This window comes from Solea solea, chromosome 15 (assembly GCF_958295425.1).
Source record: "Solea solea chromosome 15, fSolSol10.1, whole genome shotgun sequence".
Classification (NCBI taxonomy): Eukaryota; Metazoa; Chordata; class Actinopteri; order Pleuronectiformes; family Soleidae; genus Solea; species Solea solea.
The window spans coordinates 11149269-11293447 of NC_081148.1; the positions used below are offsets into that span (position 1 = coordinate 11149269).

General features: G+C 41.4%; 8 protein-coding genes across 9 annotated transcripts in view; 5 read left to right on the forward strand and 3 right to left on the reverse strand.

The window, feature by feature from the left end:
• The first annotated feature begins 346 nt into the window (after positions 1 to 346).
• On the forward strand, positions 347 to 24713 carry si:ch73-105b23.6 (fibrillin-1). 2 transcript variants are annotated; one of them, XM_058652301.1, is made up of 25 exons: positions 347 to 416; positions 1660 to 1715; positions 1903 to 3987; positions 4942 to 5064; positions 5206 to 7224; positions 8077 to 8210; positions 8486 to 8653; positions 8818 to 8997; positions 9968 to 10559; positions 11234 to 11386; positions 12288 to 12505; positions 12848 to 12923; positions 13885 to 14175; positions 14315 to 14551; positions 14649 to 14801; positions 15967 to 16145; positions 17223 to 17412; positions 17538 to 17657; positions 17747 to 17866; positions 19009 to 19029; positions 19113 to 19174; positions 19297 to 19462; positions 19991 to 20116; positions 20401 to 20539; positions 23478 to 24713. In XM_058652301.1, exons 1-25 carry the CDS (start codon positions 412 to 414, stop codon positions 23617 to 23619), a joined length of 7755 nt encoding a protein of 2584 aa, XP_058508284.1. In that variant the 5' UTR covers positions 347 to 411; the 3' UTR covers positions 23620 to 24713. The 2 variants fall into 2 exon arrangements, with proteins under 2 accessions (XP_058508284.1, XP_058508285.1); XM_058652302.1 differs by lacking the exon at positions 5206 to 7224.
• A 4400-nt stretch (positions 24714 to 29113) lies between these two features.
• calm2a (calmodulin 2a (phosphorylase kinase, delta)) lies at positions 29114 to 33488 on the forward strand. The gene is made up of 6 exons (XM_058651962.1): positions 29114 to 29270; positions 30296 to 30326; positions 31605 to 31748; positions 31836 to 31942; positions 32023 to 32158; positions 32247 to 33488. Exons 1-6 carry the CDS (start codon positions 29268 to 29270, stop codon positions 32273 to 32275), a joined length of 450 nt encoding a protein of 149 aa, XP_058507945.1. The 5' UTR covers positions 29114 to 29267; the 3' UTR covers positions 32276 to 33488.
• Positions 33489 to 34671: 1183 nt separating this feature from the next.
• Positions 34672 to 41545, forward strand: stpg4 (sperm-tail PG-rich repeat containing 4). The gene is made up of 7 exons (XM_058652023.1): positions 34672 to 34803; positions 34972 to 35028; positions 36268 to 36522; positions 37366 to 37430; positions 37668 to 37713; positions 40270 to 40374; positions 41346 to 41545. Exons 1-7 carry the CDS (start codon positions 34738 to 34740, stop codon positions 41451 to 41453), a joined length of 702 nt encoding a protein of 233 aa, XP_058508006.1. The 5' UTR covers positions 34672 to 34737; the 3' UTR covers positions 41454 to 41545.
• A 6280-nt stretch (positions 41546 to 47825) lies between these two features.
• On the reverse strand, positions 47826 to 100843 carry ttc7a (tetratricopeptide repeat domain 7A). Its single transcript, XM_058651177.1, has 21 exons — positions 100767 to 100843; positions 98620 to 98806; positions 94896 to 95059; positions 94017 to 94185; positions 91067 to 91197; positions 90824 to 90948; positions 89908 to 89986; positions 89437 to 89606; positions 88134 to 88197; positions 87815 to 87952; positions 86401 to 86484; positions 85461 to 85565; positions 71885 to 72002; positions 70792 to 70849; positions 69690 to 69762; positions 69426 to 69586; positions 62714 to 62830; positions 61767 to 61879; positions 60894 to 61028; positions 58770 to 58972; positions 47826 to 49986 (listed from the first exon to the last, which is right to left on the reverse strand). The coding sequence occupies exons 1-21, from the start codon at positions 100821 to 100823 to the stop codon at positions 49768 to 49770; spliced, it is 2670 nt and encodes an 889-aa protein (XP_058507160.1). The 5' UTR covers positions 100824 to 100843; the 3' UTR covers positions 47826 to 49767.
• A 410-nt stretch (positions 100844 to 101253) lies between these two features.
• mcfd2 (multiple coagulation factor deficiency 2, ER cargo receptor complex subunit) lies at positions 101254 to 105007 on the forward strand. The gene is made up of 4 exons (XM_058651180.1): positions 101254 to 101402; positions 102423 to 102656; positions 102755 to 102914; positions 103364 to 105007. Coding segments are annotated over exons 1-4 (528 nt in total). The 5' UTR covers positions 101254 to 101400; the 3' UTR covers positions 103496 to 105007.
• Positions 105008 to 105545: 538 nt separating this feature from the next.
• On the reverse strand, positions 105546 to 109224 carry prop1 (PROP paired-like homeobox 1). The gene is made up of 2 exons (XM_058651179.1): positions 106671 to 109224; positions 105546 to 106124 (listed from the first exon to the last, which is right to left on the reverse strand). Exons 1-2 carry the CDS (start codon positions 106854 to 106856, stop codon positions 105753 to 105755), a joined length of 558 nt encoding a protein of 185 aa, XP_058507162.1. The 5' UTR covers positions 106857 to 109224; the 3' UTR covers positions 105546 to 105752.
• A 76-nt stretch (positions 109225 to 109300) lies between these two features.
• On the forward strand, positions 109301 to 113996 carry LOC131473712 (ubiquitin carboxyl-terminal hydrolase 37-like). The gene is made up of 10 exons (XM_058651178.1): positions 109301 to 109434; positions 109544 to 110232; positions 110384 to 110524; positions 111651 to 111782; positions 111896 to 112019; positions 112124 to 112275; positions 112416 to 112515; positions 112597 to 112673; positions 112780 to 112964; positions 113062 to 113996. The coding sequence occupies exons 1-10, from the start codon at positions 109405 to 109407 to the stop codon at positions 113238 to 113240; spliced, it is 1809 nt and encodes a 602-aa protein (XP_058507161.1). The 5' UTR covers positions 109301 to 109404; the 3' UTR covers positions 113241 to 113996.
• A 26950-nt stretch (positions 113997 to 140946) lies between these two features.
• socs5b (suppressor of cytokine signaling 5b) overlaps positions 140947 to 144179 on the reverse strand; it is an 11662-nt gene continuing 8429 nt past the window's right edge. The window contains exon 2 of the mRNA XM_058652185.1: positions 140947 to 144179. This exon is cut by the window's right edge and continues 963 nt beyond it. Coding sequence (XP_058508168.1) covers positions 143432 to 144179 — 748 coding nt within the window. The 3' untranslated portion in view covers positions 140947 to 143431.

Below are 144179 nucleotides of genomic sequence, written 5' to 3' on the forward strand. Positions count from 1 at the left end.
TATTAAACACAAACAAATCACACATTAAATAACCACAGAGCTATAACTCTCCTTTCCTCCACAAAAAAAAAGCTAAATAAAAGACTTTTCAGTGTCCTGTCTCCTTGTCTACTGTGAGGAGGACAAATGAATGCCTTAGGGGACAGGGTCACTTATTGTGCGAGTGATGACACATAAGTAGGGGAATATGGGTGTTTCCCTTCCCAGAGGTTTAAAATGTCAGGGTATGATGAGCTGGACCATTGTCCCGGCTCCCAGGGGTGCAGGATTCAAGACAGAGGTGAAGGAGAAGGAAATGGAAGATGCTACCTGACGACCGAGGTTCAACTCTGTCGAGAAAGTGGAAGAGAAGAGAAGCGGTCGAGAGGAGGGAAGTCTGCACTTCTCCCCTACGAAAGACTCAAAGGAAATATGCAGTAAGTGCTTATATTTGGGACTGAGCTTTAATTTTTACGTCTGTCTTAGTGGTGACTGACTATGTCTCCTTAGTTTTCCTTCAGCATTTCTTTATGATTTAAGCACAAACGCTTCATTTTAGATGGGATTTGCATACTGTATTTAATTTGACCAAAAATCCTTTTTAAATATGTGAAGAATTAAAAACTAGGTGATTATTGTTTAATTGTCTTTTTAATTAAATTGACTTTGTCAAAATCAATATAGCTATTGATAAATTGAGCTGTTCAGTTATTGAATGTAAAAAAAATAAAAAAATCATCTTCTACCGTACACCCTGGACAGCTCGCCAGTCCATCACCGAACAAACATTCACCCCGACAGTGTCTCATTAACCTTTGTGTGTTTTGATAGTTTATTAATGAATAACAGATATATGAGTTCTGTTTAAGGGAAGTTGCTAAGAGCAAAAACATTATCTTCTCCAGACTCTCAATGGACATTAACATCACAAACACTTGTGACATCCTCATGTTTCAAATGGAAAAACATGTTGAAGATTGGAGAGGAGATTACGGCTCCTGTCATATGCCCATCATCTCACATTGCACTCCCTCAGGGGGGCTCAGCATGATTTTTAGTCCAGCCATAACCTTTCAGTGAGAGACAAACAAAACCGTGTTGTGGCTACAAGGTAATATTGACATTTACAGTCAGAACAAACAAGGATTCTCATCATTGCTGTAATAAGTCCAGTTATTCAGCTCGGCCACTTCCTTGAGGCTTTACTCAAAATGGTGGGATGCCTCCCAGTGTGTCTGTATGATTGTTCAAACTTTGAATACATGTTCATTTAAAATAAATCTTACTTTACATGTTATATTCACCCATTGAAGATGGACTTCCACGGCTTTCTGTCAAGTGAAGTTTAAAGTCTTAATGTGGGAAAAGCTGGCACAAGAAAAAACAACCTCTGTTGAGTGAGGATATGACGATAGGTAATACTGTGCCACAGTAACTGTAACAATAGACACTCAACCATTGTTTGGATAAAAGTAGGCTTTGGAAAACAAAGTAGAGTAAGGCGTGCGAGATCATTTTGTCAGCAAACAGCAGTTTGATTTAAAACTTATTTTGTGACTTCAGTGTGCAATAACATTAAAATCAGATGCATTTATTCGTTTTCATTTACTGAACTTTATTGAATTACAGTATAAGGGTAATGATACAATTTGTCTGATGCTCTTTTCTTTACCCTCACAGGTTTCTACTCCTGTGGCTGACAAATCTAATAGTGGTGCTGGAATACTGCAGTGCAGGTAATCATCATAATATATACAACTTCATCTAATTTTATTGTTGTTACACAATGTCTTCAGAGGGAACTTGAATGAAGCCACCGTCTCTTATCTTACCTTAAACACCAAATAATATAAGTTGCTTTCATCAAAAAAATACCATAACCAGTTGTTTTTTTTCATTTTCTCTCACCCTTGTTGTTTTCAGTTGTGACCCTGGGTGACTGTGAGGCAGCCGGCATCAAGTGCCACGCTCAGGCTGAGTGTCTGAAGAGCAGAGAAAACTTCACCTGCGAATGCCGCATGGGCTACCAGGGCGACGGTTTGCTGTGCTCCGACATTGACGAATGCCTCAGCGGTCTGCATAGCTGTCACTCAAAGGCCACGTGCAACAACATTCTGGGCAGCTATAGCTGTTTCTGCACCAGTGGCTATGTTGGAAATGGCAATAACTGCCAGGACATTGATGAATGCCAGAAAGACAACGGAGGTTGCGACGTCAATGCTCTCTGCACTAACATTGAGGGAGGGCGACGCTGCCAGTGTAAAGATGGCTTCACGGGCAATGGCTTTGGATGTACTGACATTGACGAATGCAAAGACGCAGGTACCTGCCACTGGCATGCCACTTGTGCCAACAAACCCGGGTTCTACATCTGCACATGTAACGCTGGCTATAAAGGCAACGGAAACTACCTGTGCCTCGACGTCGATGAATGCTCAGAGACTCCTTATGTTTGCTCTTCTTCACTTGGCTATAAAGGTTGTAAAAATCTACCTGGCACCTATCAGTGCACGTGCAGCAGTGGATTTGAAAGCAACGGGAAGAGCTGTGTGGACATTAATGAATGTTTGGTCAACACCTGCAGTCTATATGCACAATGTGTAAACACCAAGGGCTCCTATGAGTGCACCTGCAACAGTGGGTTTGTGGGAAACGGCGTGACGTGCGTGGACGTGAACGAATGCAGTGGAAAAAACCTGTGCGATGCCAAGGCGACTTGTATTAACAGGCTGGGGACTTACGAGTGCTCCTGTCCGATTGGCTTCCTTGGAGATGGACGTAAGTGTGAAGACATTAATGAGTGTGCAAATCCCAGCCTCTGCCCATCAACCACTACCTGCGTCAACACTGATGGATCATATTACTGCGACTGCGGCCGTGGTTTTATCTTTAATGAGTCCAAGTGCAATGATGTGGATGAGTGTGCCATAGGCCGGTGCAGCCCCCATGCAACCTGTGTCAATTCTGCTGGCTCCTTCGACTGTACGTGCAAAGAAGGTTTCGAAGGAGATGGCTTGACCTGCAAGGACAAGGACGAATGCTCATTGCCCGGACAGTGTCACTTAAACGCCCTTTGCTTTAACCTTCCCGGTTCCTTCAAATGCACCTGTAGAGAGGGTTTCTCTGGAGATGGGGCGGTCCAGTGCAATGATGTGAATGAGTGTCGAGTGAATAATGGAGGTTGCAGAAACAATGCCGCATGTGTCAACAGCCTGGGATCCTTCTCTTGCACGTGTCCGAAAGCCTTCATTTTGATTAACCGGACTACTTGCCAGGACATAAATGAATGTGAGGAACAGAGCAACCTGTGCAACAAGAATGAAGTGTGCAAGAACATTGACGGCTCGTACGAGTGCCCCTGCCAAGTTGGTTACTACCGTCTTCCCACCAGCCTGGACTGTGTTGATAGGGACGAGTGTAGAGACAACCCTTGTCACGCCAATGCCACGTGCCTCAATACTGCCGGGTCCTATATCTGCTCCTGCAAGCGTGGATTCGAAGGAAATGGCATAGAGTGTAAGGATATAAATGAGTGCTCTTTGGAGGGCACATGCCACCCACGGGCACTATGTACAAACTTAGTAGGAGATTTCCTCTGCTCATGTGAGCAGGGCTTCATAGGAGATGGCTTCTCCTGTCAGGATGTGGACGAGTGTGCCCTTTCTGATTCCACCTGCCCAGCCTTCTCAGTGTGTATCAACTCCCCCGGCGCTCACGTCTGCTCATGTTTGAATGGAACCGTGGCCTTCAACGACACCTGTGTGCCACCCACCACACTGTGCGACCCCGCCTGCGACCAACACGGCCTGTGCCACCGTTCGCCTGCCGGATACCAGTGTGTGTGTGACCTGGGTTACATGGGCGAGGACGGAGTGGCCTGTTCGGACATAGATGAGTGCCAGAAGGAGAACATTTGTCCCGAAAATGAAACGGAATGTGTGAATAACCCGGGATCGTTTTCCTGTGTGTGCAGAAAGGGCTACACTCTCCGTGGATCAAAATGTGTTGGTAAATGAATATCATTCTTATTTTCAGTTATAAACATGGAGCCTGACAAAAGACGTCTGATTTGCTGCTTGGGTTTTTAATTTGTTCAGTGACGCATGTGGATCAGTAATGCACACATGTGTTCTGATATTTTCTTTAGAAGTTAAAGGTCAGGTGTGTAAGAATTAGAGGTGAGACAACATAGTGCAACAAATCCACTCACACACCCCTTTTCCAAGCATGCCAAGAAACTGGAATGCTCTTCATAATCCAGGAATACTGTTTCCTCCTTTTTCTTGTTTCATTTATTGGGTGCATGTGGGCAGACATGCTCCACTTCCTTTTCACACTGGATCTTTAAAAGGTACTTTGTGTTGGCTTTGGCAACATCTATTGGTGATGCTCACCCTTCTTTTCCCAGCATCTAAGTTAGCCTTCAGTTATCATTTAAACTCAATTGTGTTTAATTTGTTCATTAAAAACATGGTGGCCACAATAGAGAAGACCCACCTCTGATGTAAATATAAAGGGCTCATTCTGTGGTAATGAAAACAACAATTCATATATTCCAGTGATTCCAATAAGAATAATTTCATCTGAACAATTTGTTTAAGCTTTAGATGAATACTTTGATCTAAATCTTACACACTGGACCTTTAAGTAATCGGGTATATTTAGATACTATGCTTAATTGTTTTCTATTCCAATCCATGCAAACTCTTGTCTCAGAGTTTATTCAAAACACATTCTGTGTGTCGTGCCAGTAGTCCACTTTTTGATTGTGGTTTCAATGCAATAGTTGTTTTTTGTGAGAAAATAAATTGATATTAATTCCAGTATAGAGTAAAAGTAAGTAAAGGTTCATCTGTAAAACAGCCCATAGAACTCATTACAATTCAAAATGGATTATCCACTGTCAAGACGCTGCTAATCCTAACTGTGTCGCTCACTTTTTCCTTCCCTCCTCATTGCCAGATGTGGACGAGTGTGAGACGGGGCAGCATGAGTGCAGTGAGTTTGCCCAGTGCAACAACACAATAGGCAGCCATTCCTGCTTCTGCCTCAGCGGCTTCACAGGTGACGGAAAGAACTGCTCAGGTAAGAGTCACACTCTGACTGTTAGCATGTACAACCACCAGTTGGTGTTGTTGCCTCCATGAATGGACTTTCTCTTGAGCTTTCCTTGAGCACCATTTGGGGCTCTTTACCTGACACTGTTCCATTTTGGATAAATTATAGACTTTGATGAATGCCAAGACCAAAATGGAGGATGCCATCCAGTTGCCAGATGCAATAACACGGAGGGATCTTTCTCCTGTGCCTGTCCACCTGGCATGGAGGGCAATGGCTTTGACTGCCAGGATGTAAATGAGTGTGACAAGAACTCCTCCCTGCCACACAACTGCAGTGCCCAGGCTTTGTGCCTCAACTCAAACGGGTCTTACAGCTGCGAGTGCCTGCATGGATACGATGGCGATGGCTTTACTTGTGAGGATGTGGATGAATGTCGACTAACCACGACCTGTGGCAGCAATATGTCGTGCAGCAACTTCCCCGGTTCCTACAATTGCTCATGTATCTTGGGTTTGGTGTACGAGAGCGGCACCTGCGTGAGTGAAGACACTTGTATAAATGCTAGTAGTCATTGCGACCCCCTTGCCGAGTGCCACCCACACCAAGGTTCCTTCTACTGCAGGTGCAAACGTGGTTATGAAGGGAATGGCACGGACTGCTGGGATGTGGATGAATGTGACAATTCACAAGGCGGAGTCTGCCGTAACTTCTCCTACTGCTTCAACACTGACGGCTCCTTTATCTGTGACTGCTGGGAAGGGTTTGAAGACAATGGGACACGCTGTCATGATGTGGATGAGTGTGTGACAGGGAACTTCACCTGCCCGGAAAACAGTACCTGTAATAACAAAGACGGGAGCTACGACTGTGCCTGTGACCCAGGTTTCTCAGGCAACAACTCCTTGTGTGTGGACATAAATGAGTGCCTCCTTGGACTTATTCAGTGCCCCAATTTCTCCAACTGCCTAAACACAATTGGGTCTGTCCTTTGTAAGTGCTGGGAAGGTTACCAAGGCAACAACACTGACTGCGAGGATATTGACGAGTGTGTAGACTACTCCACCTGCCCTGAGCATAGCACATGTATCAACACTGATGGTGCTTACCTGTGTCCTTGTGACGAGGGGTTTTCCAGGCTGAGTGACGAGGGGTTTTCCAGGCTGAGTGACTCGTGTTTGGACGTCGATGAATGTGGTGACAGTGCGACAGGGGAGCGTTGCACCAATGGGACATGTGTGAATGCTATTGGCTCGTATTACTGCACGTGTTTCAACGGATTCTGGAGCAACGGGACGGAGTGCATTGATGTCGATGAATGCTCAGGCTCTTTTAACTCGTCAGTGTGTCTGCCCCATTCCACATGTGTAAACACCCCTGGGTTTTACCTTTGCCCCTGTAATGAAGGGTTTATCATGAATGGCGCAGAATGCCAGGATGTAGATGAGTGTCACAACCCAGATGGCAACCCATGCCCTGAGCACTCATCATGTAACAACACAGTAGGCTCCTTCATCTGCCCATGTATCCCTGGGTACAAACCAGTAGACTTGGGATGCGGGGATATTGACGAATGCCTGGATAACACCACCTGTCGCTCTGACCAGGTGTGTACAAACCTCCCTGGAGCGTACTCCTGCTCCTGTTTCATGGGGTATCATGAGGAGGGACAGGCATGCGTGGACAACGATGAATGTGAGAATTCACCGTGTCATCCCTTGGCACGGTGCTACAACACTCCTGGCTCCTTTTCATGTCACTGCCCACTGGGCTTTGCTGGAAATGGCTCCTGGTGCAAAGATGTGGATGAGTGCGTCGCCCTGACCAAACCGTGCCACTCTTTTGCTCGCTGTCACAACACTCAAGGCTCATACGTATGTGTGTGTATACCCGGGTTCCTGAGTGTTGGCTCAATGTGCACAGATGTCGACGAATGTCAACAGGGGAATGTACATTGTCACGCCGCTGCCACGTGCTCCAACCACGTAGGAGGCTTCAAGTGCTCCTGCAGTCATGGCTGGAACGTCGTCAAAGACGATGGACACGGAGGAGAAGCATGTGTGGACTTGGATGAGTGTCTGTTACCCACAGCATGTCCTGGACGTACATCCTGTACCAACGTGCCAGGGTCTTACAGCTGCTCCTGCACCAACGATGACACAGTATGCTCAACAATGGCTGGACAGGGTTAGCTATGTCTATTAGCTATTGTTAATCACGTGTTCTCACACTGATACATGTGTGCTTCACCATTTCCTTTGACTGTCAAAACTAGCATTACAGTAAGCTGTTGTTTTTAAGTGAAGAGTCGTGTGTCTCGAAAAAACATCCACATTTAGTGAGGTAAAATGATGCACTTGCGCTTATCAAAATACTGGAGATTTTGAGAAACATAATAATAAGATTAGTATACTTTTTTACAGGATATTTAAGGGGAAAAGGGGGGTGAGTTTAAATGTAATTGGCGTAAATTCGGTGAAAGCCTGTGTGTGGGGGGGTTTTCTCCAGATTCTCCAATTTCCCACAGTCCAAAAACATGCAGAGGTTAATTGGACACTCTGAAGAGAGTGTCCAATTCATCTCTGTGTGCAGGGTGTGTTTGCCTTCTGCCCTGTGTCAGCTGTGATTAGCTCCAGCTGCCCCACAACCCTCATGTGGAGGATGAAGTGGTAGACAATGAATGAATGAATGAATGAATTAACTGATGTAATATAATCAAACGTGGCAGAATTGACATGTTCTTCATCTGTGGTGTCAGGTCCTGAACACATAACTTTTCAGGCATATATATTATTTCCACATTTGTTCCCCCCCCCCCCATAAAATGTAAAATATGAACTCTATCTAAAACATGGCAGCTCAAAGAGTTAGTGGTCTGGTTACTTTAGTTGATGATCTGATACAGTCAATCCATCCATCCATCTTTGACCGCTTTATCCTCCACATGAGGGCCACGGAGGGCGCTGGTGCTGATCTGATACAGTATATGATCAAAATGAATAAAGATGCCACTGATTAACTTCTGTGCTTCCCCAATAGAGAGCAACCTGTACCCCTTTGGAGAAGAGGTTGGTGATAAAGGTGTAAAGATCAACATAGAAGATGGAAATTCGCCCTATATTATTCCACCTGTGGGTTTCCCGTTTATGGGAAAATTATACGACAAGGTTTACGTGAGTTTCTGAGCTCAGTTTCATATTATATTGTTAATTTAAAATAACATTTATAATATTTAGAGATGTCCATCTGGAACACTCATGTCGGACAATACTGCAGTCTATAATGACGCTATAGTTTTACTCAAAATTTCTAATGATGAAAATGCTAATAATGAAAGACCAGTTGGAAGTAAATAAACATGACATTAAAATTAAATGACTTTATTATAAGTAGTTACATATGAATGAAGATGGACCTCATGATATTGTCTCTCCTGTTCCTTCCTCAGTTTTCTGACAATGGTCTTGTTCACTTACAATCTCCCACTGAGAACCAGCAGTACCTGCTCCCTGCTCCGTCGGCCACTGGCTTCCCCGACAACATAAACGGGGCTTTGTTGGCCGTCTTTTGGGATGACTGTGATCTCACCATTGGTGAGGGACAACTGTTTTATCAGGTTCGACATCACTCACCAGGGCTCACGGCTGGTTTTTGTTTGTTTGTTTTTGAGTTGAAAAAAATAAAATCTCACTGACAAAGTCATAGAGATGCAGCCTACAAAAGCACATTTCAGACATAAACAAAGATTTAACAACGATTTAACATTACTCCTCCTTTCAGGAATACCAAAAGCCGGATGTCTCAGACGTCTACTCTCAGTTGGTGTTTAATCGTACAGCAGAGGAGGTGACAGAATTTCAGGCGAAGAGAGGCAAGCCTGCTTTTATCCCTGCATGGATCCTCAAGATCACCTGGGAACAAGTGATGCCCGTCTCCTACCAGGAGATTGACCTCTCAAAGGTAAAAGAGATAAAGACAGTACTCATCCTCTGGGGTGCTTAACTTTAGTAAAATGCAATGCAAATTTTACACAGATTGACCTACTTTAAATGCCGATGTGAATGAAATGTTTGAACTTGAGCTGTCAGCTCAAGGAAACCAGTTGCTGACACGTTCATGCATTAATTTACACTACTATGTTTAACTTTGGTGCCACCTTGTGGTTGCTTCATCCAAAGGTGCTTGAATGCAGTGAGGGAATACTCGTTGTCATGTCATGTTGTTGCATTAAATAGTTTTAACAATTTATGCAGAAATGTAAAAGGGATAAATCAGGGTTGTTTTTCGGTAGTAGTAGTGTTATTTATGCAGTGTGTTTACATATAGTAAACAGCTTTCAGCACGCTACTCGCTTCCAGAGACAGAAAATGGATCCAGAATGCAATTTCCAAGTGTGTTTGGTTGTGAATAAGGACAGCAGAGCAAATCTACAGTGCCTCAGACACGGCATGGGGGGGGGAGGGGGGGAATGGTCACGTAATATTAATTTGTGTGTGCCACAAATTTGTTATGCCACAAATTAAAATTCTTTGTCGAATTTCAACCATGTCATGTCTGGGGCTCCATACAAAGCTGCAGTAGCCCAGTTAAAAGACATCATTCTACCTGTGTATTGTGTTTAGACACTTTACCATGTTGTCAGGTAACTCTTTCTTTGGCACTATACTGCCTTCTTCCTACAGAAGTACGAAAAACAGTTGCAAAGGTGTGTTACACTGGTGCAGATCAACCTTTGAAAGGCTATTCTGACAACATGGTAAAAATATTCAAAATAAAGCAAACAATTAGATGGCTACTGATCTTCTTTTGATATTGATGTATATCCGTCTCCAAACAGGCAGCACAGTGAGGGTTAATGCTGCTTTTTGTATGTAATCCAAAAGACTGTGCAAGAGAAGAATGTAAAAGAATGAACCACCTCTTTTTTCAGACCAACAGTTTCCAGGTTATCTTGACCACGGATGGCGAACGCTCCTTTGCTATCCTACAATACGGGGATATGTTGTGGGGTCCAGGCCAGAGGGTATATCACGACGCTATTATTGGCTACACAAACGGAAAGTCATCCTTCAAGGAGACCCCTGTCCCTGCTGACAACAACTTCGGGCCTAGAGGCAGATACAGGCCCAATCAGGTGAAAGGACCCCTGGGGAAGTTAGGTCAGCTGGTGTATGACTTTTCAGAAACAGCAGGATCAGACACAGCCCCTCAAATCAGGTGCCAGGCGTGGGCAGTGAAGGAGCCTGACCCTGCTGAGTGGACAGAGGAGCTGCATTCATGTCCCTGCAATAGCACCCAAGCTCAGGAGGACCTGTCCTTCTTGCAGGACACTACTGATCTGAGCTTGAGGGTGACGAAGCTGAGGAATCAGCGATGGGGAGGTGCGGCAGGCCACACCTTTCACTCAGTCCTGTCCAACAGATATGGTTCAGGGAAAAGGTGTGTGTATGAACCAGAGGGTCCGCTGCTCGCTGGGTACAATGAGCGCTACTACTTTGGACACAGCGAACAGAAACACATTGGTAATACACGTGATTCTACACGTTAACATGACAGCTCTATTCAAATTGACTGACACCACAGTAGTTATTACAGTTTTTCATAAATGAAATTAAATGTAATGGCATTTTTAGCTTTCTTTTCAAACCTTCAACATTTCAGTGATTGATGAATAAGAATAAATGATACAGTGTCTTACACCAGTAGGCAGAAAAGTTTGCTTTTTAGTTGGCATGATTATTACACATTACACATGAGATATAATTGTACCCTTTCCAAAATATGTCGGGGAACTACACTGACCATCACGTACCAAAACAACAAAAAGTGTGTGGGACATAAGGGAGGATGAATATCTGAGTCCAAAACATTTTAAATATGAAGGTAGTACACTTATGTACACCTATAATTCTCTTTACCAAGCTTTTACTTTGGAAATTATATGGTAATTCTGTATTATCTCCTTATGACCACACACACAGTGACATTGTTGCTGTCAAACTGGACATTACATGAGAAATAATATGGTACTACCTTGATATTACTTCCAATTAAAAAACAGTCAATCCATTCATTTACCATGCCGTTACTGCAGTGTAATGTTACCTCCACTAACAATGCAAAACAAGCAGTTTGCCCACAGTGTCACAGTCACTTGCCTTTCAGTGTAAGAATTGAATCAAACCTCTGTCTTCAGATGAAGACCTCATGCCTTTCCAGTGGTGTTGTATGGAGTCTACTCTGTGTCATCTATACCTAACCAAGAGGCCACAGGACCGTTGCCAGGGTTACAGCTGGTCCAGCCCTGACAGCAGCACCCCAGGAGGCACAAAGGCGGCACAGGGTGTAGGTAAGGGACCAAAACTTCAGTTAAATCAGCAGAATAAGCCATCAGTGGTAATAGTACACTCACCAGCCACTTTATTACACAGTACGACCTAATATTCTGCTGCTGTAGTTCTTCTGCTTGAAGATTCGGTGCATTCAGAAGATGGTCTTCTATATACCTTGTTTGTAAAAAGGGGTTATTTATCGTTGCATTATGAACAATTTGAACTGGTCTGGCTTTCCCCCTCTGACCTTTGGCATCAACTAGACATTTTCATCTAGAGAACTACCTGAATATTCTGATACTCGGTTTGAACTTCAGCCTGTTCGTCTCAACAGTGTATTCCTAAATGCACTGAGTTGCTGCCATGTGACTGGCTGACAAGAAATGTGCATTACCAAGCAGTTGTTCTACCTAACAAAGTGGCCAGTGAGCATATACAGCACATTTAGCCCCCCGCCCCGAACAAACCAAATGCTTTGTCATCCACCCCTGAAGCCTTCTTTTTTTATTTATTGTCACCTTTTATGTCATGTCAGTGAAAACTGGCCCCTAAACGCACAGTGATAAGCACAATTGCATGTAAACTTACCCTGTGTAAGTTTCACAAAAACACAACCGTTAGCCATATGCGAGCAATGCCCTGCTGATAGCAAACACGATGAGGATATCACTTTACATCGCTTTGATTTATTTCTCCGGCACAAGACTTTTCTTTAGCAGCGGGTCAAGGTTTCTTCTGGACGTTGCTATTTCACCTTTTAAAAGTGGCGTTCATGTCTCACAGGGAGGGACTCATGTACTAACACTGTTGTCTTCACAAAACCCTGGTACACTGATACTCAGCAGGCTTAATTGTCTAGTTTGATGAAATGACATCTTTTTCCCAAGAAAACCTCCGTGTGCCATGTTTTGTCTGCAGCAATGGTGTACGGCAGCCTCCATTTCCTCACCTTCGACGGTACCGAGTACTCCTTCAGGGCACTGGGAGACTTTGTGATCTTGCGTCTCTCCTCCACCACCGGCTCTAATATCTTCACCCTGCAAGGACAGACTGACAGACTGCACACCAGCACAGGGGAGATCATTGACGCCCCAGTGATGGTGCGCATGGCTGCTTTCCACCAGGGCATTGGCAAGGTCAGGATGCTTTTGTGTCAAGATGTAAGACACTGGAGTGTGTGAATTTGGAAAGGGAATTTCTTTTATAAAGGGCGTTGAGTTTCTTCTCTTTTTTTGGTTTTAAATAAGCCAATTTTTTTTAAATTTTGAGTGTAATGTACTAAGCTTACTATAAAGGAGCATCAACTTTGACAAAGGTTAGAAACACTGATACAATATATAAATACATTTTAAAATTAAAATAAAAACCAAAGAGCCATATCTCCAGTTGTCAGAGATGGTAAATCCACAAACTCCCATTCACTGTCACCAGAAAATATTTGTAAATTATATTTTTAAATGTTCATGTATGTTTTTCAGATTGAATGGAGGTGTGCAAAGGAAGGAGAAGGACTCCAGGTCTTGGTAGATAACGTCAAGGTCCCAGTGAGAATAGGTAAATACAAATCCTCTCTAATCTGACACGCATTTTAAAAGATGGTTTATTTTGGACTTTCATATCCATCCATCCATCTTCTACCACTTTATCCTCCACACGAGGTTCGTGAGGGGCACTGGTACCAATCTAATCTGACATATGGCGAAAGGCAGGGTACACCCCGGACAGACAAACAACCATTCACTCTCACACTCACACCAATTTAGTGTCCAATTTACCTAATCCCAAAAATCTGCATGAGAACATGCAAACTCCATGCTGCAAGGGCAAGAGTGCTAACCACGCCACCAACCGTGTGGCCCTAATATTATATATAATAATTAATAACACCAATATTTGGTACAATTAATTTTTTCAGTCAGACTTATACAAGCTAATAAACATGTGTAACCCCAGCCCGGAAAAAGAAAATGACCTCTCTTTATAGTAAAGTGACTGTGCTAATTAAATTTACATTGAAATGAACATTTGCATTTAGTCCACTTTGCACATTCAAACCTGCAATTGAAGTAACTGTAACTCAATCGTTTTATACTAAGTAACATCTTTGAAAATATTGAGCTCTCAAAGTAACACTATTGTCAGCACTGTTAACATACTAAAATACAGCGGTGTAAATAAGCCGAGCAAAGTCAGCTAGTGTCTTTTTACAGGAGGCAGATAGATTTATTACAAATATGATCATCCTCCTCTTCCTCCTCACATATACTTCACACACTGCTGTAGTGAAATTAGATTAAAGATTATAATGATTTTTCATTATTGTTATTATTTTTGTTATTTTGTTAAAATTCCTCAGCTCCACTCCGATCACATACTCTGGTATATACAATAGAACAGCATTTTCCTCCAAGGACCACCAGAGGAAGCTCACGTACCACTGGTCGTGCCTCAGTTTGAGAACCACTGTATTAAAGTGTAGGTGAGAGAGTTGTTGACAAATATAACTGTTTTGCAGGTGTTTTGCTCCAGGGTAAGAAGGACTTTGCTCTGCGCTGCTTGTCAGCGTATCGCTGTGTGGCACTGTACGGTGGTGGTCTCCATGTGGTGGTGTGGCGTGTTGCGCGCCACAATCATCTGGCGGCGATGGTCGGGGTTCCTCAGACCTTCTACAACCGCACCGTGGGTCTCATGGGTCTCTGGAGCTCCAACCGCTCAGACGATTTCCTCATGTCTGATGGCAGGCTCCTCCCCTCAGCTGACCGCAACCTCCCCTCAGAGGAGACCCTTCATACATTCGGCTTGTCCTGTGAGCGGACCATAGATGCACTTATTCCTACATATGTTTGTTTTTGTACAACAGAAATGAGCTCTGTGGACCTTTACTGCTTTAAACCACCATGTACAGTCAGACTCACTTGCTTCCATGCTTCTGTGTGTGTTTCTAGGGACAGTCCCAGGCCCAGAGAACATGTTGTTCTCTCCGCCTCCCTTGGTTCCACTGAAGCATGTTTCCTCTGAGGACCTGCTTGAAAGTGTCAGTCCTGCTGAGGTGGAGAGCCTGAGGAGAACCTGTAAAGGCAACATGTTTTGTGTTTATGACATCATAGCATCCGACAGCTCTGACATGGGCCTACAGACACTGGACGCCAAGAAGCAGTATCTAAATCTGGCGCAGATCTACGGTCAGATGTCTACACTGTTATCAAAGGTTTTTTTTTTTTTAGGCTTCATCTTTAAACCTGTGCTAATTTGATGGGTTCTTTCTCTGTTTGCTGGCAGGTAACATGCCTCCCATAGTGACAGAGCCCATGGTGATCCACACCAAGGTCAACGTTACTGTCAACGTTAAGATGATTGCTCAAGACCCTAATGGAGACTCCTTCACCTATTCTATAGTCTATCCCAGACCTCCAGGGTCCTCTATTGGCATTGGTGAGACACACACACACACACTGGTTTCCATGACTTCAGAGGACATTGCATTGGTTTACATTAATTTAGGTTATGCCCCCATAAAGAAGACAAGTCCCTGCAACGTGACTGTGTAAACAGATTTAGGTCCCCACAACATAAGGAATACCAGGTACACACACACACACACACACACACACACACACAGGGGCACTTGTCCTTTGATTCTTCATAAGAGACGCCCTACACACACTCTTTATCCATCACTGTTGCAGATGATGTTGACGTTTGTTAGTAGGATGGTGAGCCTGTTGCTGTAGCCAGCTGTGAACTATTTCAGCAGATGGGACATTTTCAGAGCTGAGTCAGTGGACGCTCACACACAAAAACATGCCCAAATGAAAAAGAAAACGCGCCAAACATTCAGACTTTATTTTCATTTTCGTAATGTTAGTTCTTAGTTAGTACTTCACTATTGACTTGTTCGCTATCCTGATCAAATGAACAATGCAACCTTATCAGCCCACTCAACTGCAATCTCAATTCCTCTACAAGAAAATGCATCATGTTCAGATTTTCAGAAAGTTCTCGCTTCAACCTCCACATCAATCAATTAATTTCAACCGGTGTTCTCCAATAAAAGGAACTTTTACACCGAAACCATCAACTGTTAATTCACACCTTTCTTTGTCTTCAACACCCAAGATAATTGTAATCATTTATTAGCCAAGCTGCCCTTTCCCTTCCTCATTATACATCAGCCAGTGTGCTCATGAACTCTCATCATAGATGGCACATCACTCACTATTCTTGCAACCGTCCACTGGCTCCCCATTAAAATTCAAAATTCACCTCAAATTATCACTCATAATGTACAAATGGTCTCCCCTGTACCTACGTCTCAGAGCTCCTCCAACTAGTCTCCACTTCAAGACCGTTGACAGCCCTCCTGGCACCCTTCTAAAATCTAAATGTCACTTTTGAAGTGTCAGAGCAGCAAAAATCAATACACTCTTCCCCTGCACCCCCCCAAAAAAACACACTGTACTCTCGGTTTTAATCAGTAAGTTGCTATTAATTGAACTTGTCCAAAGAGACAATAGTTGTACTTCAGGTTCATGAATGAGTTCCTGTTTGTGCAGGCGTTTACAGTGCCGCTAAACACAGGTTGTGCTTTCCACTGCAGTCGATGGCTTCCTGAAGTGGACCCCCACCAGCACCCTCCCTGTCGACCTGACCATCAAAGTCAGTGACGGCTGGTCCAGCTCGCTCTTCACTCCAACCCTGCACATCTGCAGCTGCCTCAACGGAGGAGCCTGCCAGTACGACAGCGCCATCGAAAGCCACCAAAAGGGAAAGTTCCAGGTGCATTCATTCGTTCATTCATTTGAATCAGTGCTCATACTCAAATACTTCCATTCAAACAGACGTCTTTGGTCTTTTCAGACTGGATGCTTATGTCAGTATTTTACATAGAGTCTACATGCACCATTATATTAATATAATACATATTTCACAGATTTCATCTACACTTTTATGCCACATTAGTGTACTTGCTGTCTCTACTTTGGTCCTGTGTATAATGACTGTATAATGTCAATTATGTGATGACAGAAAACCATAAATAATCAGAGCTCCCCCACCAAATGTTCCCATACACATTCTGTTTGCACAGTCATCAGCTGCACTTCCAGAATGTAGATTAGTTTAATTTAGCCTCAATCTGCTACACAGCAACATATCAGCACTGGCAGTATAGGTTAACGTATTTCAGAAGATGAAGGTAAACAAATGCTAATTAAAATGAGAACAATCATAATGGAACCACCAGTGGTTGGCATTCATTCATTCATTCATTCATTCATTCATTTCCCCCCCATGATAACCTGAATGTTTTCAGTATACGTAGGACAGGTCACAGCTGTCAAGTAAACAGAGGACCCAAATGCAGATTTCAAAAATGAACAAAAAGACTTTGAAAAACAACACGGAGCAGAAACATAGGGAAATGAACGTGCACAAAAACAGAGCATGAAAAAAACTACTGTATTTGTGTAAGTATTGTGCCCAAAGACACGCCAACAAACCAAACCAAACCAAACCAGAGCAAATACAACACACCACCCAAACCCAGTGACCGAAAGTAGACACTGGAGAGCACAGAGACTAAATACACTAGGGGCAATCAAACACAGGTGTGACAAACAAGACACAGGTGGAACACATTAGGGCGGGGCAGACAATCAGGGAAGACAAGACAGGAAGCAGAACTACACACAAGGGACAAATCTTCTAAATAACACTGGAAGCAAACAGAAATAAAAACTCATGGTAAAGAAAAGAATAGTCCAAACTGAACGTGTCTGTTTCACTGATCTAATCACATCTATTAACATGAGGTAATGTGTCTTTCTTTCCCTTCGTTCTTGCTCCGCCTCCCAGGTGGTGGGCTGCCTGTGTCCAAAAGGTTTCAGTGGGAAGTTCTGTGAGAACACTGCCAATATATGTCAAGGTCAGCCCTGTTTCAGGGGAGTGAAGTGCCAATTGACAAAGCCTGACCAGTTCACCTGTGGAGAGTGTCCACAGAACACTGTTTCCATTGGAAAACAGGGATACAAGTGCTTTGAGCATGGTTTGTTGCACTATAATAATCTCCATCAGTGGGTTTTTTCACATTATCAGGTTTTGGGGGGGGGGATAACACTGGGCCCCAGAGTCTATGATTTATCCTCCTTGTTTCTCTGTATATGATCACAGACATGTGCAGCCCTCCTTATCCGTTCCCCTGCCACAAAGACGCCAAGTGCCACAGCACGAAACAAAACTACACCTGCACATGTAAACCTGGCTTCACGGGAAACGGATTCAACTGCACAGGTAGTGAATTTACACCACGTCGGTGTGAACACAAGCGGCACATTTATTACAATGATTGATTTCCAGTTCTGTGTTTGTCTTTATTTTAGACATAGACGAGTGTGCAGAGGTTTCAACCTGCCCCAATGCCAAGTTTGAGTGTAGGAACAAACCGGGCTCAGTCGACTGCTTCTGCAGATACAAGGACACCACAGATACGGATGGATGTGGTATGTGCATCATGTGTTCACTCACGTTTAACCGCTTGAAGACTTTGTAGTTTAGTTCATGTCGGAATGACATGAGTGGAGCAAGTCCCACCTGACATACGACGTACACCGGTGTCAATGAATTATGTCACACATAAAGTTGTCTGGGGGGAAAAAAAAGGAGGCACTCTGGTGTCGTAGGAGTCTGGAAAAAGTTGTGATAGCAGGTTACACCGTCGTTGCATCATAGCTTTGTTGCAGGCCAAGTGGGGGAGGGCGAGAGGGAGTGCTGTGAGGACAGCTTTGTTGATACTGACTACATCATGTCTAAGTCACTTGCAGAAAATGCCTGACATTATTATGAGGACGGGTGCAGTCTAAACAATAAATGATTGATTGTGCTTATTACTGGAACGTTAAAGACACCACATGTTTTTCTATTTTTCCCAGTGAACTTTATAGTTTTTTGGATGAGAAGTGTGAAGAATATAACTGTAGGGTGGGAGATCATTTTCTGGAGCATTTTTTTTTTTTTACTGTATTGCTTAAAATCCTCTTCACAACTCGATTGAAACCAATTAATGAATGCAGCTGTGGAACGGACAGGCCTATAAAAACACCATCCGATCATGTTGAACGGCCCAACCTAATTAATTGGATCGTATTGGAGGGAAGTCTGAAGAAAGGGGCCTGGACTTTTTGAATTCAAAACTTAGACTGCTCCAACAGTTTTTCCAGGATCTCTAACCCTACATTTAAATATCTGTATACTTTGGTTCCATAGACTGTATATGGCTGCAAAACAAAGATTTGTGGACTGTCAGTGGTCAGGTATAAGACCTGAAACTGATGATTGAGACCATTCACTCATCAGGCTAGTGTTTACTGATGTCAGGTGGGAAGTGTGCTCATTTTCCGGGACTTACACTCACACAGATCTTTTTGCCATAAGCTGAGTGGCCTAGTGGATGAATTCTACTTCCTGTGCTTCACTTCCTCTCAATGGTCTCAGAAGACTACATCCATTTTTATGTCCACTCTGCTTATTCTGTTTATTACAAGACAACTAAACTAAAGCTGAATTAGTTAAACACCTTCATAAAACCTGTCCTTTAGCGCTACATGGATGTATTTGATTTGGTTCTGAATGTGTTTCTCCGCAGGTGACTCTGCTAATCCTCCAGGTAAGAGCCTTCACAATAAACACGCTCCCAAATACCCGTGGTAGTAACATGTTATCACACAGCTGCCCTTGTGTTTTCTGCAGGCTCGAATTTGTTCAACGTCTCTGTGAGGTGGAAGGACACCAAGTCTGGTGGACTCAAACAGGTGTGTGTGGTCATGTGTGCTCTTCAGGTCAGAAAGGACGTTTTAGGACATTTTGTGGCATAAGCACTAAGCACGACCAGTATCACGTTTTAATCCATAATCTGTTTGTACCCATCCTTCAGATGGAGGAGATTTTCTCGCAGGGTTTCGAGAACAAGTACTACAATGTGCGTAAGAAAGACCAAGAATATCGTGTCAACGTGTCCAGTGACACGCCCCACTGGTTTCTGGAAGACTTCATGCGCAGAGTCAGCAAAGAGTACGGCATCGTGGAGATTAAAGTCGATGGTAAGATTCTAATGGTGATGTAGGGTTGTGGTTACAGTGGGGGAAAAAACAGGTGCTGCACAGTCCAATTGAATTTTTATTTGCAAGTCCTGCACTGTACCTTAAATAATACAAATTACACACACACACACAAAATGTATTAAATAAACAGCCATTCTACCGAGCATTGCTACCGAATATTACATTTACACCTACTATCTTAAAATGATTTCACTATCTTCCTTGTTTTTCCTTTTTAATTTGGCATTTTATACTAAATAAAATCTGTCTCTAAAGATGTTTTTAATATAAGCTGCATGTGATAAACACATTTATTTTGCTCAGGTTTCTATTGATTATTTTGTCAAAAATGTCATTATGTCAGTTTCCTATATAATATAGGAAACTGTCATATATATGTATTAACTGTAATTTTGAATAATTCAGCGTAATAAACATGGCTAACATCATGTATTCATATGTTGAATATGAAATATGGTGCAGAACTTGGTGTTGCTAAATCTGCCTCTGTCCCCACTTCCTGTACAGATGTGGATGAGTGTAAGTCTAAGGAGGCAGCGTGTATTCATCCAGCCCTCTGTGTCAACACCTACGGAGGATACAGGTGTGTCTGTAATGGTACTGATGTGGATGAAAGTCAGCCCTGTGTATTAGGTGAGGATCTGAACATACTTAGTATTAACCATAATAGACGGTTATTGTTATGAGTAATATGAAACATTTCTGAGAACTGATTACTAGCGTTAATGCCTCTTAAACACACCTTTTAATGATCATTTTGCACGTCAAGCCTGAATCATTTAATGATTAAATGAAATAATTCTAGGATGATTCACAGACCTGTGTATTTAAGACACTTTCTAGAGTGTGCTATGTGACATGATGTAATGAGAGTTTTGCCAGAGTTTGTCGTGACTTAACGCTGACTCACCCTCCAGAGAGAAGTAAACCGAATGACGTGAAGCTGGACCTTATTCTGGGGCTGGTTCTGGGCCTCGGCATCCCGCTGCTGCTGCTGCTTCTCCTGGCTATACTGGCCTGTTTCTGCTGCTGCAAGAAAAAGACTGCGACTGGAGAGTGAGTGACACAAACAAGACATTACACGTCACATAAACTAGAAACACATCTTTTTATTTTATGTGCGTGATTGAGATAAAACGAGCTTTAAACTTTCCAGAGGCCGAGCATCAAATGCTCTGCATTTAGATGAATTTATCAAAATCTATCCATTTTCGAGCAATCAACATCAGATGTGGGGTGACTATACCACATCAAATATGTTCTCTGGTGTGTAGTGAACATTCAGACCACATTACAGCCTCTATAAGACGAGGGTTGGGCTTTCATAAAACAAAAGCAAAGGCACCATTAGGCCCCAAAATCTAATTTATTCCTTGTCAAAGGGAGGTTCATGGGGCTGCTGGAGCCAATCCCAGGTGAAATAGGGCAAAAAGTGAATAAATATAATACAATAAATGGTTCCAAAACCAAAACGTACAACTTTACAAAGCTATACATCAATGAATTGACTAAATGTACTAGCCAAAGTAAACAAAATTCAACTAATACAGAATAAAAAAAGAAAAAGATAATTTAGGAGAGATAGGTTTTGTCCAGTAGAGTTAGTTCTTTTGAAAAGTTTTAGTTAGGTAACAGGTAACAAAGACTATTCTGTTCAGCAACTCCAAGGCTTTCAATCCCGTTTTCTGCAGCAGCAGCAGCAGCAGCGCTGTCTTCTTCTTATATTTAACTTCTCAGTTGGAGGACGAACTGCCCACTCTCTTACTATATTAAACAAAAACACTTCCTACTAACTGCTTTGGTCCGACTTATGAAACTGCACTTGGATAACACAGCGGAATGTTTGCAAATAGAATTTACAGTTTATCAAGGTAATGACGACGGTAACATGTCCACACGTTTGACGTGCTCACACAACAATCATCCGGTGTGCTGATTTGCTCTCCTGTAAAGCTGACACGAGGTATTATTTTATAGCTCTGGTTTCTGTGCAGCAAATATAACGTTAAGCCTGTTATCTTTGCTGGGCTTAAAATGGAGGGAACGGCTGCACAAATTGACTGTGGTTTGCGTGAGTTACTGTGAGTTGCGTGTCAGATTATTTATGTGGTGAGATCAATAACACACAATGTATAATGTATACAAGAATACAAGTATAAATGTAGGATTTTGGAGGAGCTGGTGGAATTTGTTTCCTTCAAAAAGTGCATGAGAGAATTAACCAAATTAACCTTGTACCAGTCTCAAGCCCAGATAAGTAATAACAAAATCAATGCCAAAGAAACTTAGTGAGGAATTAAATGTGCTTATTCCCAAAGTGGCAAACTATTCCTTTAACTATTCCTATGATGCATGTTTCTTTTTCAAGCTTGTTACGTATATATTATAGTTGGACAACACAAGATTAAGTGACTGAAATCATCTAAACAAATCCTTAATAGCACATACTGTATGAAAATATCACAAGATCAGAGGATTTTAGGGTTTGTGTAAAATGGAAATCCACTCTCAAACAAGAAAGCATATCAATACATATGCATGTGTGTGTGTGTTTTCTGTGCGTCATAATGTCCTTGATGCCAGCATGTGTGTGTACAGATGTGTGGCATCTGGGGCAGGTGTTAGTGGGCCACAGAGACACGTAATCCCCCTGATGACTGCCCTGCTTTCTCTGTAACTTCAACAGGGAAATAATGGTTGTGGTCCACACCAGCAGCATTGTGGGATTATATTGTTAGATTAACGTGAGAAGCAAAAAGCCCAGAGAGGAGGTTATGGTGCTGGCTTTAAACAAGATTATATGGTATAATATAATTTGTAAGACGCACGTGATATGATGGAGATGGAGTAGTGATGTTATGATAGCTTTCAGCTGTGTATCATTTTTGACACAACGAGGCTGGCGCTTACAAGTAGAAAAATCAGTCAGTAGGATATGTTTCAAGAAATTATTCGGCTAGAGTCGTTTTTTTCCATTGCTCTACAGACTCCGAATTGCCAAAGTCAGACAACTGGGAGTGGAGAGAAACACTCAGGGTGTAGATTTCATGTTTTTAAGCAGCTTTGGCCCCAGAATTCTGCATGTTTAAACAAAGTGAATATCTAGGCTAGAACCGGCATGAATATTCATGATTCACTGAGAATGCAACAACAACTGCTGCCCATCCAAACATGTCCGCAGATTGCCTGAGATGATGGTCTACTGAGTAGTGAATTATAGAGACAGCAGTAATCAGAGCCAGGAATCCACTGAGTAATGGTACAAAATGTGGTGAAAATAACATCGATAGAGATGAATATACAGCATTACCACTCTGCAATCACCTTAAGATGAGTGCATAAAGATAATATGGACATCAGCCAGAACCGGCCCACCAGAGGGTCCAATTTTGCCCACAGGATGAATTTGTTAAAATGTCATACTATGATTAGATTCTAATCCTATATAATATAAAATTAGAATCCTATATTTTTCAGATACATGTGACTAAAGGTTTTGTTCCTTTGTAGATCCACTGTGATGCATAAGTTGGAATGCATGTGAATTGTGTAAATGATAAATTCAGGCGTAATTTTTTTTTTTAAATTGCACCTATTTTTATCAACAAATGTCAGGTTGTTTATAATATATTGTTCAGTTTCAATTATATTTTAGTTATATAGCCCAACATCACAAACACAATTGGCCTCGAAGGGCTTTACAGTCATTACTTACTGTACAGCAAGTGACACCCTCTGTCTTTAGACCCTCACTTCAAGTGAGGAATAACCCAAAGTTTTTTTTATAAAAATATACTTCATTAAATGTGAAACAAAAGGAAATATTTGGAGTTCTTGTTGTTAATAGATAATAGGTCTATAGATCTATCTATAGATCAAATTGTGCTGTATGTGGCCCCTGAACTAAGATGAGTTTGACACCCCTTGTCTAGACTGTAGTGATTTCTTGTATACCTCTGATGCATCCTGATTGGTTCATGTGTTTTCTTTTCAGCCTCCCCCACTTGTTGCCCAACCACATCCAGCAGCAGTACAACCCGCCACCCTTCAACTACGGTGACCCTGCTCTGCAATACATGACCCACTGCAGCCCTCGGATCATAGACAACATCCCACCCAGGCAGCATCTCAGATAGCACATCGTCAAACCCCATAAAAATGTTGGTAAATCGCACACTGAAAGACAAATGTACATGTATACAAACACAATGCAAGCACTTTTGGAACCAAGTTGTTTTATAATAATGTTAAGATGAATGAGACTTATTTATATTGTAGGCAACAAGTACTTAAAGCAGAATAAGTTTGAAAGTCAACCATTTCCAGTTCACTCTGCTGAGCGATGGACATGCCAAGTGTGAGTTGGAAGTTGTTGGGTCTTTTTTTTTGCCAGGGCAACAGTTTACGGTCAGAGTCTGACCCAGCAGAACTTGACAATCTCTTGGCTGAAGGCATGGATGAAAAGTATACCACTGCAGTGCTCTTTATCTTCCAGCTGACACTGGGCCAACAGCATCCTTGAGACCAACATTAGCATTTACCAGAATACCTGGCGTGTCACACTCCTGCCCTCTGTTCACACAATTATCCAGTTTATCAAAGTTCTTGTCCAAAATGTACAATACATCATTCTTTGGGGGGAAAAAAAAGAAAAGGCACCTGTCACCGAAACGTTGCTAATTTGATCTATGTTGGTGTGTAATTGTTTTGCAAACACATCAGTCCATATCCATCTCCCTTTGGTCACACAGCAACAAACTAACAGCCGATGATTGTTCATTTGTTGCACCACGGGTTTCACCTGGCAGCTGTTTCTTTTTAAGCATCAATTGTATGTAGGCAGAGGATGTTGTTGTTTTTTTTTTTTGCATTTTTCAGCTTCAAATGCTCTGGCTTGTTTGTCCTTTTGGGCCGCTGTAGAAACAAGGCAGCGCAAGATGGCGGCGTTCGTCCGGCCTAAAGTGCATAGAAAAGGCTTATTCTGAGGCTACGAGAACCAAAAGAGTCAAAACATTGTGTGATTAGACATATGTATGTATATGGTTTTTAGGTGTTTAATCACTGTAAAATAAAAATGTTTTTGTTCTCGCAGCATCTAGTATGAGCCGATACGATATCGGTATTGGTCCGATACTGGATGTAAAATCTGATACGATCCAAAAATCCTACATATCACATGCTTCACTATGCAGAGACTGTAAAAACGGAAATAAAACAGCATTTTAGCTGAGTCATGTTGTGGGCTGCTTATTTCATCATTATGGTAGAAGATTATTAGTTGACTATCGGGTTGATTTCATTAGCAGCACATACTCGAGTTTGGGATATTGGTATGGTATCGGACACAAAGAAGTGGTATCGTGACATCCCTAGAAACTGAAAGAATAAGGAGAACTGGTAAAACTATAGCTCATTTAAAAAGTCATATTTTAAAACTACATCACAAGTAAAATGCTTGCATTCGAACCTTAGGTCAGAAAGTACATACGTTTAATTATTATCATTATCGAGTAGCAAAATAAAGGAATTTAACAGTCAGGTGAGATGGAAACAATGTTTTTTTTAACTTATCATGTTGTGTTTATTTTATACATCACCATCTGTGGAAAAGAATTATTGTAGATCCTTTGTATTATTATTATTATTGTATTATTATTACACTGTTGCATGGACTGTGGTAGTTGGCAAAAATAATACAATAGAGGATCAAAGGCAAAAAATGCTCTCATGTACAGTTTTGACTAAATGTACATTGTCTTCTGGCTTAATATTCATCTTATTTATTTGACCTGCATTTGCTCCTTTAGCCACCAGATGTCCCAGTTGAGTCCTCCACGCCAGGCAGATCAATCACATTTGTTTATGAGCAGGGTGTAAGAAGAAGAAGCACTGCACTGTCTCTCTCTCTCTCTCTCTCTCTCTCTCTCTCTCTCTCTCACACACACACACACACACACAAACACACACACACACAGATGACGAGACACCTGCTCTGCAGCCTTGATCTGGAAGTTGCCTCAGCAGTGGCGGAGCCTGCTGCCCCCTGCAAAATGAGCTCATCTGACAGGGGTGCGGAGTGAGGCAGCCCTGCGCGTCTCTGACAATGCAGAGACAGACCCGGCCTTCGCCACAACCTGGGTCAAGAACGGGTCACTTCTGGAAACACTCATGCCCATCATTTCTGGTTATACACTACAGTATGCACTCAGGCAGACCACTAACCTTGTGTCACCTCTGCAATGCCTCTTGATTCACTGGGATAATGTCGACAATTCTACATACAGGGTCTGGCGTGAAAACTTCTGTAAAGAATAAAAAAGCCATATCAAGTAGAGCTGTGACACCTGTGATACAAAGTGAACTGCAGCCACTAAGGATGAAATCACCTTGGCAAGAGAGCTTAGTCGTGCCACTCTTCTGGAAGATTCCAAGTAGCAGTGTTTCATGTGCTGCTGAAGGCTGCAGTGTTTGAACTCCAGCTCCATGCTGACTGCAGAAGACAACCTGGAGGCATGCCAGTGAGGGAGAGAGGGAGGCAGGGGCAGAGTCGGGGGAAAGAGAGATACAGAGATAGGGAGAGGGGAGACGGGAGGGGCTGAAAAATGAGTCAGTGAAGATCAGCCGCAAGGACTCAGTATGACAGCCAGTAAATGGTTTTCTCCCTCAGATCCCCTCAAATAAAACAAGTGACATGTGTTTGGAGGCAGTTGACGATCTGATGCCAGGCGGAAACATGTTGCGGGGGGGGGGGGGAAGTAAGTGCATACTTTGCTTCACACTGTATCCATTTCATCACAACGTGGTTGAAATCGGCTGGGAATAGTATGCCTACCAAATCCTCTTATCTGATTTGAGGCCAATAATAATTTCTGCTTCTTAAGATATAATCTTGGCGAGCAAGTGATTTCTCACAGGTAGGCCACAACACTGATGGGGTTGGCCTGTGTGTGGTCAGCCTGGACCTTGGCCATGGCTATAGCCCTTTATTGCATGGCTGTAAAACCATTCACACTGACTGGAAGTACACGCTGTGTCGACCAAAGCAAGACCTTTGGCCACTAGTGCTGGTAATCAGGAGCGCTCTGAGACCTGTCAGGTGAAGCCAAAAATTGCCCGAGAGTCGTATACCTACACAAACACGCCTTCCTTGTTGTGCATGTATGGAGAAGCATTGTACAGATGCATGATGTCCACTGATCCCACATTAACACACGGGTGCAGACAAAGGAATGAATGTGCTCACTCACACAATGTAAATGTTTTTTCAGTCATAGCAGGTACATCCATGACAATTGACCAACTGCCATTATCCCCCATGTAAGGCGATCTGCTCCCTTGGCATGGAACGAGCAGGTGCATTACAAAGCCTCATTCATTAATAATGGTCTCTGCGTCTTTAAGTTACACAGGTAAACATCTTCTCATATTTGTAACCAGTGCTTTGTCTATTAAAGTCCTCACAGGCCACTAAGTAATTCAGTTGGTCTTTTCTTGAAGCGATTCGCTCGAAAGCTGCTTAATTTTAGGGCTTGACTGCACAATGCCAACACAGTTCTACTGCATACCGTCTCTCACGTGGCATGTGTCAGCCCGCCCCCAGGGCCACAAACTGACCAGAACCACTTGATATGTTGTTTTTTTTTCTGTGAAGGGGATAATGTAGGTAGAGCCCAGGGGGGAGATGTTTTATGGGATACTGGGAGGTGACATTAATGAAAACGAAAGGTCTGACTCTAGCCTGCCCTAGGCTGAGCTAAAAGGAACTTTGACCCCCTTTGTTATGTGGAAATGAAAGCTGCCGTTTTATAAAAAAATGTTCAGGGTTGGGTTGTGACTGATAAGGACTTATTATGTGAGGCAGTTACATATTCACAGAGCTGATAACCGGAGGGAAACGTAACAGTGCACATTTCAGAGAATACAATAAAAAGCAGCAGTGTGACATATGCTGCATCGCCCTCCACACTGAGGGTTAACTCCTCTTTGGCCTTCATCAAGGAGATTGGTTTCACATTTTATAGACCATTAAGTCATGTCTCCTGAGTTTCAGTATGCCCTATACATATTAATCTCCCACCTACAATCACCTTTGACCTGGCACAAGTCCTCTGAGACCTGGGATTCATTGAAGGACATGTCATCAACCAACCAAACAGCCGACTGTGCATATTAAATGCAGTGACGCTAAAGAAATTGGGCAGGAGGACAAAGCAGAGGGCTCATCTGATTTTGAAATATTTATGACCCAACAGTTAACCATTTTCTGTAAACAACAACTCACTTTAGGTGCTGCATAATAATGTATAAGACCGGAAGAAATCCAGTTAAGTGTTCATGGCAACTTCATGTTAATAGCTAAGGTCATATTTTAGTATACTTTAATAGAAGAAAGGGGTGAATTCATGCTCGTCCACATACTGTTGCACACACGTGCTTCGGTTTATCTGATTCTTGTGACAGATTTAGACATAGATGCCGTCACCTTTGGCATTACATAATCTGCAGGGACAAAAAAAAAAAACAGATTTAAAAGAAAGAAAATGCATATTTTCCTGATAAGAGGTTGGGTAAAAAAAAGTCTGGTTGATTCTGAGGCTGCTGAGCAGAACACATGACACAGGCAGCATCACCTCTGTCAACACTGGCACTGAAGGTGGGAACTATGTTGGAGCCTTGTTTCTTACATCATCTTTGGAGATAGTGAGCTTTTCACAATCAATGCTCTCTGCTTATGGTTTTAATTCCATGTCTAATTATAATAGAGGCAGAAGATTTGGGAGGACTGGTGTGGGTTGTGGAGATTCTAGCACATTCTGAGCAGTTCTTCAAATCCTGCTCCTCACACATCTCCATCCACCCTCCTCCATGGCAGCACCCATGGGAGCAGGACAGAGGCAGGTGGTCACTGGGAGATGAGCAGCACAGGCTATCAGATACTCCCATCCCATCCACACCAGATCACAATTAGACCTGGGAATGCAGTCATCCAACAGCAAAGGCCTGCAGCAGTCCAAGTTATCTAAACATGAACACACTCAGTCACATAGTTAAATACTAAACACACATGTTCATATAACACATAACGCAATAATGTAATCAAAAAGGAGCAAAGTCATGGAGAAATAACGATAATAGCTCTTATGAACACAAAGTGGGTCAAAACTACAGCAGTAACAAGTCACAAACTCTGCTCCTAGTGGCTAATTACTGATCTAAACTATCACACTTTGTCACTGTTAAGATGATGCCCATATGAATACACACACACACCATGCAGCAGAGTGTCGGCTGTGCCTGTGGCACTGACTATGAATGTCCATGGACAAGATGCAGCGACAGCGCAGGCCATAGGAGTGACGCATTGCAGGTACAAACGAACCAATCAGAGAGCGCGATGTCTTTCTGCTACGTCTTGTGCCCCATCACAGAGTAGCAGAAAGTATTCATGCGCTGTCATGTAGACCCCCAGCGATAGGTTATATTTCTTTTAATTAAAGTGTCAAAACCCTCGAAACAGCCATGCACGGATACCGCGGTTGCTTCTTGTTTTTTCTGTGGGATTAGTTATTTGTACGAGAGCCCTTTTGAATTATTCAGAAACTGAGAAAAATGGAAGTCGGCGGAGTGATATTGAAAAGAGGAGGAGTTAAGGACAGCCGTTAAAGGCAAGCCCAACCGCTTCATTTGCAGTGTGTTCAAATTGAGTGCGGCTTTGCGGAGGTTGAGAGTTGAATCTTGGCTGTTGTGGATTTTGTCTTGAACCTGCCGCTGCACCGACATCGAAATGGTAAGAGAAACTACAACACTTTTTTGCAGCGATAAGTTGCTTATCAGTCCTATAACACGTTGTCGGTTCCTGTAAATGTCCAGAGCCATAGATGGGAACACACGATACGAGTGGGTAAGCCTAATTCAACATAAACGCATTTATCCATACCCACCCGAGAGCCGGACGAATAAAAGTGTGTTTTGGTGGAGTCTACGTTGTCATACTGAGCTTTAACATAGGCTAGACTTGGCTCTTCAAAATGAATGTAGTAATATGGCTTTGCCTGGCAGTAACGTAGTTGCACATGTTAAGACGTGTTGCGTTATATTGCTTTGGAGCAAACCCATTGGATTTATTGCTAATGTGGGGCTCCATCTTGCCAGATATTCAAACCAGTTTCGACGGGCGATGATCGAGAGCTACTGCTGTGACTTTTTGTTGCCTTTCATGTGGCGACTGTAGTGGCCAGGCATACTGCTGTAAGTAGGTGTCTATGGTCTACTGTTAGCCGGTGTCCAACAGTAGCTAGCTAACACTAGCTCTTCCCAGCCAACGGTTACCGCCAAATTGTAAGTCATTCAGTGTTTGAAGAGGAATTTGCGCCAGCTAACGTTCAAATGTAGATGGATGTTAGGTTTCAATGGAAGACCGTGTCTCTATGCTATTCTCGCGATATATAAGTATCAATGATCGTAGATGCCACCATGTAAATGCTTGTTTTGTGTAATTGCAACGTTTTAGCAGTCGGTATGATTTAGTAGTTGGATACATCCCAAAACAGGGATAATTGTTACAGTAGTACATACAACTGTCAAAAACTTGAAATATTAAAATGTATAATTTGTCGATATAAGAACATGACACAATCCTGCTATGAATACATAAGTATACACACCACAGACATGCAGAGAGTAATGAATAAAATGCAGTTATTGCACGTCCCTGTCACTTCATGTCAACGGTCATGTTGTATGTAGGTGATCTGTTTATTTGCAATATCCTTCACTATGTAATGCCATTAACCAAACATTTTCATGTTTCAGGCTGATCAGCTTACAGAAGAGCAGATTGCTGGTAAGATCACTGCATTGATCTTCTTGTCTACTCCTATCCTGCAAAAGTGGCCTGCATTATGGATTCTTGCATCCCCTGCAGTGAATTTATGTTTTTGCCTTTTAAGGCGTTCACAGGGCTGCCTCCTAGTCATAAATTAGGAATGAATGAAACGGCTGTGGCTTGTTGGCTCAGGAAGCAGGACTACTCATGGAAAACCTTGCTTTATCATTGGTTGCTATGTAATAAATGATGTAATCTGGAAGTGCTATGTTCTAGTGAGGTGTTGGCTGTCGTTTTTATACGTGATGTGTCCTTTGGCCCTGGGTGTGTTCTCAACAGACTGGAATACTTGAAGAACAATTGCTGCAGCAGCCAACTGCATTTGGTGTACCGATGCTGTAATGTAAATCATGGGAGTGTCTTTGCTGCTAGAATGTGCTTCGACTTGAAATGTAAGCAGTCTAAATTGGGCCACAGTTGTCGTGGTTTCCCCCGATTTGTATACAGCTTCCTCTGATTTGGAGTAGGTCTCATATTACAGTACTATTGCTGATCGTAATAGTACTGCATTTCATGTGATCTGCTTTGTTTGCAGAGCCTTATACGATTGACTGCTGATATGCCAGTTTTTAGATGATCATTTTGTTCATAGAGTATGCTCCAACATGTCCTGTTTATTGGCAATTAACAGTAAATTAAACTGTATTAATAGGCTGCAGTGTTTTGTTGGGTATACTGTGTACCAGATGAATTGGGCCACAGGCCTTTTCTCTAAACGGCAAGGGTGTTGTCCTGTGTGTTTGACAGGGCAGGTTTTGTTTTATGCCACTGACGTGCTGTGTCGCGTCACTACACATTGTCCATTGGCCTCCTCACACCTGATGTAATCATTCCTCGTCCCATACAGTTCCCCCTAAACTACACAGGGAATCATTCTTTGCTGATACCTTTTTGATACTTGGTCATACAGTCACTGTCCTTGTTTAGCCAGAAACGACTACAGTTGGTATTCAAAACAGAAGGGCTCATTAAGCTGCAGCTAGTTTATATGTAAAACATAAATGATGTAACAATGTTTTTTAGGGTTGGACTAACTCAGGGCTGGGTCAGGGCAGGTTTGTAGACCAAAGGGATGAATAATTTGCTAAGCAGGGAGGGGTGATTTACACTGATTCTAATGTTCTTTTAGTTTAAAACCACTTCAGCATGCCAGATTTCTTGTGCATATCTAACTACAGATGTGGTACCTCCACCTCTTTTACTAAAGCTTCCCCCCCTCATCTCTTTTGCATCCAGAATTCAAGGAGGCATTTTCACTCTTTGACAAAGATGGAGATGGCACCATCACCACCAAAGAACTGGGCACAGTCATGCGCTCGTTGGGCCAGAACCCCACAGAGGCAGAGCTGCAGGATATGATCAATGAGGTGGACGCTGATGGTGAGAGCTTAAATCTGCCTTCAAAACCTGCTAACCACTTGAATACTGTGGGCTGGCTGGAAATCCCCTTTTTTTTGTGATTCTAAGGAAATGGAACGATAGACTTCCCCGAGTTCCTGACCATGATGGCCAGGAAGATGAAAGACACAGACAGCGAGGAGGAGATCAGAGAAGCATTCCGTGTCTTTGACAAGGTAAATGCTGTCTCTGCCTCCACATGTGTATGTGCAGCCCTCCTTTTTTTAAGAGTTATTGACTGATATGTAATATTCAGGACGGCAATGGATACATCAGTGCTGCTGAGCTGCGCCATGTGATGACAAACCTTGGAGAGAAGCTGACTGATGAGGAAGTTGATGAGATGATCAGAGAAGCAGACATTGATGGAGATGGACAGGTCAACTATGAAGGTTGGTACATGTTGTACATCATATTTTAATCTGCTTAGGTCACTCGTTAATTAGATACTGATGCTGTCTTTTGTTTTTTTTCCTGCAGAGTTCGTACAAATGATGACAGCGAAGTGAAGGCCTTGTACAGATTTCGTATATAAATAATTTGCCTTTTTTCTTTGTGTAATTTATCTGTAAAATCTTAATAGCCCCCTTTTGTCCCTGCTCCTTCTGCTGTCCAAAGGAACTGCATGTAAACTGCATAGGCTCTTGTCCCCATGTCCCATTCTTTTGCTGTCATGGTGTTTTGGAGTGACGGAACGGTTGTACAACCAGAAGCCCGTGGAGGCCCCTGGGAGCTGGAGAACTTGGAATCTTCCTGTCTTGTGTGCTCGGGGCCCCTCCACGCATGGTGACATTGGAGACCTGTCAGCTGTTTGTCACTTGGCAACACTGTTGGCATGGAAACGATGTAGAGGAGTTAAAACTCTGCATGGACAATGGACAAAGTATATATGGAAATCTCTCAGCATTGCACTACTGCAAAAAAATGACACGGGTGTATCTCCTAGGTACTCGTACAAACTCTTTTTGTATCTGCTGTTCTATATACCAGAAAATGACTAATCTTATGCTTTTTAATGTTTTACTCACTACTTTTACTTTTCTTTTTCTTTTAATGACCTCTAGTCATGCCTCAAATAATTCATTCCAAGTTGTATATTTTTGTTTTCCAATAAAATTTACAATCTACCCAGATATGAAATTGTCTTGTTTTCTCAGTTATAGATCCTTGAGTTTATATGCCCAGTTAATTCCCTTTTTTGTATTGAGGACAGGATGCTCCTTCTTGATGGCAATGTTTTCCCTTGTTGCTTGGAATACACATGAGATGTTTACTGTTCTAAATTTACAGTGTTCCCTGTTGAATTTCCCAAAAGCAGTGAGGAGCATCAGCCAATGCCTCTTAATGTTCCTATATGCTCAGATGAAATCTGTATTGTCATTAAAATAAAAGCACTGAGTGGGATCAAAGGCTTCTATTGTGAAGTGCACACAACGGTACTCGACATAAGATTAGCCTTGAACAGTCCACCTCCCCTACTGTCAAAATGACAATGTGTTGTATGCAACTGTTGGCACAGCACCATGTAGAAGCTGACTACCGCATGTCTTACTTGACATTTGCCCCAATCATGAGGCGCAGGTGATTGTACATCAGAAATCATGGTGTAAATAGAGGTGTACCTGTTTTATCTTTTCCGATTATTGAGTTTGTTACAGTAGCTTGCAGAGATACTAAGATTGTTATTTTGAATGATAAAATAAAGCTCTATTGTGGACCTCTGTTCCGCTTTGTGTGAATTTTGTGTATCCATTTTTATCTTAGTCCTGTGAAGTGTTTGGATTAACACTTAAAAAAAAAAAAAAAAGTTTGAGTCATTCAGGGAGTGGTGACAACAGTTGTTTGTGGCTTGGTCGGTTAAGCATATTAAGGGATCCCTGTGGAAGCAACCGGATGTAATTTCATCACAGAATCATTCTAATATGCAATTTAGCAGCCCATACACAAGGGCTTTGATGTTAAAAGGCTGTTTTATTTCCACTACAGCTGCTTGAGTTCTAAGAGAGTGGAAAGACACCATGACCTAGAACATTGTCAAATGTGAACTGGGACCACACGTGGCTCTTTCCTTGTTGACACCAATTACCACAAGGCGGAAAAAACCTTTTAGTTATTAATTTTATCACGCTTAATTCCATGCGAGGTGACTCCCACCCTCTCATGTGTTGTCCGCATACGGTGGTGTGCACACGTCCTTTGTGGTTTCTATGCTGTCTGTGTTTTCTCTGAGTGTATTTCTCCTCTCGGGTGTTGTGTGGCGTATTAGTCTTTATAAATTTTGCATTCCATGTTGCCTAGCAACAAGGATGAACACTGTGCTTACTGGAGAGAGATTTTCACTTCAAGTGACAGTCTTATCTTCCACTGTACTGAGAGGAGAGGGTGGTGTATGTGTGTATGTGTGCGAGCACACCTAACAGACCACACTTCATTGTGTCTAGTTGGTATAACACCTGAGGTGAGATATACTTCATCCACAGAGGGGATGAAACCATATATCATGCAAAGTGTTCTGACACTGAAAGGAAAAATCTAGGACAATAATAAGTTGCCATGTTGAAATATTGATGGTTTTCTGGGGCCACAGGAGATCCTCTGATCCTAGTTTTCCAAACAGTAATGCTGGCGTTGAAAAGAAACAGACATGTAGTCCTGTTATATCTCTTCCTGGACTGCAATTTGCTCTTCAGTGCCAACGTTTGGACTTTATATTCTATTCTGTCTAATGATGGTAGATTATATTTTGCACTACGTAACTGTGGCTTGTACAGCGGGTGTTGTACCTTGATGCTGGCTTGTAATTGTGTCATACTCAAACTGGTAGGTGAGTCTAAATTTAGCCCCTCTCCAGGCGAGCTTGTTGAAAAATTGATCGATAGCGGAGTTGCTGCTATAGTAACAGTCTCTGTTTTAATGGTGGTCAGGTGTCACTGCAAGCAGATAGCACACAACATTGAGTACAGTGCAGGGCATGTGGAAAAACCAAGCTGTCTCTAAAGTCAGTGACATGTCCAGAGGTGGTAATAAAGCAGATAAGGTAAGGATCCATCTTTAAAGCCAACAGTGATTAATGAGGACAAGCAGAACTAGGAGAGCACAGGATGATACATGTTGGAGATGCACCAGGAGAGAGTTGACACAGCACTGTCATGAGAACTGAAACTATTTACTGTGTTGTGGCTTTTATCCTTGTTCTTATCTGCAGGGCGATGACAAGGCGGAGTTGTGTGGCCGAGGGAGCTGGTGGCTGAGGACAGTGAAAGTAGGTGTCATAATGCAGCACGAGTTTTATAGCTTGTCTTCAGAGCCGAGGCTACTACATGAGCTCCTGAGCAGACCCGGGCCACTTGTCACTGGTTTTGTCAGTTTGTAGAGGCTGATTAGCTGATGTGAAACTGTAGCAGTGCCGCATGGCCTCAGGTCGCTTCCAATAGCCGTGTCATAGTAATATTTAATAAATAATAAAGCAGAGCAGAGCCTCATAAACGCATCAGTGTTCCTGCGATGTGTACGGTTTCCAATTACCCGCTTTTATTGCACTGTACTTTCCCACTGTCTCTTTCTAAAGTGTGCTGCCTGCCAGAAATAAATTTAAACACTTACACTACAGCGAAACCAGTCCCTGAGTGTCCCACAGTGCATACCATAATAACACAGACCTAATTAATTATCAGTTTGTCTTGATGTGATCCTAGCTCTCGGGCTCCATTGTTATAAGCTGTCTTCTGTCTAATAATGTATCCTGCACAGCAGACTGCAGGCCAGGCAGCTTGATGTATAGATATATATAACTTATATTATGATTTGTTTTTTTCTTGACACATCAGCACTGCCTGAGCTGGACATGTTCCCAGCTGGCTTGAAAATATTATTGCCAGTGGGGACACAAAGGAAACCACACTTTGGCTTAATAACAAAATGCTCACCTGTTCAGGCTGGAAACAAGTTTGTAAACTAATTGTTCCACACCAAATGTTGTAGAGAAATTCTGTTTTGACAGGGCGGCGAATGATCCAGTGCTGCCTTGTTTGGTAGTTGTGTCACACAAGGTAAATCAGAGCGAAGAATTTCATAAAATAACACGTTTGAACTTACTGATGGAGGCAGAAGTGAGTCAATAACTCCTGTGTGTTATGACGTGAAATTGCAGATTTTCTCCTTGGTTATCAAAGTGACACAAATCAAAATGGCTAAAATAGGACTTTCCTTGTGTGCCATGTTTTCAGTAAGGGCAAGCCACTGGTTGCATGCTGGTGTTGTGTCTGTCCCTTATATGAACACAGTTCTCTTCAAAAGGTCCACCTGTACAAAGAGGCATGTACAGTATAGGAAAGGCTTAGACATTCTAAGCGTGAATGTTCAGTGTGTGCCAGTGTTCCAGTTGTCTGAGCTGAATTTGGTTCATGCACACAATGATTCATTGATTCCTGGAGTGGAGCGACACGTTGCCCGGCAACAAACCATGTGGTCCCCAAACATTTTTCCTCCGATCATCTTCCAGGACACGCCCAACCCTGGTGTCTATCACATTCGTGACTTCATCGAAGAAGCAGAGCTGAACCCTGTGAGGAAGACCTATGGGTTCAAAAGCGTGGGCAGAAAAGTCCAGACTCTGGAGCTGTGTAAGGGCGATCTGCTGCTACCTGGGGCCTATGAGTACACTGCCTCCACCCAGGAGGCTCTGATGCACCGGGCGTCCTACTCTTTCAGAAACTGTCCACGGCCTGACATCGCCACTCTCGGCATTAGAGACAAGGTCAGCGTCCGATTCTTCTCTCCTGAGAGGTTTTCAATACTAGGCTCATTATCATGTACATGTTTTTTGCAGAACACCACCACATTGCCTTTAAAGGAATAATTAATCCCAGCAGATGACACGCTAGCTGTTCCCTCTACTTTCAGTCTTTATGCTAAGCTATGCTAACCTCCCAGCTCGATGTAAATGTGCTATACATTATTTTAAAATGTACATCCAAATGTACATCCAAAATAAAACTAACAAGACTCATACAGTAATGCATTGCCTCATGTTAAATATATTTTTATAAGAACATATTATAAGCGTTTACTGTCTTTGCATTTTGATGCTGTAACCCAAAAATGGAGACAGTCTGGAGTGTAATAAGCAGTCAATAAGTTATTATTAGCAGGAACTGTTGCTATGCAACATTGCCTCTGCACCACCTTGATTCTCTACTTCATCTCAGGGTGTGATTAACTTAAGCAGCGTTTATTATTTATTACATATAGTTCCTTTGACATGAAGATGTGCATAGAAGATAAGGTAAATTGGACTCTCTAAATTAACCGTAGGTGTGAGTGTAAGAGTCTCTATGTGACCCTGTGATGGACTGGCGATCTGTCCAGGGTTTACTATCGCCCCCCCGTGACCCTCATGTGGAGGATAAAGTGGTAGAAGACGGTTATGCATAGAAGTACAACAGGCCTTTTCAGAATTGTACTTGCAACACAGCGACTGAAAACAGGAGATCCGTTTGAAACCGAAGGCCGCTGCACTTAGTGTAACACAGCTGAGCAAAAAGCAAACACATGGTGTCATATTCAGTAAACAGATGTGTATCTTTGTTCCCCGAGACAGCATGTAAACACTTCACCGTGCGACTACAACGTGACAGCGAAACCAGTGGAGAAGACGCCCTGCAAGTAAGCTCTCGACAAACAGCATCTCTTTAGCTCTCAAGTCACGGCCGAGCAACACTTGAATCCTTGAGTCCTTTTTTTCCTCCTTCAACTTCTCTCTCATCCTCCTCGCATCTCAGAGATGAAGGAGCCTTCCACCGACCTGTTCTCTCATTTTCTCTTGCTTGTGATCATGCACACCATTCTTATTTTCTCCTCTCGTCCTTTTTGACACCCCCCTCCCTCTCCCTCTCCTTGCAGGCATATGATGTTTCGGTCAACTGTGCAACGGATCAGCTTTCCGCCTGTAAGTTATGTGATCACCAAGACTAGTTATTAAGACCTCCCACTGCTCATTACAATGCACTTTTAATATATTTGGATTACAAGCTGTGAGACTATGACTATGTGGTATGTGATGTACAAGAAAACCCATTCCACAGGCTGCTTGTATCATTTATGCCGTTTTAAGGCCCGTTTATGGCACAGTACCGGCTGACCAGTCAGCTTTGGTTCATATTGCAGAGTGCGGCAGTCTGACCCATGTGTGTCCATGCTGGTGGCTGATGGATATTTGAGCCACGCTGGCAGCTGCTTAGTGTTGACAGAGAAGGAAAGGCGCTAAGAAATCCCAAGGGTGTTATTACTGCAGAGTTGGGAGCAGTTTTCTGCTATTAGTGGTGTCATAGCGACTCCATGACAAGTTTATTGTCAAAGGTTAAGCAGCTACACAAATGCCACAGCCAAGTTAACAGAAAGCGCAGATCGTTAACAGAACAGATCGTTCAGACAGCCGCCCTGATGGGCCGTCACAGACATTAGTGGATCAAAGTTGAGGCGTCTTAATGGTTTACATTGGGATTTCTATGTCCTCTGCATGGACTCTCATCCCACAAAAAAAATAAATCAAGTTCCACACTGGGAACACAGTAACAAAAACAATATACTGTATTAATTCTGCTTTTTTATTATTCAGCGTAATCTTTCTCCTGAGGCCTCTGCATGTCCTAGATGTAGGAACAGATCGTCCCTTGAGATTCGGGATGTTGGTGTTTCAATTGTTACTTATTTTTAGTGACAATATGTTGACAGTTTTGTCATGATACATACATCTGTGCTGCTCAGAGGATGAATTGTGAAGATGAAGATGTCCTCAGGTTGACATTTGTGTCTCTAAGTGATATATATATATATATATATATGTATATATATATATATATATATATATATATGTATACTTATATATACAAAAAGTTCAGGTGACTTTGTTCAATTCTGTGGGGACATTTATTAAACATACTGTTATGACATTTAAAGGTCTGGTGCGTAAGAATTAGTTGACACCTAAGACTGAGACTGCAGACTGTAACGGCGGACGGAAGGAACCGCGATGGCCTTCGCTTACCAGTTACAATGTCATTCCTCTTGGCTTGTGTAGTCACTAAGCGTCTGCTTCGAAAGGTGAAACTTGTTCGCTTGGCCTGCTGTAGAAATGATGTTTTTGTAAAGCAAGGCCATTGCCTAAAGTACATACAAAAATGCTTTTTCTAAGACTTTCAAGTTCTGTTAATAAACCCTCCTAAATGTTACTCACTGGACCTTAAAACACATGCACTGCCCCTGCAAGATGATCTGTATTAAGTAAAGTCAAAGTGAAAGTGCGCAAACTATTATGCAATATACATGCTCATGTAACCAATAGCCTGTTAGTATTATCATTGCAAAGCCTGCTGACATAAGTGTCACCAAGTTCAACGGGTGTTGGTTACAGCATTACAGTGATGTGACATTGTTTGCTGTGCTCAAACCCCTTGGTGCACAGACTTAATGATACATGCGATACAACAAGTTGTATTCATTTTTTTTTCGCCGGAAGTTGTATTCATTTTTTACTTGGATGCACCTGTCAAAAACAGGTCAAAGTTTGAATGTTTCACAGACACTTGCTGCATGTGCCACTGTAGGAAAATAGGTCAGGTGCTGTAGCTCAAACACACACACACACACACACACACACACATCTGTAAAGGAGGTACAGTTGTCCCGCCTGCATCCCTGAAATACGCATGTATTAACACCTCTGTGGGCCAGCGTGCCAGTTGCAAATGATACGGCGAACTGGCAACTGGGTTTAAATGGCACATCATGGAAGCTGCCGTTCCTCCAAGGAGTAGAAAAGAGGAAAAGACACCTTCGTTAGAACCAGAGAGCGTCTGAAAATGAAGAGACTGGTCCGGTGTTCAGGGACAGGGAGATAGTTTTATGTCTAAAGAGGAGGGTGGAGGCGGGTGATGCTATTTCTGCATGGCACGCCGCTGGTGATGACCAGTATGTGTGTTAGTGGGTAAGAGGAAAGGAGAAGTGAAAGACATGGATAAGGAGAGAGAGACACGCACACACAGAGACTAACTGTGCCATACTTGAACAACACAGCAACGATCATAAAGTCACAAGACAAAAGATATGTCATAGGTCTGTGTTTGGCAGTACGGAGGCAACAGTAAAGCGATATGGCAGTAAAGTGGTTGGAGTAACCACAAAAAGTTGGCGAATTGTATTTTTCTGCTCAAAAAACACATTTGTTCAGCAGTTTGATTATATAAATGCTTCAGTGTATGCACACAAAAACACTGCCTCAGTCAGGTCTCACAGCACTGCTTGACGGAGCGTGTGTTGGGATGAAGACACAGCATACAAATAATGTTTACAATACAAATTCTGTTCATGACAACCAAACAGAGGACACATGGGGGGGAATGTTACATGCTAATGATCACATGCTACTTTTGCCCAACAGCATTATTCACAAAACCAGTTAATAATTTTCTCATGCATCATTTCCCACCATTCCTGACCATCCCAGAGGGAGGGGCTGTCTCCATGTCACTACAATCCACAAACCAGATCTGAGAAAGGAATCACTTCCTGCTTCAAATCCACTTTACCGCGGCTCCATTATGTCCACCCTGTGAGTCCAGTACTTCATGTTGACATCTTTTTTATTGCCGCACACCGACCATCTGCCAATACATATCATATCATATCATACATATTGTTTCTATGTAGCCTCTGCAAACCCACCCAGGTGTTTTATATTACTCATTACACCGAGTCGGGTGGATAATGTGTAGAACTATAGCAATAAAATAGAAATTAAAGCTGCAAGCAGAATTGTGCGGGCCCTCACAGCCGGTGGCACTACGACTATGTCTCAGTTTTCATATGCTGATGTTTTCTGGCTGGGTCTCTTATCTTACGTGTGAAGTTTCGAGCAGATCGCTCAATGAACAGCATAGTTACAGACCACTTCCTGATTTCATAATGTCTGACTTCCTGTTGAGTTGAGGCAATGCTCCCAATAGACTTTTTTGTTTGTCTTGGGTTGTTGTTCCCACCAAGTTTCATGTAATTTGGCGCAATTTAGTTTCGGATTTCTCCATTAAAAACGATAAACACAACAACATTTGAAGGCACAGTAACCCAGGGTGCTAAACACTAGCAACCTAGCAATAACGTCTCGTAAACAATCATAACAAATCTGAGGCCTCAAAAAAAGGGTTTACCTAACACTGTTCTATTGTGTTGTGGACCACAATAGCTTGATTACCATAGACAAGTTGTGGTCATCTGCACTGAATTCATTCTCCTTTGAATTTGTACAAATGTTTTCCCATTTTTTAATTAATTTGTCTAGTCCCCTGTCATCATAGGTTAAATATTATGCATTTAAAATGATGCATCTCTGTAATAATATGTGCATTAAGAATATAGAGGCATCATAGTGTTGAAAAGAAAATGTATCTCCTTACAGTAAATAAACAATGGTCTCAGCACTTACACAAAATACACGAAAACAAACAAACAAACAAAAAAAATTAATAGTTGGTCTTTTAGCTAATGTTTTCTCTTTTGTATTTTGGTTGTTCGTGTATTTTGCAGAAGACCCCAGGACCAGGAGCTTACGAACCATACTGGAAGTTGGATGACCATTTGAAAAGAGATGTCATCGACCCTTCATTTAGCCTCTTTTTCCGCAGCATTACCTAGTCTGCACTTCATTATAGATTATAATCCCAAAGTCAATCTATTGACAGGTCGTATGTGACACTGCTTCACTGATATAACAATAAAAATCCAAACTGTACAAACATAAACGAACTTCTAGCCTCTTGTTACTTGAAACCATGTTTTAACAGTGATGGATTGTTGTATATTATAGCATTTTTATACAAATATGATTACACTATTTTATTTTTCAATATTAAAAAAACAAAATAATTGATAGTGCTGTACTTCAGTGTTTCTCAATCCTAATCTTGGGAACCCAAGACTAGTTTTCCCTGCTCCAACACACCTGATTCAAATAAATGGGTCGTTACCAGGCTTCTTCAGTGCTTGTTGACGAGCTGACTAAGGATCAGGTGTGTTGGAGCAGGGAAACACCTAAAACATGAAGGCCGGTGAATTCCCAGGACCAGGTTTGAGAAACCCTTGCAGTTATAACCCATAAACGCAAGAGTTGAATCACTTGATTTATGAATGAGATGGACGAGTGGACATGGTGGTTCTGGATCCAAAAACAGAAGTTACGTACTGCCAATGCAGGTGATGCAGGATGTCATTTACCCTGTTATAAGTTGATGTAGCATCACAAATAATATTGGAGACATTATTTGAGTGTTGGAATCCTACATTGTGTCGTTTTAAGTGACACCAGCCAGGGAAGCAGAATGATCTTATCTCCAACAAAGGCTACTTCATTTAACTCCATGTACCAGATACTTCTCTTTTCCTCACGCCTGCTCTCTCTCTCTTTCTCTCTCTCCCTTGGCATTCAGGCTGCATCGCCTTCCCACTATCTCTGGCCTACGATGCACTCAGGAGGAGGAATTCTGCTCAGCCATGCATCACATGCACATAGCTTAGTATGGCATGCTGCTCCCTCAGATCACACAGTCAGTATTAGGGGCCAAGGCAGTGGCACACAATAAAACAGCTATTCTTATCGCAAACCTACTCTGCATACTCAGTCTTTCTTTCGACAAACAAACATGAGCAATAATGTCAAGACACAGAGAACACCAACGATGGGAATCACATGGTGGTGTAGGGTACAGAGTGTAGAGGTGACCACACTACACCACCTGTTTTTTTCTGTAGCCAGACCACCAGCACAGTTACCAAGTTATTTTACAAAAAAGGGTGATTTGATAGGCATTTTGTAATGTTGGTGATATGGAAATCCTGGCCTTTTGTTGTGGGTATGTGGCGTATACCGGTGCATCAAGCAGACCTGAGAAAAACCTAATGAAGATTTGTTATTCATAAATTTGCATACAGAATATAGAGCTGAACACAACTCCATGTTTATAACAATGATGTATGCATGCAATATGTATAATGTCGAATCATTTAAAGTTAAATACAGGCAAAAGACATTTGCCTCTTTAACATTTTATTTCCATTTATACTTTTTTGTAAAACAATGGGAAATTTTGCATTTGTTCCGCTTTTGTGTCTGGTAGTAGCTCGGTAACATCTGTTGAAATATAGGAATCAATATCAGAGGTTAGCAGAACAGTGTCTGTCATGGTTGATTTCGTAGTACGGGTTGCTGCAGTTGCTGCAGTTGCAACAGTGATGGGGATTTGATGTCTGCCATGTCCACCACTGTTGAGTGCACTTTCATTCTTCATCTTCTGCTTTCTCCTCCATATAAGGGTCACAGGGGGCGTGGGTGCCAATCCCAGCTGACCTGACAGGTCGCCAGTCCATCACAGGGCCACATAGAGACAAACAACCATCCGTACTCACACCTATGGTCAATTTAGAGTGTTCAATTTGCCTAATCTCCAATTCTACATGTTTTTGGACTGTGGGAGGAAACTGGAGAACCTGCAAACTCCATGTAGAAAGGCCCTTGTCCTGAGCAGGTCGCGAACCCGGGTCTTCTTTGTCCAAAATAAAATTTGTCCATTTGTGCCATGAAGTGATTGATTCAGTTGGCTTGCCGCTGTGCTGCAATATTAGCATAACGTTCTTTTTTTGGCAGATGCTCAAGCTGGAAAATTTGAACATTTCTCAACTTGTGCCGCACGCGACGCGAGCAAAGCAAATGCAATGCTTGCCGTAGCTCCATTCAAAGTGAATGAGAAGCATTTCGGTTCACGCCTCCATGTAGCGTAAGTGTTAGTTGACAGCAGTGTACCCGGAGGTGGTAGAACTGTGTCTACTGCAGGGTAAGGCTTTGATACACAACTAAAATGAGAGCAGAGGCTTTGAAGAACCTCCTGTCAGTAATCACCGAGGACCCAAGGGGATTTTGGAAATCGTAAGGTAGTGTACATACGTTACGAGTCATTGTACTGACTCTGCTACACGAGCTTATTGTACATCAGCTCAAGTGTTTTGTTTGTGACAACACTCAGGTGAAGTATGCAGAAAGTTACCACAGCACATGGACTCTTCCCTCCTCCACTCTCTTTTCTTCAGTTGCAGACACTTGAGGACATGAAGAGGTTCAAGACCTGAGCTCTCATCTCCCAGGCATTGTTCTGGAGACAAAGGAGCGCACACTTGCACACAAAGAGGAAGTAAATCTTATTAACATGGGGCTTTGCACACAGCGACTGAAGGGCTGGGCACGTGTATCTGCTGCTTGTGAAGAAGGATGCAGTGAGTGAGATGTGTGTGTGCGTGTGTGTGTGTGTGCTTGTTGTTTGTGATGAGCAGCTATTCGGCCCGTGGTCAGGGCACCAAACCTTCAGTAATCTGTCCGTCTCAGCCCACGGCGCCCTTCCTCCCATCTCATCTCAGTGATCTCCAAAGTCCAGCACTGATCTCTGACATATGCCTCATACTGACGACTTAACACCCTCCATGTCCCAGAGCCCGCCTCAACCACAGGCACGACTAGGCAGCCACTCTTTCGCTGTCAATCATTCTCACCCTCATAGATGCTCATTGCTTCAAAGAATATGCAAGCAGCCGCGCAATGCCATAAATGCAAATGCATGCGTGCTCTCGTGATCCCTTGCTTTTTAAAAACACTCATGCGGACGGACGTGCAAACCTTTCAAACACATGCATGCACTTGTACTCACTTCTTCAAAGGCTCTACGGACTCATAACTGGATCATCGCTTGCATATTCTGGAAAAAAAAACATGTCATTCATTTTTAATACATATGTTAAAAATAGGCCACACGGTTAGTGTCGCGGTAAGCACTCTTGCCTTTGCAGCAAGACCAAGGGTTTGCGACCTGGTCAAAACAAGGGCTTTCTTCATGGAGTTTGCATGTTCTCCCTGGGTGTGCGTGGGTTTTCTCCGGGTCCTCCGGTTTCCTCCCACAATTGGACACTCTAAATTGACCGTAGGTGAGAGTGGATGGTTGTTTGTCTCTGTGTGGCCCTGTGATGGACTTTCGCGCCATGTCAGCTGGGATTGGCACCAGCAACCCTCATGTGAAAGTGGTACTGTATCTCAGTGGAACTGTATCGTTTAAAGATCACAAGAGCATCTGGTGTTGAAGCAGGTCACACAGGGAGCCCAATCATCAGCTGCCAGGAGGATCATCAGTGTAGCACATCTGTGAGTGTCTGGATTAAGTCTGTGTTTTTGGCAGCCTCCACAAGAAGCTGACCCTTGGCTGGGTGAGAATCAAGGACATTACATTAGCAGGACATCATACTAAGAAAATCTGATGCTACTCAAGAGTGATGAGGACAACAGGCTGGTGGAATGTTCCAATAATGGGAGGTTATTTAAAAATACCCATAATCCCATACTTTCCTGGGAGACATGCCATTATCAGTCACTAGGGACCAAGTAAAGGTCACCAAACAATGAAACCCTCAGACAGAGCAGCTATTGTTAATTTATTGACATTGTGCTGAAATGAAATGGCCTCCCTCCAGACAGCAGGAAGAGGGCCAAACAAAGGAGGTTAAGAGGCGCTACTCCCTCTGGTCTCATTTAAGTCCAGGTCACATTCGCTCTCATCACCCCGTCCTGCTTTGAGGCTGATTACCTGCTGGCTGAGAAATTTTGCGGTCAGAGTGACACACCAGGAGAGTGACCAGGTATCCAGTTGCCCCCCTCTAAGCTGCTGACGGACGACATTACGCTTCTATTAAATGACATTTGAAAGTTTAATCAGCTCTCGTGGATGACTATTAGCAAAAAGAGGGTTATTGTTTAAGCGGGTAATGGTGCTGGCAGCGCCACGCTGGGTGTGGACACGGACCAAGAGCGCTGAAGGCCAATCAGGTGAGCTGGAGTGACTGATGGACGAGAGCCCACCGCCTGTCCTTGATAATTTTAGCCTCATAAATGAGCATCAGAGCATGTCAAAAATTCTAGCACGGCAACAATGTGAGAAGAATTTAACTCTTATTTCATATCATTAAATGGGATTAGCAGGGCTACTTGTGGCTTCCAGAGCAGAAGAGGTTCTTGTGTCTTTGAAAAGTGTGACCTTGTGGCCTTCACACTTGTATTTTCTGTTCACAGCTGTGTGAAACTCATACTGGACTGTAAATATTTTCGGAAAACAGCTTGCCAGAGTTGGTTTCACTCTGTATTATTGTTTATTGATAGCTCAGTAGACAGACAGACGGACGGATATACAGCCATTGAACCGTGTACAGTATATGTCTGTGTGTGTGAGTGTACTGCAGTGGCTATTTTATTTATAAATGAGATAATGGGCCCGCATCTGATCCTCATAACCTCCATCACACCCCTCACCCATCCTTGACTCCTGGCCTTGTTTGGACATGACAATGATGGTTTATGGTTTCCTTCTTGGCACCTTTCACCAGCACAACCCGGTCCGTGCCCCCCGTATGCCCCTGCAGGCCTGGCATTCACACACGCGCACACACAGACTTGACCTGAATACCAAACCCACAGACACAGTCATCACTTCTTGTGTGTTTCTATTAGTATCTATTCAATCTACAGTAATATAGCTGTGGATGGCATAATACTGTCTTATATTTGCTGTTTGTGTGTGTGTGTGTGTGTGTGTGTGTGTGTGTTAAAACCACCACAAATTACACATACATTACAATGTATGTGTAACTGAAGACGTGACAGCCGTCACTCCCCCGCCGCTCCACCCTCCCATCACACAGCCAGTCTTGTGATGCACAGGTGTAGAAGTGAGAGAGTAACCAGAGCGACACACCTGGGTGCTCTGATATCACAATAACACAAAGGCACACACACGCACACAATGAGACCTAATGTATTAGACATATTGATCTCAGGTGTGTGTATTGTGTAGGCAAACAGAACGTCATCTGCCCGTTGTCATGCTGAAAGGCTTCGCACTGGACCATCCCCCCCATTAATCTTTCTCCTTTTACCCGAGCTGTTAAGACCAGTGTGTATTTGAGCATGGGCACTGTGGAACACGGTGTGTTCATGTGCCTCTCATTGCCACTGTGTGCGTGCATCTGTGCTTGTATGAGCACACCATGTAATATTTCACTCCTTACCCACAGGGATTAGACCATTCATCTCCCAGAGCCCCTGTGTAGGTGTCACACACAGCGTTAATGAGGAGAGGATGGGAACATGGGAGAGCCAGAAAGCGAGCAGGGAAGAAATAAAAATAGATTTTTTTTTGTGGACTGCAGAAAAGACCTGACAGTGATCAATAATTCCTGCAAGGAAATCGAAATATTGATACATGAAAGATTTTCATGCTGGCATTGTTGGGAGGGTGGAGGTGGGGCTGTGAGGTTTTAAAATAAGGTGGGTATTATGTTTCTGTAGCCCTACAGGGGGACAAAGGGATAAGAAATGGTGAATTTGCTGAGAGCAAAGGCAGGGACTCTTCCCATAACACAAATCAATTTGCACCCGGGTGAGACATTGATTACAGCTGGCTCATACCGTACATGGTAACAGCAGACATCAAACAGACACTGTCAGGCCTGTAAAACAACACAACAGGGGCATTATCTGCCGTGTGTGTGTAAGTGTGGTGTCGGTGGGGGTGGGGGGTGGGGTTTGTTGTTGAGCAGACCAGATATCTCTCCCCTTCCCCAGTTACTCAAACAAGGGGATGGCTGCTAGGCAACCAAGCCACATCACATCACATCAGGCAAGCTGGGAGAGAGCAAGAGACATAGAGAGATGGTGGAGAAAGAGAGAGATAGAGGGAGGGAGAGAGGGAGGAGAGGGAGTTTGGAGGCAGAAAATTGTGCTGGCAGTATTACATAAGCTGGCAGCGCGGTCCCACAGCTCACATTAATGTGGTTAGGCACTCGGAAGTGATGTCCATTAGTCACAAGTGACAAGGCAGGTGAAGGCGCGGCATCCAGCAGTGATTTTTTAAAAGCTGTTGTTCATAATGGACACCTAAGACACACACACACACATAACTAATATAATAAGGCCAGATAACACCCAAGAGAGATGGTCTTCAATAAACACTCATACACATTGTGATGCAACATGTAAAGACACACTGTATGGAAACACACACGTGAAATGATCAGTGAATGTCTCTTCTAGCTGGGTGAAAATGGTGTACATGTATATAAATAATATACATACAAGCTGTGTCAATCAAAAAAAAAAGACATTCAAGATTTAAGATGGAGTGGAGCGTCTGTACATAATCCAACATACATTTTACCCCCCCAGACACAAACAGGACATCACTGTGATTGACTGTGGTTCTGATTATTACTCACATTACGTCACCTGCCATTGGCTGTGAAAGAAAACACTACACAACCTAAAACTCCATGGGAGATGTACGTTGATTCAGACCTTATAACAATATTATTTCCCCATATGTCTGTGCAAAAATCCTGATCGTTTCCATCCAACATGGAGATAGGGATGTCCCGATACAACTTTTTCACTTCTGATACGATACCGATATTGCAGCCTTGAGTATTGGCCAATACTGATATTGATCCGATACGATATCAGCACAAATCATACATACTTGAATTGCTTATTTTGTAGTGTGGAATGTTAGAATAGGCTTGATCAAGTGATATTAACAATATTAACAACAACAGAGAACAATAGTCAGCATCAGTGGGTATAAGAAAAACTGAACCATTTATTATTAACCAATGGGTTACATCAATTTTAACCTTCATCATGAAAATATTCGTTTTTTTGCCATGTTAATTTCATACAGTCTACAGTGAATTTCATCAGGAGGAAAGTACCAAGGGCTAATGGGGGTGTTTGCAGAGCACCCTAGTTTCACAGGTAACAGAGTGTCTTCAGAGAACACCCCCCTTGTTTTCACTATTTTGGATTAGCCCAACCCACACACTGTGAGTGACTCGTCCCGCAGGTAAACCCGAAGCCCGGGGACCGGCCCGCAGACGTACTTAGCTCCTTGTGTGGAGCTTCAGGACACATTTAAAACACAGAAGGCTCTTGGCATGGCTGGTTTTGGGGGTATAATTAACAAACGGAGGCTGTTGGAAGTCGACAGGTGGCGCTGGTTTATAAAATAATGTTGTTTTAGCAGCTCGCCTCAGCGTGAGCTAGCGTGGTGCTAACGGCTACCTACCACGTGATCACAACGAGCGCTGCTGGATAGAAGTGCTGGAGAGTAATGGGCTGCTTGTATCGGAGCGCTTATATCAGAGATTTTAGAGGCAGTCCGATATAATCCGATACTCGTTTTTTGGCTGATATCGGACAGATATCCGATAACAAAATCGGATCGGGACATCCCTACATGGAGATGCTAGGAATGTACAGCTTAAGTATTACTGTAATAAATTAAAGTCTGACAGTGATACACACACACACTTACAATAACACAATTAACAGTCAAAGTGAAACATAACGTCTTTCATGTCCTATTACAAAACGTCTACTCTTGAAAGAAATATCACACATTTAAGATTTGCCATGAATTTGAATGGAAACCAGGTTGCTGACCTAGTCTTTCAATCCATCTGTCTCGCTGTTAATCGTGCAACTGTCAAACGGGTCAGTTGACTGGCTTTAAACTTGGCAGGGGTCTTACTGAGTGCACCAGTGTGTGCAGTGTGGTAGAAATGTGAGAGACATATTGCTAAATGAGCCACTTCAACATGCCTAAAGACAGCCGTGCCAAAAGAGAGGCTACACAAGGCAAAGTGCCATGCATGTGATTCTGAGTCAGTTGAAGCCTGAGATGCTGGTGTCGCACTAGTTAAACTACACATTCAGACAGTTCATGCAGTAAAAACTCTTTCCCAGTGGTATCCGTTTTCTCTTTCCAAAAATGTCAAACTATTCATCTGAGGAACATTGTCCCAACTAGCACACATTGACAGTGCAATTAATATTAACTTTATCTGAGACCACCATCACAGCCCAGACCCCTCATAGCTCTCTGGGGACGATGGTGAAAGGCCGGATGGGACAAGACGCCTCGAGCTCCAGTGCTGTTAAGAAGCAGTCGGGGGCCTGGCCGGCAGCTCGAGACTGCAGAGCCTCGCCCAGGCAGCTCCACGCCTCGTGTGAGGTGCTGTGGACCTGGACTGCGTCGCGCAGGACCTTCTCGCCAAGGTGGACACGCCCACTTTTCACAAGCAAACGACCCTAGACGGACACATGGACGGGATGGAGAAAACGCAAAGTCAGTTCAGCAGTAAGTGCACACAAATTACATTTCAGATGTTAATAGAAAAATGTATGTCCCATCTTTGGGAACAGTATGACAAACAATATTGTTTTAGTGTTTTGAATCCACTTAAAACTCAAATTTATAAAACTACACGCTGGTTAAAATTATTTCTGTGGCTGATTTTGGAATAAAGGTATGATAAAGTTACTATAACAGTGCTGTAAATTACACAAGTATTATTCAATTGTTCAATTTGTTCAGTGAAAACTCAAAACACAAATATTAAACCTGCTTTTTCATTCTAAATATCTAACATTACACACTTTGCTTTGTTTAATAAGATCAACTAGGCAGACGGTGGCTTTTTACAAAAAAAAAAAAAAAAACAAATTGGGGATTATTATGTCTGCTGCCCTGTGGACTCAGTAGGTACAAAACGATGACAAAAAGCAATAACAGCCTAACCAAAGTGTTATCCCTAACCATAACCATACCCAGTTAATATTACTTATTACTAAACTTAACCAGTTCTTCAGAAATGAAGTTCTATCTTATCAGGACACACACATACTGAGGCGGCCTGAGGTCAGACAGACAAGCCTTATTATGCTCATCTAGATTAATTGGGCTGGAATTCACATCGCTGTCTCGCGGCTCTGATGCAACTTGCAAAAAGTAACACACACACGCACAAATCTAGTTTCCATGACTTCAGAGGACTTACATTCATTTCCTGGAGACTAACCTTAAACTCACCCTTATCTCATCCTAACCATACGACATGTCTTCACCTTACATTGTAATGATTAACGTTATAGCGACTTCCCTTTTTTTCCCCATGAGGAAGACAAGTCCCTGTTATGTGACTGTGTAAATAGATGTAGGTCCCCACAACAACATGAATAATACAAGGAACACACACACACACATCATTGACACACAGTGCATTCCACAGCCCCTTACCTTAACATTAGCCACCACAATTAAGTGCTTAACCTTAACCCTTACCCTTACCCTAAGCCTAACCTAAACCCAATACTAACCCTACCCCTAAAACAAAGTCTTAACCCTTAAAAAGCCCAGAAAAAATGTCCCTACAAATATTTTTTTAAAATGTTTTTTTGGACCTTGCAAAATATAAATATAAATACAAGTACACACACACACATATATGTATATATATATATATGTATATATATATATATATATATATATATATATATATATATATATATATATATATATATATATATACATATACATATACATATATGTATATACATATATATATACATTATATATAAGTGTGTTTATGCATGCATGTGTGAATACCAAGGGTGTATGCCACTGGTTTGGCCACTTGCCTCTACATCTTTATGACTGTGCTCTCCAGTCTCCTGACTCACAGGTACTACATTGTTCCCCATTTCTAGCATGAACACAGTCGACTGTTGGGCTAACACACACACACTAACACACACTAACACACACTCTTCCATCTGTGCAGCTGCATGTCAGGTATGCTGGTAACCATGGAAAAGTGGATCCTTCAGGTTCAGGAGCTCAGTCAAATAAACTCCACCGTACCGTGTATACAGTACAAGAGGACACCCTGATACACACATACTGCACTGGCCACCCAGTTAACACTTAAAGAGAACATTTTGTGTTTTCTTTTCAAGAATAAGATAAGAAAAACATTTCCGTTTTCATCCAACTTGGTCTCAAATTCAAAATTTGCATGAAGTAGTTTGGTGGAAACACATCTTGACTGCTTCAGCGCTGCAGAAACAGATAGCCCGTCTCTGGTTTCGAATCATTAAATAAATTTATCCATCCACTCAGGCCACTGCTGTTTGGAGTCTCAGGCTATAGTTCAGTTCTGTTCGTTACACTTTCCATTTCCATTGTCAAACATTGTAAGGAGTGCTTGGTACCCCCAACAGAAGGATGCCAAAAACTGTGATGGTACGGGTGACTTATTTTGGTGCTACCAAGCACTCCTTAAAGGGTGGAGCTACACACCCTGCTGTGGAAAAGCAAGCCAGAAATCATTCCAAACCACACCATGCCAATCTGAACTGCCCTTGGTGGAAACAACACATCAAATACACAACTATTCCTTTAAGTTAGACTCAAAAAAAGCTCTACAGACCCTGCTGACCAAGTCCTTTAGGCACTGAGAGACGCCATGTCCAAAAGTGCTTCCAAATGCCATGCCAAGGTTGTTCAGTGTCATCAGTGTGTTGTCGTAAATGATGCTAAAGAGAATATAGGTGCTGTATACAGTTACTGTAAATGCAACTGAACAGATAAAAGAAGTAGACACATGAACAAACATTTTTAAATTCCTACTGTTTCTGGCACCGCACAGATAAAACTGGTGTCTAATGTTTTTTTGCTTTAATTACTCTGAGCCATCTGTCTCCAGTTTTACCTCAACAGATCCTATCAGGCTTGGCAGCATAGGTTTGTTTCTTGTCATGCCATTTAAGCACGAACTGAACTGAGCCGAGCCAAACTGAGCAAGTGGGCAGCGGCGTTTCAAGTTAAATTTAAGCCGGCGTTTGAAATGCTGTAACACAAAACACCCATAGCGTTTAAGTAAGTGCTGCTCTGTCAGCTTGATCAATCGAAGAGAACGGAAGCTTCCTGAACAGAGATTTGAGTATTGGGAAATAGTTTTTTTTTATTATTTCATACTATTCAAAGACAAAACGAGTCATTTGTATGGGAGTACCAAAAATGATTCTGCCTTAAAGTGAACATTTACATGTCTCATTAACTCAAATATTGAAAGCTACTGATTGAAAATGAACCACCTAATTCTTGGAGGCACTACTGGAGAATGATTATGGGTGGAACTTCTTAAGCAGAAGCGGAAGCAGCAGAAAACTGCTGTAGTTCTTTCTAGTGGTAAAACATGGTGTGTGGCTGGAGGATAGTGCTGCTCCTGCAATGCATGAGCCTCCTGCAGCTTGTATAACACCTGATGTAGAAACTAAAACCCAGACTTGGTTGATTTTTATCTATTTTATTTCATGTGGCTGCAATTTTGGGACATATGACTAAATCAGTTTTTGTACACTGTCTCTGATCTCAACCATATGTGTGAGCGAATGTGTCCAGTGTCTGATCCTGTAGTGTTTAAATGTGTGTGTGGGTGTGGGGAGCATGTGCCGTGCACCCCCGAATTACTTCCCACATTCTTACCTTTCTACAGATTATAGCATATGCACACTGCACGTGAAGAACAGTGTGGAAGTGGCCATGACACGTACACACTTGCAAACACACGTACTCACATGTAAAGAGAGCAACAGGAGGAGAGGAAAGGAAAGACCACAGAGGACAGGGAAAAAGAAGCAATGAGGCAAGGGAGCGTGAGCAGAAGAGAAAGAGCTAAAATTGGAGCAATGAACAGAGAAAAAGAGAGGCGTCAAAGAAAAAGGAAAAAATAAGTGGGCCTTGATGAGCCATACATAGCAACGGAGGCACCAGTCAACTCCCAATAGTCTCTGTTTGCAAATGTTTTTTTCTACCTCTTGTCTTGTCTCTCTCTCTTTCTCTCTCTTTCCTTTACTCTCTTCTTTTTCTCTCTCCCTATGTATCGGTGGTTTTTGGAGGTCTTGCTCAACAGAATATAGTTCCCCGGTTGCTAGGCAATCCCATAAAGTGGCGAGAACGAGCAAAGTGTTATAAATAATGTATTTGCATTATCTAATCAGCTGACAACCACCCCCATCCACACAGAGAAAGTGAGGGAGAGGAAGAGAGAGAGAGGAGTGATGGGGGCATTTGATAATTGGAACGCGATTAATTCAATGAGCACAAGTCCTCGTCCTTGAGAGTACGCATGCATATGTGAAGCTGCATATGAATATTCCTCTGTTCAAGAGGAGGAAAAGCATGGAGAGAGAGTGTGTGTGCGTGTGAGAGAGATAGACAGAGAGAGAGACTCAGAGTAGGCTTCACTACACAACAGGACGAATGAGATGTGGAGAGTGTTGGGAGTGGGTCAGATTCATTTCATACCATAGCCAGAAGCAAGGCTGGGCTGTGTTTCAGGATCAGTTATCCATGAGAACAGACACACATGCACCCCGTGCCAAACATACACACGTCAACCAAACCCTTCGATGGGGTTAAGAGACAGACACATTTGTAAACGCTGACCTGGCACATGCCACGAAAGACAAACGTGGACTGCAACAAGCAAGACATAAAAAAAAGCTCTCGGTCGTTAATAGGGTTAGAAATATCCAGAAATAGCCACACTATCAGTTTCATTACCATCATTAAAAAAGAAAACCCTGCTGCACACATTACAGAATATGAAATATACCTTGTTTAACACCAAGCCTGTCCCTTTAAGAAGGTGGCCTTGTGATTATTTATGAGAGGAAATGTGGGTAATGAAGTCTGTGAAGAAGTTGTTTTTAGCCGCAGCCGGAGAGAAGTGGAGCATGTGTGCTTCATGTTACTCATCCATATTCACCACAGTTAGTCACAGTCGGAGCAGTGAGAGGGACATGTTCCATGTTCTCCACGTCCAACCAGACTGCTTGTTGTTACACCACTGACGAGCTGAGCTAACGTCGCTCCAAACGCAACATCTGATGTGTGATTCTTCTCTTTAACAGAGAGAGAAAACCGTTTCCGTTTGCGTCATGAGGAATGGGCAGGAGCTGTCGGTAGGCTGTCAAGAAAAAAGTAAACATTCTGAGGCTAAATGGACTGTATATCTTGATATTTCCTAAAATGGAACCAAGAGACAGTACCTGCAGCATTGTTGCTGCCTTCATATATTATGTTTTTATGTAATTTAATTCATTCAAGTTCCCCCTCTGAACCCTAGTCTGTCATTTATGAATTACACAATAATACTGTAAAATTGTGAATGTTTCAAAATATCAAAAGATAAATGCACACACACAAATGTGTTTTTTGTGCTTAGTGAGGACACCTCAGACATAATGCATTCCCTAGCCCCTAATCCTAACCCTAACCTAAACCCAATTCTAACCCTAATCCTAAAACCAGGTTTTAGGCTTAGTGTGACAACCAGCCAACATGACCTCACTTTCCCAAAATGTCCTCACTCTTTTAGGTTTATACATTTTTTGGTCCTCACAAAGATACCCATACAAGAACACACACACACACACAGCATACCATCGGCCTATAATGGTTTCCCTGACCATCACACCCTCATCCATCCAAAAATACTCTAAAACCAGCAGCTGACCACAGCTGTGAATCTTTCAGACACACACACACACAAATGCTTATGTCATGCAATTTGATTATAAGGGCAGGTTTAATAGCGATTGAATTAAAACACAAAAGCAGAAACAAGCCGTAAACTATATCTTAACTTTAATGACAAACCTAAATGGCTCTTGAAAGTTTGAAAAATGGATCTACTTTAAGTTTTTGGACAGAGTTTCATAGTTGGCCCATTTCTCAAGAATTTTATTGCCAAGTACTTCCGTGCAGTGACTTATCAATTTACAAACGGTTGCCTAGCAACTAAAAAGACAAGTCACTGCTCCCAAAACATTTTATTTGGCAAGAAATGTCATTCCCAGGAAAAAAAAGAAAATAAAGTTGTTTGAAAAATTATTTAGTTTCTGAGAGACTTTTCTCATTGCTACATGTTGTCACGCAGTGTTCACGATCAAAATCTCCCACAAGAAAAACGAAATTTAAAAATAGACACACGTAATATTAAAGGAGTACGTCTTTTTATACACATGTATAACATACAGTACACTACTACGCCGATATATAGCTATAACACACCTAAAGCATTCAGGAGTAGTACAGTATGTACTTTGCAGCATAATGGCTGTAGAGATGATATTCTATCATCCAAGAATATCAGAATTCCCCCCAAGGCAGAGCAGAATAAATGGGCCACTGGCACACAAAGTGTCCACAGCATAAAAATAAACGCACGGAGCCGGAGCCACTGGGTAGCAGCAACTGTAAGTTGTATTCTTGCAGACTGATGCAAGCCAGAAATATGGGCAGTGTTCCAATTAAAATGTCCTGCACACACACGGCTCCAACACAGAGTAAGGTTGGCGACTGCTTCATTAGTGACGTGTAATCACGTCTGTTAGACTTTCTTTTATCTGACCATCATTCCTTACTAGACCTGGTACTGTCATTGTGTTCTCTTTAAAGGGTTTAATCTTTGTCTCATCAGATCTTAGAATTTCTTACAGCTTGCCCAAAACTTCAGTATAATAGGGGACATTTTGAATCTGCCTTGGCTCTTTGTCTGGTCAGATGAGTCCACATACGCCTGTTCTGTTCTCTCTTTGTCTGATGTAATTCAAGCGAGGGTAAGCAACATTAAAAATGTGTCCATGAAACGAGACAAACAGAAACACGTTTTACAACAAAACTACAATATCGCCCGTGATAATCTACCCGATATATAATGTGTGCTATAAGTGTTAGAATGAATGAAAATAAATAAATTAAAAACTGGTGAAATAACCAGAGCTAAGTTCATGGACAAGGGTGAAGCGAGTAGATGAGCCAAAACTAGGTGGAATGCGAATACACGACTTCATGAATATGCTAATTGCCATGTTGCACTTCCTCAACTACATTGTACAGTTTAATCATAAAGAGTTGAGCCATATACTCACATACTTTTGACCTAGTTCTGTTAACTTAGTCATTATGGTTAAATGAGTGTAGATTGAATGTGCAACTACTGAAAATGTCTGGAAACTTTATGGAACAGCTGTACGTAGAGCTTATTATACAGTATATATATAAAAAAATAATAATAAACAGTACTTGTGTGCCACTTACATGGAGGACGGCAGTAATTGGCACACATTACACATTAATATCTGTAACACATGTGCACGCACACTCACATGTATACACACATATACTAGGGCAGACAGCTATACTGAGAACACACAGCTGCCCCCATAAGAGACCCAGAGTAGGACAATGCCAGCTGGCTTTGTTTCAACTTCTCACCCCCTGGGATTGGTTCTCCCACAGGCCAAATATGGAAGAGACACATACCCCTGTCTAACCCAATCGATGTACACACACACACACACACACATTCTTGTACAGCATTTTTAGTAAGGACTCTCATAGACATAATGCATGCCCTAGCCTGTAACCCTAACCTTAACCACAACCAGTAAATGCATAATCTTAACACACACACACACACACACACACACAGAGCAAGATTAAAAGCATGAGCCTTATGTGAGCATGAGGTCGTAGTACTAATTTGAAAAATATCAACCAACACATCTATAGTCACCATGGAGACCAGATTCATGTGTATGTGCATGTTGTGTGTAAGCAAGTATCAGATTTGAGGGATTCCCCGCTCTGCTCCATTCACCATGACAACAGAAAGAAAGGTTCAAAGGTCAGAGCATCTGCTGTTAATCCAGCGGTTCAGACAGACTAGCAGAGAGTATGGGAGTGGATGAGGTGGGTGAGTGGGGATTGTTTGAGATGGAGTGTGTGTGTGTGTGTGTGTGCGTTAGAGAGAGAGAGAGAGAGAGAGAGAGAGTGACCGACCGTGAGAGAGGGTCTTCTCGGATGAAAGGAATGTGGGCGAGTGATCAGGAAAGACAAAAAGCCAGTCTTTAACAAGCAGTCGAGATTTGCTGGTTACAGACAAAAATCGTGTTCCTGTTTTCTACAATTTCAGATTTTGACTGATGACTGAACCTTATAGTCTTATTGTGAAAATGACCACAATCCTGACACAGTATAATCTGCACATGGGAGAAGAGGGGTGATTATACGCTGAGATTATTACAAGCCTAAGGGACACCACTGACCGTTAACAACAACAAACTCACTTAATAATTGCTGCTGAATAACACATCAAGAGTGGAAATGTTATTAAACAATGTCTTAAATAGACTGCAGACATTATTGTATACATGATGATAAATCAAATGATAAAACATTTTTTTACAGCATGACAGATATTATCTGTTGGCCATCTAGAATTACACAAGATGGACAATGCAAAAGTATATGAAGGTGACAAAAAAAAAAAACAGTTAATATAAGCAGGAAATTGCCATCATGTGATGTACGGTCTGAAACCCAGACTGACTGTATGTAATTCCCCCGTGTGTGTGTGTGTTTGTACATGTCTGTAGTGGTCTGTGAGGGCATTTCAAAACAATTCACAACTGATTTGTGAGGTTGTTTTACCTGGTCCTCATAACTTAAAGGGTACTGTAGTTGTACTGGTAGTTGCACTGTGCGTTTGAGAGAAACCGCTGAGAGTTAAACCTTAAAATGTGTTGTGTGATAATTTGATCGTTTAATGATTTCTACCAGTTCAAATGGAATAAACGTGGATTTTAAAGATTGACCCACGTGAGACTCGACTGAGTCCTGTGTGTACTTCGCATTTGATAAGAAGCGCTAACAGAACTGAAATATGCATACTTATTTTCGTGGATTTTAGAAAAACCATTTAAATTAGTTTGCGTCTGTACATGCCTAAACTGAGTTACTGTAATGTTTTCAGCTCTTGTGTAAAAGAGTGTAATGCAATTTCATGAACTCAAGTGTATCATTTCAAGCGTGTGCATGAAATGTGTGCACAGAAGAGTGTGAGCAACTTACACCAGCCGAAATCTGATACCATGATATGAGTGGGGACACTTAACACAAGTGAACTGTTTAAATTGCAAGTGCATTTAGCAGCCGCTGATGCTTCCATTGTCTCTCTCACCATGTGCACCAGTATGCGCTCTCCTGTGGGATGGATGGCCAGAGCTTCATTGTACAGGCCTTTGGCTTCGTCCAGTTGGCCCCGGAGCTCGGCCAGGCGGCCCCGCTGCAGCAGCACCGAGTGTGAGTTGGGGAAGATCGCGCTTGCCTCAGCTATGCAGAACTGGGCCTCCTTTAGCCGTCCATCTGCCATGAACAGCTCTCCTGCAGGAGGAGGAAGATGGGACACAAGGTTGACAGGGGGTGAGGGGGGAGGAGAGAGAGAATACAGAAAAGGGTATCAGGAAAGGACGGTTGAAGAGAACAGGGATAATCAGGGACAGAGAATGGAGGGGGAAAATATCATGAATCCCCGCAGTAGTAAGTGAAAGTAACAGATGAGTTGACAGTGAGTTCAACGGCATCATGTTAAAATGTAAACAGTGCTGCACTCAAATACAAAAAAACACAGACGGATGAACGCACACACACACACACACACACTGGAGCGAGTGGGAGCAATAGAGTGCCTGGGAAGTCAAGAGAGTCTTGCCTAAATATGGCCATCGCATACTAAAGCTGCCTGCTTCCTTTCTCTGCTGCTGCTGGGATGATGACGACAAACCCCACCCCCCCACCACACACACACACACACACACAGAGGGACACAACCCTGAAGATGGAGCTGACCACTGCGAGGACAGGATGCTGTCATTCATGGTGGGTCGACACTGAAACCTTGGGAAAGAAACCCCTCAGCTCAGAAAACACACCGACCTTGTCAGGACCAGGAACTAGTTAAGTTTAGGGCTAAGATTTAAATTCTGGTTTTATTTAAGGTTAACACTTTGTTTCGGCTGTGACATAATGAAAGGAAGTCAACGCGGTGCTCAGAGACGAACAGCCTGTATGAGACCCATGTGTGAGTTTGGTAGTGGATGTTGTGTTTGTTTACATGTGTCTGATGATGCACAGATGGGGAACACTCAGCGCAGGCATGTCGCCTCTGTGAGATGAAAGCGAACCATTTGGACCACTCGTGCTTTCTTGTCATAGCTTTCAGGAGAATAAGGATTCAGGGGAAATAGGGCTACGGAATTTTAAAGGATTAGATCTGTGCTCGTTTATCAGTTTGAGTGTTCACATGCAGCTGAGTGTGGCCTTTTTGAAGACCGCCCCGCCCCCAACCTCCCCTTCTCTCTGTGTGTGTGTATGTGCATATGTTTTCTTATGTAGCCAGTGAGGATGTGAGATTAAGGGGGAAGTGACTGATGTTAAGAGGAATGTTGGGGAAGGAGGGTGACTTGGGATAGGACATGCTCAGCCTTGAGTGAGGGGTCATACCCCTGGTCTCTCTCTCGCTCTCTCTCTCTCTCTCACACACACACACACACACACACGCATACAAAGTGCATGTTTTATTTTGTCTGTTCTCAGCCGAGATATAGAGAATAACCTTCAAATTACACTCGGCCACAAGGGACGAGACCTCTTGGCCCGTCCATCCATCTTATCCTATGTCGGTTTTGTTACTGCCTTCACTTGAGTTGTGGTATGAATTCCTATTCCCATGCCTCATCCACTCAATCTGAGTGGATAGACGGAGTGCATCTCTGCGCCCCTCTCCCTTCATTTCCCGCTAATGCACAAGCTCACCCTGTGAACTTCCACATGCACTTCCGCTGCCATTCTGCCCTTCCTAGAGCAGTCGCTGCACACACTTCAACATCAGGCATGCAGTATTCAATGGGACTATAATGTCTCTGAGCAGTATACTGTTTACAGTATATAGTGATATACATCTACATACTTCGGGATCACTCCAAAAATGATGCCAAATGAATTTCTGTGAGTGCAGTGCTCCCACAACATTTGTGCTCACATAACCATCGTCTCACTCCCAAGAGAGACTGAAATTCGACTAAGCTTGTAAGCAGGTCAGTAAGGTGTGCGAGACAGTCACACTGCACAGCTTTTGTAGTAGCATCTGCACAATACAGTCTGTGCAGAGAGGAGGGAGTTCCAAATTTCAAGTTTGCTTGATCTGTATTTGTCTGTGATTATTAAAAGTTCACCTGCTGACCCCGCAGACCAAGAACAAGTGTAAAGAGAAACTGTGTTGGAGCTGCGCGTGTCATTATCATACCAGCCTGCAGCCAGATGTGTTCCAGCGTGGTCCAGATGTAGGCGGGTCCTTGGCGGCGGGAGGAGCTAATGTCCGACACCTCAGAGAGCGCCGCGTCCAGGCGAGACAGTGCAACTGACGACGGACTCAGTGAACCTGTGAAGGCGACATGAAGCTCGTTGAAACATACAGTGCCGTGCAAGTCTTTCATTAGATTTGTTGCTTTAGGAATGTGTTAATGACCACATCCAATTATTTTCCGGAAATACTGGAAATGTGTGCAGGACTAAGATAAGAAACATTTTTCAGAATGAACAGCTTCTACAGGCTAAGGTGTCGAGTGTAGGACTCTGGCTCTCTTTAACCTACATGCAGTGGAAGCCTAATGAATGTCATTGGTAACACCTGTGTTTGCCCTAATTTTCTGTCCAAAATGGCTGCTTTAATAATGTCATGCTTATTCAAGACATGCTTGAGCATTACACAAACATGTTGCATGAGTTATATTCATTGGATGCTTGCTAATATTTAAGACCACCTTTCAGTCACAGAAGAGATAATAGAACTTCAGCGACATTAATTTATAATTTTCCCATTAGCAAGGTCAACAGCAGTAGTAATGGCTTACCACTTTTGCACAGTGTATTCATATATCATTGATAATGAATACATTTAGGTGGGCAAAGTGATTATATCGTCACACAATCATAGTTTTACTCGATAAAAGGTCAAATACGCAGGGATTAAAAGTGACCGGCATGTTCACCTTTCTCACTGGTGTTTACCCAAAAACAATAGATGACTTAAGATAATCAATTCAGTACGAAGCAGTTTAAATATGTGCAACAGAGAGTCCTCATTAAAAAAAAGACTGTAACCACTGAGTGAGCAGACCAGTGGATGTGTCCTGGAAGTCAGGCAGGGTCAGGTGGATGGAGGATTTCCTGCCTCCGGGGCTGACCTCTGCCCTTTCAGCCACCGGTATGCTGCTGCTGTCATCTGTCTCACTGCAACACACGCGCACAAGTCATAAAACCACTCAATTCATGTCAATTCATGTCAATTAAGGTCATAAAAAAATCAAATCCCATTGCAAATCCCATTTCGAAACATTCTAGAGTGTTGCTGCCAAAGTGAACCTCTGTTCTAAATATTCATAAAACATAAATACACTGTATGGTTTAAAATGTAGTGTAGGATTTGAGCACATACAGATCAGAACAGTCAACTGTCAAAAAATATTTCCTTCTGCGCTTTTTCAAGGAAGGAAATGGGGGTAGAATGTCATATTTATATAATGAATGCTTTGAATGGTACTATTTTTGCAGACAGAACTATGAGGTCCACGATATATAAAAGTATAAAACGTTAAAATGACGGGTCTCGTTCTAGTATTTAGAGAAATGCTATTCCTCCCAGTCCTTCTAATGTTGTGCTTAATATCTATATTATCAGATCCAACACGCCCAACTTCACATCAGCTGCGGTGAGTCATCGCACAGACACCGTACATGCTCGTGAACTGAGCTGTTCCACGACAAATGGAAACATGTCTGAATGCAAGGAGGACAAGGCACAAGCAAATTAACCTCTGATCCTGCTGACCGCTGCTGACCGCTCTGCTCTGCTCTCCAGGCTAACCTCATCAATATATCGGAGTAAACGCACACACACACACACACAATAGTAAGTAATTAATGCAGGCAGTACCACCTCAAATCTCGACATGCATGGCAGTAAAAGAAAAACACTTGGGCCGTGAAGGCTCACACATCCAGACCCGCAGTGAGCAAGAGGAGCAAACCATCATAGAGACGTATGTTACACGTGAACACACTCACCTGGAGCGACCGACGTCATAGCAGCTCTGCCAGCGCTGCAGCATCACTTCACAGGTCTGCAGAGCTGTGGCCGGACCAAACAGGGCCTCCTCCAGCTTCACCTTTGTGAACAGCAAACTAGAACACACACACACACACACAGACACACTACTCAACAATATTGTAACAACTATGGAGCTTCTGCAACGTTTTATTGCCATGTTTCGCGTACCGCGTAAAATAAAACCCTCATTATACATTCGAGTATTATCTGTTTCTGTACCTGCATAGAAGTCGAACTGTCAACGGACCAGAAAGGAGGCTGTTATTAGGAAACACAGGCAAAACCTGTTTCTTATTGTCACCGACGAGAACCAACACACAACATGTGTACACTGTGAGGTTTGCAAGAGGCGGAGACCTCTGCGACCTGTCAGTGGCCGCTGAGCAGCTGAAACTATAGCAGATATTATCCCATAGTGTTTTGTTTGACAGTGAAAAATATAAATTAAGCAGCATGTAAAAGTGGACATTTGTCCTTGTGTGAGTGTTTGGGCTTTGACAGCGGTTGGTTAAGTGCTTAAATCCCATCAACATCTATCTGATGCACGTGGACTGAGATACACATGGATCAATAGAAAGAGGGAGGAGGGGGGTGTAAAGTCAGCCATCAACAACAGGCCCAATGAGTGTGTGTGTGCCTTGCGGTATGTGAGTGTGATTTTTTTTTTTTCTTTTCCTCTTTAGGACCTTTTCTGACATAAACGCTGACCTTGTAAGGACCAGTAGTCCTCATGGAGCCCCAAACCTGATCCTAATGAGGCAGAACGTCATCTCTGATCAATTTAGGGCTCAGATTTTTAATCTTTTAGGTTAGATTAAGGTTAAAATTAGACAAAGTTAGGGATTGTTTAGGCCGTCCAAATGAATGAAAGTCAATCCAGTGTCCTGAGAAGAGTAGCTGCGCAAACCTGTGTGCATGCGTGCGTGAGTGTGTGCTCGCTTTGCGGTATGAGTGTGTGTGTTGCAGAGCGTTAAGAGGCCGAAGAGTGATGCCATCGAGTGAGCAGAGTGATTCTGCTCAGCCCTTTTAGTTGAAGACAACTGGTTAAGTGATGTGGGAGTCTCTGGGGTGTGTGTGTGTGTGTGTGTGTGTGTGTATACTTGTTTCCTCTTTGGGACTTTTCCAGCATAAACACTGACCTTGTAAGGACCAGTAGTCCTCATGGAGACCAAAGTCTGGTCCTAATGAGGCAGAACCTCATTTCTGATGCTCGGGTCAAGGTTAGGATTGGGTTAAAGTTAGGGGTTAGGCAATAATTGGCTAGTATGGCTTTGGGTTGGTTGGAGTGCAATAAAGCGTCCTAACAACAATAGCTGAGCAAATCTTTGTGTGTGTTTAGTAATTGCCAGAAGGGGCCCTCAGAGGATGTACTCTGCCGTCAACATCACTCTTCCCTCAGTGTGACAATGACGAGAGAGAGAGAGAGAGAGAGAGAGAGAGAGGATTGAGACTATGGTATTTGCCATATCTGACGCCCGTCTGCCGAGCTGTCCACTGTCTCCCTGTTGTTGAAGGCCCCTCCAATTACTCTGTTCTCTCCTGTCAGAGGGTGAGGGGAGAAGAATGATGGAGGGAGGCAGAAAGGAAAGGACAAAGGGATGGAGAGAGGGCGAGGATCGATAGCAGCGAGAGACAAGCTTGTGTCAGGGGAGAAAACTCTCAGTGAAATGTGCCTCATTACCAGCTGACTGCTTGGTGGATGGATGGGGGAAGGTGTGTGTGTGTGTGTGTGTGTGTGTGTGTAGGGTGTGAGGAGAAGATGGAGGGAGGCTGGGAAAGAAAAAGAAAATGAAAGTGAATATGAGTGGGAGGAAGGAGGTTGAATTTCTCTGACATGTGGATGACAAGTGCGGCTGAGGGACTTTGTGTTGAGGATACGCCTGCCAGTAGGGGGTCCACTGTAGTGTGTGTGCGTGAGTGTAATTTTGTGTATCTCTAGACTCGTTATTACTAGTAATGCACTAAGAAGGTGTGAATCAATTCTCCATGACAGTGTAAGAGTGCGTTGGTAACATTCAGTAAAAAAGGAGTCTCTTGATGAAACAGCAAAACGTAATATGCTAGATAGATTAGATTAGATAGATTCTCAAAATGATGATATTATTCAATTATCAACATTTGTCTTTTACTTTGGACTCTATTTTTTATCTCAAATCTCAAGTTAATACAAAGGCAAGATGGTCCTGTATCATAACTGACATTTACTGTTACATAACAAGACTAGAATGTGCAGGCTATCCAATTTTCCTCACATCACAGATCATCCAAGAAGTAAGGGAGATGCCATTTGGACTGCTTTTAAAGTCAAACGTTTTACATAAACTATTAAGATTCATTGGCCCGATATCAAAGGAAAAAATTGGAACAAGCAAATAGAAAACAGGAATAAAGGCTTGTCTCTGCCTCAAACAAAAGCCAGGTTCCTCCTGTTGATGAAGCTACACTTTGAGATTAAACACCTCATTTTTGCAGCCAATTTGCATTTTGTTTACAACCGAAATAAAACACAGCTGCTGGCGTTTAAACTGAGCCTGTATTAATAATGTCTCATATTTGTTCACATAAATACTATGTATGACTTATTTAAACTTCCAATCTTAATGTTTCATATTATTCTGTCCTGACAGAACCACAAAGGTCCAGGAAAATAGATTCTATCAAGATTAGACCACTCACAATGCTACACATCAGATTACAAAGGCTGTCATTTTTTTTTTCCAGCCTCGTGGGAATAAGCCTAGCTTTTGAGTGGAGTGTTTGAGGATGGACGGCAGCGAGCAGTGAGCAGTGAATGCTCGGCGGTGGCTAATAGTAGTGAGCGCGAGTGTAACCTCTGTATAAAAATAACTAACAATATTCCCTTGGAAAAGTGGTAAATCTACAGTGTTACTCACTCTGCACTCCCACAGATCACAGTGTGTATTCACGTTCTCTACAGGTACACACACACACATACAGGTTTGTGCAGCTGTTCTTCTTAGGACACTGCAGTGACTTCCATTCACGTGGACATCCTAAACAATGCATTATTCCTAACCAGTTAATGCACACTCTTGACCTTAACCTCACCACAATGCAAATCTTAGCCCTACCAGTTCTCCGAAATGAGGTTCTGCCTCATTAGGGCCAGGTTTTCTGTCTCCATGAGAGACAGAACTGGTCCTGACAAGGTCAGTGTTTCACACACACGTACACACACACTTGTGTATGTGCATGTACTTGCTCATGCAGCAACATCCCATTAGATGAATGCAGAATCAAAGGCTGGGATTAATCATTCTCTTTAGTACAAAGTGAAGACCATGATCTATCTCTCCCTCTCTCTCTCTCTGGTAAATCAGACACTTTCAAAAGTCATAACAGAACGTTGGTTATGGTATGGTAATGTCAACTGTCCAATGTTGATATAATGTGTAATAAATGTGTCTTCTCCTCTCACCCTCCCCCAAAAATCCTCTCTGTTCCCTCTCTCTCTCTCTCTCTCTCAAATGCACAAAATCCTCTTCCCTCTTTTCCCCACTTTCCTTTTCTCTCCATAGCTCTCTCTCTCTCTCTCGCTCTCACGTTTGTAGCCGAATCACATTTCACATTGAAATGCACGCCTGTTTACCGGGTCATTAAAATTTCAAAGAAAAAGGGGGGAAAACGCAGACAGAGAGATAAAAAAAAAATGAGGCAAGAAGAGAAAGAGATGGAGATAGAGAAGAGAGAAGCAGGGGAAGGAAGAGGATGTGAGAGAAAGGGAAGAAGGAGAAATTTGCTATGCTACAGCGAGCTGACAGTTTACTGTGGTGCAGAGCATCAGTGGCTAACAAGAATGACACATATACAGTATATATATATATATATATATATATATATATATATATATATATATATATATACATATATACATATATGTACATGGATTATCTGCAACATGGATCCCAAGGGTAGCAATGCATCCTGACTCGGTGTGGATTCATTTTTATGTGCATAATGCAGGTCTGAATTAAACTTTTATTAATGAATTCATTAAGCTTTCATAGCAACAATAGTATGATTACTGCACCACAGAAAACATTACCCTCGTCTCAATTGTAACACTATTCTAATTCTCTATTATAACAAACATTCATAGGTGTCATTTGGAAACAATCATGTTTTTTTTGGGGTTTTTTTATGCATTTGGAAGAATTCTGGGAAGCACGTTAATGTGTGTTGCCAGCCGGCCTCTAACACAGCAAGTTGGATTGACCAATGAGCTACTGAGCTTGTTTTCGAGATTAGAGAGCTACTGTATGTGGTTCTCCTTTGTGAGAAAGCTAATTTCCGATTTATGGAAACAAACCACTCTGCATTGAGAAAAAAAAACAAACAAATCAAAAAACCTTTGTTAAGTGCTTTTCATGTTATTCTCACCAGACAAGTTTGTGATTCATTTTCCAGCCCTCCCTTTCTCAAGTATGTCGGGAAACTCTGGTGGCCTTTGTATACCAAAAAGGATCTTAAGATTCTTTCTAGTCTCCCACTGTCTTTGCTGTTTCCTCCTTCTTATTCAACTTTTATTAAAGTTCTCTGTAACAGTAACAGTCAATATGTATAGTAAAAAAAATAATAGTAAAAGAATCAACATGCCTTTGGCTGCTGTATATAAACATGGCAGCACAAGACGTCGGCTTCCGTAAAGCTAGGCCCTTGCCTCACTAACTTAAAAACAGGCTTACGACCACCAAGCAATTTTCTTTTAGAGTGATTAAACATTTATACAAACATTCTAATGGCTAATATATTCAAATTCTGTCAAATAAAACCCTCATATATAATACACACTGGACCTTTAAGAGTCATGTGACTGGTCACCTGATCAATCTCCGGAAACGTAACCATGCTTTTAGCAAGTGTCCATCAGCTCCTGCGGTAAATACTTGGCTACTTAGCTGCTAAATGTTCCACCCTTTTCACCCACTAGTTTCTCACGTTGCCTGATGTTTTGTGAGAGCAAAGACATTAAAGCGCCAAACTAAAACACTGGAGCTTCAAGAGGGTACAGTTCTCTTTAAAGCCGAGTCGTGTTCAGAGTCGGGTGATAATTCTGTGCAGATTTATCATCAGCCCTGACTTTACAGCAGATCCATGCAAAGACTATCAATACATAGTAAATCCTGGCGGTAATGATACAGCAAATGGCCTCGCAGTTGCAAATCATTTGTAATTCAGCTGTTCTTTTTAGCAATTTACAGCTACATAAAGCTGTATCTCTCTCTCTCTCTCTCTCTTCCTGACTCAACAACTGATGCTGTCTCTACCCATATGACCTCATGGTTACTGGGGCGATGGGGATTCCTGGTGCGGGGAGCATTGTGATTGGCTGAGAGTGCAAAAGAGGTTGTAAATGGGTCAAAGCAGTCAAGTGTCCCGATGGCGGAGGTGTTTTGTGTTTTGTATTGTTGTGTGTGTGTGTGTGTGTAGCATATCATTTTGCATGTAGACGGAGCGAGAGAACAGTTGTACAGCAATGATCAGGAAAAACGTGCAATAATGAAATGATCATCCCTCCTGAATTGTCTCACTCTGTATCTGTGTTTTTGTTTTTGCCATCAGACTGTTACTGTGTCATCAGTTTTCTTGTTTTTCTCCACCCCCCCCCCCCCCTTTCCTGCTTCTGTGCTTCTGAGGCACGGATGTGAGTCCATGGCTGTGTGCTGGGACCATAGAGGCCAACACTGACCCCAGATGGCTATGTTATGAAATGCTTTACTGGCCTTTAAATTCCTTAGAAAGATGATGCAACATGCTTCTATGTTGTGACTAGAGTGAAATAATTAGACTGGATGGTTAATGCTGCCTGTCTCTGATGCAACAGCACTTCCACCACGGCTAATGAACGTGTTTTCAATGTTTTTTTGTTCAATACAAGCGACTGAAAACATTCCTGAGAGTGAAAAAGGAGGATTTTTTTGTTGTCTTGTTAATCTAGAGAAAAATAATAATTTCACTGCTGTGCCATTCCTTAATGAAGACAAACACATCTCAACAATGAAAACATTTGTTCTCAAGTGCTAAAAAAACTTACATATTTCCACAGTGTACTACTATAATTCATATAATGTATGCACATATTCAACACAGATAAAGTGTAACATACGGTTAAAGAAACCAACCTAAAAGGTCACAGGTTGAGTGCCTACAACTATTTAAAGTACCCTGCAGCAAATCACTAAATCCCTGCAAGCACCAAAATGACTGTCAATGTCTGAGTCAGGTTTACTGTGTTGAACCTGTTTAGCATAACAGGCGGCAGGGTTTGTCTGCTGGACGACACACGAGTCAAGAAAGCAGCACTAGGGCTCAGGTCAGAGCTGCAAAGTTAAAAGGGTAAGAGTGCATGAGGGGCATAGGTGCTGCAATGCGGGCGTCCACTCCAACACATCTAAATAAGGCGTAGAGTGTGTGTCTGCTTGGCCTCCAACACATCAGAGCTGAGATACCCAATCCCTACAGAGAGGACGAGTGTTAGGATGGTGCTGCACCACTCACTGGAGCCACCCTCACACTCACACACAGAAAAACGAAATGCAAAGTTTTAAGTACAGCGATCGATTGGCACCTTCTCCTCATTTCACCAACACTTCTTCTACCGACATCTTTCTACTGTGCATGTGAGTGGGATGGAGAAGTGGGTTTTACTTGAAGTTGTCGGGGTGCTGGCTGAGGGCCAGGCCCAGGGTTTCCAAGGCATGACGGTGGTGTTTCTGGGCGCTGAGCAGCAGGGTCAGCAGGTGGAGGGAGTGCAAGTCGTCCCCATGAAGACAGAGCGCTGCCTGCAGGGGCTCCATGGCTGCGGATACCTGCCAAACAAACACACGTTCCCACGTATAACTTCTTCTTCCTAATCGGCAGTTTTCTAACGATTCTCAATTCTGTTCATTTATATCTCATAACTGGTCATACCTGGCGTACGAGTGCCAGCTGCAGAGCCAAGTACATAGCAATCTGAGCATCCAGAAGGTCTAATGCGTGAGCTCTGAGGGAGGAAAGACACACATCCCTGAGTTGTTTCTTGCATTTTGATCACAGACTGTATATAAAAATGAACTTAATCTTCCAGTTATTTAAAGAGAAGCCTGGAAAGTAGAGTGGAAGTAACATTTAGACAGCAGCTGGTTTCAAAAAGAACACTCTTTGAATGCAAGTCTCTGGGGAAATGAGTCTACTTCTCACTTGATTTATAACACCGGTAAACATTTTCCAGAGATGTTAATGGTCTCAATTGCTATATGCGCCTTCTTTAGTAGAACACGATGTACATTTTTTAAATTGTGTCCCCATTTAGAGGAAAATAGACAATAAAGCACAGCACAAATCAGGATGATTGACAGCTAGTATTGTCCAGTAGGTGCCTGGTTGCAGGTGATGCCTGTGAACTTCCTGTTTCCAAACGTTTGCAGGATTGTAGACTACTACTTTTAAGAATAATAATAATAATAATAATAATGATGATGATACATTTTATTTTTAGGCCCCTCTCAAAGCACTCAAGGTCACCTTACCATGCAGAGTTAAAACAAAGAGTCAAAGAGTAGTAAAATTAATAATAAAACCAAATTCATAATACACCGAATCGTGTAACACTGGGAGGGTTTGATATATGGGTATATATATAGGTGGATATAACAAATCACAGTGAATATGCAAGTTTAAACAGATGTGTTTTAGACGGGATTTGAAGGTGGGAAGTGAGTCATAGGTGCGGAGGTCTGGTGGGAGAGTGTTCCAGAGGTGGGGAGGAGAGCGGCTGAAGGCTTGAGACCCCATGGTAGACAGGTGAGCAGATGGAACATGGAGGTGGATGGAGGAAGATGGACCTTGGGTGTGTGTGTGTGTGTGCGCGGGGTAACACTGTTACAGCATAGCCAGTTGGCATTTTAAATAAGAAAAACAAACAACAAAAACATTCTGGGGATGACATTTATTATTGCATATTTAAAAAAAAAATAAAAATCATGACATATGAGAACCCTGTGTTGTGAAGATTAAAAGAAACCAGACCTACTTGCTCAGAGCCCGAAGTGCTTTTTTGTTGAATTCGTCCCGCTCTGCTTTGAGGGAAGCTGCAGGTGGAGAGACATAATTGTACATCTTTAACTGAGACACAACTTTAAAATGGAAGTAGCATGTGTCCAGCAAGTCACAACTGCACATGACCCTTATGACCTATATGACTCATGACATATCATAAATAACGGCACCGAGACAGGAGAGCCAGCTTGGTTGGCAATTCCTGGAATGTCTGCTGGTCTCTTGGCAATGCTGGTGACATCACTGTAGGTCAGCGGTTCTCAAATGTGGTTCTAGGGATCCCTGCAGGACCATGACACACTACTAGAGGGTCTGAAAAAGGTTTGCAGATTCATTTAGAAAAAAGATCATTATGTATACATATATATATATATATATATATATATATATATATATATACATATGTAAAGGTCTATGGTTTTATTATTATCTATATTTATCTATTATAGATGCATTACTGTTGAGCATACAGCAAAAGAAAAATAAATAGGCTTCAGAGTATGAATTAGTTCATATATTAGTTTCTAATCCATCATTTTATCATCACATTATTCCAAGGGAAGCAACTGTACAAGAAGATTTGTAGAATTTTGTGTCCTTCATTGAGAGGAATTTAAGAACTGATACTCTAGGTCATAAATTCCAGCAAAAATAAAATCACCTGAAATTTGTTGTGTATCCATGTTAGGGCTGAACAATGTATTGTTATAATATCGAAATCATAATTTGAAACAATACAATTCGCAAAATGCAAAAGCTAAGCAATTTATTTATTTTAATTTTGAGTGCTGTGTTTTATGTAAATGTATGCAAAAAATAATAACTCATATATTTTGGAAACAGTTTGCATCTTCAAGTTATGCTTTCAATAAAAATAGAGTCATGGTAGTGTGGTAATGCGCCGTCAACTTTACTGTTATTACACAGTGAAAACTGAAATGAGCTTGAACTCTAAAAAAATAAAATGTTTTGCAAATCGAATCACAATTGCAACATTTGCCAGACAAATTGCAATCATATTGTTTCAGCAAATTGCTCAGCCCTAATCCAGTAATCCATATCCATACCATCAGAGGCCTGTAGACTGTAGCAGAGTCCCAGAGCCAAGTAGGCCTTGGGTAGAAATTCTCCAGCTTCCTCCCCCATGGACACCACACTCTGAGACAGAGCTTCTGCCTCCACAAACTAGACACACACATATACACACACAGTTTTTCACATTGCTGAACATACTTCTGACTGGCAGGAGAAACAAAACTATTCTGCTTTTACACACAAATCCGGACACATCATGTAACCAGTGAACTGCAATTAGTGCCTGCTGCTGCAAGGCATTCTAGTGAGAACCTAGAGTATAGCTTTTTTGTCACATTTTGGACAACATACTAATGTATGACTTTTTTTCACATTTTGGACGACATACTAATGTATGACTTTTTTGTCACATTTTGGACGACATACTAATGTATGACTTTTTTGTCACATTTTGGACAACATGCTATAGTATGACTTTTTTGTCACATTTTGGACGACATACTAAAGTATAGCTTTTTTGTCACATTTTGGACAACATACTATACTATGACTTTTTTGTCACTTTTTGGACGACAAATTAAAGTAAAGCGATACTATACTATGACTTTTTTGTCACATTTTGGACGACATACTAAAGTATGACTTTTTTGTCACATTTTAGACGACATACTAATCTATGACTTTTTTGTCACATTTTGGACGACATCCTAATCTATGACTTTTTTTCACATTTTGGACGACATACTAACCTATGACTTTTTTGTCACATTTTGGACGACATACTAATGTATGACTTTTTTGTCAAATTTTGGACAACATACTATACTATGACTTTTTTGTCACTTTTTGGACGACATACTAATGTATGACTTTTTTGTCAAATTTTGGACAACATACTAATGTATGACTTTTTTGTCACTTTTTGGACGACAAATTAAAGTATGACTTTTTTGTCACATTTTGGACGACATACTAATGTATGACTTTTTTGTCACATTTTGGACGACATACTAAAGTATAGCTTTTTTGTCACTTTTTGGACGACAAAATAAAGTATGGCTTTTTAGTCAAATTTTGGACGACATACTAATGTATGACTTTTTTGTCAAATTTTGGACAACATACTATACTATGACTTTTTTGTCACTTTTTGGACGACATACTAACCTATGACTTTTTTGTCACATTTTGGACGACATACTAATGTATGACTTTTTGGTCACATTTTGGACGACATACTAATGTATGACTTTTTTGTCAAATTTTGGACGACATACTATACTATGACTTTTTTGTCACATTTTGGACGACATACTAATGTATGACTTTTTTGTCACGTTTTGGACGACATACTAAAGTATAGCTTTTTTGTCACTTTTTGGACGACAAAATAAAGTATGGCTTTTTAGTCAAATTTTGGACGACATACTAAAGTATAGCTTTTTTGTCACTTTTTGGACGACAAAATAAAGTATGGCTTTTTAGTCAAATTTTGGACGACATACTAAAGTATGACTTATTGTCACATTTTGGACAACATACTATACTATGACTTTTTTTCACATTTTGGACGACATACTAATCTATGACTTTTTTGTCACATTTTGGACGACATACAATAGTATGACTTTTTTGTCACATTTTGGACGACATACTAATGTATGACTTTTTTGTCACATTTTGGACGACATACTAATGTATGACTTTTTTGTCACATTATGGACGACATACTAAAGTATAGCTTTTTTGTCACATTTTGGACAACATACTAATGTATGACTTTTTTGTCACATTTTGGACGACATACTAACCTATGACTTTTTTGTCACATTTTGGACGACATACTATAGTATGACTTTTTTGTCACATTTTGGACGACATACTAAAGTATAGCTTTTTTGTCACATTTTGGACAACATACTATACTATGACTTTTTTTCACATTTTGGACGACATACTAAAGTATAGCTTTTTTGTCATATTTTGGACAACATACTATACTATGACTTTTTTGTCACTTTTTGGACGACAAATTAAAGTAAAGCGATACTATACTATGACTTTTTAGTCACATTTTGGATGACATAATACACTATGACTTTTTTGTCACATTTTGGACGACATACTAATCTATGACTTTTTTGTCACATTTTGGACACCATACTATACTATGACTTTTTTGTCACTTTTTGGACGACAAATTAAAGTATGACTTTTTGGTCACATTTTGGACGACATACTAATGTATGACTTTTTCGTCAAATTTTGGACGACATACTATACTATGACTTTTTTGTCACATTTTGGACGACATACTAATGTATGACTTTTTGGTCACATTTTGGACGACATACTAAAGTATAGCTTTTTTGTCACATTTTGGACAACATACTATACTATGACTTTTTTGTCACATTTTGGATGACATACTAAAGTATAGCTTTTTTGTCACATTTTGGACAACATACTATACTATGACTTTTTTGTCACTTTTTGGACGACAAATTAAAGTAAAGCGATACTATACTATGACTTTTTTGTCACATTTTGGACGACATACTAAAGTATAGCTTTTTTGTCACATTTTGGACAACATACTATACTATGACTTTTTTGTCACTTTTTGGACGACAAATTAAAGTAAAGCGATACTATACTATGACTTTTTAGTCACATTTTGGACGAGATACTATAGTATGACTTTTTAGTCACATTGTTGACGACATACTATAGTATGACTTTTTTGTCATATTTTGGATGACATACTAAAGTATGACTTTTTGTCACATTTTGGATGACATACTAATGTATGACTTTTTCGTCACATTTTGGACGACATACTAATCTATGACTTTTTGTTACATTTTGGACGACATTCTAATGTATGACTTTTTTGGCACATTTTGGATGACATACTAACCTATGACGTTTTTGTCACATTTTGGATGACATACTATACTATGACTTTTTTGTCACATTTTGGACGACATACTAATGTATGACTTTTTTGTCACATTTTAGACGACATAATACTAAGTGTTTGGCCTAAGTAAGTCCACCCAAGTTGGGTCTTGAACCCACAACCCCTGGAATGGGAGAGTAGTGTCTTATCCATTAGGCCACTGGGACTCAACTGTAACTCGACAAATACTATTTATTTGGGTGACATACTGTAGTATGACTTTTTAGTGACATTTTGGACGACATACTTTAGTATGACTTTTTAGTCACATTTTGGATGACATACTGATGTATGACTTTTTTGTCACATTATTAAAGGACATACTATTAAGTGTTTGGCCTAAGTAAGTCCACCCAAGATGGGTCTTGAACCCACAACCCCTGGAATGGGAAGGTAGTGTCTTATTCATTAGGCCACTGGGACTCAACAGTAACTCGACAAATGCTCTTTAATTGTTAAATTTTGAACAACAATACTAACCTATGTCTTTTTTGTTACATTTTGGACGACATACTATAGTATGAATTTTTTGTTACATTTTGGACTACATACTATAGTATGATTTTTTTGTTACATTTTGGATGACATACTAAGCTATAACGTTTTTGTTACAGTTTGGACGACATACTAATGTATGACTTATTGTCACATTTTGGACGACATACTAAAGTATGACTTTTTTGTCAGATTTTGGACGACATACTAATGTATGGCTGTTTTGTCAAATTTTGGACAACATACTAGACTATGACTTTTTTGTCCCTTTTTGGACGACAAAATAAAGTATGGCTTTTTAGTCACATTTTGGACGACATACTAAAGTATAGCTTTTTTGTCACATTTTGGACAACATACTATACTATTACTTTTTTTCACATTTTGGACGACATACTAACCTATGACTTTTTTGTCACATTTTGGACAACATGCTATAGTATGACTTTTTTGTCACATTTTGGACGACATACTAAAGTATAGCTTTTTTGTCACATTTTGGACAACATACTATACTATGACTTTTTTGTCACTTTTTGGACGACAAATTAAAGTAAAGCGATACTATACTATGACTTTTTAGTCACATTTTGGACGACATACTAAAGTATGACTTTTTTGTCACATTTTGGATGACATACTAATCTATGACTTTTTTGTCACATTTTGGATGACATACTATAGTATGACTTTTTGGACGACATTGTAATGTATGACTTTTTTGGCACATTTTGGATGACATACTAACCTATGACGTTTTTGTCACATTTTGGACGACATACTATACTATGACTTTTTTGTCACATTTTGGACAACATACTTAAGTATTACTTTTTTTGTCTCATTTTGGACGACATACTATAGTATGACTTTTTAGTCACATTGTTGACGACATACTATAGTATGACTTTTTTGTCATATTTTGGATGACATAAATAAGTGCCATACTATTATGTGCCTGGTTTAAGTAAGTCCACCCAAGATGGGTTTTGAACCCACAATACCTGGAATGGGAGGGTAGTGTCTTATCCATTAGGCCACTGGGAATCAACTTTAACTCGACAAATGCTGTTTTTTTGTCACGTTTTGAACAACAATACTAACCTATGACTTTTTTGTCACATTTTGGACGACATACTAATGTATGACTTTTTAGTCACATTTTGGACAACATGCTATAGTATGACTTTTTAGTCAAATTTTGGACAACATTCTAATGTATGACTTTTTTGTCACACTTTGGACAACATGTTATAGTATGACTTTTTAGTCAAATTTTGGACGACATACTAAAGTATGACTTTTTAGTCACATTTTGGACAACATACTAAAGTATGACTTTTTTGTCACATTTTAAGGACATAATATTAAGTGTTCTGCCGAAGTAAGTCCACCCAAGATGGGTCTTGAACCCACAACCCCTGGAATGGGAGGGTAGTGTCTTATCCATTAGGCCACTGGGACTCAACAGTAACTCGACAAATGCTCTTTTATTGTTAAATTTTGAACAACAATACTAACCTATGTCTTTTTTGTCACATTTTGGACGACATACTAATGTATGACTTTTTTGTCACATTTTGGACGACATACTAAGATATAGCTTTTTTGTCACATTTTGGACAACATACTATACTATGACTTTTTTTCACATTTTGGACGACATACTAACCTATGACTTTTTCGTCACATTTTGGACGACATACTAACCTATGACTTTTTTGTCACATTTTGGACGACATACTATAGTATGACTTTTTTGTCACATTTTGGACGACATACTAATGTATGACTTTTTGGTCACATTATGGACGACATACTAAAGTATAGCTTTTTGTCACATTTTGGACAACATACTATACTATGACTTTTTTGTCACATTTTGGACAACATACTATACTATGACTTTTTTGTCACATTTTGGACGACATACTAATGTATGACTTTTTTGTCACATTTTGGACAACATGCTATAGTATGACTTTTTTGTCACATTTTGGACGACATACTAAAGCATAGCTTTTTTGTCACATTTTGGACAACATACTATACTATGACTTTTTTGTCACTTTTTGGACGACAAATTAAAGTAAAGCGATACTATACTATGACTTTTTAGTCACATTTTGGACGACATACTAAAGTATGACTTTTTGTCACATTTTGGACGACATACTAATGTATGACTTTTTGGTCACATTATGGACGACATACTAAAGTATAGCTTTTTGTCACATTTTGGACAACATACTATACTATGACTTTTTTGTCACATTTTGGATGACATACTAATGTATGACTTTTTTGTCACATTTTGGACGACATACTAAAGTATAGCTTTTTTGTCACATTTTGGACAACATACTATACTATGACTTTTTTGTCACTTTTTGGACGACAAATTAAAGTAAAGCAATACTATACTATGACTTTTTAGTCACATTTTGGACGACATACTAAAGTATGACTTTTTGTCACATTTTGGATGACATACTAATGTATGACTTTTTAGTCACATTTTGGACGACATACTAATCTATGACTTTTTTGTCACATTTTGGACAACATGCTATAGTATGACTTTTTTGTCACATTTTGGACAACATGCTATAGTATGACTTTTTTGTCACATTTTGGATGACATACTTATCTATGACTTTTTTGTCACATTTTGGACAACATGCTATAGTATGACTTTTTTGGCACATTTTGGATGACATACTATACTATGACTTTTTTGTCACATTTTGGACGAGATACTTTAGTATGACTTTTTTGTCTCATTTTGGACGAGATACTATAGTATGAATTTTTAGTCACATTGTTGACGACATACTATAGTATGACTTTTTTGTCATATTTTGGATGACATACTAAAGTATGACTTTTTGTCACATTTTGGATGACATACTAATGTATGACTTTTTCTTCACATTTTGGACGACATACTAATGTATGACTTTTTTGGCACATTTTGGATGACATACTAACCTATGACGTTTTTGTCACATTTTGGACATCGTCCTCAAGTATGACTTTTTTGTCACATTTTGGACCACAAACTAAAGTATGACTTTTTAGTCACATTTTGGACGACATTCTAATGTATGACTTTTTAGTCACATTTTTGACGACATACTATAGTATGACTTTTTTGGCAGATCTTGGACGACATACTATAGTATGACTTTTTTGTCACATTTTGGACCACATACTAAAGTATGACTTTTTAGTCACATTTTGGACGACATTCTAATGTATGACTTTTTAGTCACATTTTTGACGACATACTATAGTATGACTTTTTTGGCAGATCTTGGACGACATACTATAGTATGACTTTTTTGTCACATTTTGGACGACATACTAATTATGACTTTTTTGTCACATTTTGGACGACATACTAACCTATGACTTTTTTGTCACATTTTGGACGACATACTATACTATGACTTTTTTGTCACATTTTGGATGACATACTAATGTATGACTTTTTTGTCACATTTTGGACGACATACTAAGATATAGCTTTTTTGTCACATTTTGGACAACATACTATACTATGACTTTTTTTCACATTTTGGACGACATACTAACCTATGACTTTTTTGTCACATTTTGGACGACATACTAACCTATGACTTTTTTGTCACATTTTGGACGACATACTAAAGTATGACTTTTTTGTCACATTTTGGACGACATACTAAAGTATAGCTTTTTTGTCACATTTTGGACGACATACTTTAGTATGACTTTTTTGTCACATTTTGGACAACATGCTATAGTATGACCGTTTAGTCACATTTTGGACGACATACTAACCTATGACTTTTTTGTCAAATTTTGGACGACATACTATACTATGACTTTTTTGTCACATTTTGGACGACATACTAATGTATGACTTTTTTGTCACATTTTGGACGACATACTATAGTATGACTTTTTTGTCACATTTTGGACGACATACTAAAGTATAGCTTTTTTGTCACATTTTGGACAACATACTATACTATGACTTTTTTTCACATTTTGGACGACATACTAACCTATGACTTTTTTGTCACATTTTGGACGACATACTAACCTATGACTTTTTTGTCACATTTTGGACGACATACTAACCTATGACTTTTTTGTCACATTTTGGACGACATACTAACCTATGACTTTTTTGTCACATTTTGGACGACATACTAAAGTATGACTTTTTTGTCACATTTTGGACGACATACTAAAGTATAGCTTTTTTGTCACATTTTGGACAACATACTATACTATGACTTTTTTTCACATTTTGGACGACATACTAACCTATGACTTTTTTGTCACATTTTGGACGACATACTATAGTATGACTTTTTTGTCACATTTTGGACAACATGCTATAGTATGACCTTTTAGTCACATTTTGGACGACATACTAACCTATGACTTTTTTGTCAAATTTTGGACGACATACTATAGTATGACTTTTTTGTCACATTTTGGACAACATGCTATAGTATGACCTTTTAGTCACATTTTGGACGACATACTAACCTATGACTTTTTTGTCACATTTTGGACGACATACTATACTATGACTTTTTTGTCACATTTTGGACGACATACTAATGTATGACTTTTTTGTCACATTTTGGACGACATACTAAGATATAGCTTTTTTGTCACATTTTGGACAACATACTATACTATGACTTTTTTGTCACATTTTGGACGACATACTATAGTATGACTTTTTTGTCACATTTTGGACGACATACTAAAGTATAGCTTTTTTGTCACATTTTGGACAACATACTATACTATGACTTTTTTGTCACATTTTGGACGACATACTATACTATGACTTTTTTGTCACATTTTGGACGACATACTAATGTATGACTTTTTTGTCACATTTTGGACGACATACTAAGATATAGCTTTTTTGTCACATTTTGGACAACATACTATACTATGACTTTTTGTCACATTTTGGACGACATACTATAGTATGACTTTTTTGTCACATTTTGGACGACATACTAAAGTATAGCTTTTTTGTCACATTTTGGACAACATACTATACTATGACTTTTTTTCACATTTTGGACAACATACTAACCTATGACTTTTTTGTCACATTTTGGACGACATACTAACCTATGACTTTTTTGTCACATTTTGGACGACATACTAACCTATGACCTTTTAGTCACATTTTGGACGACATACTATAGTATGACTTTTTTGTCACATTTTGGACGACATACTAAAGTATAGCTTTTTTGTCACATTTTGGACAACATACTATACTATGACTTTTTTGTCACTTTTTGGACGACAAATTAAAGTAAAGCAATACTATACTATGACTTTTTAGTCACATTTTGGACGACATACTAAAGTATGACTTTTTGTCACATTTTGGATGACATACTAATGTATGACTTTTTAGTCACATTTTGGACGACATACTAATCTATGACTTTTTTGTCACATTTTGGACAACATGCTATAGTATGACTTTTTTGTCACATTTTGGACAACATGCTATAGTATGACTTTTTTGTCACATTTTGGATGACATACTTATCTATGACTTTTTTGTCACATTTTGGACAACATGCTATAGTATGACTTTTTTGTCACATTTTGGATGACATACTTATCTATGACTTTTTTGTCACTTTTCGGACAACATACTATAATATGACCTTCATGTCACATTTTGGACAATATACTATAGTATGACTTTTTTTCCAAAATTTGACAAAAATGTCATAGTTTAGCATGTCGTCCAAAATGAGACAAAAATTTCACAGTTAGACGACTAATTTTAACTAAACAGTGCCTTTGTATGTAAAAGTTACTGTTACTTGCCCCTGAACATCTTCACATCTGGCTCTCTTTAAAGTTTGCACACCCCCGGTCTAAAAACTTCAAGTTTTAAAGGTTCAATCCACCCAAAACCGGCACGATCAAAATTTTGCCGCTGAATTTTGAAGCATAGTATTGTCGTTCTCAGGACACATACTCTATATCACATCAGAACAAGTGCAATGCAAGTGAAATGCTGCAGTGCCTTTAAGTGTATTCCATTGTATTTATAGAATGTAACTGTATTTTTGTGTTTGTACATATTTTGTAGTTGTCTTTGTTTCCTTCATTTATTATTCATTCTGCTTATTACCTCTCTTTTCTACTTTTTTTCTACTGCTGACTGTAAAAGCCCACACAATAATTCTGAGACACTGCAACTGTGCTTGCTTTAATGGCAAATAAAAATCTTGAATCTTGTATATTAAAAAGAAAATACCCCAGGACAATTGTTATATACTGTACTTTATCCTCTTTGTGAGTGTGTGAGTGAGACATGAAAGCCTTTAACAGCAGTTGCAATCGAGGCAGATGTGGCTAAAGTGCAGCAAAGAATGTCGTATAGATTTCGCTGAAGGACAACACAAAGTTTGCTGAAGGACACACAACACACACAACAGGGCTCTGCTCAGCCAAGGAGAAGCGTGTCACTCTGTGTGAGGTGCTGCAAGTGAGGAGGTGGTCACAGAAGGGGGGACATGCCTTTATGAGCATGCCAGCACAACAGCAAGTCTATCCCCATCTCTTTCTCTTAATCGAGCAACGTCTAAAGCAGAACACAATAGCCATGTCATATCAAACACACAGCCCGTCCTTTGTACAGGAAAGGGGGATTTGTTTGCTTTTGAATTGTGTGATGAGACGTGTCGCTGCTGCAGAGTGAAAACCTTGCATCTGCAAAACTGCTCTTGAGGAATTTAGAAAAGCTGCTTTGAGCCGGGATTGCCGGGCGTGCAGTTTGTGTTGTGTTGTTGTTGTCATGTGTTATTATGAGACTATTTCAACAGGCACAAACATCCTTTATTTTTTTATATATTTTTTTTTTACATAAAGTGCCCATATAGTGATGTGAAAACCTGTATACACATAGAGATTACTCTCAACAATGAAGACAATTTTCTGGTGGAGGTGATGGTGTATAATGCTGGCCCATTTCTGTAATGTTCCACAGCACTATGGCCACAGTGTCCCATTGTGATTATGGCTGTAAGCTCCTTAGTGTCTCCGGCCTGCCATGATCTCCAGCCCTTGACAGATGTGCTCTCTGCATTCGCCTGGTAGCTCCTCTTTTTCTAATCTCTGACCCCTTTCTCCACCCTAAATACCACTGTTGTTGTGACTTTCCCCCCGTACTAAACACGAACAACAGAACTATCCGAGCTGGCCACACTCGACAGTGATGCCACAGCACAGTAACAATCCTGAGACTTAAACAATATGCACAATGAATTTATGGATTCATATGTGTACATATTGCACTTATACTGTTAAACCTTGTCCACAAATATGGTGTAAATCTCCACTCAGTGCACAACAGCAATTCATGATACCTCAGCTAAAGGTGCCTGTGTAACTTTTAAACGTAGACAAATGTCTGTGACATTTAAACTTTTATTAAATTAGTTCAAATGATGCTGATTAAGCTCCACACAACTCTCTTCATTTCTCAGTATAGTGCAGGGGGTCTGCAACCTTTGGAATGAAAAGAGCCAATTTCGCCCACCTCTCCACCCAAATAAAATTAACCTGGAGCCGTAAATCCTATTTTGAACACTTTTATTTATCGCCTTGATCTCTAAATCAGAGGTGTTCACTTGCAGGTTGCACACCATACGTAGTTTATATATTGTATAGTGTTACGATCTCGTGTGGCCCGGCAACATTTCCATGCTGCACACAGGAAGTGATTTGTTTTATTTAAAGACAGACAGCAGCAACGGCAACACTGCATGAAAAGTTCCAGACGTGAATTCTCCTGTTTAACATAAAACGTCAGCAGTTGGATTGAATCAATTCTTACTGCCCCTGCCTTCCCTTGTGCTGCTGGTGTGTACACAAAAACACTCCCTTGGTCAGGTCTGATAGTATTGCTTGGCAGCGCCTGTTTTCAGATAACACGCACAGCACACAATAATGTTTCATCATTTCTGTTCACCAAGACCAAAAAAGTGGCAGCATTATAAAAATCCCCATCAACAAAAATCACTAAAAGTTAAGCACCGCAGCTTTAACCGAAGCGAAGGAGGCATGTCTAATGACAGAAAATACAAATAAATGTGCCTGGATTACAGAGGTGATTATCCGTAGTAATGCATTCACATGCAGATTATATCTCATTAGATCCAGATGGAGAATGGATGCTTGCTACTCTCGCTATAATCCTGTGAAATTTCAACCTACACATGTATCACTGTTTGGCTTTGCGTTGATTTCTGTTGACACTGACTTCATGCTTGTAACCCCTTGATAAAAGCAGAATAAAAAAAATAAATAAAAGAAAGTACAGCCTGCCCAGTCAAGCTCCATGATGACAGGCCATTTTAAGCCATTTACTTTTGAAGATATCAAGATATGGAGCAACAGATAGTACCTAACTAAATAAATTAGAAGAGAACTAATGTCTTGAGCAGAGAGTGACATCACACCCACTAGGGGTGCGTCAAAATACCGATTTGGGGATATATCGTCATCCGTCCTCGCGCAATATGATAATTAATTTGGCAGGACAAATATTGATATTTTAATTAATAAATTAAAGAGCTCTAAAATAAATGTCAATTTCACTCGCCAGGTGTCACTACAGTACTTGCTGTCTCCTCCCGGTGGCGCTGCTCAAATAAATGAGGGACACTTTGTTCTCTATGTTGTGAAGAGAAATCCTGCAATTTTAACTTTTAACACGGACGGTTTGTTTTCTTCAGTTAGACAGATATCGTGATGTATCGCTATATGATTGTCTTGCAACATATTGATTATCACGGAATCATTGTATCGTGATATTATTGGTATCGTGGACCATTTGTCGCGTACCGCATCGTCACGTACCCTGTGATTCCCACACCTTATTTTCTACCTTCCACTACTTTACACTGCTTTACAAACCACACATTAAGAAAATGAATGTGTTTCTTAATAATAATCCTGTTATTCTGCCTTTGTTTGGTCTCTGTGAACGGGGCCAATGCAAAATCATTCATATGCTTCCTCCTTCATCTGAAAACAGGCTCTGTCAAGCAAAATGATCATATACTGAGGGATTGTTTGAGTGTATACAGCAGCAGTGCGGTGGTGGGCGAGAGCAAGAGGATTATATTCTCGTGCAACTGTTGACGGACCAGGTTTTTTGGAGTTTTCAGTCATACTCCTGTAGGCAGCTGTCTCACTTTACCAGCAAAATGTTCTTGGTGTCTCTAAAATGAATCACTTCCTGTGTGCAGCATGACACAATATCTAAACACTGCTATACTGAGAAACAGAGAGGGAGTCGAGAGAAGCTGATTCAGGCTTAATTAGTGTTGTGTTAACTCATTTAAAAACGGTATGAATGTAATGGATTTGTTTTTGACTGAAAAGCCACACACAGTACCGTTTTTCCTGCAAGTTCTGAGTTCATTGTCCTGTATATGACGTGTATGTCGAGATTATTAGTTCATGAGTTCCACCTGAACACAGCAAGGAACTCAGTAACGATGTAGGATGTCGTTCAAAGTGTTACGCTGAGGGCAATACTCTGGATTTACTACCAAAGACCTCAGACAAGGAGAGCAATAAGACCACATATAGGGTTGATATTGTTCTGGCATTTCTGTGATGGAGAACTCTATGACCTGAGAAAGGCTCCCTCATTTCTCAGACCTAACCTTTCTCCTCCAGACTCATAAGTGACTTGATACATTTAATATGATACATCTCATGGTGACTTGCGAAAAAAGGCATAGAAAGATAGATAGATTGCTTAACTGCAATGACAAGTGGCGCTCAAGTATTTAATACTGGGCCTTACAATACGGGTGTTTTGTGTTGCGGTCTCTTGGACACACACACCACACGTCTGCTCGTAGGAACACCGGTGTCTCTCTAAACAGAGGAGTGAGCAAGAACAGACATTAACAACAGCTCCAACGTCTATCTCTGGGGAAATGTATTAGAACAAGGACGTTACTGTTCTGTTATTAATCCTCTGTATGTCCCAGGCCTGACCCGAAATGGCATGTGAGTGCATGTCATGGTTATTGCATATAACTTTATGTGGGTGTTGTGTGTGTGTGTGTGTGTGTATTCACCCAGTGCAGCTGACCGATGCAAATTTTAGCAGCCAACAGGGGCAGGGATGGGTCCTCAGGTCTCATCCTAGCACACTCTTTAAATACAGACACAGCACCAACACCCTGAAAGACACACACACACAGAAACACGTACACACGCGACAAATTGTGACCACAAGCTATTATGTTATTATGCAAGTGTATCAAACGCACATCGACTGTCCTTACACAGCCTTAATAGACCCATTTAGACACAGAGACACTTAATACATGTAGGTCAATCATTAATGGACCATGTGCGCGCACACACACACACCCGCACACGCACACACACTGGGCATGCCCCTAAATAGAAGTGGATATGACGACACTGAGGCGGCCCCTTCTCCTTCTAGGGCGCAGCCTATTTCTAGAGCTGTCCATTGATCTGCAGTGTCACTTCATCCTGAAACCCAGATTCATTTCATTGTCACACACACACACATGGGCGCGCACACACACACACACACACACACATATACCGTATGCTCTCTTGCTCTCACATACCTGAGGAAGGGATCGAGGAACAGGAGAGGAGAAAGAGAGGGAGCTATTGCTTTGTCCCTCTCATGAAATTCCCATCATTCCATCAGCATTTACATTTATTGAGCAGCAATCAGATTAAATATGATTTCCCCTTATTAGATTTTTGGTAGAATTTCTATGGGGTTGCTATGATGGGAACTTATAAATAGTTATTGGTAATTGCCAAAACCAGATTTGGGAAGTTCAACCATCCACCTTTACTGGCACATTCCAAATTTAAGACTTCGGTATGAATGCAATGTGTCGCATGCCTGGACACATGGGTGAGGAAGGAGCACCACAGTGCATGGCAGATGACGGATGTCTCCTTTGGGTGTGGCGTAACGTGGTGTGTGAGGGTCTGTTGCTGGTATATAAGGAGAAATGAGCTCACCTTCCCGGCTGCCATGAGTGACAGGCCCAACTGGTGCCAGAGGTGAAACTCGTTGAATGAGAACTTCATGGCTCGCTCCAGACACTGCAGAAGACACACACACACACACACTGACACGCTGACACGCTAATATGTGTGAGGTTATGTAATGAAGTGTGCGGAGAACGTGTAAGCAGGGTTTTCAGTGAGGGGAAGCACTGAACTGAACAAACACTGCATGTTTACATTGTCCTCACACGAAGCAATTTTTAAATCGGGGTGATAATGCATTCACTCGTTCCCTCAATCTTTCTTCTTTACAGAGCCACTGCTTCCACTCTCCTTCACTCTCGTCACCACACACCACCCACTCTGCTGTGTTTCAGTGCATAATGATGTGATTGATGTGTGTGGATGAGCAGAGGATGACATGTGGCGCTGCTCATTCAGATGTTGTCAGTCATGCAAAACTGAGCTCAAACAGCGGAGCGGTCTGTCTGATATTCTGAATAAATAATGAGCACTCAGGAGAAAGCCAGCGTGTGACAATTAGTGACATTTAAGGGTCTGGACTAGGGCGGGGGTATTTGATACAGTTTCAATATCGATATCTGGACTGTGATACGAATTTTATTCAATCAGTTTAATTATGGTACAGTTATAGGTTGTTTTCTTGCACTTGCAAACATGGAGCAACTTTCTGCTTTCATATGTATTCCGTGCACATAAGATCTTCCTGACATACCTTCATTCATCAAACAAGCGACAGCCTCTCAACACACAACACAGACACTCACTCACACACACACGTATTGATCCCTCTCTCCCTTTGGGGAATGAGCTCCATCTCTGGTTGTAACTTGCACGCCTATTGATATGATACAGGTAATACAGAAGTTTGATACCCAGTCGATACTACAAAGGTATTGAAGTTTCCACACCCAGCGAACTCCCACTCCTCACCCCTACCTCACTATGTTTGCCAGGAAACTAAGCAGCCTTTGTGTACCAGAAAGAAACACGGCTTGTTCTTTTGAGGCAGCCGAAGATAGCGAGGCCTTTACCTAAAGTAAAAGACAACTAGAGCTTGAATTAGCATTTGGCTGATCTATGAATCGGTCAGATCCGTGGACACACCAAATCGTGAGATGAAAAGGGTTGTAAAAGTGAATATAAAAGGAATTTGGAGCAAGATAAAGACAGAAAAATGGAGGAGGAAACAGACAATGCTGAAAAACGAGAAGAGACAAGAGGTAAAATGAGAGGAAAAGAAAACCCATAATCCCCTCGCTCAAGGTGACAAGGACCTTAATTAAAATGTTTGTCAAAGGCAAATCTCTCATTAACAAATCTCATCAACCTCTCTGTCGCTCCCCTCCCCTCAGACCTTCATCACAATGTGTGTGTCTTGAAGTTTGTGTGTGTCCATGCACACCTCAGACAGCATGGCATACTGCCCCCTCCTGGCCAGGCCTATGGTGAGCAGATCATAGACAGAGGTGGCATCCTGCAGACTGGCCTGACGAGCCTCGGCCTGGTCAGGCAGACGACTGATCACCGCGTCCCCGCTGGCCTGGATGAAGAGAGAGAGACTGAGTGAAGAGGACGGGGAGGCAGGAGGACGGGGACGAAGACTAAGGAAGGCAAAGGTGTTTTGCGGTTTCAATTGCCGAATTCAATAAACCATTTGAAACCGTAGATAGCAAGAATGCAGCAGATTATTGTGTGTGTGTGTGTGTGTGTGTGTAGCTCACCATTGACTCTGTGATGAGCAGCAGCAACACAGCTTCCTCCACCACGTCCTGAGGACAGAAGCAACTGCCAGGACACAGGAAAGAGGAAATAAGAACAGGAAGTTCAACACTTACACACACACACAGCTTGTCTTGAGGTAGATTGCCAGGAGTGTCTAGTTTCTGTCTCACCTGTGGAGCTGTAACACTACACGGACCACCATGAGAGTATCACGATACAATACTATCTCAGATGTCTCTCTCGCTCTCACTCGCTCTCACTCACTCACACACACACACTCGTCTCCATCCTCTTTTTACATGCCCCTCTTCCCTCTCAGGTCATCTCCACGTCCTATTCAAGGACACATTTACCAGACAGAGGAGGTAATTAATGACAAAAAAACTGAAGTACAAGACTTCCTTTTGACGAATTCTCCCGTTCAACCTCTCCTTCTAATCTTAGACATGGATTTAGATCTTCACTTATGATAGTGTGGGCAGGATTAGTCATGTGGCAGTGACTAAGTATGGCTCACAGGGCCTGAACAACAAGCACAGGATCCCCGCAGAGTGAGAAATGCAGAGACAAGGCAACAAAATGATACAGATAACTAGTCTGGTCTTGTTCAGACTGTACAATGGATATTGATGCCCTCTGGTGCCATGAACCTGTCCTACAGATGGATGTTTGCCCTCACTGAAATCATCATGGCTTCCAGTGGGAACACAAGAAAAAACATTATTCTAGCGACTTCACAAAAAGGTGAATCTGTATCTCTAAATGGGTGCAGGTTTATTTAGGCAAGCTCTTTTTTAAGTGGTTGACATCTGTTTTCTTAAGTCTCTACTTAAACTTAAGTAAGTGTTGATGGAGCTTTTTGTTCACAGCTGATCTTCAAGTTGCAACTGATTAGAACATGTCAGGAAGTGAATGCGGGGAACTGCCTCATCGGCTCCTAATTTCTAAGTCTCTCTGTCTTTGCCTGTCCAAACTAAAAAAAAGCCAGCAGCGGTTTTATACTTCTTAGTTCTGAGGTTCAAAAACAATGTGGCAGTGAGGATGGCAGCTGGATCTGGAGCAGAATCAAATGTATACATATTAGTATGGACTTTTTGAGGTTAGAACTAACTGCAAGCATCATTATCAGATAATGAGATAATCTGGTAGCCCTCTCACACCGACAGGGCTCTGTGCCGGTTCTGGTTCCTGAACCTAATTTTGAACCAGTTCAAACCAAAAAAAAAAATAAAGTTGGTTCTCAGCTGGAACCATGCAGACATTAAATCAGAATAGTCAAACAGAAACAGGGAGAACACAAACCCCTCCATGCTGTATCGCTGTGGTGGTTTAACAGTGGGGTAGATGACGTCTTTGGAGGCAGCGGCTCCCTCTCTGTGGAGCCAGGCTGAGGGTGGGGTGCCGAGTGGGGGCCAGTAGCTGTCTTCACTCACTGAGCTCAGCAGCACCTCTGCTAACTTCCTTGCTGCAGCCTAGGATGAAACCATAATGCAGTCATTCATTTAAATTCTGGCTAGACTGGCATGTTAATGAGCTCATGGTGTACGTATTTAATCATTAAATCACTTTTTTTTTACCAAGTACCACCTGAGGAAATATTGACCTCTCAAAGTGACACCATTATCACCAACGTTAAAGATACAGTGGTGTAAATAAGCCTTCAGCACGATTTTTTTTAAAAATGCCCTGATGCACATTTTTCCATCAGTGAGTGTTCAATGAGCGCTTAATAGCTAAGCTACTATTTGTATGAGTCAGAGAGAGACAACTCACCTTCCTGAAGCTCTGAGACCCTCGTGACTCCACCACCCTGAGCACCCTACGGAGCTGGTGAGCACCCTGCGCAAGATGACTAACACACACACACACACACACACACACACACACACACAGTGGGAGTACAGTATATCAATACTAAATTCAAGGTTTGGTGGATATAAGAGCAGATAGCACAGTTCCTAGTGTGTACAACAGGGATGGACCAGGACTTTCTTACATACTAAGGGCCACATAAACAGTAAATCAGTGACTCTCGCTAGTATCTGCATTTTTCTGTATGCACATGAAAAATTATTGTTTCAAAATCGTCACAGCCCCTTTTTACAACACAAACTACAGGATGGGACGTTTTCAGCAAAACAAAGAACATTATGGACTGTTTGGCACTAATATTTCTTGAGGGCGGTAAAAACATGATAATAAATAGTAATAAATAATACAACATTGTTAAAATACGTTATCGCCCTCAAGAACGGTCAAAATGACCCCCCCTTGTTAGCTCTAGACATCAAGGCCTGTTGAACTGCTTCTCAGATTTTCTAAATTCAAGAGCAACACTGACTCCTTGTGTTCAAATTTTAAAATGCATCTCTCTCCTGCACTGGTGCCATGCACAGTGTACCCCAAACTTTTATGGTGAGCCACTTTTGGAAGATGACAAACCATCTTGACCTACTTTTTACTGCCATTTCTGAAACACCCTGTTATTCATATTTTGAATATTACTGTATTGTTATACAGTAGATACACTGTGTGTTTGGGTTATTGAAAACATGTTTAATACGACCAAAAAAAGAATATCTGACTGTGTTTATGGATGTCGAAGATGGCATTTAATGATCACAATGTGTCTGTCACATTGAAGAATATGGTGAGGATTTTGTCACTGTTATCTGTTTTTAAGTCTCACCCCCTGTGCAGCAGACAAAGGTAAGCACTCTGTAACGCAGCCTGAAGAAAGTAGCCCAGGTCTATGTCCACAAGGGGAGGAAACAGACTGGCTTTGGCAGTCTTGGCATGGGGCATCGTTACTGTCTGAAAAAAAAACACGCAAAACAAGGTTAATAGTCAGCGCTTTCTTTCACTCCATTTAGGATTACACGACTCACATCTTTCTACATGTTTTTTTTTTGTTTTTTTTTAAAAAAGTCACCTTATCGAGCTCCTGCAGGAAAGACAGAGCAGCATCGCAGGCCCGGAGGTAACACGACAGACTCTCCTCTTCCCTTTCTAAGAGACGAATCCGCGACCCAGCAGAAACTGTCTGGTGGTCCAGAGACAGACCTGAAACACACGGATGACGTCACCACCACCTGCTAACACCAGAAAACGTGTACTATTTAATACCATTAAATGATTCTACTTTTTTACGTCTTTTATAGATAGATAGATAGATAGATAGATAGATAGATAGATAGATACTTTTTAAAGTTGCCCTGGCACACTACTGAACCATCATTTACATTTATAGCAAAACCTCGCGTGGTGTTTGAAACACCATGTATTGCTCTGTGATGCCATTATATAATGTTAACAGAAGACGCACTGTGTTGACTCAGTGAAAATGTTATTTTGTAAGTCATCTGGCGTGTATGACACTCACTGACGCTTCAACACAAATGAAGTACACAAAGGTAAATAAAGGTACTTGAGAAAGACACATAACAGTCACCGAGCTTCATGGAACTGCACCAATACATCATCACTAAGCTGCTGGGGCAAATTAACTTAATCTTGTCATTACCATATTAAACTGATACACTGACTGCACAGTGTAATGGTGATGGATGTTTATATTGGTCCCTTTAAGCTTTGTTTTTTCTCTGTTATTTTATGTCAGTTTTGCAGAGAAATGGTGATTTGATTCACAACACAAAGGAAGTGCATTATATTCTGTTTACAAAACAATGACCCACCACTACAACTATGGTGTTTTTCATACAGGAGTGCTTATTATGACACAACACAACATAACACTGACACTTGATAAAAAAGGTTGGCGCCATATATTATTAACATCAGTAAATACTTCCCTGAAGAGTTAATGGTCTAAATCACTAGTTTCAGATAGCTCATGATGTGGATTTTATAAATTATGATTCCATTTAGAGCAGGGTAGTCCAAACCGTTTTTTTTTTTCTTTTTTTTTTTTTTTAACGAGTGCCAGATTAGATAATGTGAAAATTCCTGGGGGCAAATGGTTCCCTTAACAGTAACCGCTACATACTAATGCACTGTTCTACAATCATTTTATTTTCATTATCTAAGCCACGCAGGAGTGAGCATATTAAAAAATCTGGAGTGAGATATCATAATAACGTCCATGGAGATGAATGCATGCATCTGTCTGTCACGACTGGGTTGCAAACCCTGGACTCTTTTCGGACCGGGCTGGACTTTGGACATGCCTAATTTAGAGGAAAATGGTTATGGTTGTGGATAATAATGACATAGTAAAGGTAGACTGACACAGTCAAGGTCATTGTTATTACGGTGCGTGTGCAGCAATGTCCCCAACATCTCTTTATTTATCATAAGTGTGACATTATTCTACATTAATTTAATACCATACAGAGGAAGCAGTGAATGCTGGTAAAGATGTCTGCTCTCATGTCTGTACCCATTGGTACAAATAAACAGATGGAGGAGGAACTTTTCTAGACCGGTGTCTGTGATGGACAGCAGCCTCGGGCCAGATGCCAGTTCTAATTGAATAAGCAGAAAGCTGCCGAGAGACAAGACATAATAGACCAAATATTCCCACAACAATATGCAATACACAAACAAAACATGGGAATGAGCAGTGTAACCCCCACAGGACCTGCTCCATTTCCTCATGAGAGTCGTCAAACAATTCACAGTAAATATTATTAAGTGGGTTTAAAAACAATCAAAGGGGAATCCAAAGCTGACAGTTATGATCATAAAATCATCCTCAGTTTAATGAGCATGAGCTCATGTCCGATTATCAGGAAATGGGGAGTGTAATGACATGATGATAATGATGTGCATAACAAGATTCTCCAGAGCTCCAAGGAAAACAGGCTATGCAATGTGCTTCGACTTTTGACTTTCACCACGCTCCATTAAGACAGAAATAGTCAAGATGCTATCTGACAAGAAAACGTCACCCCAAAATAATCTGATTCAGCTTGTGTTCGTGTGACTGAATCACAGGTTGTACTGTGCGACTCACACTCAGCATCTGAATGTGTCCAGTGTGAACCCCACCAATAGGAAAAATGGCTAAAGAGAAAACACAATGGCTTTTTTTTGTGGTCGTTCACAACGATGGGCTAATTTTCACATGTCATCCACGAGCTGAGGTTACATTTGAGTACAGTGGGAGGTTAATGACACAACTCTCTGTCTCATAAAGCTGATGGTTTCCAGCTGCATTACATTTGTTTCCACAGAATTTCACAGAATTGCATCTGTCAACCCCCACCATTTACAAACTCCAAACAAGGTCGTACCGATTTTAGGATTGTAATGACTCCTCACAGATGGGAATAGGAATGGAGAAATGAATGGAGTCGTGAAAGGAGTCATTCAGTCTTTCTTGTAGTGATTTTCAGGGAAACATGCCAATCGTCAGTGATACCTCTGCTTATAAAAAAAAGGCCCAGGGTGACAGGTAAGAGATCTGCTGTAAATGTTAATTATACGCATGGGTCACAGTTTTCTGTGAAGAACCGCACATTTCCCGTTGTTTATAAATCCCAAACTTTGCGTAGAAAGAGGCGTATGAGCTTGTTTACGTAGCGTGTACATCGCCAAAATGGATGCCAAAATTCCAAATGGCCGACTTCCTTTTGAGTTGATGCCATGGTTACCATCTTCCCACCAAGTTTCCCACCAAGAAATTCGGTGGACTTCAATTTTGGCTCTGTTTTCACCTTAGGGGGCGCTATAGAGCCCTTGGGCAACGCACGAATCCGGGCACTATGCCAATATCACATTTTCACCAAGTTTCAAGAGTTTTTATGCACGTTAATTCCCTCAAAAATGACCACAAAGCCACGGATTAATTAATAATCTGGAGGAGCACAAATTCATGCTCGGGCCCTAAGAAAACAAGGGACTCTTTAGGCCTCAGTTACCTTTAATGACAAACGCCTCAGCCAGCAGTCGCAGGTGATATGTGGGCTGGTCATTCAGTGTCAGCTCCTCCAGGCCCACCCTGGCACACATTCCCTGAGCGTCCCAGTAGCGGCCTTGCACATAATGCACTTTGGCCATCAACAGCAGAGCTTCATTCAAGTACCGCGGCTGGAAGACAAAACAGTATAAATGGTAAGCAGCAGCTGGGGAACACAAAGGTGTACGTTCTGTGTCATAACGCACTATCATTGTCATATGACAGTAATGGTGCGAGCTCAATGGAGGCAGAGAGGTCTGACACACATACAAAGACGAAAACAAGAAGATGGGAGACAAGATTGTAGACATGTAGGTATGCATGACAAGCAGGTACAGGCAAACACGTAGCAAAAAGGTAAGAAGCAGACATGAGAGAAGGTGGAAGGTAGGCTAAGAAAAGGGGGAAAAACAAGCAGGCCATTGAACACCGATCAGGGTCAAAGAGAAACAGATCGCAGGGCTGAGGATAAGTGGAACTAAGTGTGTAGAAGAGTGAAGCGGGCAGGGGAATGGAGATTGAGAGGAAAGTCTAATGGAGCCAGTGAGCGACAGGAGAAAAGAAGCAGGGCCTGGGAGGAGTGTAAAGACGCTGGAGATGAGGTGAGTTTGTTAAGTAAAAATGGATGCACACCAAATATTCAAGACTTCAAACTCCCACAATTTGACTTATGCTACATGCTCCTGTTGGACAGTACCAGCTGTCAATCACGCTGATGTCCACTCATACGTGCCGTCCTTTATCGTCTCTAAATAGAGCCTAATTAACAAAATGAACATCATGTGCTTATGAAGGAGACCTGAAACTATTACGGTCTTTGAGTAACACAGAGTAGACTGACCGTGAGGCGGCCTCGGCTCAGGATGGTGTTGAGGTGACCTTTGGCCCTGCTCAGCCTGGGCTGGGTTTCTTCCCTCAAAGGTGTGGCGCGCCGCAATAGGTCCATGTTGTCTTGCAGGCACTCCTCCAGCAGCGCCTCGGCCGTCAGCAGGGTCCCGTAATCATCTGGGGGTGAGATTTGAAAAGTCGAAAGCAAATGCTATTGGCACAGGTCTGAGTTCAGGGTCATGGGGTCGTTTGTTTCTGGAGCCAAAGCAAACCTCGCTCAGTCCATCAAAAGCAACATTTCCCACCGACTCTGGGAGAACAGTTGAACTACGCTACGGTTAGTTAAAAGGCTACATTTTCCATGTCCCACATACTTTCCTGAAATAGCTTGAACATTGTAATCACATGATAAGCACATGCACCTTCACTGGATCATGTTATCAAAGTTTACTCTAATGATAAACTAACCTGTCCTACTGCGACAGTGTCTTACTCTCAGGGTCAAACGGTGAAGCTTTCTGTTTAGGCGTTTTATTTTGTGTAAACATTTTGTGAAATGAAGGACATTTTGCTCGGTCTTCATGTTCTGTCACACCTTAGTTGGGCTGTTTATTGGTTAAGGGTTTTAGTGTGTGTGTGTTCTTATGATTTGTTGCCTCTTTAGGTCCTTTCCTGGTATAAAAAGGACCAGTTGCCTTTCTGGAGACCACCAACTCTGGTGTGTGTGTGTGTGTGTGTGTGTGTGTGATGTGAGCTGTGTTTACACTCTGATATACTTGACATATTTGCCAGTAGGTTTTATCAGCACAGCCGTATCCGCCCACCAGAGCTTTTGAATGAATTTAAACAAGTTGAAGGTCAGACTTTGGTTGGACAGTTGAAGTTAAAGCAATAGTATTTCACATTTGTTGAAGCAGCAAACACGAGGATTTTCGGTTGAATGTGTGAGCAGTGCGTCTGTGTCCTAGAATACCTTGCTTTTCTTTAAGATGTGCGTGGTTCACAGCACAATAAACACTGAGAAGTATATGTGACCAAGGCTTCAAGCTATCTACATATGAATGAATATGTCACAAACATGACTCTTTCAAGGTAAGAGCACTCCAGCGAATGCACAGCCTCATACTGTAGAGTCCGGGCATTTAGTATTGAACAGTTGACCCTTGACCCTCAGTTAATCGGTACTTCTGGTTCTGGTGGCTATTGAAAAAGACAAGGAGATAATTACATGCAAACACGGCGGTAAACACTTTGCTAATGTTTAATAATCCTGTGTATTTTGATGGGAAACACAGATTGTGAGCAGAATGTTATGTTTTTCTTTTTTTGTTGTGGATTTTATCACTCATTTCGTTTCTTAATTGTTTGACCTGCAATGTGAACGAACAATCAGATCAGCAGCTATGGTGACCTTAAGGCAACAGGACCTAATGACTTGACCTGGGTGCTTTTCACTTAATGGTGGCTGTGTTGAAATCTCCTTTTTAAAATGCCCTTGAAGCAGCCATGTATGCTTTATTCGGCACACCTGTTGAAGTTCTTGTTAATTCAAATATCTAATCATCCAGTCACATGGCAGCAACTCAGTGCGTCTAAAGAAGAAAGGTGATTTAAGCGAATTTGAATGTGGCATGGTTGCTGGTGCCAGATAAGCTGGGTCTGAATATTTCATAAACTGCTGATCTACTGGGAATTTTTTATGAAAAACCATAACTAGGATTTACAAAGAATGGTCAGGAAAATAAAGAGAAAATATCCAATAAACTGCAGTTCTCTGGGCAAAGAGGTCAGTGGAGGATGGCAGACTGGTTTCAGATTATAGAAATGCAACACAGCCGTGACTCAAAAAGGAGTCATTACAACAAACAACAAAGTCCACGGAGAAAATCTGTGCTTCTGAGATCATGACTGGGCGATTAGATCCACATCATCTTCCTTCCTAGCACTCAATATTGCCTTAATACTGCACGTTACAGTCTGCTTATGCCGAGTGATCGCTGTGTACCTCCCTCCTTTATCACTCTCCTGAACGAGCCTGCCAGATGAGCAGGCACCATGTTGATTTAACACATGGGTGCATGTGCAGGCAGGGAGAAAGTGCCGCTCTGCACTATCAGTCAATTAAGGGCCCCCGATCGCCGCAGACGTGCAGTCACATCGCCTGGAAATATATTTACTTTACTAAGGTGAGAGGTGGCGGCAGACACATTAGTGACTTGCCAAAGTCGGGCTTTTATGAAGCACAGGATGATGAGTGTGTTTGCGTTTCTTTGAGCATGAGCGCTGCATGGAAAGACTTTGAGGGTAAAAAAGCAGCCAGTGGATTGTTCACTGGAAAGTCTTGTTTCACATGGGAAGCAGCAGGGGGTTCGGCCTATAGGGCTATACATACAATAGGCCTACATGTACTGTATATAGCATTGATCATGCACACAGTCTTTTATTGTGTACTGTAAACATCCAGCCGCTGACATTTCACTCTTGGAGACATCTGGCAACCTCTCTGTGACCCTGCTCTAACACAATTATACACATGTAACAAACTCTTAATTATTGTTGTTGTTGGTTGTTGTTTTTTGGACTATCACACTTATTTTAGGAGCAATATTTTAAAGTTCACAGACTACTGCGAGCCAATTCACAATATAAATATGGACAAGGGCAAATATGTACATATTTCTCGCTGTTTTACTCTCATTTCTGTCTCACAAAAACAGCAGTTTTATGGAGACTCTTTTTAAATCTGTTGATAAGTGTATTTGCATTGTTTCAGTGCTCGACCTTTATCAGGCAAAAATGTGTCACCGAAACCTTTGAAACAAATAAATCAATGCTAGTTAGACAGTTTGTTTCCTGTTTCTAACAGTGAAAAGGAAGGAAAGGATCAAAACAAAACAAAATACTGTAAACGGGAGCTCTAACATGTACAGGTCTTTTCCTTCCTTTTTCTTGATTTATTCATCTCATATTTATCTAAATGTTTTTACCCGATGTGTGTGTCCTTTTTCGGTTTCTGCCATTTCTGTAAAACCTAATATTACTCACAATGTGAAGGTAAAAACTAGAGCTGAACAATGAATCAAAATTTTATCGAAATTGAAATTCAAAATGGCAGGAGGTGTAATATTTGTTAAAGCCAAAATGTGTCAAAATATCATTTTAGATGAATTATTGTCTTGACACAGACACATCATATTCTACAGATTGTAGAATAATGATGGCAAAATGACCATTCCCTCAACACATTTTGGCTCACATTATACACATAATAAATAAATAAACTGTATGTTAAAAGCTGAAAAAAATCTGGCCAAAAAAAAAGTTGAGAATAGTTGAGGAAACCTGTATGAACAGTAACCCAGTCTATGCAGCTGTGAGTCCAAAGTCCAACTTGCAATGTACTGTCCCTCTTGTCCACCCTTGAGAGGAATAAACATGGTCTAGATAAGTATACATATCAATTGTAAACAGGAAGCGTGTGAGAGACACCGTAAATCCTCATTTCTCATAATGCAGTGAATGAAAAGGCATTTCTGTAGCCATTGATTTTTATGTTCACTTCCTGAAGTGAAATAACTTCACTCCAACAACTTTTGACAGAATCCTTCAAACTACCTGCACGTTCTCAAACATGACTTGTGTCCTTGAGTGAGTGGTGACTTCAAACACCTGAACATTATAAACCCCCCCGACCTCAACTTCACTCCTGCGGGTGTGTGGACGAACCACTTGCTCACCGTCTTCGTGGAACCTCGCAGCCTGCATCTGCTCGATGATCATCGGCAACTTGTCCCACTGGCACTCGGCCCGGCAGCGCTCCAGCTCCGTTTCCAGCCGGCTCTGGGTGAAGGAGACCCGGGATGCCATCGCCGCTCTGTCCCGGTGGTGACTGAAGTCCCCGGACACGATGGGAGTAACTGCAAACTGAGGAGGGGAATAAACGTGTGTTTGAGTGCGGGAGGATGGAGGGAGGGAGGAGGGAAGGAGGGAGGGAAGGAGTGTTACAGGAGGTCAGGGCGAACAGAAAGGTAGGACTGTCAATAATTGTGATCATTTTAATAATCGATTTTTCTCCAATTAATGACTTTGTGGTGTCAACTCGACGAGTATTGTGTAATCAGCATTTCCTAATCCGAATGATTTGTTGTTTTTGTTTTGTTATTCTCTTAAGTGAGCACTAAAAAGCACTATCATTATTATTACTGTTATTGATATTATGTTATTGTTATTATTTTACCTTTACTGTGAGAATAGGTGTTAAAGTATTGTTCACAGTTACCCTTTCTATTAGGGGTTGCCAGGTCTGTGTTTTTTCACAGTATTGTATATATACTTTCTGACTTTTCTTTGAGTATTTTGCCTCTTTAGCAGACACAAAGGATATAAACAACTGATACTGAAGAATGTAAAAAGTTCAAGAAGTTATTTTTGCTGTAAAGCATCAGAATCAATCAGCCCTCAACAGGAAAAACAGGTATGCACAATTCTGCTAATCGTCCTATAGGTCCTGTCCAGACTTGTACATTAACAAGTACATGTGCCACAACACAGAAATAAACTGATAACTTTGGAAATAAAATATCATGGGTGTCTGTCCAGGTTCTCCAGTTTCCTCTCCCAAAAACATGCAGATTAGACTCTGGACACTCTAAAATGACTGTAGGTGTGAGAGTGAGAGTGAAAGGTTTTTCGTCTCTCTGTGTTTGGATGGACTGGTGACCTGTCCAAGGTGTGACCCCCATCTTTAGCTGTTTTCCACTGGGATTAGCACCAGCCTCATCCCTCATCTGAGTATATAGATGGGAGGATTTTTATAGTTCAGTCTGAGGCACACACTGTGATACCTCCAAGGCCCACCAGAAGGTCACGTCCCACACTTTGGAAAGCACTAGAGTACTTAATGCTGTACTTTATTCACAACAACTATCTTGCTTTCTTTTTCCTACCTGGATTATTCAAATAGTAACATAATATAATGTTTCTAAGCAGGACAGAGAAAACCAAAAACTAACATTTTAGTTTACTTTGTATGTCAGTGAATTGTCACACAATCAAAGAACTACTAACACATGGTGTTAAAATACAAGGTAATTGTAGGACCTTGGTTAAATAGCTTTAAGGGGTAAACTGCTTTTACTGCTATTAGTGTTGTCTTTGTAGACATACCATATTTGTTAATGATAACAATGTTTGGTCTTGGGCTGGCTTAATTACCACCAGACTGTTTTTTGTTTTTGTTTTGTATTTTCAGGTGTTAAATTTACATGACACTAAATAATGAAAACGACTACACACTTGAAAGTAGAAACACTTTCATTGCGCCCATATGGATGCATGTTTGTCCACATTGTCTTACAGCAGCCGCTAGAGGTTTCTCTGTGTAATAATATGATTTATAGCTGTCTAAAAGAAGACTCTCTATTCCATTCCACTAACTCTTTAACTGGATTAGGTGGGCCTTAAGTATTAGCAGCCAAAGACTGCTGGAAGTGTGCAACCAAGCTGTTGTGCACGATATTCCATATATGGTGCTGCTGTCTAGTATTCGTTTAGTAGATGTGCTCAGTGGATTGAAAAAACAAAATTTGTAACTGCCTGGCTTGCTCTGATCTGTGTTCAGCAGAATTGGCAGGTCAAACTTGTGGCTCAGTGACAAAACATGACATTTGTCATTCGGCACTGTATAAAGCCCTAGGTTGTACAAAGACAATTCAAATGAACGCTCTTTAATGTACGGGAACTGATGGGGAAAGGGAAAATTAACAAAACAACACCACTAAACTATTTCTATGAACCACAGGCCAAAATACACACTCTCTACTTTGAGATTTGTTTGGATTTTACTGCAAGTCTATAACAACTACTGCGTGACACCAAATATAACCTCGAGCCTCCGTAACAGAGATTTAGCAGCGTCATTTTCTCTCTGGAAACTTGACATTTGTTTGACACACGTCGATATTTCCGTCTGTCCACCACCAGCATACAGTATGAGTGTAATGTTGCTGTTGCTGCTGCTGATCTCACGCCCCCTGCTGACGTAACATGGAATGCTTTTTCTCTCTCAAGATAGATCACGACCATGTGGTATAACGTGTACTGTATGTACATGTAATGTATTTTCTAAGTGATTCAGTGTTTGCAGTTCATGGTTCGTAACAACGAATGTAAATTCCTTCTGTAACCACCCCGGGGTTAGCTCAGCGCGTAGCATTGTTATACAATCTCGTAACGTTTGCTAAGTCTACTTTGGTTGGTTGCAATGTTATCGATGAACTCATAAATTCGTTTGTTTTCTACTTCCGGAAATGTCCGGTGGCGTGGAGACGGCGCAGTGAACTATCTCGCTTCGTCTCCTGACTCTCTGATTATATTAACCAATCATATTGAGCTGTCGTGTCCAACAGGGGCTACGGCAAGCGGCGTGGCTCTTACAAGCAAGTTGTGACTCAGAGCACTTCTGTTCCAAACAATAACTGTCCACTACACGGAGCCAGGTGAAGAATCGCATTACGTGCATGTAGGTGTCACACTTTGTATTTATTTTATAACTAATATTTGACAGCTAGTGGTCGCTTGTCTTTACGAAGCTTGTTTGAAAGCACATTTTAGCACAGCTTCTTAGCTAACGCGAATGCTTTAGTTATAGGTTTTAACAGAAATGTCACAGGAGGCTAAAGCTAATATTTACACAAACGGTTTACCGTTAACTTAGCGACATTTCTGCCGCTGGTACTTTTACGATTATGTTTACAATTGTATATACATGTATGGGTTGTATATAAAGGTTAGATATGTACATTTTATTTTACCAGGCAATACATTTAGAAATTAATTCTTATTTACAATGTTGGCATGGCAAGTGCCAGTAACACACATGGAAAGTGTCATAAAGACCAGATGTTTTTTTTTTTTTTTTGTTTTTTTTTAAAAAAGGCCATTAAAAGCAGAGACAGAGACAAGTTCCAGTCATTTAATGCAGCAAATGAAAAGGACAGGTGTCCAAAGCAAGACTTTGTTTTGGGGTTGTGTATTTAACATCAAATACAGGCTGTAACTTAGAGTTAACAACAATTAATTGCTAATAGTTAATTCGTTTACACTTCGATTAAATATTTAATCTATCATAATGTTGAGACAATAAAGGAAAAAATATAGAAAAGAAGAAATAGATGGTTCATAATATGTAAAGTGTAACACATGTTACACTGTGCGCTGGTCTTTTAACTCCACCTGTCTGTCTGTCTATCTGTCTTGTCGTTGTCTGTCTTTTATCTGCCCTCTAATTAATTTCCTATGAGAGAAAAATTGCAGAAAGAGTTAAATATTTAAAAAAACATTTAAAAAAAAAAACCAAACAATTAAATAATATAATACAATATCCTGACTGAGCCAAATGTTTTTTTCATATATGAATTGTTGAAATCTGCTGGAAATGTCAGAGGAGATCAAAATGGCAGGTAATAGAGTTCTGACAGGACTGGAATTTCCTATTTTTCATCATCGATCTATCTCGTCTGTCTGTCTCTCAATTCTGTAGGCCTTTGTGCAGAATGAGTTGCAGAAGATCTGGTGTGCAGATCTGGGGGAGTCTGCTCCTCCTCGTGTCCTGTTGTCTGCTCGGTGTTTCGTCTCATTCAGATCACCAGCAGCAGCATCAGCAGCAGCAGCAGCAGCAGCAACAGCAGCAGCCACCGCCACCCATCGTGGAGAGCGCAGCGCACGTAAGCCATGGTCATGGCCGCCTGGATAAAAACATGGTTCAGGACAAAGAGTGAGTGACTTTCCCTCAATAAAATAGGTTAAACAAACCGTGAACACAGTCAGCAACGTTCAAACTCTGTATTGTGCCTTTTGACGTTTGTCTGCCAGTCACATCATGGAGCATCTGGACGGAGTGATAGACAAACCAGAGAAGGACATGACACCCCAGGAGCTTCAGCTGCATTATTTCAAAATGCACGATTATGATGGAAACAACCTCTTGGACGGGCTGGAACTTGCCACAGCGATCACACATGTACACAGAGAGGTAGGTTTGTGAACATTAAGCCTATTTACCATAAATACTGATACTTCATCATTATGTTTCAGAGGCTAATCAAGCACCAAACCAGCTGAAACAGATTGTTGCCTTATATCGAAACAGGAAGCGCAAAAGTTGTACTATATCTACAGAACTTGTACTATAACTTAAGCAAAATATGTTTACCAAGCTCTAACATGTGCAGGTTTTCTCATTCTTTATCTTTGTGATTATTTTAGTTTTTATTTAGTCAACATATTCAGAACAGCTCAAAGCCCAAAGATAAAATCAGTGATCATTATATGCAATTCCAAAGTTTTTACTGCTTATCAAACCTTATCAGTTAAAATAATAAAATATAAATATTGTTTCTGTCCTGATGAATACCATTTTTTGTTACCGCATGGTCGCTCTTGTTGTGACATCTGCGCTTTCTATCTTCCGTTCTTCTGCAGGAGAGAGGAGAGGAGAGCCAGCCAATGAAGGAGGAGGACCTCATTTCTCTCATCGATGATGTTCTGAGGGACGATGACAAAAACAATGACGGTTATATAGATTATGCAGAGTTTGCCAAATCACTGGAATAGAGTGTCATGACATTCATTTATGTCCACAACAACTGCAAGGGATCTGCAGAGATGAGTGGAGTCGTAGGTGGACGTACAAGGAGCCAAACTGTGAAGCCGCATTACATAGAGGAATCTTTTTCATTCACAGTCAATCAGGATTTCAGTCAGTTTTTTTGTTCTGTTAAGGTTTGTCGTAGTCCTTTTTTATTTCAAACTGCAGCAGTAGATTGGGTTATGCCAGCCTTTCAGCAAATAAACAGTTGGAATACCTTTAATTAATCTCCATTATGCTTAAAAATTAGTCTAAAAGGGTTATATTTGGTTTATAGTTTTTCTGATTCTTTGATTCTTGTCAGTGACCTGATGCAGTAAGGTTCAAAATTCCCTTTAAAGACTATTGTGTAACATTCAGCTGCTTATAAGAAGAACTGTTCAGAACCACATGCGGACTACACAGTGTTGCCTACACAGTGTAGGGTGAACTCAGTGTTTATATGAACAGAAGTGTCTTTTTTTTTTTTTTTAGTGGTGCTACACTTTAAATTGGACCAGTTTCCATTTCAGAATGTGGCTCGTAAAAAATGTTGGGACCAAATGATTCGGCCTGTGATTTCATTACCTTTGCTCTTTGTGAGGAGGATGAGATGAACAGGTCGTTCTCGTGTGAACAGAAAGTGACCTTGCTCAGATGTATTGTCTGTGATGTCGTGTAGAGTAGAAAACCTTGTTGAAGTTATGAGGTGGAGACGAAGAACAACAAAATAGTGTTACCGGAGGAACGGTGTGGCACCTCGTCACATCACCACCTCACGTTTCCTCTCGAGGTAACTCCCGCAGTAATCTTCACTCCCCTATATTCTGTCAGCTCAGCAGATCCTCCTCATTTACCTGTGAATGTAAATCAGTATGGTGCTGTGCTGTGCTGATTCTTTATCACTGGATAAGCTAGACATAAAGCACACTGGCTGATGCTGCTGCCACTGCAGCTTCACAGATTTGTAAGAAAGCATTTGTATCCTGCCCTCCATTAGTTGCCTTTAAAACGTACAGCTGTATTTTTGTCTGTTTGAAATATACCTGTTTGGTGTGTGGTGTTACAAAAATAATAGCTTTACAAACAGAGAAGTAAAAGAAAGAGAAAAAAAACAGGGTTTTGTTTTATGGTCGTGACAACCACTCAGCCAAAATATTTCACAGTTGACACTAAATCCCAGGATTTTCAGAAATACACAGATCTTTGATGAGGATCAGATCAGCAATTGTCAAAAATCAAAAAGTAGGATAGATGAACAGAGAGTTTAGTGTTTATTAGTACGGTAAGAATATAACATTTCAGGTCTTTTGTGTGTTAAATCTGTGATTTCTCAAATATTTTCTGTATGGATGAATTATATATTTTGGCCATCCAGTATTGTTTTCTTCAATCAATTCAGGTTGTTGAATACAAAAAAAAAAAAAAAAAAAGTGAAAAACATTGCAAGTGCTGTCTCTGGGATGTGAGAAATAATAATAAAAAAAAGGTAAATTCGAGATTATGTGTCGTCTCGTATGGATTATGCTCAGAACATTTTGGAAAATAAGAATTTTCCTGGCAGATAATGTGAATGCTGCCTTTGATCTGCAGATGAAACACAAATGAGATGGTTGCCATAGCATCCTGCATATGGATTAAAGGCGGCCGAGGGCAGCGTCCATCTTGATTCATATTTAATAACTACGAGAAATTTGAACCGCGTCTGTGGGCTATGAACAGTGATGAAGACAGAGAACTTCTAACTGTGAAGGGCATGCATTAATTTAGCCTTGTTATGTTCATTTATAAAATACATATTTAGGCTGGAAACCTGTGTGTGTTTGTAGTTAATAATAACTAATTGTCTTCTGGAACCTTTCAAACATTTACCACTTATGATAATTAAATTTCCAAGGAATGAATGAGTGTGCAATTTCAAACAAGACCATTAGATGGGGCTGAAAGCTACACAACATCTGAACATGAACTGTCAAAATTGAAATGAAGTTTTAAAAAAATTGCTTTTAAAAACTTCTACTTCCAAGATAACAAAAAAGCTTCATGCTCAGTTTAAAGTAAATGTGAACAAAAACCTGCAACATAAACTTCAGTCCAAAGCGAGATGTCTGCAACAGAAAATGAAGAGTCACGTTTGAAAGCAATGCAACACATTTAAATCTACAGACTAAATCAATCATTTAAATGTGTTTTATTGTAAAAAAAAAAAAAAAAAAAAAAAATACACATTCACGTGGTTACATCTTAGCTCCAGTGAGAGGTTGGGTCCAGAGGCTGCATGGAGGCCAGTGAGAACATGGTAGAGGGGAGGTTGCCCATCAGAGGGCTGTACCAGTCATCGTGCTGGCGTTGAGAGGCCGGCTGAGTTGGGATGCTGGGGCACGGGCACTGGCTGACCGGACCCGGGTGTGGGGAGTATGTCCCTGAGGACAACATGGGGGAAAGGCGTGGGATGTGAGCGAGGGGCTGCGTGTAGTACTGTCGAGCCATGCTGGAGGGCTGGACATGCATGCCTCCCAGCAGAGACCTGTGGCCTGACATCACACCCACTGAGAGGATCTTCTGAGAGGCTCGCTCCTGCTTACGCTGCTTGGCTCTTCTGTTCTGAAACCACACCTGTGGAGACAAGAACATGTGATGTTATAATGCAGTTCAACGGGGGTTTGTTTTTGACTTTTCCTTATTACGTCTTTGAACGACATGGAATCATGCCAAAAAGTTTTTCCTGTGAAAATCTTTAAACAACAATGAATGATTAGGTCAGGGATCTCAAACTCAAATGACCTGGGGGGGTCACTGAGTGTCTAGATTGGTCAGTAGGTAGCCGGTCAAGTGAAAAAAAGGACAACTTTTTGAGAAAAAGACGTCGAAATAATAATATTTATGATGATATTGCACATAATTTCAAAATAAATGTGTTTGTTTTGATATGGAACGATAAATAGTTCACGATATAAGCGTATTTATGATGCAAAATGAATTTATTAATACAAAAGAAATACAGAAATAACTCATTATAACTTGATATTAAGTGGCAGGCCGCATGAAATTGATGGGGGGGGGGGGGGGGGGGGGGGGGGCGCTTGTGGCCCACGGGCCGCAAGTTTGGGACCCCTGGACTAGGTCCATGACATGGTGAAGTTGGTTAACTGGATGTCCTACCTGTATGCGAGCCTCGTTGAGTTTGGTGATGCGAGCCAACTCCTCTCTGTAGAAGATGTCAGGATACTGGTTTTGTCCAAAGGCCACTTCCAGCTGTTCCAGCTGCTTGTGGCTGAAGGTGGTGCGGTGGCGTCTCCTCGCTGGGGAGGGGTAAACCCTGCTGCGCCGGCTGAGACCAGCAACCATGGAGGTCTCACATAATGATCCCTTCCTCACCGGCACTCCTATATCTGTTTTCAGGAGGGGGAAGAAAAGGTCAAGGCGTGTTGCTGAAAAGACTTTTCTCCAGTTTCTTTTGGGTGGTTGGGTGTGATAAAAACAAGTGTCCCTAAATTCTAAGCGCACATTTCACCAGTGACTCTCTGAAAAAGGAGGGATTACAGTGACTTAATGGTTCCCACTGCCATCAGGCAACCTGAGAGCCCGAGAGCTTTAGCTGCCAAAGACGAGCTCGTGAGAAAGAAATGCCAGAAACGGGAGGATTTCACAAAGATTAAAAGCACAGTCTCTAACAAAGTGACTAATTTGTCAAAAAGGTAGACTGGAGTGACCTCGTCTATTCATGTTGTCATAGCTGGAAAAGACAGTGGATGCTGACCTGGCAGTTTGTGAACTCTTCAAACTGTCTCAAAAATGTAAAATAAACATAATTATAAAATCTATAAAAATGTACTAACATAAAATACAAAGCTGTAAATAGTGGTGGAAGAGAAAAAAATCAGCGCTTATAATTAGCACATTTTAATATTTCCATACACACATTCTTGTATAATTCCTCTAAAACCAACTCACTAGTCAACCACTGTACAGCACCTTAATTGTAATTACTGAATGTAAGCGGAATGTAACCATTGCTGAATTAAAATATTTTTATCTAATCTAAAAACTATTTATTGGACTCACCTGCACTGGAACTGACGGTTGCCATGTCAGAGTAAACCTCTTCACAGTCTGCTTTTACCTGAGCCATAACCGCTGCTCTGCTGTGCACCGTCTGATCCACACATACAACTGACCATCAAGTCACATGTGGTGCCCACATCCCACCCCTGGGGGTTTACCTTTACCTACCTGCAGGTGTGCAGTGGGGACGAGTGGAGTGCATACAAAGACATTGCACTTTTGTGTGTGTGTGTGTTCGTAAAGTAGGACACATTTTGATTCAAACCTATCTCTGAGAGGACATTTTGACCTTGTGAGGACATTTTTGTCTAGTCCTCACAACTTTAGAAGGCATTCTGAGAATTAGTAATTGCTCTTAGGGTTATTTGTGATGATTAAGATTAGGGTAAGAGGTTGGGGAGTGCATTAAAGTGTCCACAATGTGCTTGTACTACATTTAGTGAAGGACCTCATGGTCTTACTTCTTTGCTGACCATTTCTGAGGAGTACCAGATCAACTTATGATGAAATTGTTAAAATTGTTAAAATTGTTAAAAAGCTTTGACTATAACTGGCTATTGTTGTTTTGATGTCTTCAGGGTGGGACGCTCATCACACATATTTATGTATAAAACAAAAGCTGATCTCCTGACAAATACAAGACATAATCTTTTCACAACCAGAGGGAGTCACTATCAGCTCAGAGGAAACAAAAAAAACAACAACATTTAGAACAAACTTGAAGAAAAATTGTATATCAGCTGTGAATGTGTGGAACAGAGGAATTGAAATTATGTACTATTTGAACTCAAAAAACATTTAAACTCCGGACTATGAATACATATATGAAAAGAGTAATATATTTTCCTTATTTTAATTATAAGGGTTTTTGTTTTATAAATCACACGCTGACAGGTAACATAAGTACCTACATGTAGGGTAGGCAAAATAAGCTTCAGCCTACACCTTTTCGGTCTATTTCTTTGTTGCAGAATGCTGCTATTTAATTTATAAGAATGTGTTTAATGTGTCAACACAGATGTACATGCATTTATTTGTGAATTCCTGTGATCGAAATAAATGAACTAATAAACATGTACAATTTGCTGTGTGTGTATATTTGAATTACTTTATGGAAATGTGTTGCCCCAGGCACATGGAGGGTCTAAGATTTGGTGTCATGACTCGCTGTTTGAGACACTGCCCCAAAAATATAACATTTTTTCTTTTACTAATATCCAGAGATACATGTGTTTTTTGATCATCAGACAATGGATCTGAGATACATGTCTCATTACCTCAACAACAGAGAAAGTTGGGTTTGACAAAAGATTGACATCTAAATGACTGGCTTTAAAGAAAATAAAAGCCCTACGCTGTTCTTCACTGTGTTTCTGTAAATTATAACAAGTTTTATGAGTAAAAGATCTAAAAAAATGTTTTATCAATTTTAAGAAACAGGTCAAAACTCTACAATAAAATGTGAATTCAACAAACACAGCAGCATCAGAATTGTTTACGCTTCATTTAAACAAGGTGTAACAAAAGAATTGGGTGAAACAGCCCTTTAAGCTTTAGTATTTCATGGCAGCTGACTTCCACTATGTTGCATCGCCTTCCTCCAGATGTAGTCATCCACTGCTTCAAAGGACAATTCTAAAATTCAGATGACATGTCATTTCTTTGTAATTACGTCCTTCAGAATTTTCTGACAAATACGCAGAATAAATAAATGAAGGAGAAAATTGGCCAAGGAAAGGCAGGCAGAAATCCCAACTTCTGCAGAATGCCCAGAACAAACAAACAATGCATAACTAATTAAAGAAGTAACATTAAAAGCAGCACCACAAGGATGTTCATCTTCCCTTACAGTCAACTGAAGGTAGACCTATATTTCTGTTTGATGTTGCACGTTTAATCGTGTCTCTGTGAATCAGCTGATGATGTGTCTTTCATATCTGACCACGTGTGGTTTTACATATTTGTAACAGAGACAAAGGCAGGTGGATACTGACCGGACACAATCGACAAAGCTCTCGTCATCTTGTGCCACAGAAGATAAGATTCAATCATGGTTTAGTGAGTCCGACACAGATGACAGCAGCATTGAATCCGTCAGGAGTGTGGTGGAGAGAGTCACAAGTCGCCTTGGTGTCAAATCACCAAGCAATGAAGATAGCGAAGAGGAGAACCCAGAAGAGGAGAACCCAGAAGAGGAGAACCCTTCTGCTGAAGCTTCAAAACAGTCCAACCCAGCTCGACATGGTATGAGTAAATGGAATGAAGATCTCTTCATTGCCGGTGGGAAAGTTGAACCTGGAGTTGCCTTTGGTAGGAGGTCGTCTGTCCCCAGCAATGATGCAACATCTGGGTTCTCTTCATTACTGCCTCTGAAGCAGAGCTGCCACAGCCTGTCGTTGTCCATGGTCAGACTCAGAGGCAGGCAAAGGTGTGGTGAGAGGTTGGACTTCCCCAGCAGTAAAGAGGAAAATGTTGAAGTTGCTGCTGAGGCTAATAACTCTTTGAAATGGCAGTCATGCCCAACTAGGTCTGGTCTACAGGCTGAGCCAAGCTTCTACCCACAGACCTCAATCGCAAGACCAAGTTCTGATCCTCAACTAGAAATATTTAGATGTAACCTCAGGAAAGAGCACATGAGGAACATGCTGGTCCTCAGCGTGTAAGTACTAGTGCACCCACTCATTCACATATTGTTGTGACAAGTTCGGTTTAGCATCAATATTTGTTCCCAGACAAATAGCTCGTAGGATGATGATGATGGTGATGAAAACAACCTTAAGACTGTAATCCTCTCTTGTTGTGTTTCCTAGGGAAGAGGGGGCAAACCTTCAGCAGAACAGCCCAGACAATTTTGAAAAGAATCTAAAGGCCAAGCTAAACTTTGGCAGATCGAACTTCCTTGGACAATATCAAAAACCACGTATCCACAGACAAGAGTTGCTCTGCCTCGGGTAAGTATTACAAAAGAGGCTTGTGCGTACAGACAACTGTACATTTGTCTTCTTCTTGATCCTCTTAACTGGGTCTGGGTCAGAGGGCAGCAATCTGAGCAAGGAAGCCCAGACACTTCTCCCCATCCCTTCCACCAACTCCTTCAGGGGACACAAGGTGTTCTCAGACTGGCTGTGTGATGTTATCTCTCCAACATGTGCTGGGTCTTTCCTGTCAATCTCTCCCTTGGTGGGAGCCAGCTGAGGTGTTTTGGGGCATCTGGTGAGGATGCCTCCCAGATCCCAAGCCACCTCAACTGGCTCCTCTCAGTTTGGAGGAGCAGTGGCTATACTTTGAGCATCTCCTGGAAATCTGAGCCCTCATATCTTTAAAGTTGTGCCCAGCCACCCTGTGGAGAAAACATATTTCTTCTTCCAATAAGTTCTGGCAGGGTGAACACAAAACTAATTTCAGTTGCTTGTATTCAGAATCCTGTTCCTTTAGTCATTACCCACAGCTTGTGACCATAGGTGAGGGTTGGAACCTAGATTGACCATCATCTCGACTAGCATCAACAAGTCTTGCAACCACAGCTCCAAACAGCAAAGGCCATTCTGGATTCCATGTTCACCACCAGTGGTGGTGGTCCCCCACCCTCAACATGTGGTCAAAGCTCTGCTAGAGGCAGGAGTTAAAGACCAACCTGAAAGGAACATCAGCCATATATTCCCAGCAGATACTGTTACTGTTTGCTTTGGTCTGCTGCATCTGTCCTGCATCCTCCCCTGAGATCTGATCAAATTCACCACCAGGTGGTGATCAGTTGACAGGTTTATGTATTTGTGTCTGCGTTTTGACATTGAAAGCTGTGGGTGCTGAATAGGTGGCCATCTTCTACCCCTTATCCGAGGCAGGGTTGCGGGGGTAGCAGCTTGAGCAGACAAGACCAGACTTAAAAATATACTCCATTCATTGTGAAATCAATAAATTCAAATTCATTTTTAATGGCTAGAACAATATTGTTTGTTTCATTTTGGTTAAGTTCAGTACAAATCTTTCTTATAAAACCTTTTGAACAATGCTTAAATCATTCATATAGTGGTAAAAACTATTTCCAGTCTAATTTTATATTTTGTTGCGTTGAAGGTTGCCTAACCTGGAGCAAACTTGCTATATGAACTCTACTCTGCAAGGCCTGCTGACTCTGAAACTGTTTGTTCAGGAGGTTCTTAACCAGAAGGAGGTTTGGAGTAGTTGTCCACACTCTAAAATCATGAGGTACAACACTGTACAGACACTCACACTCATACAGATCACAAATTGATGGTGCACACAAGGGGAACATGTGATTTTAATATCACATGTTCCCCTTCCCTCTCTGATGTTTCCAGTGGGTTTGTGAAGGTTGAACTTTGCCGCTCCTCAAATAACGAGACAGAGAAGACATGTGTCCTGGCTGCCTTCAAAGAGATCATCGCTGAGGTTGACACGGAGTTTGAGGATGACGATCAGAAGGTGCGTACACTTTTTTTTAGTTCGAATGCGCAGGACAGTAATGCACTGAACTTCTTCTTCTTTTTTTTTTTACCTCGCTCACATTATTGTATGTTCCTTTGCAGGACGCTCATGAGTTCCTCAGTTGTGTGCTGAATACAATGGGATCTCTAACATGTACACTCCAGACTGCAGCGCACATCATGGGCATCAACTACACCTGTCCTGTAAATGCTCACATTGCCTTCCAGATGTTGAGCACCAGGACCTGCAGAGGGTACGTGAAGGTTTCGGACAATTTACCCAACGTTAACCACTGAGGTTAAAAATGTCTCACACCAGTAAAAACCAGTCTCTCTATGTTATTTTGCAATTATGTGACTTTGTTTTCATTTGAATCGACAATTGATTCTTTAGATGTTGTATGCAGTCAGCTATATTGGAGGACTACATAAACCTCTCCCTGGACCTGGTGCCTGAAGGCTCCACGAGTGACTGTCTGGAGGAGTACCTTAAAGTAAATCTGATATTTATTCGAACATAATTATTTCCACCAATGAAGCACTTAAAAGCAGATTAACTTTTTTTACTGTTGCAGGAGAGTATGCTGGAATATAAATGTAAATGTGGTGCAGTGGAATCAACACAGAGGTCTTCCTTCTCAAATCTACCAAAGTAAGAATAATCACAGACAACCCAACTACAGTGGAGTCAGGTGTCTTCCTCTGTCAGTTTGTGATCTAACCCTCTTCCCTGTGTCTCCTCTGCCTGCCAACAACAGTGTGCTGATCCTCCAGTTAAAGAGGTTTGCATACACTCCGTTTTATAAAGAGATTAAGTTGGACTACCCAATTATTCTCTCACGGGAGCTGGAGGTGAGTCTTAATTCCTCCTCTACCCAAACCCAAAAGACCTGTTACTCTCTGGTCAGCATCATTAGCCATTTGGGCAGCACGTCACACTGTGGTGAGTATTTTGTTGTGCGCGACAGACTCACAGATTGACAACAATCCGTCTCAACCCTTGTTAATGCGCCATTAACAAGTGTGTTCTCTCCTCACAGGCCATTACATTTGTGATGGCGCGCGAAGAGAGACGTCGGGTGACTTGTCCGACAGTTGGCTGACGTACAATGACAGCAATGTCTGGCAGACGTCGGGAACGTTTGTCTGTCAACAACGGCAGAGAACAGCATACCTGCTCTTCTACGAGAAAGCGCCTCACCCGCACAGAAGCAAATAAGTAACTGGATATGGCTCCACCAAGGGTGTAGATTTGGGACAGTACCCTGGAGTTCCCTTGTGATTGGAGGAGTCCTCTGTTTGTTGCACTCTGCAGTCTCACCAGTAGATGTCACACATTCTTACACATCGCACCTTTAAAAAAAAAAATAAAAAAGGCCTCAGTGGACCAAATTGGCAATTCACTTAAAATTTGAGAGACAAAATAAAATCAATAATACATATTCTTCCACAGACTATGGTGACTGTCGTAGGGCAGTGTTGCACTGAAGGAAGATGATGAAAGAGACTGCACTGCACAGCTTATAAAGAGACATGCCATAAGAATAGGGTTTTCAATATAAAACGTAAGAAATCACAAGGCCCCAGTGGTAATTTTCTTTTTCAAGGATCTGTGTGCCAGTTCAAATGAAATGTTCTTACCTGGTTAAGATATATTGTGGAGAATGTGATCTGATTTCAGTTTTTTAAAAAAGGTTTGATCAGTCTTTCTGTAACATCATACACATTATGCCAATAACAGTTTTTTCTTAATATTTATATTTGCAGACCTTTTTAAAATGTACCTTTTTGGACTGCCATTCCACATTTGGCAGGCCTGTTCACTGCCTAAAGACTGCATTTGAGACAGTGTGAGTCTGTTGTTCTGTCATTGTCATTGTCTATGCACATTTATCTTTTATGTTTTTATGTCTGTCTATTTATTTAATTTCACTATTGTACTGCACCTGTACAGCAAATGTTGTTGTTTTTAAATGTGGTTTATAAGTAAATTGGATTATTTTCTGAACACTGTCTTCAGAACTTATTGTTGTGATTTGTATGCATTCACGTTGTCCCTGCTATAGCCATGCTATTATGAAAATATTACCTTCTGAAATAGTTCAAATGAATCAGTGCCAAACCTGCTAAATAACATACATGTCTACAGCTCCATGCAGATGGTAGGTCATCACTTGGTAGCTAAACAAGTGTATTTTTTATTTTTTTGTTAGTTTCTTTGCCCTTTTTTTTTTCAACAAGAAAAACTAATAAAATCCACATACTGTACATTAACCCATTACGGGGAACCACAGGATTTAAAGGGAATATAAGAGAAGTGCAGAAACAATAACGGGCTGACTGTTAAATGTCTTCTAAATAAAAGGAGTGAAACATTTAAATAAAATACATGTAGTATCCAGTCGACAACCTCAAGTAAAGACACGGCTCTTCATGTGCAAGAGTTCTGGATGTTGCTCTGAGGAGGCTGCTGTTGTTTCCTAAGGCCACTGGGTGGTGCTAGAGAAAGGCCACTAAATCACACTACTTTTGTGTGTGGAGTAAATCAAGTGCAGACCACACCCTGGAAGTTCTACATAAAATTGTAATTACCTATCAATAAATAAATAAATGTATGTTTATACTGTGGTTCATCAAATTGGTCGTGAAAAACACAAAACTAAAAACTTCCCCATTCCTTATGCATGTGCATAGAATGTGTATTTTCAGCACGTTTAAGGCGTAAAATAAGCATAATGTGTATATAATAGACATTAATACACAAACATCATTAAGGTCCTCACACCAGTTGGTGCTCAGAGTATGAAACCTTACATGTGAAAAGGTCTTCAGCAGTCAAAGAGACAGGTGTGGGGACCCCCCCAGATGAATGCACTTCCCCTGTCTTCCACAAACACACCAGCTCTTAGGTCAGTCCCTGCTTTGTCTTACTGCGCGGTGACTGACAGGGCATCCCGTCGACCTGACTGGATTAACTCAGATGCACTCCTGTGTAACCTCCCAGGACCCCAGCTGCTATCAGCAGTTCCCATGATGCTAATCTCAGTCCAGGGTCAATGATGAGGAATGGCCCTCTAACACTGCACTGGATACTCGGAAGGGACATACTCATGTCCAGCTCAGCACTGAGTCATGACAGGGCCGTGCTGGAGGCCGCTACATAGTTGGACGGCAGCAGTTGGCTTTTTATAAGCAATCGAACAAGACACTAATTCATCATGTGCTAAATTTGGTGGACAAAGCAGTTTGCTTGTGTGTGTGTGTGTGTTTGTGTGTTTGTACTTGGAAAACCCTGCACATGTTGGGCACATGCTTCTTATTCAATTCAGGGAGGGCAGCTACTATATCAGATTAGAAGGTCTTTGAGTAGTGACTGGGTTAGTGTTAGGTTTAGCGCTACGGGATCTTTTTCCGAGAAAGGGTAATTGGCAAAAATGCAGTAATTGAATGACATGCTTTTAAAGCAGCCCTGCTGGATTGGCTGTTCTGTACCCTTGAGATTGTACGGGACAGTGGTATAGTGTCGTCTACTGTAGTGCATGTACCGTCGCACCACACCGGGTGGCACCTACGTACAAACACACACACACACACACACACACTAAATAGCGACGGTGTTGTGTTTTATTAGGATATCAACAGGGAGAGATCATGTTTATACTGTGCCTGGGTTTACCAACAGAGAAGACTTCTAGCAAGCTTAACACCCTAACACAGCGTTAGTGTTAGAGAAAATCTGATTTAATTCTTGAAACACATCGTTCAGAAAAGTTAAGCTCCTGTGATTCTGTCCTGGAAGAGCGTCCATCTTTCAAGTTTGTCACAGTAATACAGTCACATTTTGGGGAAGTGTCTTCTTTATGGGGACATTAATTAAGCAACTTATTCAAAAGTCCTTAGCTCTGACTCGGCCACAAAAATGTGTCTTTACTGTCAAACTTCTACTTTTGATAGTCTTAGAGGATAGGACAGGTGAATGTTGAGGACAGGGGAATATTGAGGACAGGTTAATGTTGAGGACAGGTGAAGACAAGTGAATGATGAGGACAGGTCAATTGGCATTAATTAGGGTCCCTGAGTGAGTGAGAAAGTTTAAGCATTTGTGACCTTTGACCCATTTTGACTGATACATTATGTGTTTACATATTTAATTTTGTTTAAAAAAGTAACTTTTACTCTGAGTAAATTTTAAACAAGCTACTTTTTTACTTAAACTTGAGTAAATTTTTTAGACCAGTACTTTTACTTGAATATTTCAGTACTCTTTCCACCTCTGCTGATTAAGACTTAACATACTTAGTATGTATGTAAGTAAGTACAGAACATATTACCGTGGTAATGGTTTGGGATTCAGAATTTACTCACTCGTCTTCTGCTTCTTTATCCTCCACATTAGGGGGACGCTGGTGCCAAAGTCAGCTGACCTAGGGTGAAAGGCGTGGTCACACCCTGGACACCTAGTCCATCACAGAGACACATAGAGACACATTCACTCTCACACTCACACCTATGGTCAATTTAGAGTGTTCAATTCCCCTCATCCCCATGTTTTTGAACTGTGGGAGGAAACTGGAGAACCTGGAGAAAACCCACGCACACTTGGGGAGAGGCAGATTTTGAAGTAATTAAATGTATCTCAGTTCATTGGATGACTTTTTTTTAACTCCTTGGGAATTTGAGGGAACATGTGTGTCGACTGTTGGTTGGTTATATGTATAGAAGTTTTATATCTTAAAATTAAGACCATATTTCACAAAAACCCACAGACTTCCTGTCTCAAAGAGGAAGTGACCCTTCTTTTCTTGGCCCCAGATGTTGGTCCATTGGGTATTTGGTCGAAGGTACAAAAACCATAAATTGCACATCTGATACCAGAGTACGGGGGCTGAAGTTAACAAAAAAACAAGTGACCTGTTACTTTCTTCTCTGGATTCAAAGAACAATGAAAGCTTTTCTTGCCAAAACCTTGTCGCCTGATGGAATGCAATGATTGTTTTTAAAGATCAACTTGTGTTTATGCTTCCTACCTCAAAATGGACCAGGTTATGACACTGTAAATGTATTTTAAGGGGTTTTTTTTTGGGCTTCAGTTAGGGTTTGAAGTGAGCCAGTACTATCCAGTACTTCTTAATTTTACTATGTGGCGTACCGGCACTCGCTAGTACTCTGTTTTAGTAGTTTATTTTGAAAGATTATGATTTCCAAGGGTGAACTATATGTGACGTGATGTTCTCGGGAGAGTCAAGCGTTTGTTTCTAGAGTCTAGATTTTTTAATTTTCTACACACGTCCCCACATTTGTAGAGACCAAAAAAAGAAGAGTAGATATTGGATTTGCATTAACCACATAGTTAGAAATAAGATTTGAGTGTTGTATGTAGCCCATGAATCAAAAAACAATAAACTAAAAGAAGCTAAAATGCAGAGTAGAGTTAAAAGGAACAGCAGAACTGTTCCACATTATAAAGAACACAATTCACTTGAAACAGAGTCACATGATTCATTGTTGATAAAACAAAAAATGTTGATTTATGTGGCATATTGCAGTAGTTATGCACTTAAAACACACACACAGGAAAACCCTTAATTAGCATTAATTAGCAACTGATGTCTGTACGAGAAGTGAACAAAGACAACACATTTGGTAAAGTGATGACACTCTCCTAAAATGCTGCATTAAATGTAAAAAACATGTTGCAGAGATGATGTGGAACTGGTATGTGTGTGTGTGTGTGTGTGTGTGTGTGTGTGTGTGTGTGTGTGTGTGTGTGCAGGGCCGGCTCTACCTAATTTTGTGCCCTAGGCGAGATTGCTCTCCGGTGCCCCCCCCCCCCCCCCCCGTGTGTGTTGGGGGGGGGGGGGGGGCGCTCCCGAGGGCTTGGACGGCCTTTTCATGTCGTTAATAACAAAAGCTTCACCTGTCTGTGACCTGACCTCTGATCCCTGCTCTGACCCTGAGGTCACCCGTCATGTGATTCAGCGGCACCACATTTTAGGAACATTATTGTTTATTCGTTTGTTAATATTTATTATTTTCAAGAGAGATTGTTTTAAAAATTTAAAACAATGAAAATTTGTTTTCATTGAAAAAAAAAAAAAATTTTTTTTTTTTTTTTTCTTTTGCTGGAGGGGCGCCTCGCGGCGCCCCTCCAGCAGATGGCGCTCTAGGCGACCGCCTATATCGCCTATGCCAAGAGCCGGCCCTGTGTGTGTGTGTGAAATGGCCTGTGCAGAATTAAGAGGCTGATTTATTGCATCATGTTTTATCTACAAACATGTCCTTTTTTTGTTTGTGCGCTCTGCGTGATCCATGTGTGTGTAATGCAGCACAAAACAACAGCGCACGCAGAATAAGTTCATCGCTCTATTATTAGTCTGCAGTGAGGACTGAGGACATCACTGATCATTTATATGTTGTTGTGCAGGCAGGTAAGTGCTGAACGGGACAGCGTTTGCAGAGGTAGCACTGTGAGCTTTTTTAGTTTTTTGTGTTACAATTCACTCTTAACTCCAATGTTTATATGATACTGCAGGATATGAAGGACTTTAAGACCTGTACATACTATGTAAATGACACACAGACATGATACTCTTTACTTCAAACAAATCTGCGACTCTATCACCTGCAAAACATCCCCGTGGCACGACTAAAAGTACTAGTAAGTATTTCACCAGAAAATGACTTGAAAATGAAGTTGAAGACACTTTTTATAATATTACTTAAGTAAAAGTCTTAAAGTATATGACAGTTACTGGAGTTAAGTATCAAAAGTCATTTTCAGATATATAAATACAGACCATAATACCAGCTATTCTTCTTCTTCTGGTTTTATATGGTAGAAATGAGTAACAAAGATAGTTAGAGGAAATGCAGTGGAGTAAAAGTAAAAGTTGATAGAAATAAATAAAACATTTCCATCATCACAATGTGGAGTTTCTCCAAGTCTCTTCAGGGTGTAGGGAACTCCTTTGTTGGACACCATCAGAACCTGCTTTCCTCCATGTACAAATCTCTACTCTTGTTTCTTTCTCGTCATTTCTGTGGCAGTTTGTCAGAGATATGAACGCAGTTGGGATTTATTGGGATCATTTTTGTGCCAACTCTCAAAAGCCAAAGAGCTAAAGTGAATCATTCAAACTGTTTTTTTTTTTACTTTTACACTTAAGTTTCAAAGATCTTCTCAACCCTAAAACTACTTCAACTTCAACAACTTCTTTTCTTTTGTTAACATGCATTCAGCAACAGTGAGGTAACAGCAATGTATACCTAAAGGTATAAGGAGAAAGTGGTGCATATCAATGAAAGTAAAGTCTGATGAACTCATACCGGTTTTTAAAAAAGTCATTGGGAACTTAAACTTAAAAGTTGCTTACAAATGTTTGGCCTGTATTGGCCTTGCTTACAAACTTCACCTCTCCTACAATAGTGGTAAGAAAGTTAGTTTCAAACAGCTTTCCTTTTCTAGGACTCTGCATTGACTTCCATTCATGGTGACAGCCTAAACAAAGCATTAACCTTGACCTGCCCATAATTCAAATCTTCAAATCAATTCTGCCTCATTGGAACCAGGTTTGATCTCCATGAGGACTACTGGTCCTGACAACCTCAGTGTTTATGCCAGTAAAGGTCCTACAGAGGTAACAAATATACACACACACACACACACACACACACACGCACATGCCCTGGGTGCACACAGGCCTCAGTATGTCCGTGGCCATGTCCAGTATGGACACAGAGGAAATTCTTCCCTCCCAATTTCCAGGGAATGAACTGGGAGTGACCTGGTTGGCAGACACACAGCCCCGATGGAAGGAATGTAACTTAACTCTCCCCTCATCACCCTCATCTATCCCCCTCCCTCCCATCCATCCAGCAGTCCGCTGGCCCAGCTGTGCGAGGATAGTGAGAGAAACTTAGTACTGTTGGGTAAGAGGGATGCATTTTATCTCTAAAGGCAGTATACTTTTTAGATTATTAAATCTTTGGTGAGATGTTGCAGAAAGCATTGATCGAGAAAATACATCATGTCTCTTCAAAACAATAACCATCGGAGCAGCAAACACTAAAAGCAACAGGAGGTTAGAAGTAAAAACAGAAGCAGTAACAACAAAACGCAAGGAGAGAATTTCCTCAAAGGGGGCAGCCAAAACAAAAAAAGAAATAAAAGAGACCATATATAAACATTGATACGTCCTGGCACCAATAAACAACAGCAGATACAGTAAGAGAAACCAAATGTTAAGTTTAGCACTTTAGCCTTTAAGACAGAGCTCATGTTTGTTGTTAAATTCAAAGTCCAGAAACGCGATTGCAAACAAATGTTTACGTTCCTTCGCGGATCTATAAACGGCCAATTGTTTGCAGACATGTGCCGCCAGTTACTGTATGTAAAGATGGATGACATGATAGCTCCCCTAAGAAAAGAAGACAAAACATCTTGATCACCCCCTGGAGGCTGGCTGCAGTATAATGTTAAAGCGATAGTTAACGCTTGTTGTTTTTTGGAAGTTTGGCCATTTTAATGACAACATGGCTGCCAGCAAGGACAATGTCATTCTACACCTGCCTTATGTTTGCCATCTTTTGTGTTCCTGCACCAAAATCCGCAGAACCAATCTGCCATTTTACGTTCACATGTGTTAGTTTGTGTCTTTGCTGTTTTAATTCCATTTTTTTCCCTGATTCCTATTAACTTCAGTGTGGGAGAGTGAGTGGCTGACAAACCTTTGTTTCCCGTCAGAAAAGGACATTGAATGGAAGGACAAAGCGGCACAGATATTCTTAGGACATGTGAAACCTAAGCAGGGATAGATTTCATGACTTGCACCTCTTTTTGCGAAGTCACTTCAAATCTGTTTTCCCTTGTATCCCATTTGTTAGTCATTTTTTCTGGTGAGGGGAAACACATGCCTTCCACGTGTCATTTTTGTTTTCTAATAATTTACAGTCCTATCTTTGAGGGAATTTTAGCACTACAGCCTTGGAGACTTATCCACTTTTTTTTTTTTTTTACAGTTCTGTTACAGTACTGTACGTGTGTCCCTTCATCTCATCTCTGTCGTTACGCAAATCATGCTGGTTATAGCTTCGTCTGTCTGACCACCAGGCCAGTCTACAGGCACAAGTGGGAACCACTGCACCCATTATGACTCAGCAGATGGTGTGGTATGCTACACCACCCTCTCAGTGCCATGTGCCTGCGGCAGCACTCTGTGTTCTCTAATGACACTCTCCTCATCTAGGCCATCATATTAGCCCGTGCCTTGGGAATCTCATCTTTCCCAGATACTGTTGTAAAGCCAAGAATGTTGAGTTTGTACTGGACAGGTTGTCCTTGCTGCAAAGACGGCAGCAATTCAGCAAGATAAGTCTACGGGTTCAAATGTATTCTACACACGCATGTATGTGTAGAGTATGTTGTAGTTTCTGTCATACGCGCATGAAAATGTCATCTTCATTGTCGAGTGATTCAGATAATGGTGGCGTGTGGCAGCTTGCCCTGCATGAGGTTTTTGAGGTTCAGCTGTTTGGCAGGGAGGGCCGGTGGATTTGCAGAGCTGTTGTCTGGATGCCTCCCCCTGCTCCAGACTCCCTTGGTGGTGTCTTCTTTCCCCCACTGCCAGTCTTTTATTGGCTCCACGGGCCGCCTGTGGTCCCCAAAGGCACTCCTCAAACTCATGCGAGATACTCTGTCTGCAAAACCTGCCCTATCCGATGCCAAAAGGAGATAACCTGAACGATATAATTATCTTCTTTCTCCACCTCGCTTCCCACCTTGGTTTATTTACAACACATCCCATGATACCTCTATGGCTGGACCTTGCACCTTTAAAGGGGTCAGCATGCTTAACAGGGGCATCACCTCACTCAGAGCAATGGCAAAGATGTCGAGTAATTTACCACCGCTAAACCTGCTTATATCAAATGATCCACAGACGCATTAAAGTGGCAACTGACTGACAGGATATTATTAATTATTTGTTGTTATAACTGACCATTTGCTAAGCTGGGGTTACATCTGATACTACACCACCATCCCTGCGAGTAGAAATTCTCTGTAATTTTTGAGGCAATGGAACTATTAAGTTCGATTAAGTGTTGCTCATTCTTAGAACTCTGGCATAAAGAAGTGTTTCTGAACTCTTCTCACCCAGGAAACTGTCTGCTTTAACTGTTGACTTCTGGGAGACACCACAGGTCCATTCAGGCCCACAACCATTCAGACACACAGTTTTTATCCAAGCGCCATATAACTCTCAATGTGTAAACTGAACTAACCGTTTATTTAATCCCTGCTGATACTGGATATTTATAACAAGCTGCATGTTGTTTTTGTTGTTTTATCTTGTTTACCACAAGGAGCTGCACTTGACTTTTCACTGACAGCTGTGCAATGACAATAAAGGCCTTTGATTTAAATTAAAATATTCTAAAGTGGATGTCGACCTCAGACGTAGGAGGCTGCGTGAAGGTGAACGCCGACAGTGAGTCTCATTTCCGTTTTTGTCATTATTTTGTTGCATTATTTTGTTTTCGAGCACTTAATTTGTTTGATGAACTTGTTTAGTGAGTCACTTGAGTCATAGTTAGTGTTTGTCAGTGCTCCATAGATTTGAGTATAATGTGCATAATTATAATCAGAGATAATTATTTTGGACGATTTGAGCGAGTGGCAGCATGTAGAGGTTGAACAGAAGAGAATTGACCCCAGGGGGACTCCACGTCATGTTTGTTTGCTCAGATGAACAATTACCTATTGATACAGCAAAGTCTTTGTCATGTAGACCTCATTTAAACCAGAACGCAGAAAGGTTTTCTTAATAATTTCAAATAGGGAGTGCACGTGTTTCTTTGAAACGAGAACCTACAAGTTATGACTGGGGTTTGTATGGAAATGGATTAGGATGTGAATTTCTTTTTTTTCTTTTTTTTAAAGCCAGAATCAGAAAATAAAGCCAGAATTATGAGGCAAAAAGTCAGAATCCTTTGTCTACACGCAGTTAGGGCCTATAAAAGACAAGAGTCCTTTGATGATTTTGTCACCCACTGGTATGTGAACCTCTCTTGGACATCAAAGTATAATTTCTGAGATTTTAATTGACTTTAATCTTAGAATTCAAGCTGTTTTATCGTTATCCCTATCGTTATCCTTCATTTTTGAGGGGGTTAATGTGCATAAAAACTCTTGACACTTTGCACATAGGTCATGCGTGGCGAAAAATGCAATATTGGCATAGCGCCGGACCTGTGTTTTGCCCTAGGGCTCTATAGCGCCCCCTAAGGCAAAAACGTGGATGGAGCAAGCCAAGATTAAGTTGCACCCAATTTCATGAAACTTAATAGCCCAAGACGAACAAAAAATGTAAATTGGGACCACGGCCTCAACTCAACAGGAAGTCAGCCATTTTGAATTTGCACGCTTCGTAAATGAACGAACTCTTCAAAGAAAAAGTAAAGGAAAAAAAAAAGACCAACCCTTTATGAGACACATCACTCACCACAACTGCACTATGCACATCACTGACACACAAGGTGAGACTGATGGTTGCTCAGTGAAGGTATGGAGAATTATTTATTAGAAAAGAGAAGCTCAACTGGTTTATATACATTATATATCTTTTTTTTTTTTTTTTTTTTTTTTTTAAATAATCTTTAGTCTGCTATGAGCGCTTTTATCCAGTCTAGACTCTGCATGTCCTACGTAATATTCAACCACAAGCCTCATGGTGTGTATTGTGCTTGTGCAACCGTGTTTATGAGCATCTATTTCCATTGATTGTCGAGTTCTTCCTCTTGTGCAACAACTTGCTTTTCACAGACAGGGTGTGCCAGCCTCTTGGCGGTGGTGACCATGGCGACTGCTGCTGGTTTGAAAGTGTTGCCTGTTGCCTGTCCCACATGCCTGTGTGACACTGTTATATAATGGCCATTGGTGCTAAGCCTGCGCTGACCCCCTGGCACACTACACTAACCTAGCTGGGCAGACGCCTGTACACATACTTACATTCATGTTTTCCAACATCACACACGTGTAGGCTATATTTTGCCTCACAAGTTCATGAGCTCTTTCATCAGAGAGCGCTCGCTTTGCACGACCTCTACACTTACATATATCTGCTATAAATACAGTGCATGCTGTAGTCTAGTTTGCAGCTATTTTTAGCACAAGCTATAAGCTAAACTATGGGGACGGTCGGAAGGTTTTCAAAGGCTGTATGAGACATGCTTTTGCCTCCATAAATCAACTCAAACATCTGTGGCAACAAGACAAATCTTCATTCTGCCTTAGTCTGTTTCCACTTTTTGGCCAAATACATTGATCATTTGCAGCTCTGAGGCAAAGGGTGATGACTGCGCCCAACAATGTACACTATATTTACCCTGGAAGACAATATGTTATCAATGTACTAGAGCAGGGCACTCAAACTCGCGGCCCGTGGGCCATATGCAGCTCGCTAATCGTGACTTATCGTGTCATAATGAATACATGGCTCACAGTGGTTGTGTGGCTGAGGTGCAGCAAGCAAGGTGCCAGCTGCCAGCAAGGTGATAGAATATAGCCAGAATATAATACTAAATATATTTACAGCTATTATTCACTTAATTTGTGATTCTGTTTTTAGTATTTTTGGATCAGTACTGTTTTTTAATTGCCAACTATACATCATTCAATATAAGAAAATAATTATTATCATAATTATAGTTATTACATCTTGATAGAATATTGTGTTGTCATTTTAAGGACTGAACAGTTTAGAAGAGACTAGATGCTCAGTGGCCCCAGGCCCCAGACCAGGTAGGACAAAAAACTGCCGTGCAATGACTGATTAAAAGTTTGATTTGGTTTAGTTCATGGAAATGATGTAAATCATGACCTTCACAGTCAGCAGATCTACGGATGTTTAGACCGACAGGTAGAACAGTGATAACAATATCATATATTTTTTAAGAACGGATCCTTTTCTCCAGCAGAGTTCAGAGATGTGTAAAGATTTTGTTGCACTGAGTCCGACGGTGTTTGTCCCCGAGATAGGTTCTAACGGGCTTGCGTGAACACAGCAATCGCACGCCAACTCAACCGGGCTGAGAGCAGCTAGAGAGGGTGGTCTCAGCCCGGTTGCAATTGCTCCATGGAGTGGTTCGGTTGCAGTGTGTACACAATTTACAAATTGTATCCAGCAACATTACTAAAGCAGAACAGCGCTGTTGCCAGAAACAACTTTGGTAAACAGAGTTCAAGCTACTTTGGAATACAAACAGTCCGGTGAATAGGTCAGCATATGCCCTCAGAACACATCTTCTCCTTCAGAGGTGTCTGGATGCAGCAACAGTGCATCTTCTTATCATCGTCAGATTGTTTTCTTCGGTGTAGCCGAGCCAGATACATAGCGTTGAGGGCATGTCAAGTCTCGACTGCAGCGTGAAAACGAATCGAGTGAAGGTTAAGTGCAACATTGTAACATATTATGGCCTGTATTGGAACAAGACACCTCATTCTTAGTTTTTGTTAGCAGTTAGCACTTAGGTCTATAGCCATAGCTTCATTATTTGCATGTAAAAGCAGTGGCTGAGGGTAAGAGGAGTGGAACAGCACACAACAGAGTGATGTCATTTTTGCCAATGCCAAGCTGGGCTCCATTTTGGGGGAGTCCAAAAATAGAAAAACTGAATTGCCATTCATTCCATTTATGCGACCACATATCACAGCTGATATCATGAGGCCCTATGCAGTTGTGTTGCAACTTCACTCGGAGGAAAATCACATAAAAACGGAATCAGCGGAAAAGCTTCCAGCAATTTGGATTCCACATTTTGACCACCCATCAAGAGGCTAACGGTAGAGAGCAGCTTTGCTGTCAGTCAGTGGAACAAATGAGTATGAACAGTATAGACTAGTTTAGAGGTCGTAGGTCAAAACACATAAGCACTTAATTAGACACCTGATGAATGGAAATCCAATATTATCTCTCTCCAAATAGCTGTGTAATCACCATATGTCTTGGTATAGAATGTAAATATGGCTTCACTCACCACTGTATTAACCTGCATGCAGTTTAACTGTAGCTATTTGCAGCCCGCCTCTCCACGCGCAGACTTTTCTCCAGCAGTCAATTAATGAACACAGCATCCCGGAGTTTGTGGAAGTTTCTCATGGTGCCAGCAGCAGCAGCAGCAGCAGCCGCGCCCAAACAGCTGGAACGAGGACATGAGTACACAGCTGGGAGTGATGGGAGGGAGGGAGAGGAATGAGTGTCAGTACAGCTTTACACAGCTTACACCACCAGCACACATACAAAGAGAGACTCGAAAACATACAGCACATAAGCTACAGTAGGCTGGGTGGCAGCGTCGCACCACACTGTGGCTGAGTGTGCACTTTTAACACAGATTTAAGGGCACATTACGAGTGATTCAGAATAGTTGTGGAATACAAAAAAAGCCTTAGTGTGTGTGTGTGTGTGTGTGTGGACAGGAACAATGTGGCCATTTATATGGGTTGGGGTTTGTGTGTCTGTGTGGGGGGGGGCTTTAACAAGGGCCCTTAGCATATTAACCATGTGACCCGCTTGAGCTCAAAAAATGTTTTATTTATCTTATTTTGGTATTTTCCTATTGCAAGCTTTTCTATGGTAAAAATATAGACTTATTGGCCACTTTATTAGGTACACAGGACATCTGTTCAATCTGTTGACAATCAGAGACAAAAGTCACTTAAGTTTATTTCACATTCACCGTTTGCACATGTCTGAATGCAACGTGTTGCTGCCATGTGATTGGCTGATTAGATAACAGGCAGTTGAGCAGATGTTCCTAACTAAGTGGCCACTTAGTGTATAGTCTTTTTGACAGAATATGGAATTTCATTATCCTGTGCAAAAGTGTTTCGTAGCATCGGGTCAATCTCAGTTGTCAAATAGGAAGCATTAAGTACGTGTGAATGAATGAGTGGACAATCGACGATCTCTGACCTATGGAGCGTGGATCTGTCCGTCCTTTGCCCCGTCGAGGCAGTGATGTCACCGGGAGTGCAGAACGGGCAATGCTGCAGAAGAAGGCCTGACAAGAAAAAAAAAAGAAAAGGACTGAGGAACACAGTCCAGGAGAATAATTATATGAGAGAGGGAGTGAATCAGGAAATAGCTTTTGGTTTGGGAAACTCAAGAGTTTCAGGGAGCGCTGCCATGTGCTAAATGAAAACAGCATTTGAAAGAAAAAAAAGAAGTCAGAAAGAGACAGAGAGAGCAAGAGAATGCAAAAGAAGTGAAAAAGTGATTTTTTGCAGCAGCAGCAGCAGCAGCAGGGTGGCAGGGTGGCCAGTGGTCAGTGGTCAGCACAGAGAATATCCCTCAACCTCCAGCACTGATCCTTCTTGTCCTTAAACGTTTGTTTCTGCTCTCCCACCCCTTTTAACTCCCCCATCCATCAACCTCTTCCTCCTCTCTGCTGTCTCATTCTTTGCTGGCTGGCAGGCTCTTTACTTATTCCTCACACATTTTAATGGGTATCTTCCCAATCACATTTTTATTGCAGGAAATTTCAGCACACCACATTGCGTGAGCTGGAGGAGTGCTCCATTCTTAGCTCGGCACCACGGACTGCTAGGGTGTGTTGAGCTTGCCAGTGTGTGTGTGTGTGTGTGTATGTGTCTAGCAAAAAAGGGGGAGGTGAAATGGAGTGGCACTGGCCAAGATCCACCCCCCCTTCCTTCTACTCTTGGTAACAATAGTGAAGTCATGGCAGGAGACGGTGGAAGCCATTGCAAAATGAATTCCCAAAAACTGCTGCTGCTGAATCAGTGCATGAGCTCTCAGAAATATGACTCACCTTTTAACCCACTCATCACCACCCCCAACTCAACCTTTAACTCCATTTGTGTGAGCTTCAACTCCTCACCTCTCCTTCTCCCCACTTCACTTTTTTCTCTGGCAGCCACCTGGGTTTTTTTTTTCCCCTCTGAAAAGAAGGCCGTGGTTTCAGGCCTGTGGTTTAATTGAAATAATATTTGCTGTACTCCGCTGCCTCCCCGGCTCTGTTCTCCCTTAACAACGGGCATTATTTTTAGCCACTGTGCTGAGTTCTGTCATTTCCTGTTGCAGGGCTCGCTGTACTTTTGACCACAAGCAGACTCGAACACACCGAGCCTCTGTGCTTGGCTTTCACCACCGCACCATTCCTCACACACCCAAGCACGGCGCGTCTCTCGAGTGAACTGTCCTCATCTTTGTGCAACAACCACCGCAGAGATAAACCAGCAGACACTTGGTTCGCGGTTTACCACTGCATTTCTTTGAGGATGACACCTAAAAATCTTTTGGTCAAAACAAGCAACGGGCAAAGAATCGGGCTAAATGTAACATATTTTTAACGACTGTCAGAACTACACACTACAAAGACTTCACACACGATACACTATTCTGATCCAGGTCACCACGACCGCACATGCAGAGCAAAGGCACGGCAGTAGAAGACGAATTGTGCACGGTAGACTATACAGATCCCTCCACAAATATACATTCAACAGGGAGAAGAATGGCTGTGTACATTGAAGCAGTGTGTCTAACAGCACAGCTGCAGCTGCGGAGGGAGGGTCAGTGACTGACCTGCACATTGATCCACCATCTGGGACTGAATACATCATGAAATACAGTGAAATGAGGAAGCAGTATTTATGTAAGAGGCCGCTGTTATACCGACGTCAACTCATTCTAATGAAATGACCTAATATAATGCAATTTGATATTCAGATGTGATGATTTATGCTCATAATGTATTTTTATTTCTGGTACTGTACATTACACTGTCTGTCAAATTATTCAAAATGTTCTATAAATAAAGTTGGGAAAAAAAAATCTGACCACCTAATATAATGCAATCAGTTTAATCTATAGCTCTTTAAAATATTATCACATTTGTGATCAGTCATGACACTACCCATAAGAATCTGAACTCTCATGCTTTGTTCATTTAAAAGGGAACATCATTTCTAGAACGGGCCACACGGTTGGTGTAGTGGTTAGCACTCTTGCCTTTGCAGTGAGAAGACCTGGGTTTGAGCCCCAGTTGGAACAAGGGCCTTTCTGCATGGAGTTTGCATGTTCTCCCAGTGTGTGCGCGTGTGTGTGCAGGTTTTCGCTGGGTTCTCCAACTTGGACTGGCAAACTGTCCAGGGTGTACCCCACCTATCGCCCTATGTCAGCTGAGATCGGCATAGCACCCTCCAGGTTTCCTCCCACAGTCCAAAAACATTACATATTTAGAGATTAAGCAAATTTGACACTCTAAATTGACCATAGGTGTGAGAGTGAATGGTTGATTTGACTCTATATGTGGCCCTGTGATGGACTGGCCTTTCGTCCTATGTCAGCTGGGATTGGAACTATAGGTCAGGTATTATTAATCTTGTGGGGACCTAAATCTGTTTATACGAGCACATTATGGGGACCAAAAGTAACAGCAAGGTGAAGGCATGTTTAAAGTAAAGCCGACTGGCTTCGGCTAGGGATCACACATTTAGCAATATGCCCATCTGTGAATCGTGGGTAAAATCTGGCAAAAAAATCATTATAGCGTGTCTCCAGGTTTCCAATCACACCGTGACATTTGGGAGAGCCCTATTTTCAGGTGGCATAGCGACTAACCATGTCACACACATGAAAGTGTGCGTCAGTGCAGTCATTTGCATCATACTACAAAAAAATGCGCGTCTCTCTCTCTCTCACACACATCCGTCGTTTCCCTACAGTCTTACAACCTCAACAAGCAAGCAGGCATCTGTGTGTTCGTCAGCACGGCCTTCACACAATGCTGTCTGACCCTGTGAAGAGAAGTTGAAGAGGAAACGTAACATTAAAATAATGTAGGTGATTTGAGTGCAGCGCCACCACACATGACACGTGGCAACAGCAGGAATAGCATTAGGTTTATTGGTTGAGACATCGACAAATGTTCGGAAAATGGTATGTGAATGAGTGAACACACATATTGATGTATTTTACTATGATGAGGTCATTTATTTGACCTGTCTAACCTGTGACACAAAATGTCAGGGGAGGGGCTTGTGTCCTATTCTGCTCACCTGTAATTAAAGGTTAAGGTCAGGGTTGTGGTTAGGTAGTGGTTCTGCTTAAGGTAAGAGGAAAAGAATGTGAATCAATGTAATGTCCTCTGAGGTCATGGAAGCCAGATGTGTGTTTGTGTGTGTGTGTGTAACCTGTTTGATTTTTGTCAGTTATGCTTCTTGGCCCAGTGAGTGCTAAGTTGGTATTGTTAAGAAAATAAGCCAAAGTGAGTTGTGAAACTTCAGAAAAATGATTATCCTTCAAGTTGTAGAATGTAGGTAGAACATGAAAATGTGCATATAAATCAAGTGCTTTAGTCCAACTTAGGCAGTTTGGTAGATAGAGAAGGTGTTGTTTGCAGGTTCACATCTGCAGATGCCGCTGAGTGAGTTACCCAACAGCTCTACCGGGGTTGCTCAATGACCTGTGGTTGTTCTGGGCAGCGTCCAGCCTGGATGTGAAGGCGATCCTTGCTGAGTGAAGAGCGGGGAGATCCAAAAATGTTTTCTTAAACAAAGATTAGAGGAAACGGCAAGTCACTTTACTCAGAATTCCAGTGAAACAAAAATATTGCAATGCTTACTTGGAAGGTTCCTGTTGACAGGATCAGTTTGTGGCACTCTACGGTTTAAGAATAAGGTTGTGTATGGATAATGGAGTATACAGACTCCCACACAGCATCAACCGTAACAATGTCCACAGAGGTCGAGCGCAGCTCAAAGAGAAGAAGCTTAATAACCATGGAGCGGACAAACCTGTGTAATTATCGGTCGTGTCAGCAGCATATAAACAGCATATGGAAAGTTATAACTAATCCTTCCAGAGAAAACACGTCATCACACCTGGGTGGGTCTTGGTCTTATAGCTGGTGCCCAGTAGTGTGACGACAGCTGGGTGAGTCACAGGGAAACAGAGTGAGTGGCCAGTGTTACTGATCCTTGGGACTTGATGAAAAACGTCTGGGCTCCTCTCTGGTCGCTCACCCTGAGCTGATTCACTCCTCTGGGAACGCTGGATCAGAAAGGAAAACTGCAAACCAGCCGTATTCCTCGCTGTCTCACTGATTTATCATCCTCTTTGTTTAATTTTTTTATGTAGTGAAAAGACCACGAATGAACAAGACTTCTCCGTGTTCCATCAACATGTTTATAGTTTATATGCTTAATCACATTTTTTGCATCGTCAGAAAGATTGCATGTTATTAATACGAATAATAATGCTTTGAAGACCAAACCAGAAAACAGAAAAACACAATAATGAGAAAGTCGTGCACGCAAACCAAAATTAAGAACATGAGAGCACATCGAGCAGCCCTGAGTCCATACTCGAACAGATATTAGGTCAATTGAAATGAATCCATAAACATACGTAAAAACAATACAAACTATAGAAGATACTTTCTTAAAAAAGATAAAACATACAACTAAATATTGATATTTACATAAAACTCCACACATACAAATACCATAGAAAGTGACATAATCATAACTTCATACTGTAGATTCCTGGCATTTAGTTGCGTACAAAGGGGTATTTAAAACGTATTAAAAGTAGCAGTATTATTTATGGCAAAGTACATTATTTTAAAGGCCAAGTATACCACCTATGTATATCATAGCAGCTGACACGCTCCTGATAACCGTTGCTTTTTGCAACAATAAATTGACCCCAGTCTAGAAGCAAGCTGATTTATACTTATAGCACTACATGTGGTGAACCATTATGTGTGGTAACTTTTCTATGTATTTTTATGTTTTACTTCAGGCCATTGTGTGAGACGGGTCTTGTTAAGGAAAGAGCAGACTCAACCCCCCAATTATTTCTCTAACCTCCACTGAAAACACCAATACCCAGTGGAGAGGAGTAGCTTCATCATAATTCAATTAATTACAAAGTGATCAGCATTACCAGATCCAATGACCCAGGCAATACCCCGCCATAAGAAAATACAGCTCCACCACACATCCCATAGTTTCACCACAAGGCCTCGTCAAACCCATCGCTTTCCTGTCCTGCTACCTCCATAATGGTGCACCAGCCACCACAGAGGCCATGGCTGCAGCTCCAAGCCGCATTGCTCCTCTACCACACTGCTCCCGCCTGCACGGGCAATGAGGGATTAAATATAATACTCGCATGTCAAGTCTGCGATGCAAGAGAGGGAGCAAGGAGGAAGGAATTTGTCAGAACTCCATAAACACATACACAGATTGAGTCTCGCCAATGCCAGCGGTCTAACACAAGGAGAACTTTCCGGAGGCTCTCCGAGCAGCGAGGAGGCCGAGGGTGAGAGTAAGCATGGCTTCAGAAAGAGCCCAGGGTTTACGCAGAGGCCAGCCAAGCAGCAATGATACACTGCAATGTAGGAGAAGAAAAAACGAGCACCAGAATGAAATGCAAGCATGAGGGTAAGAAGCATGCTAATCTGAAGGCCTGTAGTCGGGACAAGACATTCCTTTGATATGTATGTATTCCCAGTATAATAAATACATACATAAATATAGAGAGTTTGAGATAGGATCAGGGAGGGAGACAGTAATGGAGAATGAGAAAAGGAGGAGGAAAGGAGGGGGGGAAAGATGGAGGAATTAACAGGACATGCCCACTGAAATTTTCCAGAGACTTTGCCAAAGAACAAAAAAAAGAGGTCAGTCCAGATGCCGTTCGCTGACTGTCCAACTTCTCTGGAGCAAACGGGTAGAGAGATTGTCGAGGAAAAAGAGAGGGCTGTTGAAGGAGGTGAATGAGTGTATTTTGGGTGAGGGGTTGACTTTATTCAGATTATGTGAAGCAGAACCTGGACTTCTCTTGGCTAGCAGATGTTGGACAGGTGGGGAGTTAACTTTCCAGGAGGTCTAAGAATTCCCGAGGGGGAAAATAAGGTCGAAAGGCAAAGCTGCCACTGACCGTAACCCGATTGGCTCTCATGATAAAGATCCAGCTGTATCAGATCCAGCCGAAGGCGTTATTGGTCAATACATTCGACGAGCTGCACGGCAAGACAAAAATGGGACTGATGAATCGTCCGTCCCCCCCGTAGCTGCCTCAACCACTCTGCTCCAGATGATTGTGCGATTGGCTCTGTTGCTCTTGGCTCAGCGTGTGGAAGAGGAGCAGCTCCATGCCTGGCCCTCGTCAGCCCTCGTCAGCCCTCTCAGTCACTGGGAGGTGAGCTGTGCAGTTGGTGTAAAATACTGTCGAGCGGATATATTTCTGGTATGAACTATGGATGCAGGCCTTGTGTGAGCGTGTGCCTGTCTGTGCACGTGCATTCGCGTAAGGTTAACTGGAGGTCAACGCTCACTCTGCCGCCACAGGCTTGGCAGACCTCCAAGCACTGGAAAAGAAGCAGCAGTGTCTGTTACTTGCTCTCTCTGTCCTATCCCCACTCTCCGTGCTCGTGCTCCTGCTCCTCATCCTCCTCCTCCACTTGCCAGTGACTGTGAGCAGATAACACAGACAGGGAGCCATGTAGTGAGTGTATGTGTTGAGCTCTGGGTTTAGCGCTGTATGTGTGGGGAGAGAATTGTGGGCTCAGAGCACGAGGAGGAGGAAATGAAAATCCTGACTAGTTCTCAAGTGAGACAGGAGGTGGAAAGTTTCTCCTCAGCTCTGCAGATGATTTCAGAAAATTGGGCTGTAAAACTGGCCTCACCAGTATTATAGCCATAATAAAAGCCAAAAATAAAAAATTATTCTGACATCATTACAATTAAATGACTTAGTTCTGCATTTATTTGCCTAATGAGAATTTCATTCTCATTTCTGTGTCCTATCAAAACACTATTTGATTTGTTTTTTATTTGGCCTCATCTATGAATTTCTCTTTAGGCTGTTGCAGCACAGTTGTAGTTTTTAGCCACTGTATTATGCTAAACTATATCGAGCATTAAGACTGGAGACAGCAGGTTTTGACTCTTGTTGAAGGCAACAAAATTCATCTCCAAACACCCACTAATGCTTAGCTCTTAACAACAAACACATTATGTTATTTGTTTGACGTTTAGCACATTAATCCTTCATAAAAGCCAAAACAGTCACTTTAGGTCTTTGTGCATATTAAGCAAACAAGATAAAATGTGTATTATAGAGCTTATTCGAGGCTCCATGCTAAGCTAATTAGTTACCGACTAATAACCCACCATGACATCACTCACTGGTTTGTGAACCACTGTTTTAAAACCAAAGGTTCTTTGTCAGGTGGGGTGAAACTTTTCCACACGACAGTTCTAGCACGGCTCAGCTTGACTTGCCTATTTTTAATTTTTTTTTATTTGCTTTTCTATGAGGGATAGCACCTGGTACCTGGTGCTTTTTTGGTACCAGCTCTGGTGAGGTTCCAAGCGAGCGAAGTTGATTCTAAATGGAATGTGACATCAACACACTGATTGGTCAGAGAGTGTCGTCACTGGAAGAGTCACGAACGCGACGTCCAACACAGGAATCAAACCGAACAATGCCGAACTGTAGATCACTTAAACATATATAAAAAATCCTGAAAACATGTGATGATTTCCAACATTTAATAAGGAAATGTCTAAAATCTCAATATTTAACAGAGGAGTGACTGTCTGTCACTCCGGTCATGCAGGAAGTACTGAACTAATCTTTTTAATTAACTTAATTGTAATGATTCAATACACCGAAAATAACTGCTTTACTTATCACTAGTTTGTGTGCGTCACATGTAAAATGACGTCATGGCAGTTTTGTGCAGCCGTGCTATGACGACCCCGCCCGTGTTCAGGAGGTACTGCGGTAATGGAACACGATGTGACTGATACCAAGCTGAGTATTGAGAGCTGGTCCACCAGCAAACCATGACACTACATGTCAGTCATATGGCATGACATGACATGACATGCCGTGCTTCATCTTCATCTTTTTACACAAAATAGGACTAGAATTTACAAAGTGGATATCATGTTAAATTGAAGATTTAAAACTAGCAATTGAGACCAGAACAAAGTGTTTTCACACCAGCAAGCACTGGCATGATTCCTATTTAGACTATAGTTCCATCCCGAACCTTGGAACCCTGTGTTGAACAATCTGTGGGTGTTGCTCAATGCACAACATACAACATACAATCGTGGCAACGTGAAAATATCACACTGAGCTTCTGTAAGCTTTCCTTCTGTTCATTTAGAAAATTATGTTTATCTTCCTCCATAGACCACTGCATGTCCCTTCCCCTTCCTGTTTTTTTTTTTTTTTTTTTTGGGTTCCTGCAGGAAACCAACTTTTTAGGTTCGGAACCAATTTATTTTCATGTGAATATTTTATGTGACTGCTCCAGCCGGTTAGAGCCAGATACTGAGGGCTCATGGGAAGATTGGTGTTCCTTAGAGTCAACTATGAAAGCAGAAATACAACATTCGTGAATTATTCTATTGCACCATAACATTTTGTACTTTCCCACACACTGCAACATCTAATGAAGTGTGTAAAGTACTCAGAACCAGTGAGTGTATCACTAAGTATGCCATGATCAAAAAATAACCGTGTGAACCTCATTATATATACACATATATATATATATATATATATATATATATATACACAGTACATAAAAAAAAGAAATTACATAATGGGGCTCTTGGCAAAGAACAGTGTCAAAAACCTTTATCTTGATAGCAGAGTGACTGTTCTCACCCTTGACTTGTCTTTTGATGCAGCTGCCAAAAACAACTGCTTATTGCGGCACAATGTGCAGCCGCAGAGATAAAGCAGCGTGTACAGAGGAGGCTGCGGCACACACTGGGATGATAAGGAGGCATCTGAGACAGAGCGGACTGGGACACATTGAGATGAAATTGACTGCGTTTGGCCTGGTGATAAGCCGACAAGACCTTCATCATGGGCACATTCATCACCCTCCACCTCCTTCTTCTGTCAGTAAACCACATCCACACAGCTTATTGGTAGAGTTGTTGCTTAGTTGTTTTTTTAGGTCTAATAGCGGCTTGAGAGTATGTTATGGGAGCATGGGTTTTCTTGTGCTGCAGAAAGTTAAGATGGATTATTCAGTTTGGTTGGTTCCTTGTGTTCAAGGCCAACAGAAAGTTTCCTGCCCTGTGCAGCAGCTCACCCTCACCCTCATCCTGGGTCAATGTCAATTATTCATAAGCCTTGGGTAGCTAACTTGAAACCGATAACCCACATGCTATTTATACTTCATTTCAAATGAACAAATACTTAACTGTGAAGTTCCAGGCAGCTTGGCCATGTCTGTCTGCAGTGTGGCTGCTGGGAACAGTGAGGGGAGTTAGACTGTGGGCACTGCTGAGCAGGTGGATGGGTGGTCAGGAGGGATGTTGGGGGGCGGGGGGGGGGGGGGTCATCTGTTTGCAAGAAAGGTTAAATCAGTAACTGCATACCACAGGTAACAGTAAAAGGCAGAGCTCAGAAAAATATTGAGGGACACTGATTTTTATTCTTTTCATGTATAAATGTGTATCCGATCATATATATATCATATGTACTTAGTTGGATTTGGAATAAAAAAAAGAGTTTTCTGCTGTTGTTTTACTTCAACAGACAGGTAGAGGCCATGCATATATGAAGCACGTCTTACCTTTTTGAGTCCAAAGGTGGAGATCCTTAGATTCCACTCTTCCCTGACATTTTCCTTCTGGGACCTACATTCCAGGTCACATTCAATTAAAAACAACAGTATTTGCTCACACGGCTTAAGTTCATATAGTTAAAGCTAGAAGTGTTTTATTCTTTATGTATTTTTAAGTTGCAAAGTAAGTGTACTTGTGTGTTTACAAACACCTCGTTTAATCCATGCAAAGTTTCAGTGAGTAGGTGGATTTCGGGGGGGAAAGCATACTTAACAGAATGAGGTGACACACTATTTAACTGAAAAGTATGATGAATTGAGTAATATTTGACTCCAGTTATGTGTAACATGCATGGATAGCAGATCTTGTGACATCTTACATTTGTTTTAAAGGTGCTCTATGCAAGATATTTATAGTACTTGGTCATAAAATGATACATTATCAGATTAAGAAAACATTGCTGTACTATTAGCAATGCTACAGGCAGTATAGTCATTACTGCACTACATGTACACAAACTGTACTGCAGCAGATATTTTAAAATGAGTTGTTATGATGCTTTAGAGAACACTTCAATTTGAAATTCTTTGTCATCTGCCTGGAGAAAATAACATTTTGTAAGAAAAGAGCTGAGTAAACAACAGACCTGGAGGGTGCAGCTATTTAAAAGTATGAGAACAGTATGTTATTAACACAGTCATTAGGAGAGCAACTTCAATGGAACATCACCACATGTGAACCATGACATGAAAAGAGATATAAAAAAAAAATGACATACTCGATATTATATCATGGGTCAGTGTGGATTACACTTAAGTTTTATTTGGAATATTAAGACAATGAAGCATAAGCCAAGCACCAAGAGTGACAGCTACAAGTGTCGCACCATACGGCTCTTAAAAATGAACAGGTTATACTGGAAAACAACTGTTTCTCTTTGAATGGTGAAGCAGATAGACAGAACAGACAGTGAGATGTGAACATGATTATGCCATTTACATGCTCCAAATCCTACCTGACAGCAGAAGGGGAAAAAAATTAAAAGAAAGAAAAGATAAAAGAAAAATGCAAGGGAAAGCAGAAGAGATAATGGAGCAGAAATATTCGCCTGACTACAGCTTGGTCAGCCGATGGTGGGGTCGGCTGCAGCCCCGGTCTAAAGAGGGCTCCTGTGATTGGTCAGAACAAATAAGGCAGTCTGGGAACACGGCAGCGCTACAACAGAGTGACAACCATTAGTTCCCATCATTGTCAAGTCCTGTTGCCTCGGCACCCACATCCGCACAGCAACCAATGTGCACATACAGCATTAAAGTGACAGAGGATTGCAACCATTGTTACACTACACTCCATTGCATATTAGGGAGAAGTAATAATGAAAAATAATTCTTTCATACATCTTTTCTGTTTGCATATAGCACTTAACCCAGCTTTCTAAAATATACATGGGAACATGAAAACATTTCTTAATATTATTTTTATGTTTTTTTTTTTCTCTTGCCCTCTTAAAGCTGAAACCATGGGTCGTACCGTGGTCGACATCCATCGGTGCGATGCGATCACCCCGTCGCTCAGTCATGACGGACCCAGTGGTTTCTTGCCACAAATGAGGACCTCATAGTGCAGCTAAATGATGTCATACTAATGACAATACAAGGTCAAAATAGTTTAATTCATGGACTTTTCATTTTTGTTTTACAACATAAAGTACACACACATAAACACCCATCTTTGTTTTCTCTTTCCTGTGTGTATGTGTGTGTTAGATGGTGGTTGGGATGGGAGGGCAGGGTCTATAAATGTATTTAAATATGGTCCATTCGCTCCCCTGGGTTTAGAGTAGGCTGGTGGGTGGTTGTGGTGTTTGTGTGTTTGTCGTTTACCTGGGTTAATGTAGGCTGACGTGTGTAACTGTATGCGTTCCAGACAGATGATACACCACAGAAGAATATGTTTTTTCTTCAAGCTCCTATTTCATCATACAATGTTTTTTTTTTTTTCCTACTAAATCTATGGGATATATGGCAAACGTGCTACATTTAACATCAGATATTTCCCATGGGGAAAACTGGGTTGAGAGGGTCCTGGGACTCTCCTTGCAATGGGCCTGCCTGAGAAAATCGGGGTGGGGGGTATGGGTGGGCACTGGGACGGGGCAGAGAGGCATTTGTTCACTGGAGTCACGGTGATTACCCCTCACATTGGACTCTGCATCCCCTCCACTGGAGCCCTCCAGGTGACTCTGTCCATACACTAATATACTACCACGCAACTCATCACACACACATGTACAGAGTCTGCAGCCTGGCGGAGAAAACACCTCCATTTGAACACAGTGTACAACACCTGAACGTTAAGTGAAATATTTTGAGGACCACTCACACAAAGCCACGGCATCTTGAGCTAATACACATGCAGGGCTGTCTGCTGGTATTTGAACAGTTTTGATATTTGCAGTTGTTTTGACTCTGTAGTGCAGCTCACGGGAAATGAAACAACAGCTACAAGGTTAAAGTGCGGACTCCCAGGTTAGTTAGTGTTCAAATCCACTTTGGGTGAACAAAGGGTGGAATACCTGCTTTTTATGTGCAATGTCGTGTTTTAAGGCAGGCAAACAAAATGATCTTAAAGCACAGCCAAGAAGGGTCAAAACTTATTGTTCTGACTTCAGTGCAACCAAGGATGTTTTACTTAGTGATATCAAGAGTGAGGCAAAACGCTCTCAAATCTAGAGTTAACATGACTGCAGTTACAGGTCTATGTCAGAATGTCACCACAGCACCTACGTTATATACCTTGGAAGTTATTGACTGCATACGTTTCTAAACCAAGCCCAAAAACCTGGTACGATTCCTACCATGTTCACCCAATAAGTTTGGGCCATAAGTTGTCACAAAGCCCGACTGCCATTTCAAACCTAACAGGATGGAGTTAAAGAGTCAACACAATGAAATATTTTGTCACTGTCCCAATACTAGCAGACTACACTACACAATATATAGACACAATTAAAGTGCAATTTACTTCAACAAATCCATAGTCCTCTCCGTGAGCATGCTGTTGCCACAACAGGAAGTCAGAGCTCTCAGTGACCCAGCTCCATATCTCCTCCTCCTCCTCCTCAATTTGAGCACAACATCACCCTAACAGGTTTGGAGAAAGAGTCGAGGACAGGACAAGTAGACCTTCAGTTATTTCTAAACCAAGTCACCTCTGCATGTTGATGTTGAGGATACGGCCAGAGGGGGGAATAACTTGGATATAATTTTGAAAAATGGCGTCCCTTAGTCATAAGGCAACACTGAGTGGCCTTAAAGTACACGGTAAGATTTATATCCCAACTTGGTAAAATTAGCCCGTGATTAGTGCCTGCAACTGGGGTGGGGCACAGTTAGGAGTTGTATGCTACTGTTAGTCAGTGGCATGATAGGAAGGTGGCAGAGAGCAAGATGGAAGATAGTGTAATGTGTTTTTTTGAAAAAAAAATAAAAGCAGTGGAGAGTATTCACACATCTTCACTTTCACAAACTTTGCTCTGTTGTTTTTATTTTAAATTTATAAGACATCCATTATTGTAGTCAAAACTGTAGCCCTGTGTAAATTGGAGATGTGTATCTCACTGGAGTCCACCTGTGACAAAAATGGACTGATCACTTCCTTTAGAAAGGCAGTTGCCAGTTAAGGAGATACAAGTGTGTTGAGATCAGTGCAACTATAAAACATCCTGTTAAATAATAAATAAAATCATTAAAATTTAAGAAACTTGAAACCTACAGAATTCTTCTTAGAGTTAGTTGCCCTGCCAAAATGAGAACCGGACAAAAAAATACTAATACAGAGGTTTAAAAGACTTTGTGACTACCATTTTCAGATTTATATTTCCACTAATAACAAATGTAAATGTCATGTTTTTTCTGTAATCTGGCCCTTTTATGGGGCTCTAACTCTTTTTTTCTTCCAGGTGTTTTGATGCAAGGGTCTAAGGAGAGAGGGTGTCACTTGCTGTAAGACTGTAAAGCCCTTTGAGGCAAACTGTGTTTGTGGCATTAGGCTATATAAATAAAAATTGACCCGACTTAACTCGGCAAGACAGACTTACTCGGTGCTTCCAAACATGTTTTGACAAAATAGTGAATTGAGGGTCTGAAAGCTTGAGTGAATAAAATATTTCCATACACACATATATATATATATATATATATATATATATATATATAGATATAGATATATATACATATATACGTATATACGTATATATGTATAAATATACATATATATATACACATACATACATACATATATATATATATAAAAAATGGAAATATTTTATTTTTAACACATGTGGGCGATTTAAGATGTCTAACTTAAACTTGGTGACAAAGCGCAGGGTCGTGGAAAATGTGTCAGTCTTACAATGCAGTAAGAATTGGGTAGTGAAATATGAAAAATATTCAGACTTCAGGGATGATTATTAACTAGTTGTGATTCCGACATGGCCAGGTACTCCCACTGTACCAAGTATTTTGCAACATAGACGAGCAGTTTAAATCTGACAGAATATATTCCATTTCATTTGTTTTTATAGATGAAAGATAATCTGTTTTACTTTAAACATGATTTTACTACGGCAATAAGCATTAGCCCAGTAGTTAATACATAGCTGTGTGCAAGAGCTTTGGTCAGTCTGAGATACTCGCGGGTAAGAAAACGCACTGACATTTGTTGATGATTCATTCTCAGTGATGAGAATGTTCAGTATGTGCAGGCTGATAGACTAGACAAAAAATAACTTCAAGTCCAGATTAACCTTTCCAGGAATCATGAGCTCATGCATGTTTCACATTTAAATATATATTTTTTTGTTTTACACATTAGGGGCAGGGTTTTAATCTTCAAACTTTGTAATTGTATTTTTTTAAAAAAGGTTCTATTAATATGTAAAGAGTCTATCCTTACAGTTTTCAAGCCCCAGAACAACCACCTTATTCTTTTCTTCAGCATCTGAATGCACCTCAGCTATGTCTGGACTTCAAACTGGTTGTGTAACAAGAGACACGGTTCTCTAAAAAGGCACGCCTTTCTGTTCAATGCTTAAAACACAACGGAAATGACCAGTAGTGTCTATGTTCCAACACAAATAACTAAAAATCTGTTAAATTACTCAACTAAAACTCTCAAGTGTATGCTGACCTTTAAAAAAAGTGAGTGTAGCCCACACTGTTTGAAAGCTAGGACTCTAAATGAATTAGGCAGTGAGGGGATTTGCTGGGGTCGAGACCTCAGTGAAATAATTTAAAGTGGGAGAATCAAGTCCCAAGCCCACATGACAACTTTCCTGTTGATGACAAGACACGTTGCTCTCTCTCCAAAAAAACACATTTAACATTATTTTTTTTTAAACTTAATATAAATTCAGGAGGAGAACTTAAATAAATCTGACAGTGAGAATTTTTGTTCAATGTCATCTTACGTTATCCATCCTACCCATTTATGATGTTTTACTATATGGTAACTTCTATGTGAGAGCCCCCAGTCAATGAAACCTCACTTTTGCAAACAGAAAAAATGCTTAAAATTTTCATTGATTGTCTTCAACCACCACTTGGCATTACAATCATTCTCTGCTCATCAGAAAACCCCTGCTGGAATTCCTTGCCATGACTGAAGTGCACAGTTGGTGCACCAATGTCACAAGTGTCTGGTGAAAATAAAATAATAATAAGCAACAGATCTTTCTATGAAATCGAGTGCCACTGTGAAGTGCTGATTAACGGGAATGGGTTCAAAATGAAAACCAACAAAACCTTAGCACAACTCCATGAAGACACCAGACTGCTCAATTGTTAACCTAGGAGCTTCAGATAGAAAGAAATAAACTAGGTGCACCTCTGCACAACACCATGCAGAGTTGAACAACTAACAGTCTGGTTCCTCTGACTTTATTTTTTGTTTCAAAAAATGTTCTGCAGAGTGGGGGGTGGGGACTTGAGCATGTTCACATAAGAGGACATGGACTATTTATTATTATTCATTACTGCTTAAGAAGGAACCAGTGTTTCAAAGAACTTAAACTCTTATCCTTGGAAATCACTTCATTTCCCTGATGTGCTGTCCTGACTGTATGGACCCCCTAAAATCAGTCCCTGTGTCTGGCTTAGTTGATAATCACACGTGCAAAGAAATGGCAAAGAATGTGCCTTGTACAGCTTTATCCATGGGACAAGCTTTGACTGTAATAAACCACAAGCACCTCCAGATGCCCTCTCAAACCCCACACCTTAAAGCCCAGTTGGAAAGATGTTCCACTAAGTGCTTTGACAAGCTAAAGGAATTAAAAAAATAAAGAAAGCACAAAGTGAACTGTACAACATACCTATGTGGGCCTATATAGCAATTTGGGATGAACATGGGAGGCATGCAGGCAGGTCTACAGGGTGATGTGGGATCAGGCAGACATTTAGCACAAGCAGGAGGGAAAAGACACAAAGCACTGATATTTGTGCCTTTCCTTCCTATCAAAACAACCTGTTCAACACAAAAACATGTGTGTTTGCCAGACAGCATTATACTGAATATAATTATATGTATTTTCTGTGATGTAAGTACTAACTAAAACAAAGATTAAAATGAATCTTGTATAGCTTGTTACATTTAAACTCCATCCCTCACCAGAAAAAAAGAGCCATGTCAGTAAAGCCTCTAATTAACTAATGAGGAATTTCAAGTTCATGTACTGTGATCCTCGTGCAGTGTGTGTACAGGCAATGGAGAAGCCCACCCTACTTGACCTTGACTGGTGGTTCCCTCTCCAGCCAACGTACTCGTACTTTCTGTTTATAGTGATACTCTTTGAGGAAGTCCTGCAAGGCAGGGGGCAGCGGCAAAGAGCCTATACCATCATATGTGGTCCAGCGGCAGATGGCAGCTCGTGCCAAGTGCTGCAGACCAAAGGGGAAGGTTCGATGGAGAGGTGCTGTAAGCAGGGGTTCAAAAAACATGCAGGCGCTGGGATCCTTGTAGTGCTCCAGCAGTCCTGTGACGGTGGAAGAGTGGAATACACAAGGGTCATGAGCATCAAAGCTGAAGTTGTGGTTCCATTGCTCTATGCGGGCGTGCAATGAGCGGTTGTAACGACGGAAGCTAACGGAGAAGAGGTAGTCCTCCTGAGCTGAATCACGCAGCAAGAAGGTGCCTTCTGGCCGTCCATCGAGAAGAGCCTCTGCTTCGTAGCGGTCCATCACGCCCCAGTAACAGGGCAGTGCTGTGATCTGCAATAGGTCCGGCACCAGACAGTGGATGTAGTCTATTTGAGTATGAACCTTCCAGGGCCCAGGTTGCTGCCGGCTGAGGTGACCGTCTCCTGAAGCGTGCCTCTGCTTGGGCCTTCTGGCCTGCAGACAGAGGGTGGTCGAATCTTCCTCAGAATCACAGTCCTGGGCAGAGGCCGACGCCCCCAGCACCTGCCCACAGGCCCCTGAGGATCCAGCACCGGCAGAGGTGCCAGATCCTGAGGCCCGACCATCCCCA

Excerpts from the sequence above, each read along its gene's own strand:
- stpg4 (XM_058652023.1), top strand. The coding sequence starts at position 34,738 with ATGTGGAAAAACCAAGCTGTCTCTAAAGTCAGTGACATGTCCAGAGGT. Across the intron at positions 37,431-37,667 it reads GTGGAGAAGACGCCCTGCAA|GCATATGATGTTTCGGTCAA; the intron begins GTAAGCTCTCGA and ends CTCTCCTTGCAG. Across the intron at positions 37,714-40,269 it reads AACGGATCAGCTTTCCGCCT|AGGGAGGGGCTGTCTCCATG; the intron begins GTAAGTTATGTG and ends TGACCATCCCAG.
- mcfd2 (XM_058651180.1), top strand. Across the intron at positions 102,657-102,754 it reads AACATGGTTCAGGACAAAGA|TCACATCATGGAGCATCTGG; the intron begins GTGAGTGACTTT and ends TTTGTCTGCCAG. Across the intron at positions 102,915-103,363 it reads TCACACATGTACACAGAGAG|GAGAGAGGAGAGGAGAGCCA; the intron begins GTAGGTTTGTGA and ends GTTCTTCTGCAG.
- si:ch73-105b23.6 (XM_058652301.1), top strand. Across the intron at positions 8,998-9,967 it reads AGGAGATTGACCTCTCAAAG|ACCAACAGTTTCCAGGTTAT; the intron begins GTAAAAGAGATA and ends CTCTTTTTTCAG. Across the intron at positions 20,117-20,400 it reads AAGTCAGCCCTGTGTATTAG|AGAGAAGTAAACCGAATGAC; the intron begins GTGAGGATCTGA and ends CTCACCCTCCAG.
- ttc7a (XM_058651177.1), bottom strand. The coding sequence starts at position 100,823 with ATGTCAAGTTTCCAGAGAGAAAATGACGCTGCTAAATCTCTGTTACGG. Across the intron at positions 91,198-94,016 it reads TGAGGCGTTTGTCATTAAAG|GTCTGTCTCTGGACCACCAG; the intron begins GTAACTGAGGCC and ends CGTGTGTTTCAG. Across the intron at positions 85,566-86,400 it reads CACTCATGGCAGCCGGGAAG|GGTGTTGGTGCTGTGTCTGT; the intron begins GTGAGCTCATTT and ends TGTGTCTTTCAG.
- LOC131473712 (XM_058651178.1), top strand. The coding sequence starts at position 109,405 with ATGTTCATCTTCCCTTACAGTCAACTGAAG. Across the intron at positions 111,783-111,895 it reads CCACACTCTAAAATCATGAG|TGGGTTTGTGAAGGTTGAAC; the intron begins GTACAACACTGT and ends TGATGTTTCCAG. Across the intron at positions 112,020-112,123 it reads TTGAGGATGACGATCAGAAG|GACGCTCATGAGTTCCTCAG; the intron begins GTGCGTACACTT and ends GTTCCTTTGCAG.
- prop1 (XM_058651179.1), bottom strand. The coding sequence starts at position 106,856 with ATGGTTGCTGGTCTCAGCCGGCGCAGCAGGGTTTACCCCTCCCCAGCG. Across the intron at positions 106,125-106,670 it reads TCAACGAGGCTCGCATACAG|GTGTGGTTTCAGAACAGAAG; the intron begins GTAGGACATCCA and ends TTGTCTCCACAG.
- calm2a (XM_058651962.1), top strand. Across the intron at positions 30,327-31,604 it reads TACAGAAGAGCAGATTGCTG|AATTCAAGGAGGCATTTTCA; the intron begins GTAAGATCACTG and ends TTTTGCATCCAG. Across the intron at positions 31,943-32,022 it reads CATTCCGTGTCTTTGACAAG|GACGGCAATGGATACATCAG; the intron begins GTAAATGCTGTC and ends TGTAATATTCAG.